Consider the following 144,179-nt stretch of genomic DNA (forward strand, 5'->3'; position numbering starts at 1 on the left):
GACGTGCTAGCTGGTGCTCACACTCAGTCGCATGCAATTTCCGCCATTACCGAATTACGCGAAGCACTCGACTCCGCAGGGTTTCCACTCCAAAAATGGACAGCAAACCAAAAATGGGTGCCGCGCGACATTCCGGTCGACCATTTACTCCGAGCTAACTACCTCGAGCATGAAGAAAGTAGCTAACACTGGGGATCCGATGGCAAGCCAATGCTGACGAGTTTTTCTTTGCTCCTCCCGCATTAATCCAACGGGAGCCCTGCACGAAGCGGAATGTGCTGTCCCAGAACGCGCAGCTCTTCGATCTAGCGGGATGGCTAAGCCCCTTTGTCATCCAAGCCAAAATTTTCATGCAGGAAATATGGTTGAGAGAGTTAGGGTGGGATGACGTCATCCCTAACTATCTGTATTAAACTTGGGAGACGTTCTTGCGCAGTTTTCCGGCCATCCAAGAGATCCGCATTCCCCGGTGGTAACACGTCTGTCCGACGGCCAGGGTACAGATTAATAGCTTTTGCGACGCGTCTCAACGTGCCTATGGGACAGCGATCTACATCCGAGTTGAGCAGCCGCAGGGCATGCTCTTTTCACAGCAAAACCCCGTGGCCCCCGTGAAAACGATCTCTTTGCCTCGACTCGAACTGTGCGGAGCTGTCCTTCTAGCAAAACTTTCCGCTGCCATTCTTCCTCAAATGCCAATAGACACCAGCCAGGTGTCGTTCTGGACTGATTCCACTATTGTGTTGTGCTGGCCGGCATGCGATTGGACCACATTTGTGGGCAATCGAGTAGCCAAGATTACTCGTTGTTGGCCCAGCGAGCGATGGAGCCACGTCCGATCCGAAGACAATCCTGCCGACCTGGCCAGTCGAGGGCTAGGACCCACTGACCTGGTCAGAAGTGACATATGGTGGCATGGCCCATGTCCACAGGACTCAGCCCTTGAAACTGACCTAGAGAAGCGAGCCGTCAAGGCGCCTCAGATATCATCAGCCGTTGCTCCGAACTCGGACGTGCTCTGTGCGTGATCGCCTACGTTCGACGGTGTGGGCAGTGATCCACCCCTGTAAGGTTTGCGTCATCCATCGCAAGCGACTCCGAACCCAATTAATGGGTGACCTTCCTTCCTCTAGAGTCACATTCTCCAGGTCGTTCCAATTCACCGGGTTCGACTTCGCCGGTCCTTTCGACGTCAAAAGCTTCCCCGGGCGCGCATATCGCATCTCCGAAGCTTATCTGTGCGTGTTCGTCTGTTTTACCACGAAGGGCATCCATTTAGAGGCCACTTCCGACTTATCCACAGACACTTTTCTAGCCGCTTTCGCTCGGTTTGTCGCTAGACGATGTTGTCCTCACGAAGTTCAATCCGACAACAGCAGGAATTTTGTCAGCGCATCCCGCGCTCTGGCTGTAAGCCTTCTCGAGGCCATTCGAACTCGGACTTCTGCGGTATACAGCCAGCAGGGGTTATCGTGGCGGTTTATCCCTCCCGGAGCCCCACATATGAGGGGCTTGTGGGAAGCAGGTGTGAAGATTCAAGGCTCTGTTCCAACGGTCGATGTGTACGTCCAAATACACATTAGAGGAGTTCGCGACCTTACTCTCTAAAATTGAGGCCTACCGTAACTCGCGACCAATCTCTCCGATGTCTGAGGATCCAACAGGCGTAGATCTGGTACGATATATATATATATACTGATTTGAAGTGTATATTCCCCTCTAAGGCTCAAGTAATTATTTTGAAGAAGAAATTAAGCTCTAATTGGTTTGTATGTATTCGAAAGCTTTGTATTATCTATGTAATCTCTGTATCTATATGTTCCATTATTATTATTTTTCTCTTACTCAATTAAAATTATGACTTATTATTCATGAATCCGCCTAAGCTAATTATTATCTCCGTCAGTCGAGTACTTGTCGAGTAGAATCTTTGAATTGGGACAACGTACAAAGGTATATGCGTTAGTCATGGTCGGGAGGGTAAAGACTAGGGACGATTACCACCACTGTTCCCTTATCAGACGAAAGAAGAAGTATATCTCTTATACCAGCTTCCTAAATGCGTATCGGCGTAGATTTGTAATTAGTTTTTTTTTTTGGATTGTTATTAACGTATATATTCCGGGTATGATTCTCGAAGCGCATTATATTGATTTGTGTCAGTTAAACTGTGTAGCTAGGGGAGAAATAACAGCGAACAATCTGACGAGCTGGACCCGAGAACAGAGAGAATGCGCGCCTTCGAACCTAGCTTCCTATTAGCATGAAGTCAGAAATACCATCTATGGCAATGGCTAGGTCAGAGCCTAAATATACTCTGACTTTCACTCATGGCCCAAACCTGAACACTACAAATGATCCATTAATCCGGAAAGAAAAAGTCCAAGCCATCATCATTTAGACCTATCAGTCTCCTGACTCCTGACCAAGGATATTGGAAAAGCTGCTCCTAAATCGTATCAAACAACACCTACACATCAGCGATGCCATCCCGATGCAGCAATTTGGATTTCGCTAAGCACACGGAACCATTGAACAAGTAAACCGCATAACCTCTGAGATACTAAATGCTTTTGAAGGAGTATTGCTTCGCTGTTTTTCTGGAAGTCGACAAAGCTTTCGACCGCATTTTGCTAGATGGCTTAATCCACAATATCAAAATATTACTTCCACAGAACATCCATGGAGTCATAAATACAGCAAAGAAGTTTCGCAGTGCTATGTAAAGATTTCCTCTCTGAATCATCCAATTGATGCTGGTGTACCCCAAGGCAGCGTGCTTGGACCGACACTATATATCATCTTCACAGCAGATCTACCGACAAACAGCCTAACCACAACTTCGACATTTGCTGATGATACTGCCATACTAAGTTGCTCCAAGTGCCCAACAAGAGCAACAGAAGACGTATCATCTCATCTCGTGGCTTTCACAATCAACATTCCACAAAACATCGAAATAACATACTGTAGAAATCTCGAAACGAAAATTGCACGTTAATGTGGATGCCTTTACGAAGGCTTGAGACGCGTGGATTATCGGGACGGACCAGAGCTGAGGCGGCGATAAAGTCGATCAAAAAGAGTAAACCGAGCGAAACGACGTTAATTTTACGAGAGGTTTATTCCCACGCATAGCTATGTCGACTATGCTGCGGGCATGTGACGCTGGGATCCTGCCGGTGATCCAACGCTGCGGTGGCGTATGGTCGACGTGGACCACCACCATGGCGCAGACCTCGATTTTGGCCTCTGGGGCTTGCCACTTGCTGCGTCCTTGCAGGTTGTAGACGTAACCCTTCGACCACGCCTGCCAGAACCGCCGTTTGAGCTCGGAGAGCAGTTGCCACCTCCTGGTAAAGGTGGTACCGCTGCTCCGTGCGTCTGACTCGCACCCTTGTGGCAGCGAGCGAAGGGGCTGTCTGACCAAGAAGTGGCCTGGCGTAAGCACCTCTCCGTCGTTTGGATCTGTGCTGGCTGGAGTGAGCGGCCTGGAGTTCATGATGGCCTCTGCCTCGGCCAACACGGTCAGGAGCTTCGCTGACTTGACGGCCGCCTCCCATAAACCGCCGAAGCGCGGTGCTCGCGGGGGGATGAACCTCCACTCCATCCCTTGCTCCGCCGCAAACGTCCTCAGGCTGGATTGCTGCTCCTCGAATGCTTCCTGAAGCCTCCGCAGCTCGTTCTGGGCTCCGACGAAATTTGAAATACATCCTTAGCGGAACGCGATGAAGCTTTTGAACGATAAGAGAAAACAATTAATCGTTAGGTCTGGGATAAGTTTTAAATGGACGGCCTTCAAAGCGAAACACACAAATCGCAGTATTTGTAGATTTTGAGCGGCTGACGATCTCGATTGCGTAGCGAGACGTTGATGGGACCACAGAAATCTACCCCGCAAATCAGGAACGGATGACCCTCCCTAAACCTGTATGCTGGAAGATTCCCCATAATCTGACCCATCAATTTAGGTTTTTACCGAAAACAGTGGATGCATCTCCTCACTATGCGATTGCATTCTCGACGTGCATTCACTAGCCAAATCTCTTGTCTCAGCAAACTTACTAGTGTCTTTGCATTGGCGTGACAATTCTTCAAATGCAGATTCCTTAAGTAGAGTTCGACTAAGTGACTCTTGGCGGGAAGTAGAACCGGGAACTTAGCCTCAATTGGCACTGGAGCATGCAACAGCCTTTCCCAACCCTGATAAGAGAATACGATCGCCCATCCTCTGATCTTTTTTGGATAAAAGGAGCATCATCTGCAGGCTCGGCTACAATGATCAGGCTCACATACAAATTTCGGACCTTCTAGCCAAATGGACTCAAGGAGCTCAGGCACTTCGAATCCACGAGACGCCAAATCCGCTGGATTCGACAGCGAAGGGACATGACGCCACGTAATGCCCTGACGCAGCTCTTGAATCATGGCTACTCTATTCGAAACGAATACTGCAAGTGACGACGGAGGGGTTTTAATCCAATGTAGCGTTATTTCAGAGTCCGTTCAGAAAAATACGCTCTCGATTCGACACTTTTCCAAAACCTGTTTTACGTAGGACCAAAATTGTGCCAATAAAGCTTCGGCGCACAATTCGAGCCTCGGGATGGTTTTTGTCTTCAGCTACTCGTGCTTTTCCAACGATCAATCGAACGCACAGTTGACCTTCGAAAACCGCTCGCACACAAATGCAGCACCCTTACGCGTGAATAGACGCGTCCACGAAGCCATGCACTTGATCTGACGAGCACCCACTAGCTATAACGTACCGAGGCACGGCTATTTTCTCAAGACCACACAAATTTAGCTTTAGCTAAATGACATTGGGATGGTCGAGCACCAATTGACAAAATGGTGCGCTTAGTCGGATTCAAGTTTGTGAATCTATCTTCCAAGTTATACCGGAACGTATCTGCTCTTGGACTCCACCCCATCCCCCATGTTTTTGTCGAATCGGCATCATTGAATGATAGAGATTTCTCCTCATTGTTTACATCCATTAGTTCTGGATGGTTCGAAAACCATTTCGAAAGCTGAAACCCTCCGGAGCCACGAATCTCAGACACCTGCTCGCAAATCGACCTCAGCGTGTCTATGTCATCGGCATATCGTCTACATAAAAATCACTGCAGATTACCTCAGAACCCATCTAGTGGGTGTCTCTGTGGCGAACACCGAGCTCGTGCAAACAAGGAATGGCAAGGAAAGGTGCTGCGGACGTATTATAGGTAACTGTATTCAACCGAAATACTTGCAACTTATCGGTGGGATGTTCTCGCCACACGATGAGTTGGAAATTCCGGTCCTTTTCGGCCACATCCACTTGCCTATACATTTTCGAAACGTCTGCCGTTAAGGCATAACGATTCACCCGAAATCGAACGTGTGATAAAAATAGTTCTCTCTGAATAGTAGGTCCAACCAAAAGTAAATCATTTAATGACCGCCCAGTCGTGGTCTTGCTCGATGCGTCAAAAACGACTCGAAGCTTTGTGGAACTGCTATTAGGCCTCAGGACGTACTGGTGTGGTATAAAATAATGTAGTCCTGGTGGAATCGCGTTGTCTGTCAGAGACATATGGCCGAGCTCGATATATTCTTTCATGAAACTGAGATACATGTCTCTCAGCTCACTCTCTTTTAACGTTCGTCGTTCTAACGATAAGAAACGACGTTTCGCGACCTCGAAGAACGACCCCAACGATACTAGGTCGGTCTTAAAAGGCAACGGTATTTGAAACCTTCCGGTCGGAAAATTGCAGACATTGGCTTTTAAAAACTCTTCACGTGCCATCTGCTCTGCCGAATTCGTTTGCGAATGTTTGAAATCTGGCGTTGCATCTATCTCCCAAAGTCTTTTGACGCAGAAAGCGTCTACCCATCCTAAAAGGGTCTTTTGCAATAATGGTGCCCCTTCACCCAGTTTTATTTGGCCTGTGCACAACATATCGAAGAACGAGTCTGCTCCAATCAGCATATCTACCTTTTGAGGTCGATGGAACGCTGGATCTGCCAACTCCACATTCGCAGGAATTTTCCACTGCTTAATGGGGAGACTGCTGATTGGTAATGCTGCTAAGAATACAGAAATCTGCTACAAAACTATGGTTATTTAATCTGGAGTATATTGTCGTCGATACTTCACTCCTCGACACTGAGCTTGATTTTCCTACAGATGTCACTGTCAAGCAACGGTTGACCCTTGGCAACCTCAGCGAATGCGCAAGACTTTCTGTCATGAAATTGACCTGTGAACCCGAATCCAACAACACTCTTTTTAAGTGAACTTGGCCAAACCTGTCATGCTCGGGCTCACTGGATGCCTGGTTCACCTGCGCAGGATGGGATGTTGCTTGTACCCCAATTGCCTGACTTTGTGCATCTGCGCTCTGAGCTGCATATCTATGCTAGAGGGTGTGATTCCTCTGTGAACAAACTCTACACTTAGAGAATGTGCACTGGATTTGAGGCAATTAATGCATAATTGCTTGCCTTTTGCGAGCTCGAACCGCTCCAAGACGGTTATTGCCCCAAATCCCTGACAGTTTCCGATCGAATGGTTGGTACCGCAATATGCTCACTTGAGGTCGATCGACTTTTTGACCCTCGCGCAAGAAAATGACGATCTGCTCGTTTTCTTGCTGGTCGAAGGCATGTCAAACTTCGGTTTGCCTCTTGCTTTGGATGACTCCTCTATTAAAAGGTGTTGGTACCGCCGGCTCAACATTTTTGCACAATCCGACCAGCTGCTCCTCATACTTTGTTTTTGTATATGGGTCCACTTTGGATAACACCAGATGTATTATCATGACATTAGCAACCTCTCGCTCGTCTCCTAACGATAAAAGAGACTCTAGAATGTCTGACACTGTATCTATAATTGATCGCAATTAAGACGCTGAAGGCTTGGTTACGGCAGGAAAGTCAAAGAACTGGGCAAGTGTCTCAAAAAATATTAAACACTTGTTGTCGTACACCCTCTTTAAACTTTCTAACGCCTTTGGATATTTGGCATCTGACATTTGGAATGCCTTTACGGTTCCCAAGCTCCAAAGGCAACTTCAATTTTGGCAAATTGGAGTGAAGGTGTCAGGGCCGGCGTTAGAGGTTATGACGCTCGGGGCAAACATGAGAAGAGGCGCCCTTTGATAATATTTTTTTGTTTTCTCAAATGAACAAATTAAGGGAATTTGGCGCCCAGGGCGACCGCCCCGCTCGCCCTGCCCTAAAACCAGCCCTGGAAGGTGTATAGTTGCTGAATTTACGTGTGGTTTAGGGGCTCTGTTGGTCGCTGCCGACATGTACAGAGCCTTTGTAATCACAAAGGTTTTTCTAACGCCGCCCTATCCGCATTATCTGGGTCTAGTACATCAATCTCAGATTGCAGGGCCATTGCTTTGTTAATATAGGAGTTCAATATTTCCAAACGACATTGGATTTGTAATGGATAAAGTGAAATTGAACCCTCCTCAAATGCTCTCCTCATTCGATTAATATCTTCGCTTATCTTTTCCAACCTCACATACAAGTTTGTGAGCTTCGTGCTTTTACACATTCCGCTCCCAGTTGCCTTCTCTTCACTACGATCTTTAGACATGTTGATTAACTTACTACCAAAGTTGGCTGTCTAACTTATAATTCCTATTGAAGAGATTCGACTAACTTGCTAAGAGAAGAGACATCAGACGATAGCCTGATGTAATGCACTGCGTTCAGTGAGAACATGGTTCGACAGTGCGCCTAAATTTGGTACCCACGTATAAACGTGTTAGGTTCGATGCGACAACGAACGAAAACAGTTCAAACACAACCGAGTTCTGTCACGGCGAGCCAAGCTCGATCCGCTACGAAACGGACGCCCAACGCTAAGCTAAGCGTACGCAACCAACATTAGTTTGGCTTGACACACTAAGCTCGAACCAAATTCGAACCAATATGAGCAACGTAATTCTAATGCGCGTAACGCACTCGATTCCCAAATTAGAACAGCGTTCTAACCGAAACGAAGTGGCGAACGATGTTTCAATTAATCCAAAATGTAAGAGCGGATGATCAGGTCTCGCCACGAACGACAAGTTAGGAGACACTAGTTAGAGTCACCACGCACACAAATACCTAAATTAGAACAGCGTTCGACCCGAAAACGAAGTGGCGAACAATGTTTCAATTAATCCAAAATGTAAGAGCGAATGAGCTCTCGCCACGAACGACAAGTTGGGCAACACCAGTTAGAGTCACCACGCACACAAATACCTAAATTAGAACAGCGTTCGACCCGAAAACGAATTGGCGAACGATGTTTCAATTGATTGGCACAATATAAGAGCGGCTGATCAGCTCTCGTCACAGCGACAAGCTGGACGACACCAGTTGGAGAGTTAGATGACCACGAAGCTGCGGGAGCAAAGTTCCGACGAGTGTACTGCACGAACGTGAACTTAAGAGAACCGTATGCTGTAAGAGCTTAAAGAGCGCAACAATTAACTTACCGCTGCAAGGGTCAATGTTTTCTAAGCGAACGAAACAAAATCCGAAATAATGCAGCCCAACCTGCGAAACAAGCGGTAAGCTATGGCGTTGGCCCCTTATAATACTCTTCTCGATTTACCCAGCTACACACGAATAGTCAAACGGTAGGTGAATGTATATGCATGACACTGTTCAAGGCCAAGCCAATAGGTATTATCCGCTATTATTTTAGCCGCTATTGCTTTGGCATTGTTACCTTGGCGTTGTCAACTCAATGTCCATGTTCCGCTTCGGTGTCGGTATGGTGGTCTTCAAAGCGTGGATTGATTTTGGTAATCTTCCTTCTGAGGTTGGTTTTTGCGAAACTAATCCCAAAGTCCCTCCTCGGGCGCCATGTAGAAATCTCGAAACGAAAATTGCACATTAATGCGGATGCCTTTTATGCGGATTATCGGGACGAACCAGAGCTGAGGCGGCGATAAAGTCGATCAAAAAGAGTAAACCGTGCGAAACGACGTTAATTTTACGATAGGTTTATTCCCACGCATAGCTATGTCGGCTATTCTGCGGCCGTGTAGTTACATTTGCTAATATTAATTTACAGTGGCGGTATTTCTTAGTTGAACCCTAAGAATAGCCGCAGCCGCAGCATAGCCGACATAGCTGTGATACTTCATAATTTATATTTTATAGGCTACAACTATTCTTCGCGGCTATCCTATGGTGTAACTTGATGTTCATCTGGATAGAAGGCTTTCTTGGCGTAAACACACCGAAGCGAAGAGAAATCTACTTAAATTTAAAACTAGTAATCTACATTGGCTAATAAACACCCGTTTACCACTAAAACTGGAGTACAAAGTACTTTTGTACAATGCAGTTCTCAAACCCATCTGGACATACGGCTCCGAGCTTTGGGGAAATGCTTGCGTTAGTAATTTAGAAATAATCCAGAGAGCTCAATCGAAGATACTAAGAACTATCACTGGGGCACCATGGTACATACGGAATGAAAATATCCATAAAGACTTAAATGTAGGATCAGTTGAAGATTAAATTGCCAAGGTGAAAGCAAAGTAACCTTCAGGCCCATCCGAATAGACTTGCGCAGTCTTTAACTTGGCACACTAGCCATACACGACTCCAGCGAAGAGACCTCCCCACCCAGCAATAATACTTAGGTAGGGACGTACTCTAAATAATTAAGTGTAATTAATAAAATAAATATATCAGATTTACCTACTTGTCGTCAGGCTATTAGAGAGAAAACTCGATACAAAAAAAACCGTATAAAAAATATCTTGGCCACATGATCACCGAAGAAGGCATCCACACGGACCCCGACATGATTTCCGCCGTCAAGCAACTCAGGCCACCCGCGAACCTGCAATGCATCGGGATGGCATCCTGGCACCGGAGGTTTGAACAACAGGTTGCCTTTGAGCCACTCAATGAACTGCTCACGACCGCATCTGTACTTGCTGGCCCTGATTTGAACGGCAAGTTCCCGTTGCAGACAGATGCGAGTAACTTAGGAGTAGGCGCAGTCCTAACTAAGGAGATCGAGGGAAAGGAACGAGTCATCGCATACGTCAGCTGACGCTTAACCCAGACCGAAGGAAACTACGCCGCAACCGACAAGGAATACGTGGCCGTCATTTGAGCAACCCGAAAGCTGCGATGCTACCTCGAGGGATACCGATTTGACGTGATAACCGTCTATCTCGCGTTGAAATTTTAGACGAGGGTCAAGGACAATTTCTATTTACAATTTACTATTTTAAGTTAAATGTGGGACCAGCGGACGAAAACGGAGATTGTGCAACAATACTTTATATGTTCCTGGTGGCCAAGTCGGACGTATGGATTCGGTTTAACCTTCGCCTGGTTGTGCACCAATCTTTTAGCGAGGACGTTCGTGTGGCTTGTTTGTTTGGTCAAGTATCTTGTGGCTTGTCCGTAATAATTTCACCGACTGAGGGGACTCCAAGGTCTTTGGCGATGTCTCTATTACGGACATACCATTCAGCACCACAGATATTTCGGAGGGTCTTGTTCTGACAGTATGATAGTATCGCAACGATATTATTGGTCCAGCCTTGGTCCGATGTAAGGAAATATGTTCACGGCTGCATAAGCTGCCAATGCTTCGCGCGGGGTGGTCCGGTGCGTCCCTATGCCTTCGTGGTCGGTCCGGGGCCCCTCTCCAAGTGGCTGGCCGTTGTTTCATCCCTCCCTACCCGTCAAACAGGACAGTCAAAACAATTCGTAGAATTGGTCACCAGAACACATGGGATGAGCTTATACCTGCCTACTACACGGAAGAGAGTCACGCCAGAGACTGGAAACCTTCCGGATACCGCCCTTAGTAAAGCAACAATGCTCAAAGAGGTATTCACGATCATTGGGAACCACATTCAAAGAGCGTGTCAAGAACAAGGACGACACTACAATCTCCGCCGTCGACAACGGTCTCTAACGATGGGCTCATTAAAACTGGTACGGCAACATCACCTATCAAACGTAGAGGACGGCTTCGCCGTAAGCTTGGACCCGAAGTACGTCAGCGAATATCGACAAATTACAACAACCTTGGAGCCGGAAGTACAAAGTCGCCAATCTTAACGACTTAAAAGAATTCCACAATCACGAAAACAATGATCGCTGACCTAATATAAACGCAATTTCCTCCGCAACGCATCTCTCTCTCTGTTACCCCCTTGGAGCGCATTATCCTCCATGACCGATCTTCGCCAACGACCGTATCCGATCCGGATACGACCTGCACGCTTCGAGTAGCCACGTGCGGGCCTGACGACCCTGAAGGAAGACCTCGAGGCCGAGCCAGTGATCCTCCGTAGAACAACAACAGAACAACTCTGTACCCTTAAGATCAATAAAAGTACTCGTGTCGCCTTATTCTTTAACCAGGAGACCTTTTCTTTCAGCTACCACATCCCGAGATCAAATAAATTTCTGTGAACCCCGTCGCTGCGAGCATACCCCGGCCGAAATGCCGTCACAACCCATTAAAGAATTGAATGTTTAAATTACCAATAAACAAAAATCAGTGTCATTAATTTTTGCCCCGAGCAATTGTTTCTTTGATTTTTCCGCCGACTCCTATCCTCACTTCGGTCAAACTGCCAACCCTTGCAATTCTGCGCAATTTGGGTGAAGTATTCATGGGACAGAAGATAAATAGTACTTTAGTTAATATGTACGGATTAGAATTGCAAAGCTTAAAATATCGAGCGAAATATCAATTAAAAACTAAACAATGGTCAATCAAAATTCATTTCCAAAGTTCGGTTCAAAATCGTAATATCCTTACCAACTACGTATTAATGTACCTGGAGACGGAGACCAGTGGGCAATGGGAAATTTTAGTAGGCCTGGTTTGCATTGTAATGGGCGCAGTTAGCGTTTATACAAAAACACACTGCATATGTTGCATGGCCGTGTCTGAATGTTTCCTTTTTTAGGTTAAGGGACCTACATAATGCGATTGCGTGAGTTATAAGGAGATATGTCTACATTCATATGAATGTACATACATATGTATGTTTGGGTACATTTCCGACGTCAATTTAGTCTCCGTTTGACATTTCAAAGAAAAAGTTCTCGAAGCCGGGCTATGTATTATTTAGACATCAAGTGAATTTCAATTAGTATTGTGCTCATTTTTTGCATGTGCATACGTACATATGTATGTACAAAAACTAAAATATATATTAAGAGTTTTTTGAAGATGTGTACATGCATATATTATATACATATGTACGTACATCCTGTAATTACGACACATTGAGGATATGTTATTCATGAAAATATCTACATACATCCATAAGTACATATGTGTGCACATATAGTAGTATATCTACTGAGTAAATATTGCTCTATTGCTCATATCTGCGTTGATATATACATATTTGTAAATATATTTCAACATATTTCATACAAAACTACGTTAATGTGGGAACAAATATTTTAAAATAATACTTCCCAATGTACGTAAATTTATAGTTTGTATGTAGGTGTTAAAATATCGAAACATAAAAAAAGGAGCATACATATATGTACAACTATGTAAATAATGGAAAAAAAACATATGTATGTATCCACTTGCATGCACTTCCATATTCAAAAAACGTTATGGATGGTCAAGGTTTTCAAGTGGAACAGTGATATAGTTTATTAATGTATGAAATATATTGACATACATATGTATGATGTACATCTACATATAGTATATAATTATCTTTCCTGAACATGTGCATATACATATTTCCGTATGTACAAACATACATATGTATAATCTAAAATTTATGTCTGAAAAAAATGTGTTTACAACAAATATAATACCAATTCGAATTCGGAAAGATTTAAATTTGGAAATAATGGAACCAAGAAGATGGCACTTGCAGTTGTCATGTTTTTTCCTGCTGTTTAGCTCAACATTTGCAGGTATGCCAAAACACATACATACATGTATAAACATATGTATTTCTAGAATACATCACGCGCGAAATAGAAAAACTTCGTAGAAAAAACGAGAAGGAACGTGTGAGTCGCTTCTGTGGACGCGACTCTACTTTTATACCCGTACTCACTCAGTATATAAATTTGTGTGCTTATGATTTATGTATAATTTATAATATTTTACATTCTAAATTGGTTTGCTACATCTGTTGTCTACGTCTACACATCTAAAATGTAGATTATACATACAAAATGTAGATTCTGCATCTTCTCCGCAAAGGTCGCGACTTGCACAGGGCAGAGTGTGTGCGAGAGAGAAAGAGAATGAGTAACGTGGCCTCTTGCCGGAGGAAGTGGGGGAAGCAATGAAAATAATTTTTTTAAATTTGGCTATAAAAATGATCTAATCGGATCAGATTCGGAAATCTGGTAGATATCGTCATTCTCTCCGATACTGCGTTTTAAGTTTTCTCGTATCTTCATAATGGTGGCTGCCACAGATTTTCGTCTTTTGGGTGGGCGGAAGGGGGCGGGGCGAATTTTTGAAATACGTTTGTAGCAGTGTGATATCTCTGAGAACTAGGCGACAAACAAGACGTACAGAGAGACGGACGGACAGACGACAGACGGACAAACGAATTATAAATGTTACTCCCGTAATCGTAAGCAGTTGGCAGTTTTTGTCTGACATAGACTGGCGTAGGCAGAAAACAGAAGAAGTCTGCAAAAAGGCAGGTCAAGATAGCGACTTAAAAGAAGTACACTCAAGGCATTAATAGGTGTTGGCATATTCTTGCATGTGTGTGTGATAAGCTGAAAAGAGAATAGCGCGATTAGAAAAGAACGTCACAATTAGAGAAAATTAATTGATTCCTTCTGGCTATAATAATAATACGATCTGAACCAAATTAAGCAATCTAGTAGATATGGTCATTCTCGTATCTTCAATATTCTGGATGCCACAGATGTTCGTTTTCTTGTTGGTTTGGAAGGGTGCAGGGCGAAATATTTTAAATATACTTGTAATATAGTGATATTACAGATGTCTGGATACAAAATTTGGTTGCTCCAGCTCTTAGTCTCTGAGATCTAGGCGACAAACAATACGCACAGACAGACATGGCTATATCGACTCGGCTATTGATACTGATCAAGAATATATACATATACTTTATGGGTTCGAAACGTCTTCTTCTGTGCGTTACACACATTCACTTCGAACACAAAACTAATATTTCACTAGTATCGAGTACCGGGTATAGTATAGAAAGATTTCCCGTAAAATATTTTTTGTATCATGTTTTTAAATTAACTTAACTCATTTAGCGCCGCTCCTAACTGCTCGTACTATTGTGAGGGATACCCAACGGCACTATGGGGAACAATTTTTCTCTCTTTGTGTCCAATTGTTCAATGTAAGTTTTTTAATATGGAATGTAGGGTATGCGGTGGTAGGGTGGATTGGGATAAGGTGATGCTTAGGGGAGGCTCCCTCCTCCACCCAAATTGTTTGCGGGGGAGAGTCCAGTCTGCAGTGATCCCTGGGGTCACCTCGAGTAGTGCTGATCAAGATTAAGATTACGAGTTCTGTTGTGTATCTGTACCTGTTAAATAAATATAAATATCCGGCTCGATCGACCAATTTTTTGATCTCTTTATTTTCGACTCTGACTTCATTCCCTTTTTCGGGGATTTCCACTTAACAGACTTCTTAAATACTAAACGAGAAGGAACGTGCGAGTCGCTTCTGGGGACGCGACTCTACTTATACCCGTACTCAGTCAGCATATACATTTTTAAGCATATGATTTTTTAGAATTAAAAAAAAAAAAATTTACATTTTACATTTTTTTGCTACATCTGATATCTACATCTACATATATTATGTATATTCTAAATCTAACATGTAGATTATACATGTACCATTTAGATTCTACATCTCCTCCGTTAGGGGTTGCTCGCGCACTGAACGCGGCAGAGTGTGCGAGCGAGATGGAAAATGAGTTGTGTTGTCGTGGGCAGGAAGGGGCAGGGGAAGCGACTGAAAATTAATTTCTTCATTCTGGCTATAATTATGATCCGATCTGATTCAGAGTCGGCAGTCTGGTAGATATGGGCATCTTTAAAAATGTGCCTGCCACAGATTTTCGTCCTTTGTGGGGGCGGAAGGGGGCGGGGCAGTATTTTGAAATACACTTGTAGCAGTGGGATATCACATGAGTCTGGAAACCAAAATTGGTTACCCTAGCTCTTATAGTCTCTGAGATCTAGGCGCTCATCGGGACGGACAGACACACATGGCTATATCGACTCGGCTATTGATGCTGATCAAGAATATATATACTTTATGGGGTCGGAAACGTTTCCTTCTCTGCGTTATACACATCCACTTTTACCACAAATCTAATATACCCCTTTTCTCTTTTTTGAGTACGGGTATAAAAATTCATAAAGTGGTGGTTACATTATCATAATCGATATTTATCGGTATCAAATAAAACTTAAAGTGTTAACGTAAAACATAAAAAAATTCACAACATTCTCCTCCTAATGTATTGTAGTCACACGTAACAATACTTTTACATTACATTTTATTCTTAGAGCATACATATAATTTAATCAACTTGATAACTGGTCTCTTATAAATTCCATTTTTGCAAAAAAAAAATCTGCTATCTTTTGGGATGCTTTCCACATATTTATTGTTTGTAAATCTCTTTCGGTAGCATTTGAGTAAAATGAATCTCTAAAATTAGGTCCGATCAAAATACTATTTGGTGTCAATGGTTCTACTTCAGTTAAATCAGTGAATATATATTAGGGGTCTACTGTTGATCATAAATTACATATATCTCGCACGTTCTGACGTCTCACGTTCCCATGCTCCTCACATATGTGAAGATAACGGAGGATTAAAAAATCAATGACATTTCTTGTCTTCGGGCCAACTAGTAGTAATCTATACTACAAATTTGTAGAAAAATAATCTGAGTGTAAGCGGCTATCTCCGCAACGCGTGCACCAAACTGCATTGTTTTTTTTAATGATAGCCAGAGATTGTGGCTTGGTTTGAACAAACAAATTTGTACTTTTCTATAAATAGGTTAATCAAGAATTACAAATGAATACAAAAAAATCAAATTTGGTCTAAAAAAGGCGTGTCTGAACGCCTATTTTATTTATTTCTCCGCAACGCGTGCACCAAATTTCATGCGGATTTTTAAAATGGTAGCCAGAGTATATGGCATTCTTTCTATACAAAAGTTTACTTTTCTATAAATAGGTTCCCCGAAATTAAAAATTAATCAAAAAAAATCTAAAATTTGCTCTAAAAATGTGTATTTGAACGCCTTTTATTATCATTGTTTAATTTCGATGAATTTCTAAACATTAAATGCATTTAGTAAGCAGCAAAGCGCGCGGGTCTGTTAGTTTCGTATATATTCTTACTTGCTTTTTTAAAATTGGTGCCATTGTCTGAATAAAGCACTATAGGAAATCCTCGACGACATCCAAATTCTCGAAAAACATTCATAAAGGCATTGCACGATAGATCTTCGGAAATTTCGAAGTGTACAGCGCGCGATGTCATGCAAGTAAATATCACACCATATCTTTTTACGTGACTTCGATTCCCTAATATTTCTATTGGGCCGAAGTCTTTCCGTTGGTTGCATGAGTTGAGATGTTGTATGAGGAGCAAATGCTCGTTCAATTTTCAGTTGACTCTTCATGGTACGGACACGCGGGGTATTTCTTCCATTCGCCTTTACCTCTTCTTTCGGCTTCGTCAATGCCTCGGCCCGCGTCGAGTCGATCGACAGAATACACCAACAAAATATGAAGTCTGAGGACGGGAATAGGTCCAGGCTGGATTAGCAGTTGCCTAGGGCCCTCCTAGAAATAACAGAAAAATTTTGTTGAAAAAACAAAACTCCAAATAATGAATACAAAATATAATAGCCACTGAGAAAAATACAAAATAAAGAAGGGCCCCAGATTGATGGTTGCCCAGGGCCCGGTTAAGGGTTGATCCGGCCCTGAATAGGTCGCTACATCACATCAGCCCTCAAAACAAAACGAAAAACCAATTCAAGCGGCCAACAATTGTAGAGCCCACACACAAGCACAGTATGTGTGAATACATGGCACACACACATTTACGTAACCTGGAAACGAAACTCAAAACAAACTCAAAACGGTTTCGGAAAATAAGAATTGATACAAAATTTTGTCGTGTCTGTTTACACACATACATTTGCAATTCTCAGCTTTCTTTCCCTTCCCGACATGAGTCATACATGCCGAACGGCCCAGCTCCCGACCCGAATGGCCTGGCTCCCGACCCGAGTGTCTCAACCTCACAGAGCCGAAGCGCTGGGAGCCGGGACAGAACACTCAGCTTGAGCCCCTTTCGTTGTATGAACTGGCACATCTATATACTGTATGGTTAGTGCTACGACTTTTAAGTAGAGGTGGAGAAACATCGATAATAACATCGATGCATCGATGTTTTAAAATTTTTGGAAACATCGATGTTGTATGGCGACCATCGATGTTTTTGCAAGGTAAGTAAAGTAAGGGAAGCCCAGAAGGTATGTGCAAAAATATATTTATAAATTGAATTATTAACTGTATTTAGATGTTTTCAGGTATTCAACTTGTGGTGTAGGCAACGTCGGTGGATGTGTGGCAACATCGTGCGAGTCCGAAAGGTCTTTCAACAAGGCTGGACAGATCATATCGGACCGTCGCACCAGACTTAAAGTTGATGTCGTAGCTAAACTCATGTATCAATAAGAACCAAACCATGTTCTGTTAAACTTATAGAATAAGATTTGTATTTTGATCTCATTAAATTTGTTTTTGTTTTCTTGCTTTTAAAGCTTTTTATTTTGTTATAAAATTAACCAAATCTTTTCAATTAAATTAATTTAATTTACAGAAAAAACAATTTGTTTCTATTTTTAAAAAAACATCGATGTTTTATCGATGTCCACGAACATCGATGTTTCTCCACCTCTACTTTTAAGTCACATGCGACCTTCCACTGGTGTTCTTTATATTTAATATTTTCAAACAATTTAGCCATTGTTTGATATGTTTCCTTCATATTAACAGCATGTGCGATGGGAAGACGGCTTTTGGTTTCCATTATGTAGCAAAACAGCCTTTAAACTTTCCTTGCTGCTATCAACAAATAACCTCAAATTTTTTGGGTCGTAAGCTTCACCCAGTTCCTTGAATAAACCACAAATGTCGTGGCAAATCCACATATCATCTTTCGTCGTATAAAATTGTGCGTGAGCCAAATGACGCGTCCGGAAATGGGTTATGTTGACGTTTTCCTTTAATAAGCCGGAATCCTTTAAAAAAGATCCAAGAAACTCGGATTTATATTTAGGAAGATCCAGGTTCCTCACCAAATCGTTCAATTGTTCCTGTGAAATAGGATTGAAAAATTTCCATTCTCCTGAATAGTTATTGCTTGAATCCGTTGTTCCATTCGACGAGGAAGATACCTCTCCTTTTTTGCGTTTTAGGGGCGGTATTTCCTCTGAAGGACGCGCAGGAAGGGTAAAGCCGAAACCAGATTGTTTCGGGTAAACTATTTTCATGTGTTTCCCAATTCCAGTTTTCTTTTCTGAACAAAAGAAACATTCGGCGCCGTGAATATCTGTTTTTTTCCACATCATTGGACTACCAAATTTAAATTGTTTTGTAAAAAAAATTTTAAGAAAAAAAATAATGTTTAGTATTTTGGGTAAAGTTAATAGTTTGTGGATTAGAGTTACTTACTTTCGTCGTAATCAATATGCTGTTAAATTCAATCTACACATTTGACATATACAGCTTGGTCTTCAACAAAACTTTCGGGTTTGATTTTAAAGTTTTCTTCATACTGTTTTTGGAGATTTTCGGTAAAAGCGATTTTTATTTCGTTGATCATCATGTACTTACCACATACATATGGGCAGTTCCGCCAAAAGGTCCACCAGGCCAAAAATCATAAAAAGTCAATAAAAACCGATTTCCATATAATTTTTTCCGGATATTTTTTTCTAAATTTATTGAAAGGTAACTTATTTACTTAATTAACATATAATTTCATTAACTTTCATCCTAAAACCTATGAAAATAAGCAAAAGTTCACGTTTTTGGTATTTTCTGGTATTTTTATAGACATGTTTTCTTTTACTATTATCTCCTAGGAAGAAGATGATTCTTAATAAAAGTTTCTCCTTAAATTCTTTCTAACATAGTAAACAACCTAAAACAATTATCAGAACTTTTGTCCAACCTCGGCTAACAGTATATTTTTAGGCTTTTATAATCGCGGAATTTGGTAACGTAACGCCAGTAACGTTCGCCAGATGCCTCCGCGGATTTTTAACAAAAAAACAGGAAAAGTTTTTACATTTAATAAGTTTGAAAATTAACTCTCAGTACTTCATTTATTACCACAAAAAATGTTATACAAATAGCCCTATCAAAAACCACTTCTGTTTTATGTAACGCACTTTTAGGTCATACTTTGGCTTATATCTTTAAAACCGTACGCTCGATTATATTCACTTTTCTGGTGAATATAGGTCTAACCAAATTATATTCAACGAGGATAACCTTTTTTCCAAATTTCAGCTTTTTGACTATTTTTTTCAACATTTTGTCGTACGAATGTAACGTAACGCCAGATAGGAACTGCCCATATGTAGTAAAATGAGTCTGCTTGGAAAGCACATGAAAATGATCGGCCAGAGGTATCCATGACAATTGATTTTAATTAATTGTAAGATGTTTTGGTAAAAACACGATCGTATTCTGAGGGAAGTCAGAACTACACTAAGGCACAGACACTATAGGCACAGAGTTATATATCCATGACTATGATTAGGTAGACGCGACGAGATGCAATTTGTGTGGACCTTTACTTGTGAGAATATAAAGGAAACATTTGACCTGATCCTACCTCAGATAACGAAAAAAGTAACTGTCATCAACATTTCATACCAAAGGAACGCGATCAGGTACCAAATGTACAACCCTTTTTCGTTTGCTTTGTTCCCAATTGGCAGTTGGGCCCGCAACCTTCCAAAAGGTATTTCTTGTTAAATTTTTTCATTTTTTAGGTTTGGTTAACGAATTTTAGCTTCAAAGTCTCTCCATAGATTTTAATGAGCGATACCTTAAACAACGCCAAATTAATGCACCTATACACAAAAAAATAGAGGACACAGGATTTTTTTCGACTTTTCCTGAGTTTTTAAAGTCAAAATTTCGTAAAAAATACCTCACAAAAATCATCATTTTTGCATTTCAATGCTTTATATTTCCCAGACGGTAAGCTGAAATAACAAAGTGTTTGGGCTTAAAGTTTTAAAATTATAAAATTAAAATTTTGGGATTTTTTCCTAAAGGATCCAAACCGACTTTTTCTGATGTAGATATGGGGCTTTAAATTTGTTTAAAGAATTATGGTTTTTTTTTATGGCAGAACTTTTTTTTGACAAATTTTTGAAGTCTGGAATTTTTTTTAAGCTTTTTTCAGAGGTAGCGCTTGTTTTTTTTCACATAACTCTAGTATCTTACGTCTGGTTGTGAAGAACTTTGCTATTTTGAAAGAATAATTAAAACAGCTAGAAGTTAAGCCCAAACACTTTGTGATTTCAGCTTACCGTCTGGGAAATATAAAGCATTGAAATGCAAAAATGATGATTTTTGTGCAGTATTTTTTACGAAATTTTGACTTTAAAAACTCAGGCAAAGTCGAACAAAAAATCCTGTGTCCTCTATTTTTTTGTGTATACAATTTTTTGTATAACATTTTTTTGTGTAAAAAGTTCTGCTATAGAAAAAAAAATATCATCAAACCATTTCTAAGCCCCCAACTAAAAAGTTGTACCTTGAGTAAAAATCATGTCGGGTAGTGTAATTTTTGTAGAATGTCAGTGCTGAACGGTCTTTTACCTATGTATGACTATCCATTTTTACTTATTTGGGTTTAATCCTAGCCCATTGATTTTTGTCCACTGACTAATAGCTTTTAATTCACTACAAACATGAACACAGTCAAAAAATGTACTAATAGGACGATTAACAAACATTTGAACGACATCAGCATACATACATATGTACTTCACAATTTGACAATACACTCGGAAGATAATTAACATACACAGAGAATAGTAATGGCCCGAGGTCAGATCCTTGAGAAACGCTACGCTTGATACATAGGAAAGAGGAGTACACATTATTAATGGACACAGTCTGCCTCCGATTACTCAAATAACAGAAAATCAGTTTTGTTGCTGCACGTCAAAAATTACAAAGATGACTTAACTTAAAACAAACAATTTCGTGGTTAACCGTGTCAAAAGCTTTACTATAATCTACAATAGTCAAGATCGTTATATTGTCATTGTCCACTTTTTATCTGATATCTTCCACTATGTTTATTATTGCGGTTGTACAGCTTCTGCCCACACTAAAGCCTGACTGTTTGTCAGTCAAGAGTTTATTAGCTTTCAAGTAATTTGTCGTCTGACCAGTCATTAGTCGTTATAGCACTTTTGATAAAAAAAGGGTAAAATAGAAATTGGCCTGTATTGGTTGGCTGATTTTGGAATTGGTAGTATTTTGGCTATTTTTCAAGAATCAGGAAATATTGATTGAGTCAGTGCTGTGTTGTATAAGTGGGTTATGTATTGCAGTATTTTTGGCAATAACTATGTTATAAATTTTGGATTTATATCATCAATACCAGTATCATCAATAATATGCCTGGTCGATTAGGCGACGATGTGTCAAGTGCGAGTGCTACGTCAAGACTCCCCTAAGGGCAGGCGGACCGAATTGCCCGTGCCCTAATGCAAGCGAGAGAAAGATAGATGAAGAGAGCGAAAGCGTAGACGAAAGAAAGACGAAAGCTAAATGCATATATAAACCGCGATTCGTGGAATTGCCCGTGCCATACGCGATGCTAACGAAATAGAGAGCGAGAGAGTGTTCGAAAGAACGAGAGAGCTAAAATGATCGATAGAACGAAAGAGCGACAGAGCGAGAATGATAGAAAGGAGAAAGGCGCTAGACGAAGAGACGAAAGAACGGTTGAAACGGCTATTACAGTGAGGGGGCGGGTGTAGATACATGTCGATTAAAATTAGGTACAGTGGGCAGTGCAAATAACGAACAAATAACAGGAATTACTTTAAAGCTGCACCACTGACTAAACATACTAAATAATGCTCGGCTGGGAGACCGAACAATATTATTACAGCTGACTGAACGTAGAAACATTATGTCTACGGTTTTCAAGTTTCAAGTTAAGTTTCACAGTAATTAGAAAGATGGATAGGTTCAGATGTGTTTACTAACTTTAATCCCAAAATTCTCATTTTTCGGGTATTTAGTCATTTTTCCAAAGTATTAAAATTGTTTTTTATACCCGTACTCAAAAAAGAGTTAAGGGGTATATTAGATTTGTGGTAAAAGTGGATGTGTGTAACGCAGAGAAATAAAATTTTCCGACCCCATAAAGTATATATATTCTTGATCAGCATCAATAGCCGAGTCGATATAGCCATGTCTGTCTGTCCGTCCGTCCGTCCGTCTTGTTGAGCGCCTGGATCTCAGAGACTATAAGAGTTAGGGTAACCAAATTTGGTTTCCAGACTCATGTGATATCACACTGCTACAAGTGTATTTCAAAATTTCGCCCCGCCTCCTTCCGCCCCCACAAAGGACGAAAATCTGTGGCAGGCACAATTTTAAAGATACGATAAAACGCAACTAAAAACTATCGTAGAGAACTACCAGATTGCCAAATCTGAATCAGATCGGATCATAATTATAGCCAGAATGAAGAAATTAATTTTCAGTCGCTTCCCCTGCCCCTTCCTGCCCACGACAACACAACTCATTTTCCATCTCGCTCGCACACTCTGCCGCGTTCAGTGCGCGAGCAACCCCTAGCGGAGGAGATGTAGAATATAATTGGAACATGTACAATCTACATGTTAGATGTAGAATATACATTGTATATGTAGATGTAGATAGCATATGTAGCAAAAAAATTTAAAATGTAAAATTTTTTTATTTCTAAAATCTTAAAAATCATAAGCTCAAAAATGTATATACTGACTGAGTACGGGTATAAGTAGAGTCGCGTCCCCAGAAGCGACTCACACGTTCCTTCTCGTTTTTGGTAACATTTTAAGAAAACTTCGAACTGTAAAGTCCAATACCAAAAATGTTATAAAACAGAACAATGTTAAGTCTAGCAGTTGTTAAAGGCAGATGTTGGTGTAGTAAAGCACTTGCTTCAAGATTGCAATATTTTTGCAGCCTATTTTCAAATTGCCAATATTCAAACGCGAAACATTCTTTCTGTAACATTTAAAATGGATAGCAATTGTACTAATACTTTGTAGTTGTGCCTGTTCTATTAATATTTTGTAAAAGTAATAAACGTTCTCAAATCCCCTTTTTTTGGAAATATATTTCAAGTTCGTGGAGTCATATAAAACGACCATAAGGGTCCATAAGTGTACGTCCAATTGAATGTCGTAGAGCTATTAATTTTGAGTCAAGGGCAGTTTGTCTGAATGTGCACTTTTCCGCACTATCTAAGCAAAATACTTTTTTGCAAGCGACTTCGAGTTTTCAAACGCGGAGCTGTTTGATGTATGGCGCAAGATTAAATAAACATGTTTTATACTTAAAGAGCAAAACTCAAATTTGTTGCCAAAATTTTTATGCAAAATGGAAAAAATGCATGCGGAACATGCGAAAAATATTTTGAAAAAAGCATTAAAGCATTGGTTAATGAGCACAACAAAATTATACAAAAGCGAATCAAATGGGATCAAATCCAAAGTTGGCTTACTTGTTAAAGGGAGAAGGAGCTAAAAATAAACAAGCAGCAGCTCTATCAAAAACTCAAGAGTGCAAAGTCTTTTTGTTGATTTAAGCAGCAAGCATAAAGGCCTCCTCTTATAATGTGAAATTTAAGGCCCAGATCAAACTCTTGAGGATTTCGAAGATGAATATGACGTTTATTTTTTATGTGACGAAGAAATTAAAAATTAAGAAAATTTCTATTAATATTAGCTATTGTTTCTTTAGCTCCTGAGTTTCATCAAAATGAAGTTTTTCGAATAGTAAAACTTTATATTTATGTATAAAGGAGTATTATAGTCAATAATTATTAATATAGATATCCAGTTTTTGAATATAATTTATTTATTTTTTATTTGTGGGCGGTAACACGCCCACTTTTCCAAAAATGTTTTTAGGGGTGAACATAACGTTAATAAAAAAAACCGCATCGAAAAATCTAGCTTAGTTTAAAAGTTATTAATTAATACCCGAAAAATTGGAATTTTCCCCATAGTGCTATGCCATCCGATAAGTGATTTTCCCTCAGTATATTACTGTTGAAGTCCCTAGCTTGTATTACATCTGTATAAGTAAGTGTCAATGTCAATAATAAATATGAAATTGTTATATGCGATATATCGTTGAGATCTATACATACAGCCAATTAAAATATTTAAAGAGTGTATTGCACTTGCACATCACTAACATGAGACTAAAACCACGTTTCAGACACACATATGACATCAATATTGGACTGGAAAAATATATACCCCAATTCGTCAATTTTCGTTAGTCAGGCTTTGGCCATTAATGTGGCACCTTCCTTGATTCACAAGTACTCTCAGCACTGTATAGCTGCTCGAACCGGATGTCCATGCACTGTCATCCATTGTCAGCGAAACCGACATCTGTTAGAGGAAACAATTCTTGCACCACTGAGTTAAAAGTAAGGGGAGATGATGTGGAGAAAGTGAGATTCCTAACAAAGTTTAATAATAATAAGACAAAGTGGTTGTCTGTCGTCGATGTTCTCCAGCTCGTTTCAGCAACATGATTTTGTCACGACTGCTTTCAAATTTAACTATGATCACAGGATCGACAACAGACTCATGTGCATGTGCATGCGAAAAATCTCCATAATTTTTGGTGGTTGGGACGAGGCTTAACGAGAGCCTTTAGATTCTCGTTGTCCATTATACGCACTCTATGTACCCGCACATCATTTGTAACACTACCCGACACGATTTTTCCTCAAGGAACAAAACCAACTATTTCTTAAAGATTTGGGGCTTAGAAATGGTTTGATGATATTTTTTTTTTTCTATGGCAGAACTTTTTTTGAAGAATTTTTGAAATCTGGTGTTTTTTTTTAAGCTTTTTTCAGAGGTAGCGCTTTTTTTCATATAACTGTAGTATCTTACGTCTTGTTGTAAAGAACTTTGCTATTTTGAAAAGATAATTAAAACAGCTAGAAGTTAAGCCCAAACACTTTGTGATTACAGCTTACCGTCTGGGAAATATAAAGCATTGAAATGCAAAAATGATGATTTTTGTGCGATATTTTTTACGAAATTTTGACTTTAAAAACTCAGGAAAAGTCGAAAAAAAATCCTGTCTCCTCTATTTTTTGTGTATAGGTGCATTAATTTGGCGTTGTTTAAGGTATCGCTCATTAAAATCTACGGAGAGACTTTGGAGCTAAAATTCGTTAACCAAACCTAAACGAGAAGGAACGTGTGAGTCGCTTCTGGGGACGCGACTCTACTTATACCCGTACTCAGTCAGTATATACATTTTTGAGCTTATGATTATATAGAATTTTAGAATTAAAAAAAAAAAATTTTACATTTTAAATTTTTTTGCTACATCTGTTATCTACAGCTACATCTACAATGTATATTTTACATCTAACATGTAGATTATACAATGTACATGTTCCATTTAGATTCTACATCTCCTCCGCTAGGGGTTGATCGCGCACTGAACGCGGCAGAGTGTGCGAGCGGAAAGGAATGAGTGGTAGGTTTCGCAGGAAGGGCGGGGAAGCAACTGAAAATTAATTTCCATTCTGGCTATAATTATGATCCGATCTGATCAGATTCGGCATTGGAGATATGGGCACCACGATACACGTTCAGTTATCGTATCAAAAATGTGCCTGCCACAGTTCGTCCTTTGTGGTGGCGTAAGGGGCGGGCGAAATTTGAAATACACTTGTAGCAGTGTGATATCACATGAGTCTGGAAACCAAATTTGGTTACCCTAACTCTTATAGTCCTGAGATCAGGCGCCAACAAGACGGACGGACGGACGGACAGAGAGACATACATGGCTCTATCGACTCGGCTAATGATGCTGATCAAGAATATATATACTTTATGGGGTCGGAAACGTTTCCTTCTCTGCGTTACACACATCCACTTTACCACAAATCTAATATACCCTTAACTCTTTTTTGAGTACGGGTATAACGAGCATGTGTCTCAGAATAGTTTGTGTATATCTTATCTTGGCAAAAAACCATTTGATGAAAGATTGTAGACGCAAAAAGCAATGTAAAATAAATAATTGCAGTTATAATCATAAAGACAAAGCTAACCGTCAAGACAATCAACCAGACAAGCCTTGATAGACGAACAAGTAGTCAATGATTTAGGACTGGATGGCCCCATTAAACCATTAAAGAAGCAATGGACAAATAGCGAAGTCTACGAACAGGAAGATTAAAAAATGGTCAGTGTACAGATCAGGGGTAAAAGTCAGAGTGCTAAAACTTTCACGATGAGAAAAATTAAAACAGTCTCTATCCTAAACTGAAAATAGACGACATGACCGATAATTTAAAATTTTTGAAAAACTTCATCCGAAAAGGCACATCCAAAAATGTTGATAGGGCAAGACAACTGGTCTTTTATAGTTACACGCAAACTACATTACGAAGCCTTTAATGGACCAGTTGCGAGCAAAACCTTGTTGGGCTGGGTTATTCATGGAGTAATAGCATCAGACAGATAGAAATTGTAGACAAATCTCTAAAGCGTGTAAAAGGCAGATTTGAATGCGGTCTGTCTAGGAAACAAGAAACGACTTCCAGAGAGTTAAAAAATGCGTATTCTAGACTAATGTCCTGTGAAAGGAAAATTGACAAAAACCCTAAGAAGAAACAATTAAATCGCATATTCAAAAGGGTATATACAAAAATTTGACTCGTCTGAACTAGATATTCGGTCACCTGTGACATATTATCTTCCCCATTTTGGCGTAAAATATATAAATAATCCAGATAATTGAGAATTGTGTTCGACGCTGCTTAGGAGTCATGTATTGCCTTAATGATTTTTTACCATCAGGATCTGACCTTTACAATCCACTGTCATCTGTTGTTTGTCGGTGACATAAAAGCATATGATTTTTTAGAATTTTAGAATTAAAAAAAAAAATTTTACATTTCACATTTTTTTGCTACATCTGTTATCTACACATACAATGTATATTCTACATCTTACATGTTGATTGGACATGTACCATTTATATTCTACATCTTCTCCGCTAGGTGTTGCTCGCGCACTGAACGCGGCAGAGTGTGCGAGCGAGAAAGAGAATGAGTGGTAGGTTTCTTTCAGGAAGGGGCGGGGGAAGCAACTGAAAATTAATTTCTTCATTCTGGCTGTTCGGCTAAGCGCCGGCCCATGGCAGCACAAAGAGTAGTTGATCATCTCTTAATCTAATGTCTCTCTTTATAACCGTTTGTTTGCATGCACTTATGCTCTTGCTGGTGCGTTGCTCTTTCTCGGCGTTAGTCAGCCGCTGTGGGGGAGGCTCATCAGGAAAAGCAGAACACACTTCAAATTCGATCATCACCGTAGTAAAACGTTTGGCTGTCTGGCACAGTGACCTGCCTGCCACAGAGTTCTAAACTAACCCTAACATAAACATATCAACTTCAACAGTCTTGAACCGGCCCCCGCGTCTTCAATCGACCCATCATTAACTCTCGTCATTAAATTCGCACACCTTTCGCTAGTTTCGGATAATACATATACATTAACTTAAGTAAAATAAATTGTGAATATATTAACTGAACAATCATCGTCTCTTAAATAATCTTGCAAAACAACGCTACTGAAGAAGCTCAGTAGCTCAACATTTGGTGACCCCGACGTGATATAAACATAAACTCTTTAAATTGTATCACAAAAAACATTTTCGTTGGATAAATTTGCTTTGAACCACGGTGTTTCGGTTCATCGTTTGTGCACAAGCAACAGAAACGGTTCTCGCGTCATCTGCTTTGCGGTCTGCTTGCTTGCTGTTGTTTCGTTTCGGTTTCGTGCTCTCAGTGTGCATGCCTTTGTTGTTGTCGGATGCACAAGTGCAGTGCGTTTCAAACTGTTAGCTCTCGCTGCTGCTCTGTAAAACTGCAAGACTGTGTGTTTTTTAAACGCTGCGATCGATTGTACAGTTCGTGTAAAACTGTTCGAGGTTATTCACCGGCTGTTAACCTCTACACTCTCTCAGTAACTCTAAGCCCATCTTTCTATTGAACATACACGATGGCTTCTAATAGCACCCCTTCGATCTTCCCCCCTCACCATTGTTCGTTGATTCGGAAGCTGCATTCTACAAGCGCAAGGTGCAATCCATGCTAGGGGCGCCACGGAGAATCGAAACGGCCGTCGGCAAGGAGAGGATTGGCGAGCTCAGTGAGGAGGAGCTGAACGTGAGGCTGAAGCTGCTAGCGGATCTTGTAGCTTCATTCAACGAGCACCATAATGCCCTGGAGAAGATTGATCTCGATGAGATCGGTAGTCCCTTGAGGGATGAGTTTGACGAGTGCGTGGTCATGCTGGAGATTCGCATGAAGCGAGAGTTAAACAAGCGGCAGCCCACAATGCTACCATGTTCAACAATGCGGGCGGACCATGTAGGAGAGGCCCCAACTACGGTCGTCGTGCAAAGTCGGCCACGCCTGCCGGAGTTGAAGCTACCTGAGTTCGGTGGGGGCTACGCTCAGTATTCCTCGTTTGGGGCATGTTCTCCTCCATTATAGATAAGGACCCTGACCTTAGAATGTCGAGAAGCTGCAGCATTTACGATCATGCCTAAAGGGACCAGCGCTGGACACGATCTCGTCGCTGGAATTTAGCCACGCCAGCTATCCTATTGCTCTAGATTTACTCAGCAAACGATTTAATAACAAGCGTCTCATCTTTCAGGCACATGTCACAGACATTCTGAGCTTGCAGCGTGTCGAGGCCTCATCTGTTCCCAACTACGGTCCCTTTCGGATACAGTTAATGCCAATCTGCGAGCGTTACAAAGTATGGGGACAAAGGAGCAGATTGCTGACTGCATCCTAATACACAGCCTACTACAGAAGGTGGACAGCGCCACACAAACCAAGTGGGAGGAATGCTCGTCGTTGGATAGCATACCCTCCAGCCAGCAATTCGCCACGTTTCTGGAGCAGAGATGCCAGAGGTTGGAAACCCAAGAGCACGCAAATGATATGTACACCCAGAGCAGTCGGAAACACTGTCTAATCGCAACCAGCTCCAAGGTCTGTACATTCTGCGGTGATCCAGAACACTCCATTTATGCGTGTTCACAATTTGGGAATCTTTCCGCTCAACTTCGGCTTCAGGAAACTAAGAAGCTGTCACTGTGCACCAACTGTCTCCGAGCAGGCCACACGCAGGGTGCATGTCATTCTCGATCCTGCCGATATGTGGTGCCAGACATCACACTCTACTTCACTTCGAGTCCCCGTCTTCGGTTCTCAATCCATTCTGCCATCACTGTCACATTCTACATCAGCTCCGCAATTGCCCGCGGGACCCTCTGGCGTTGTACATCTCAACAGCGCCAGCCACATCGCTTTGGCCCAGAGTCACAGGCAGGACATTCTTCTTGCCACTGCCATAATCAGCGTAAGGAATCGCTCTGGTACACTCATTCCATGCCGTGCCTTGCTTGATTCTGGATCGCAGGTGCATCTCATTACTTCTCGCCTGGCTCAGCAGTTGCAGCTTCAAAGGAAAGTGTCGGATGTTTTGGTGTCTGGTCTCGGCGAGTCGCGTGCCGGCTAAGCGCCGGCCCATGGCAGCACAAAGAGTAGTTGATCATCTCTTAATCTAATGTCTCTCTTTATAACCGTTTGTTTGCTTGCACTTATGCTCTTGCTGGTGCGTTGCTCTTTCTCGGCGTTAGTCAGCCGCTGTGGGGGAGGCTCATCAGGAAAAGCAGAACACACTTCAAATTCGATCATCACCGTCACTGTCTGGCACAGTGACCTGCCTGCCACAGAGTTCTAAACTAACCCTAACATAAACATATCAACTTCAACAGTCTTGAACCGGCCCCCGCGTCTTCAATCGACCCATCATTAACTCTCGTCATTAAATTCGCACACCTTTCGCTAGTTTCGGATAATACATATACATTAACTTAAGTAAAATAAATTGTGAATATATTAACTGAACAATCATCGTCTCTTAAATAATCTTGCAAAACAACGCTACTGAAGAAGCTCAGTAGCTCAACACTGGCTATAATTATGATCCGATCTGATTCAGATTCGGCTATCTGGAAGATATGGGCATTCTCTACGATACTACGTTTTCAGTTTTATCGTATCTTTAAAAATGTGCCTGCCACAGATTTTCGTCCTTTGTGGTGGCGTAAGGGGGCGGGCGAAATTTTGAAATACACTTGTAGCAGTGTGATATCACATGAGTCTGGAAACCAAATTTGGTTACCCTAACTCTTATAGTCTCTGAGTAGGCGCTCAACAAGACGGACGGACGGACGGACAGAGAGACATGGCTATATCGACTCGGCTAATGATGCTGATCAAGAATATATATACTTTATGGGGTCGGAAACGTTTCCTTCTCTGCGTTACACACATCCACTTACCACAAATCTAATATACCCTTAACTCTTTTTTGAGTACGGGTATAACGAGCATGTGTCTCAGAATAGTTTGTGTATATCTTATCTTGGCAAAAACCATTTGATGAAAGATTGTAGACGCAAAAAGCAATGTAAAATAAATAATTGCAGTTATAATCATAACAATATGTTACACAAAGACAAAGCTAACCGTCAAGACAATCAACCAGACAAGCCTTGATAGACGAACAAGTAGTCAATGATTTTGGACTGGATGGCCCCATAAACCATTAAAGAAGCAATGGACAAATAGCGAAGTCTACGAACAGGAAGATTAAAAAATGGTCAGTGTACAGATCAGGGGTAAAAGTCAGAGTGCTAAAACTTTCACGATGAGAAAAATTAAAACAGTCTCTATCCCAAACTGAAAATAGACGACATGACCGATAATTTAAAATTTTTGAAAAACTTCATCCGAAAAGGCACATCCAAAAATGTTGATAGGCAAGACAACTGGTCTTTTATAGTTACACGCAAACTACATTACGAAGCCTTTAATGGACCAGTTGCGAGCAAAACCTTGTTGGGCTGGGTTATTCATGGAGTAATAGCATCAGACAGATAGAAATTGTAGACAAATCTCTAAAGCGTGTAAAAGGCAGATTTGAATGCGGTCTGTCAGGAAACAAGAAACGACTTCCAGAGAGTTAAAAAAATGCGTATTCTAGACTAATGTCCTGTGAAAGGAAAATTGACAAAAACCCTAAGAAGAAACAATTAAATCGCATATTCAAAAGGGTATATACAAAAATTTGACTCGTCTGAACTAGATATTCGGTCACCTGTGACATATTATCTTCCCCATTTTGGCGTAAAATATATAAATAATCCAGATAATTGAGAATCGCTGCTTCTAGGAGTCATGTATTGCCTTAATGTTTTTTACCATCAGGATCTGACCTACAATCCACTGTTATCTGTTGTTTGTCGGTGACATAAAATAAATTTCTACAAATAAAAGTTCAACAGACAGATCACCACCCAGAAAATTTGTGCCGTGAAAATAGACGGCAAGGTATACCAGACGTTTATGAAATACAAGTTATATTTTTTAGAGCTAAATTCAGTCCTTGTACAGAAAGTTAGGAATAGTAATGCAAGTGACTTTAAGAAATAATACCCTAATGCCTGTCACGACATAATAGGAATACATTACATGGACACTACTTTTTCAATGGGTCACGATATCGATCCAATGACAGTAGTTAATGTCACTTCGCTACTGATCGCGGTTCTAAGAACCTCAGCTTGGATACTATATGTAGACCATTTAAAGCTCAAGAGACAAAATTCAAATTGTAAGGAACTGACAGCTAAGGAAAACCATGTATCCCATGGTTCGTCACAGCAGTTGGGGCACCTGCTACTCCAAGGGAATATATCAACACCATCAAATTCGAAGACGCAGCACAGGTCGAAAGACAGAAAGACGTCGAACGAAGAAAGGAAGAAAAAAAAACTCAGCACACGAGCGGCCAATCGATGGAAAGGCGCTGGCAAAGATTAAACCAACTCCCACCACTGTAAAACTAAGTAACCAAAGCTCTCATATGACGAGGTCAACACCCAACAAAATGAAAACTCGGCACCGCGCCACCAAAATCCACGAAAATGGGAACAGCAAGAGACAAAATAAAGAAAAACGAGAAGGAACGTGTGAGTCGCTTCTGGGTACGCGACTCTACTTATACCCATACTCAGTCAGTATATACATTTTTGAGCATATGATTTTTTAGAATTTTAGAATTAAAAAAAAAAATTTTACATTTCAAATTTTTTTGCTACATCTGTTATCTACACATACAATGTATATTCTACATCTTACATGTTGATTGGACATGTACCATTTATATTCTACATCTCCTCCGCTAGGGGTTGCTCGCGCACTGAACGCGGCAGAGTGTGCGAGCGAGAAACAGAATCAGTAGCGTCAGCAGCGCTGGAGAAGGAGAGGTAACCAACAGAAAATTAATTTCTTCATTCTGGCTATAATTATGATCCGATCTAGTTCAGATTCGACAGTCTGGTAGATATGGTCATTCTCTACGATACTGCGTTTTTAGTTTTATCGTATCTTTAAAAATGTGCCTGCCACAGATTTTCGTCCTTTGTGTGGGCGGAAGGGGGCGGGGCGAAATTTTGAAATACACTTGTAGCAGTGTGATATCACATGAGTGTGGAAACCAAATTTGGTTACCCTAACTCTTATAGTCTCTGAGATCTAGGCGCTCAACAAGACGGACAGACAGACAGACAGACAGACAGACAGACAGACGGACAGACGGACAGACAGACATGGCTATATCGACTCGCCTATTGATGCTGATCAAGAATATATATACTTTATGGGGTCGGAAACGTTTCCTTCTCTGCGTTACACACATCCACTTTTACCACAAATCTAATATACCCCTTAACTCTTTTTTGAGTACGGGTATAAAAATTAAAAAATTTAACAAGAAATACCTTTTGGAAGGTTGCGGGCCCAACTGCCAATTGGGAACAAAGCAAACGAAAAAGTGTTGTACATTTGGTACCTGTTCGCGTTCCTTTGGTATGTAATGCTGTTGACAGTTACTTTTTTCGTTATACCCAATCTGAGGTAGGATACCTGTTCAGGTCAAATGTTTCCTTAATATTCTCACAAGTGCAGGTCCACACAAATTAGATCTCGTTGCGTCTACCTAATCATATTTCAATATAACCAAAGTAGAAATACCTGAGATATGGGATTTCATTCCTTAACCCATACAACAATCAGTAATTTTTAGTCTTTTCAGTCAATTCTAAGGATATACAAACTTTTTTATTTGGTGTTATGTTGCTACAAGTTTTTAAATATAAGTGATACATTTGGTTTGCTAATGCTTATTAACATTTTTTAAAATAATTTAAGTTTTCTGGCTGTCTTCCTTTTGTATTCGAACCAGATTCTCTTATGAGATTCCACACATAGTCGCCCATCATGTTCTCATTCCAAACACCTTGATAACGTTGTTCCATAGATTTAAATTGTTGATTAAATCTCTCTTCGTGTTCATCACTAACGTCGCCTAGGTTTGTCGGAAAAAAGTCCAAGTGGGGGAGTGCAGGAAATGGAAAAGTCCATATTTGACATATGGTTTTTTTATAATTCTTAATTAGCTCATGGACGATATTAACCTAATCATCAGACTTGCTGTTTCCAAGAAAGTTTGTTACTACCATTCGGAATGAGTTCCAAGCTGCTTTTTCATTCTTAGATAAAATATTTTGAAATCCATCATTTTTTAGTAGTTTTCTTATTTGGGGAATATCAAATACTCCTTATTTCACTCTTGCCAGCGATAGACGTGGAAAAACAGCTTTTAGGTAACGCCTTCCTTATCCAGTGCTTTAACAAAATTTTTCATTAGTCCCAGCTTAATGTGTAATGGTGGTAAAATAACGTCTTTAAACTTCACGAGAGCTGCATTCTGTATGTTGTAATTTGGCCAGAGTTTTCTCGAGTAATGCTGTTCTCTAGCTCTACTATCCCATAGACACAGGAAGCAGCAGTGTTTTGTGTAACTGTAGTGTGTACATATCCAATACCCACTGTACCAAGTGTACTTAAGGGGAACACACTGTAACACTTTGTTGCAGTGTTTATGTAATTAAAAGTCCCAGGCATAACTTTAGCTATCGTTTTACGATCGCCCAAGAATGCCTTGAGCGACATAAATGCAGCGTCAACATATTCCCATCACTTGACGGCATATGCATACTAGGCTGGGCCAAAATTTGAGGAACATTTTTTTTCTGTTTTTTCAAGTGGACACCCCCCAATTCTGTTCTTTGTTATTCAATAAAATTATACAATTTTTTCAAATTTTTAGTTTAATGTTTGGGGGTTGCTACCACGAAAAGAAAATAAAAATTTTTGGGTAAATATACATTAAAAAAAAAAATGTAATTCTTCGGTTTTTTTCAAATAATATTGAAACTTTGAAACTGGTTCATATTGATAATAAGGTATTTTTATACCCGTACTCAAAAAAGAGTTAAGGGGTATATTAGATTTGTGGTAAAAGTGGATGTGTGTAACGCAGAGAAGGAAACGTTTCCGACCCCATAAAGTATATATATTCTTGTTCAGCATCAATAGCCGAGTCGATAGAGCCATGTCTGTCTGTCCGTCTGTCCGTCTGTCTGTCTGTCTGTCTGTCTGTCCGTCTTGTTGAGCGCCTAGATCTCAAAGACTATAGCAGCTAGGGCAACCAAATTTGGTTTCCACACTCATGTGATATCACACTGCTACAAGTGTATTTCAAAATTTCGCACCGCCCCCTTCCGCACCCACAAAGGACGAAAATCTGTGGCAGGCACATTTTTAAAGATACGATAAAACTAAAAACGCAGTATCGTAGAGAATGACCATATCTACCAGATTGCCGAATCTGAATCAGATCGGATCATAATTATAGCCAGAATGAAGAAATTAATTTTCAGTTGCTTCCCCTGTCCGCCCTCCGGCAAACGACAACGCAACTCATTTTCCTTCTCGCTCGCACACTCTGCCGCGTTCAGTGCGCGATCAACCCCTAGCGGAGGAGATGTAGAATCTAAATGGAACATGTACATTGTATAATCTACATGTTAGATGTAGAATATACATTGTTGATGTAGATGTAGATATCAGATGTAGCAAAAATATGTAAAATGTAAAATTTTTTTTTTTTCTAAAATTCTAAAAAATAAGATCAAAATAAGATCAAAAATGTATATACTGACTGAGTACGGGTATAAGTAGAGTCGCGTCCCCAGAAGCGACTCGCACGTTCCTTCTCGTTTTTTTTTAGTTACTGTTAAAAAATTAACGATTGGTGAAAATCAAGAAGTTCAGCTGAGGTTGATATATTTGGTTAACTAGTTCGCAAAAACTTGTACAGGTTTTTTACTGCCAATAACTGATTAATGACGATATGAATGGTATCAATATATATGCAATAGATTTTACTAATAATCCAAACTCATTCGTAAAAAAATTTTTTTTTTATTTTTCTTGATTACATTTTTTTGTAAAATTCGGTAGCAACCTCTAAAAAATAAAAAAAAAATAACATAAAAACATTTTAATTACTATTAAATCCAAGGAAACAAAACTAGGGTAACGTTACCTTTTGAATTTCGAAAAAAAAGTTTTTTGGCCCAGCCTAGTGTATACACATACACATATACATATTCCCTCGCGCCCTCGCTGTCAGCAGCGCTGGGCATATACACATATATACAATAACATACATTGCGGCCGCTCCGCTGCCGATGTCTGGCAGCGCAGCTGCGCGGCTGTAGGCTAAAGAGACAACAGATATTGTCAAAAAGAACGGATGTTCTTTTTCAATGAAAAATTATGAAATAAAACTGATCATTACATAACCACCTTGCAATCCCGTTAAAATGGCTACGACTTTTAAGACACACGGTACCTTCCACTGGTGCTCTTTATATTTTATATATTCAAACAATTTAGCCATTTAAAACTAATTCAAAACTGTTCGTGAACCAAATGACGCGTCCAGAAATGAGTTATTTTGACATCTTCGTTCCATAAAAGGGCATCCTTTAAAAAAGATCCTCCTCAAATCGTTCAATTTTTCCTGTGAAAGAGGCTTGCAATATCTATATTGTCCTGCTTGGTCATTACTTGAATACGTTGTTCCATGCGACGAGGAAGATACCCCTCCGTTTTTGCGGCGATATTTCCTCTGAAGTACGAGCAGGAAGGGTAAAATATTTTAATGTGTTTCCCAATTCCAGTTATTTTTTACTGAACAAAAGAAACATTCTGGGTCGTGAATATCTGTTTTTTCCACAGCACCAGGCTGTCAATTAAAAATTTTTCATAAAAAAAATTTTAAGAAAAAAAATAATGTTTAGTATTTTTGGTAAAGTTAATAGTTTGTGGATTAGATTTACTTACTTTTCGTCGTAATCATATGTTAAATGTTAAATTCAATCTACACATTTGGCATACAGCTTGGTGCCCACTCTTCAACAAAATTTTCGGGTTTGATTTTAAAGTTTTCTTCATACCGTTTTTTTGAGAGTTTCGGTAAAAGCGAGTTTTATTTCGTCATGTACCTACCACATATGTATCAAAATGAGTCTGCTTGAAAAGCACATCAAATGTTCAGCCAGAGGTATCCATGACAATTGATTTAAATTAATTGTAAGATGTTTTGGTAAACACACGATCGTATTCTGAGGGAAAACAGAACTACACTAAGGCACAGAGTTATATATAGTTTGTGTGGACCTGCACTTGTGAGAATATAAAGGAAACATTTGACCTGAACAGGTATCCTATCTCAGATTGGGAAAACGAAAAAAGTAGCTGTCAACAAAATATGTGGTGGACCTGCACTTGTGAGAATATAAAGGAAACAGTTGACATGAACAGGTTCCTACCCAAGATAACGAAAAGGGTAACTGTCAACAACATTTTAAACCAAAGGAACGCGATCGGGTACCAAATGTACAATCCTTTTTGTTTGCTTTGTTCCCAATTGGCAGTTGTACCCGCAACCTTCCAAAAAGTATTTTTTGTTAATTTGTAGACTTGGCTAACGAATTTAAGCTCTAAAGTTTCTCCATAGATTTAAATGAGCAATTCCTTAAACGACACCTAATTAATGCACCTAAACACATAAACATACAGAAAAATCGGTCATTATTTCGATTACAATCTAATGGAATAGTGTTTAGGAGAAACCTGAAGAGACACTCAATGGAGTGGAGTGTCGATTTCCTCAAAGCCTCCAAACTGCTTTCACCGTTATTACAATTTTAGTGAAGATTGATAAGATTAAGTGCAGGTCTCTCCTGCTGTGGAGAGGGTTAAGACAGACCTTTGGGTCACATCTTTTTCCTGTTTGGGATTGCTCTCTTTTGGCGTGTGCCAGACTTTTTTGTTTTAAGTTTGTGTATCTCTCCCGCAGAGACAACTAAGTGGACTACCTAAGGGTTGTCTGTTCCAAAACCTGCAACCCATTCGGTGTTCTCTGAACTATCCCAGCAACACGTTGGACGAGACTAATTTTAATGTTATCAATTGAACTTTTCTAGATAGCTCAGCCGAATAGGAATAATTTCATTTTATTTTACCTCTTTCATAGCAGTATTCAAAATAAATTTAAAATTTTTTAGATGTTGGAAAAATTACGTCCTCTCAAAATCACTTTGGAAATACTATACAGAGTCAGTTTACCACCAAAAACAACACTAGGGTAATTGCCCAAAAAGGAGGGCTTGCCATTTTACCCTGTGTCGTCAAAATTAACTCTCCAGCAACGGTAAGTCATGCTTTTGTTTCTTAAAATAAACATAATTTATCATCTCTATACAGTACATACACAAAAATCATTGTGTGAAGTCCTGCAATAACTCGCGAACGGCTTGACCGATTTGGATATACATATGTATAAATGAGCATAAATTGTTTAATTCAAATACATTTTTTTTTGTATTTCAATGAGCGCCCCCTTCCGCCCTCAAAAAGGACGACGCAGCATCGTAGAACTGCATTCGTTCGTTCTTTTTCGTAGTGACCAGACGTTTTTTTTTTTGCGCTCCGCTGTTACGTCGCCCCCACCCAAACGCCCGCGGACAATGTCCCACTAAACACAAAAGCACAATCCACCACGAGCTGCAACTCGTAAATTCCAAGGAAAACATACTCGGACTCAACATCCGGCTAAGAGCTGACCCGGCGGTTTCGCAATACATAAAGTAATACATTATGTACAATAGATGCTAAGCTTCGAGTAGGAACAAGTTTAATAAAATATTCATTCTGATATTCGATACCAAACAAGGCAGTTGACTTTTTATTATTCGACCAACAAAGTCTACCAAGAGACTCCGATCAATTTATTGAACAACATCACCAAACAAAACCTCTACCAGGAGACTGAGACCAGGAGGGACTGGTAATTCGGCTGCATGCCTAATAATTGTGTAAAAACACAACTTATTTAATTAATTTTGTGCGTCGGCTAGTCGTGTGTTTGTAAGTTCTCTGGATACGACCATAGCGTTGCTAACCCCAGCCCTTCCGCTCACTTTACCTGAAGACTCCTGACTATCTGAACGTGTCCGCTGCTTTCATGAAGCCCTGTTTACGAAGCTTAATAACCTCATTAGGGATTTTGATTGGTCCGCTCTGTACTTGTACACTGACGTTATGAAAGGCACAAACATTTTTTAAAAGGTACATGACACACTTTTTTAATCTTGTGACCCACTTTCTTGTCCGGTTAGATCTGGGAAGCCTTCTTGGTTTACCAAAGACTTATCCAGTCTAATAATCTTGAAATCAAGACTTTATAAAAAATTTCGAGAAGTTGGTTCTCCCTCTTCTCTTTCTTGCTATGTAAAAGCTCGGTCAAATTTCTCCGTTCTTAACGCTCAATGCTATAAAAACTACCTATCTCGATGCAGGATACGATTTTTACAGGACCCTAAACAGTTTTACAGCTTCGTAAATAGTAAGCGTAGAACGTACGCACATCGCTATCATTTCCCAATATTTCAGCAAAGGGAATTGCCGGTTCCATACAACGTATTCTCATGAAAGCTACTCTGGTCAGCCGTATCCATACAGTTCACCATTGTCGAACGGCATTTTCAGTTAAGCCGATGTTTTCACCAGGTCCTGACGGAGTACCCGGCTGTGTACTCAGGTACTGTGCCGACGCTCTGCTTAAACTATTCACCCTATCCATTAATTTTTTAGCTTCCCCCCAATCTGGAAAGAATATTTTATTATTCCGCTCCATAAGAAAGATAGCAAGCCTGATGCAAATGACACTACTCGGCTAAATGGAACTTTTTGACCCGCTGTGGCCCAAAACTACTTTATCTGATAGATTTCGGGATATAACATTTTTAAACAATTATGGTTTATTTTTTTAATAGTTTTGGAAATTTTGTAGGAAAAGTCGGACATTCTTGGTTTTAGATAGACGCATTAATCAATCGTTTGTAAGAATCGATGGATAAACGGCCAAGTTGACAAAATACCGGCCGATCTTGGCCCTTTTATGCAGCTGGCTATCGCACCTGAGACCCGGAAATAATTGCTTATTGCTAACTTACGATTATTGGGTGACAATAATTGTGGGGCGTGGTAAGTGGGTCGAAGCTTGGTGCTTCGTTGACAATTGCTTAGTGGGTCAGTTTTTTTTGATGAGAGTGTTTATCTGAGGTTAAGCTTCGTTGACAATTGCTTAGTGGGTCAGTGTTTTTTGATGAGAGTGTTTATCTGAGGTTGCATCGCAGTAGGTGCGGGCTGCAGTTGGGAATTTGGTTTTTGCTACCTTCGCATCTCGGAAGGTGATATCTGAATTTGCGTCGAGCGATTGCGAAATATCGCAAAGTGCGGGGTGACCGATAATTTTGTGTGTGTTGAGAGGTTATGAGAATTGGGTTTTTGTTACCTCCGCATTGCGGATTTTGGATCGAGGATTGCGAAATATCGCAAAGTACGGTGTAAATTCTTAGTCTTAGTTTATTTTATTTGTTTTGAAGATGTTTTGGTGGGGGTACTGTGGGCCAGGGTTTGACTCCGTTTGTCAGTTTGATTCTTGTTCTGAATGGTGTAGGTGTGCTGAAACTTCGCCGTTTGTGACGAGCCATGGTTAGAACGATGGTTCGTTACACACCCCCCTATCTTCCGGGTGGGTGATGGAGAGATTAGTGGCGTCGGCGGAGTTGCTTGGCGGGTGATGAGGTTCGCCTTTTTCTGGGTTCTCCTGTCCTTGTGCTTGTGCCGAGTCTTTGGATTCGTCGGTGTTAATCTAGTCACTTTAGCGTGGCGTCGGTAACGTTATATTTTCTACTGCTGCTGTGATCGTGATCTTTCTGCTGTTCTGGGTGCTTTGTAGTTGGTCTCTGCTTGGTGGGTCGATTATCCCATATGACGATGGTTTTCTCGGTGGTTACTTTGGTCGTTCTTTGTCCAGGCATTCTTGGGTTTGTCGAGTGTGCTGGACGGTTCGATCCTCCTTTGGTAGTCGCTTATGTGGGCGACGATCGGTGTGGCGTCGGCCGTGGGTACGACAGGGTGGCCGTCGGTGTATCGTGGGGTTATCGTCCTGGTTTCCGTGACCGCGTTGAGGGGCTCTGTGGATACTAGTTCGATTTTTGGCCCCGACCAGCGTGGGGTTAGCGTGGCTGTTTCCCGTGTTGCTGGGCGGTGAGATTGTGGCTGCCGTTGTCCTGGTTCGATGCTGGTGGTCGGCTTTGAGGGTGTTCGTGTGTTCAATTCTTCCGTTGCGGATTCTGTGCGTGCTTGCTCTGTTGCTTGTCTTGGACCTGAGCTTCCTGTATCGAGCGCTGGGTTCAAGTGTGTTTGTCTCGTGTGTAAGATCCTCGTGGTTTGTTTGGGATGCGTGTTCCCTGTTGTTGGCCTATTGCGCGGTTGGTCCGTAGTGACCGTGGGACTCGTGGTTTTCGATTGCTTGATTGCTGTTTGCTGGTTTTGTCCTTGGATTCGTGTTCTCCGTAGTGTGCCTTTGCTTCGTATTCGTTACGATTGGTTTGGGTGTCAAGTGCTGCGTTGCGTTATTGGGTGACGTGTTCGTTGTGGTAGGTCGTGGACGTGGGTTCGTTGCGATTTGTTGGGGTTTTTGGTATCGGGGTTCGGCGTCTTGTACGTGGATAGTAGTAAGCACGGGTTCAGTGGGCATGGGGCGACGGTTTCGTAGCTGTAGCAGCGTGGTGGCGCATTGGACCGTCGTTTCGGTGGCACCTAGGAAGTCCATGCCGACAATAACTTGTCCCAACATGTTTGGCAGGACCAGGAGCGGGATTTGAACCTCTCGTTGATCCAGCTTGATGTGTGCCAGTAGGACTTGTGAGATCTCTCTGACCGAGCCATCGGCCAGGCGTATGCGGACGCATGCATCTTGCAGGTTGGTGTTGTTGTCTAGTTGTCGGGCGAGGTTTGCGCTGATGAAGCTTCTGGATGCCCTGGTGTCGATTGTGGCTTCCGTTGCGTGTCCTCCTATGGTCACCATCGCCACTATCCGGCCGTTGCTCACGTGTAGAGAGTTATTTAGTCGCGGGTTGGAGGAGGCGTCGTTTCCGGCTGATCCCGTGTCAGTTGGGGACGCATGTCGTTTCCCGACGTGTTATGGCGGCAGCAATTTACGGTCCGTGTGCCGCGTTTGCCACATTCCCAGCAGAATAGGATCGAGGGATTATTGCAGTCGTATGCCGCATGCCCGGCTTCACCACACCGGCGACAGGCTGTGCGTGGGTTGGCGATGGGGGTCGTGATCATGCGAGGTGCTACATCGGGATTCGTCGTTTTGGATGATGAGCTGGCGGTCTCCCTGGTGTGTCTGTCGATTCCCAATGGGGACTCAGAAATGGCGTCTGGTGCGAGTCGCAATTCCTCTGCTCTGAAGCCGGCCTTGCGTATCTCGGGATGGTCCGCTCTTGGATGCTCTCGAACTATGTGACCAACATTGTGAGGTGTGCTAAGATTTGATATGCTGGCAGGGCGTTATCGTAGATCCTGTTCAGTTCTTTGGCTGCGTCGTACCTGGCGTGGTGCATGAGTAGACGTCTCTCGATGAGGTAATCTTTGAACAATTCCCCTACCGCTAGCTTGCGGGGCCGGATTCGGTCTTTCAATTGTTCAAAATACCGTGGCGGCAAGAAGAACGTAAAGAATTCTTGACGGAAAGCGACTGGCCCGATCGGTGAGAAGCTCTGTCATGGCCCGAGGTAGCTGATTTGTGTCCACCCAATATGAGAGCGCACGTTCTTCGAGTAGTTTTGGATTTGGATTTGAAAGCTTAATATTTACCAGACGGTAACCTAAAACCACAAAGTGCTGGGGCATATTTTTTGTAACTGCATCAATTAGCTTTTCAAAATAACAAAGTTCTTTGCAACCATAAGTATGATACTTGACTGATGTGAAAAAAGCTCTACATCTAAAGAAAGCTTAAAAATACGAGTTTTCAACGATTTGTCAATAAAGGGTTCTTCCATAGAAAAATAATACCATAATTCTTTAAAAAAATTAAAGCTCCCAATCTATCAGAAGAAGTCAGTTTTGTTCCTTGAAGTTTGGTTTAAAAAATATCCTTAAATCAAGAAGTGTTCACTTTTAAACATCTACGAAAAAAAATCATTGTAATCTTTTGGTTAGGAAAAAATTGTTTTCTGTTATTACGTTTAAAACGCGATCTGATGGAAAAAATGGAGATCATATTTGAAATCAGCGACCTCAAATTAGTAAAAAACTTCAATCAGTTTTCAATTAACACACAAGAAGTCCATTTTTTTCCCCTTGTGTAATTAATACACCTATCAAAAGAGACCAAAATTATAATAATACGTCAAATAGTAAACTTTTTATTTATCTTGAAATAAAACTTCTTCAGTATATACCTAAGAATAGAGTAAAATGTTATAAAAATAAATAAATTGCCAACTAAAAGTAATCTTCTTTTCTTGCAGTTGTTAATTTTTTAAATGAGATATATTACAGTCTGGTATTTTTTTTAAAGCTTTTTTCAGAAGTAGCGCTTCTTTTATTCACATAACTCTATTATCTTCGTCTGATTGTAAAGAACTTTGCTATTTTAAAAAGATAATTGTGCGGTATTTTTTGAGAAAATTTTGACTTTAAAAACTAAGGAAAAGTCGAAAAAAAAACTATATTCTGTGTTCTCTACTTTTTAATGTATAGGTGCATAGATGAATAGGTTTAGGGGCCAGTCTTGGCCCTGGGGATCAAAATGGACGTAGCTCGCTGAACTTTTACTAGGTGTTTTGGTGATCATCCTTTTTGATAAGACCAGCAACAACAATGTAACGTCATAGAGATATATTCGCTAGATATATTCATTGAATTGTGTTTGCACGACGCTGATTAACTTGAACATACAAATTACCTACGACGTACAGTCGTAATAATAAGGCCCGTATCCGGTGGTGGTATGCCATAGACGAGAAATAGAAATAGTTAGCTTATTTCAAGCTGGGATATGCAACAGCGTGTCTAGTGTTCCTCGGCAAGATGGAACGATTTTGATTTTGATTATTTAATTCTTTTTATTTGCGTTACTTGTTTGTTTAGAATTAAGAACCTGCTGGTGTTGCTACTTGAGTTTTGGGCTGATAGACTGCCAAGAGTAGTCTCTTGTGTTCGGTACTGCCTGCTTCTTCAGTCGAGCTTTGGCTTTTTAAGCAGCTGGCGATCGCATCTGAGACCATGACTTTCGACAGTGTGTCTTTGACCCGGAAATAATTAATTATTGCTATCTTATGATTATTCGCTAACAATAATTGTGCTGTAGGGTAAGTAGGTCGAAGCTTAGTGCTTCGTTGACAATTGGATAGGGGGTCAGAGGAGTTGGGGAAGTGTTTTGCTGTTTCTGCATCGAGGCAGGTGATAGCTGAAGTTGGGGATTGGTTTTAGGATTGATTTTTGCTGAATCTGCATCGCGGAAGGTGATGGCTGAATTTGGGTCAGTACGTTGAAAAATGGGTGGAGGAGCGAGAATTTTATACTGGCGAGACTGGTTGCGACATAACGCAAGGAAGGCAATCGCTAAGGTGCCGTCTTCGCTGATTGCGAAATAGCACAAGAGGTGGGGTGACCGAGAACTCGTGCGTGGACATGTGCTTAAATCATGGTGATTACGTAAGGAGTAAAGGTGTAAAAACATTTGTTGTTCCGGGTGAGTCTCCTTAATGCTGGTAGCTTTGTATGTGATGAACCATGGTCGGGGCCATGGTTCGTTACAACACTTAGGCTGGTTACGGCCCGTTGTTATACCGCATGGATCATGTCCTCTTCTCTTGTGAGACACTATGTCAGCAATTATCCCATTCAGATGGCCTTATGAAGTTTGCGATCCTTCTGAGACTCATTGTAGACATATCCGAAATGTCATTTCTGAAAGGTGAGCCCAAATTTTGTAGCTTACTTCTACTGAGAGCCGGACAGGAGCAGAACACCACCGTTTCCTTTTCGTCCCCATCTCTGCAACTACGAAAGAAGTCATTGTTCCATAAGGGAACGTATGACTGAGCTGCATCTTTTCCTACTGAGTTTGCATAGCTCATCGGTGCGCTTCTTTGTGATATCAGGCCATGTCTGCCGAGTTATACTACACTATGGGACTGTTTGCCATCTATTGTCTATTAATAGCTTAAAGTGATCTAAAGTGATTATGAGCTTACAAGTAGCCATTGGCATACAAATTTCCTCCTTATCTTGGAGAAGGGGGATTGTAGTACCAGTTCTGGCCAGCTCATCTGCTATACAGTTAATGTCCTGGTGGTGATCTTAAGTGATCTAAAGTGATTATGAGCTTACAAGTAGCCATTGGCATACAAATTTCCTCCTTATCTTGGAGAAGGGGGATTCTAGTACCAGTTCTGGCCAGCTCATCTGCTATACAGTTAATGTCCTGGTGGCCTAGGACCCATATTACTATAATAACAAACTGATGAGCAGCCATCTCGTAAAGAGATTTGCGACAGTTTGCCACGGTGGCCGAGTTTGATGTTATCGCATTCAACGATTTGATCGCAGCTTGGCTGTCGCCGTATATGTTTAAGTGAGTTGCCGTAATTGCAACTTCGTTGAACTTCCGCTTGGAAGACACTGCAGTGATCTGGGAGCCTGAAAGAGTGTCTTATGTTTAGTTTTTCCGAGTAGATTCCTCCCCCGACCTTATTGCCCAGCTTCGAGCCATCAGTGAAGATTTGTATGGCTCCGTCTTGGCCAGGTGGTCCCTCAAGCCAGTCGTCTCTGTGAGACATAATTATTTCAAAAGGCTTGTCTGTGTACTTCCTTAGAACGCAGTAGTCCGTTTTTGTGGGGACGATATTGTTTCCATTTAAAATGCATGCGTGACCGATATGCTGTGACACCCATTGGTCAGAGTCTCTTAGACGAACTGCTGCCATTTCTGCCTGTTCCTTACCTAGTAGGTCTAGGCTTTGAAGGCATAAGATAGCACTTAGCGCATCATTCCCCAGTTGTTTGGTGATGGACCTTTTTGATAGGGCAGGCCACCACACTGTGACTTCGAAGAGTAGTATTGGTCTATATATATCCACTGGAATATGCTTCGGGGCACATGGCCCATTTTAAGCCAATGACCTTTTTGCAAGTGAAAGGGCTATCGTGGCCTTCTATACTCTTTCTTTGATGTTCAGGTTCCAGTTAAGCTTCATGTCAATTACCAACCCAGAGTAATTGACATTGTCGCTGAAGGAGAGGCTGCATGCATTTATTATTGGGGGGTTGAGAGGCTGAATTTTGTATTTAGTTGTGAACAACACAAGTTCCGTTTGTGAGGTATTTACTTCCAGTCCGCGTGACTTTGTCCATTCTGACAGTCGCTCGAGCTTTGTGGTCAATAAACATCGTCCGCATATGCCACCACTTTCCTCGGTGTCGAGGAAAGCTTAATAGTATTTAGTTAGTGCTTATATTTACATAGCAAATAGGCAGAGAGTTACTAATCCGGCTCGAATGACCGAATTCCATAATTACCGTCAACCAAACCTCGCACCACGTATGCACTGGTTTTATGTTTATTTCTGGTCGTCGTCTGGTTATTTCTTATTAACCAACAGGAATTTATGGTGCATCGACAAGTTATTTTTATTCAATTTTTTTTTCACAGCTTCGTCAATCTTTAGAACACCACAGTCGACATTTAGATAATGACTGCCAACTTATCTTAAATAAAAAAAATATACATGTGCTGATTTCGGTCACACTTACAAAATATCCGATATTCGTTGTAGGACACAAGAAGAAAGTTAAATTCATAATTATATTTCTTTTCGCAACATTCTCCTTCCAAGTATTGCAGCAAATAATTATTCAATTATGAATAGCAGCAATACTTAACATGTCTGGTTATACATTCGTCTTAACATCTAACTTGATTAACTTCACTATAGGTCGTTTATAAACTTTATCTTTTATCTTAACATCTACAAAGCGAAGGCATCCATCAGTTGCTTGATATGTCTTTACAGTAATGCCATTAGGCCAAATATTTCTTGTTAAATCAGAATCTGTTATCAAAACAACGTCGCCTTCTTTTAACATACTTTGTTCTTTTGTCCATTTACGACTATATAAAAGATATTGTCTATATTCTTTTCTCAATTTTCATATATTTAACACTTTCAGATCCAAATCAGTGTCTGTTGAATAAAAAGAATACCTAAAATCGGGTCCAATTAATCTTATCGAATTTATGGAGTCGGATGGTACATACAACAGTGGTCGGCTATTAATCATATGCTCAATTTCACAAAACAATGTTTTCAATGTGTATTCTTTAGGAAATCTTTCTTTCAGTAGAAAGCATAAATACTTTTTATACCCATACTCAGAAAGTGTAAAGGTATTCGATTTGTTGTAAAAGTGGATGTGTGTATCGCAGAGAAGGAAATGTTTCCGACCCCATAAAGTATATATAAATATAAAGTATATATACAGCCGAGTCGATAGAGCCATGTATGTCTGTCTGTCCGTCCGTCCGGCCGTCTTGTTTGTCGTAGAGACTATAACAGCTAAAGCAACCAAATTTTGTTTCCAGACTCATGTGCCCCGCCCCCACAAAGGACGAAAATCTGTGGCAGGCACAATTTTAAAGATACGATAAAACGCAGTATCGTAGAGAATGACATTATCTACCAGATTGCCGAGTCTGAATCAGATCGGATCATAATTATAACCAGAATGAAGAAATTAATTTTCAGTTGCTTCTTCTGCCTCTTCTGCAAGAAACCCGCTACTCATTCTCTTTCTCGCTCGCACACTCTGCCTCGTTATGTCTGCGAGCGCCCTCTAGCGGAGGAGACGTAGAATCAAAATGGTACATGTTGTAAGATACCTATTTAAGGCTGGGATATGCATCAGTCTGTCCAGTGTCCTCTACAAGAAATTTGTAGATCTGCTGGATCGGGAGGGTTCGGGTTCGGGAGGGCCTTGAAATGACCGAAAGAGCAGTAGGCAGTGGGAAAATTGATGACGCGGTAAATTCTGTTGGTTCTGGTTAGTATTAATGCTTTTATTCGTTTTACTTGTTTACAATTCGAGACCTGCTGGCCTTTCTAGATCTGCTGTGGGCTGGTGGACTGCTCAGTGTAGTGTCTTGCGTTTGTGACTGCCTCGTGCAGTGTCTTGTGTTCGGGCTGATAGACTGCCTAGTGCAATGGCTTGGGTTTGAGCTGATGGACTACCTAGTACATTGTCTTGTGTTCGGGCTGATGGACTGCCTGTTTCTTTGGCCGATCTTGGCCGTTTTATGCAGCTGGCGATAATAACACTAGTCAACACGATTTTTCCTCAAGGAACAAAACGAACTTTTTCTTAAAGATTTGGGGCTTAGAAATGGTTTGATGATATTTTTTTTTTTTTCTATGGCAGAACTTTTTTTTAAAGAATTTTTGAAAACTGGTATTTTTTTTTAAAGCTTTTTTCAGAGGTAACGCTTGTTTTTTCACATAACTCTAGTATCTTACGTCTGGTTGTAAAGAACTTTGCTATTTTGAAAAGATAATTGACGCAGCTAAAAGTTGATGCCAAACACTTTGTGATTTCAGCTTACCGTCTGGGAAATATAAAGCATTGAAATGCAAAAATGATGATTTTTGTGGGGTATTTTTTACGAAATTTTGACTTTAAAAACTCAGGAAAAGTCGAAAAAAAATTATATCTTGTGTTATCTATTTTTTTGTGTATAGGTGCGTTAATTTGGCGTCGTTTAAGGTATCGCTCATTAAGATCTATGGAGACACTTTGGAGCTAAAATTCGTTAACCAAACCTAAAAAATGGAAAAAATGAACAAAAAATACCTTTTTGAAGGCGGCGGGCCCAACTGCCAATTGGGAACAAAGCAAACGAGCAAGGGTTGTACATTTGGTACCTGATCGCGTTCCTTTGTTCGAATTAGCCCCCTGGCCCCCCCCCTTAAAGTCAAAATTTCGTAAAAAATACCCGCAAAAATCATCATTTTTGCATTTCAATGCTTTATATTTCCCAGACGGTAAGCTGAAATCACAAAGTGTTTGAGCATCAACTTTTAGCTGCGTCAATTATCTTTTCAAAATAGCAAAGTTCTTTACAACCAGACGTAAGATATTAAAGTTATGTGAAAAAAACTATCGCTACCTCTGAAAAAAGCTTAAAAAAAAATACCAGACTTCAAAAATTCTTCAAAAAAAAGTTCTGCCATAGAAAAAAAACCATAATTCTTTAAAAAATTTTAAAGCCCCATATCTATCAGAAAAAGTCGGTTTGGATCCTTGAGGAAAAAAAAAGTTCGGTTTTGTCGAGTAGTGTAATTAATTATTGCAAACTGGTATTTTTTTAATTTTTTTTTGAGAGGAAGTGCTTCTATTTTTCACATAACTTAAGTATCTTCTATCTGGTTGCATAGACCTTTGCAGTTCTGATAAGCTAACAAATGCTGCTATAAATCCGACCCAGACCTTTTGTATCTGCAGCTAAACGCCTGAAAGATATTAAGCTTTCAAATTCAAATTTCATCATTTTTTGCGGCATTTTTTTTTTTTAATTTTGATTTTAAAAACTTGGGAAAAGTCGAAAGAAAAATAATTCGTGGCCAACATTTTTAGTTTTAGATAGACGCATTAATTAGGCGTCGTAGGCGTCATTAAAATCTATGGATAAACGGTGGAGCTAAAATTCGTTAACCAAACCTCAAAAGTGAAAAAATAGACAAAAACGAGAAGGAACGTGTGAGTCACTTTTCGGGACGCGACTCTACTTATTCCCGTACTCAGTCAGTATATATATTTTTGAGCATATGATTTTTTAGAGTCTTAGAATTAAAAAAAAAATTTTACATTTCACATTTTTTTGCTACATCTGTTATCTACACATACAATGTATATTCTACATCTTACATGTTGATTGGACATGTACCATTTATATTCTACATCTTCTCCGCTAGGTGTTGCTCGCGCACTGAACGCGGCAGAGTGTGCGAGCGAGAAAGAGAATGAGTGGTAGGTTTCTTGCAGGAAGGGGCGGGGGAAGCAACTGAAAATTAATTTCTTCATTCTGGCTATAATTATGATCCGATCTGATTCAGATTCGGCTATCTGGAAGATATGGGCATTCTCTACGATACTACGTTTTCAGTTTTATCGTATCTTTAAAAATGTGCCTGCCACAGATTTTCGTCCTTTGTGGTGGCGTAAGGGGGCGGGCGAAATTTTGAAATACACTTGTAGCAGTGTGATATCACATGAGTCTGGAAACCAAATTTGGTTACCCTAACTCTTATAGTCTCTGAGATCTAGGCGCTCAACAAGACGGACGGACGGACGGACAGAGAGACATGGCTATATCGACTCGGCTAATGATGCTGATCAAGAATATATATACTTTATGGGGTCGGAAACGTTTCCTTCTCTGCGTTACACACATCCACTTTTACCACAAATCTAATATACTCCTTAACTCTTTTTTGAGTACGGGTATAACGAGCATGTGTCTCAGAATAGTTTGTGTATATCTTATCTTGGCAAAAAACCATTTGATGAAAGATTGTAGACGCAAAAAGCAATGTAAAATAAATAATTGCAGTTATAATCATAACAATATGTTACACAAAGACAAAGCTAACCGTCAAGACAATCAACCAGACAAGCCTTGATAGACGAACAAGTAGTCAATGATTTAGGACTGGATGGCCCCATTAAACCATTAAAGAAGCAATGGACAAATAGCGAAGTCTACGAACAGGAAGATTAAAAAATGGTCAGTGTACAGATCAGGGGTAAAAGTCAGAGTGCTAAAACTTTCACGATGAGAAAAATTAAAACAGTCTCTATCCTAAACTGAAAATAGACGACATGACCGATAATTTAAAATTTTTGAAAAACTTCATCCGAAAAGGCACATCCAAAAATGTTGATAGGGCAAGACAACTGGTCTTTTATAGTTACACGCAAACTACATTACGAAGCCTTTAATGGACCAGTTGCGAGCAAAACCTTGTTGGGCTGGGTTATTCATGGAGTAATAGCATCAGACAGATAGAAATTGTAGACAAATCTCTAAAGCGTGTAAAAGGCAGATTTGAATGCGGTCTGTCTAGGAAACAAGAAACGACTTCCAGAGAGTTAAAAAAATGCGTATTCTAGACTAATGTCCTGTGAAAGGAAAATTGACAAAAACCCTAAGAAGAAACAATTAAATCGCATATTTCAAAAGGGTATATACAAAAATTTGACTCGTCTGAACTAGATATTCGGTCACCTGTGACATATTATCTTCCCCATTTTGGCGTAAAATATATAAATAATCCAGATAATATACTTTATGGGGTCGGAAACGTTTCCTTCTCTGCGTTACACACATCCACTTTTACCACAAATCTAATATACTCCTTAACTCTTTTTTGGGTACGGGTATAACGGGCCTGTGTTCAGAATAGTTTGTGTATATCTTATCTTGGCAAAAAACCATTTGATGAAAGATTGTAGACGCGAAAAAGCAATGTAAAATAAATAATTGCAGTTATAATCATAACAATATGTTACACAAAGACAAAGCTAACCGTCAAGACAATCAACCAGACAAGCCTTGATAGACGAACAAGTAGTCAATGATTTAGGACTGGATGGCCCCATTAAACCATTAAAGAAGCAATGGACAAATAGCGAAGTCTACGAACAGGAAGATTAAAAAATGGTCAGTGTACAGATCAGGGGTAAAAGTCAGAGTGCTAAAACTTTCACGATGAGAAAAATTAAAACAGTCTCTATCCTAAACTGAAAATAGACGACATGACCGATAATTTAAAATTTTTGAAAAACTTCATCCGAAAAGGCACATCCAAAAATGTTGATAGGGCAAGACAACTGGTCTTTTATAGTTACACGCAAACTACATTACGAAGCCTTTAATGGACCAGTTGCGAGCAAAACCTTGTTGGGCTGGGTTATTCATGGAGTAATAGCATCAGACAGATAGAAATTGTAGACAAATCTCTAAAGCGTGTAAAAGGCAGATTTGAATGCGGTCTGTCTAGGAAACAAGAAACGACTTCCAGAGAGTTAAAAAAATGCGTATTCTAGACTAATGTCCTGTGAAAGGAAAATTGACAAAAACCCTAAGAAGAAACAATTAAATCGCATATTTCAAAAGGGTATATACAAAAATTTGACTCGTCTGAACTAGATATTCGGTCACCTGTGACATATTATCTTCCCCATTTTGGCGTAAAATATATAAATAATCCAGATAATTGAGAATTGTGTTCGACGCTGCTTCTAGGAGTCATGTATTGCCTTAATGATTTTTTACCATCAGGATCTGACCTTTACAATCCACTGTCATCTGTTGTTTGTCGGTGACATAAAATAAATTTTTCTACAAATAAAAGTTCAACAGACAGATCGACCAGCCCAGAAAATTTTGTGCCGTGAAAATAGACGGCAAGGTATACCAGACGTTTATGAAATACAAGTTATATTTTTTAGAGCTAAATTCAGTCCTTGTACAGAAAGTTAGGAATAGTAATGCAAGTGACTTTAAGAAATAATACCCTAATGCCTGTCACGACATAATAGGAATACATTACATGGACGACTACTTTTTCAATTGGGTCACAGGATATCGATCCAATTGACAAAGAGTATGTTAATGTCACTTCGCTACTGATCGCGGTTCTTAAGAACCTCAGCTTGGATACTATGATATGTAGACCATTTAAAGCTCAAGAGACAAAATTCAAATTGTAAGGAACTGACAGCTAAGGAAAACCATGTATCCCATGGTTCGTCACAAGCAGTCGGTGCAACCAACGCTACTCCAAGGGGAATATATCAACACCATCAAATTCGAAGACGCAGCACAGGTCGAAAGACAGAAAGACGTCGAACGAAGAAAGGAAGAAAAGCGAGAACTCAGCACACGAGCGGCCAATCGATGGAAAGGCGCTGGCAAAGATTATATAACCAACTCCCACCACTGTAAAACTAAGTAACCAAAGCTCTCATATGACGAGGTCAACACCCAACAAAATGAAAACTCAGCACACGCGCCACCAAAATCCACGAAAATGGGAACAGCAAGAGACAAAATAAAGAAAAACGAGAAGGAACGTGTGAGTCGCTTCTGGGTACGCGACTCTACTTATACCCATACTCAGTCAGTATATACATTTTTGAGCATATGATTTTTTAGAATTTTAGAATTAAAAAAAAAATTTTACATTTCACATTTTTTTGCTACATCTGTTATCTACACATACAATGTATATTCTACATCTTACATGTTGATTGGACATGTACCATTTATATTCTACATCTTCTCCGCTAGGTGTTGCTCGCGCACTGAACGCGGCAGAGTGTGCGAGCGAGAAAGAGAATGAGTGGTAGGTTTCTTTCAGGAAGGGGCGGGGGAAGCAACTGAAAATTAATTTCTTCATTCTGGCTATAATTATGATCCGATCTGATTCAGATTCGGCTATCTGGAAGATATGGGCATTCTCTACGATACTACGTTTTCAGTTTTATCGTATCTTTAAAAATGTGCCTGCCACAGATTTTCGTCCTTTGTGGTGGCGTAAGGGGGCGGGCGAAATTTTGAAATACACTTGTAGCAGTGTGATATCACATGAGTCTGGAAACCAAATTTGGTTACCCTAACTCTTATAGTCTCTGAGATCTAGGCGCTCAACAAGACGGACGGACGGACGGACAGAGAGACATGGCTATATCGACTCGGCTAATGATGCTGATCAAGAATATATATACTTTATGGGGTCGGAAACGTTTCCTTCTCTGCGTTACACACATCCACTTTTACCACAAATCTAATATACTCCTTAACTCTTTTTTGAGTACGGGTATAACGAGCATGTGTCTCAGAATAGTTTGTGTATATCTTATCTTGGCAAAAAACCATTTGATGAAAGATTGTAGACGCAAAAAGCAATGTAAAATAAATAATTGCAGTTATAATCATAACAATATGTTACACAAAGACAAAGCTAACCGTCAAGACAATCAACCAGACAAGCCTTGATAGACGAACAAGTAGTCAATGATTTTGGACTGGATGGCCCCATTAAACCATTAAAGAAGCAATGGACAAATAGCGAAGTCTACGAACAGGAAGATTAAAAAATGGTCAGTGTACAGATCAGGGGTAAAAGTCAGAGTGCTAAAACTTTCACGATGAGAAAAATTAAAACAGTCTCTATCCTAAACTGAAAATAGACGACATGACCGATAATTTAAAATTTTTGAAAAACTTCATCCGAAAAGGCACATCCAAAAATGTTGATAGGGCAAGACAACTGGTCTTTTATAGTTACACGCAAACTACATTACGAAGCCTTTAATGGACCAGTTGCGAGCAAAACCTTGTTGGGCTGGGTTATTCATGGAGTAATAGCATCAGACAGATAGAAATTGTAGACAAATCTCTAAAGCGTGTAAAAGGCAGATTTGAATGCGGTCTGTCTAGGAAACAAGAAACGACTTCCAGAGAGTTAAAAAAATGCGTATTCTAGACTAATGTCCTGTGAAAGGAAAATTGACAAAAACCCTAAGAAGAAACAATTAAATCGCATATTTCAAAAGGGTATATACAAAAATTTGACTCGTCTGAACTAGATATTCGGTCACCTGTGACTTATTATCTTCCCCATTTTGGCGTAAAATATATAAATAATCCAGATAATTGAGAATTGTGTTCGACGCTGCTTCTAGGAGTCATGGGTATTGCCTTAATGATTTTTTACCATCAGGATCTGACCTTTACAATCCACTGTCATCTGTTGTTTGTCGGTGACATAAAATAAATTTTTCTACAAATAAAAGTTCAACAGACAGATCGACCAGCCCAGAAAATTTTGTGCCGTGAAAATAGACGGCAAGGTATACCAGACGTTTATGAAATACAAGTTATATTTTTTAGAGCTAAATTCAGTCCTTGTACAGAAAGTTAGGAATAGTAATGCAAGTGACTTTAAGAAATAATACCCTAATGCCTGTCACGACATAATAGGAATACATTACATGGACGACTACTTTTTCAATTGGGTCACAGGATATCGATCCAATTGACAAAGAGTATGTTAATGTCACTTCGCTACTGATCGCGGTTCTTAAGAACCTCAGCTTGGATACTATGATATGTAGACCATTTAAAGCTCAAGAGACAAAATTCAAATTGTAAGGAACTGACAGCTAAGGAAAACCATGTATCCCATGGTTCGTCACAAGCAGTCGGTGCAACCAACGCTACTCCAAGGGGAATATATCAACACCATCAAATTCGAAGACGCAGCACAGGTCGAAAGACAGAAAGACGTCGAACGAAGAAAGGAAGAAAAGCGAGAACTCAGCACACGAGCGGCCAATCGATGGAAAGGCGCTGGCAAAGATTATATAACCAACTCCCACCACTGTAAAACTAAGTAACCAAAGCTCTCATATGACGAGGTCAACACCCAACAAAATGAAAACTCAGCACACGCGCCACCAAAATCCACGAAAATGGGAACAGCAAGAGACAAAATAAAGAAAAACGAGAAGGAACGTGTGAGTCGCTTCTGGGTACGCGACTCTACTTATACCCATACTCAGTCAGTATATACATTTTTGAGCATATGATTGTTTAGAATTTTAAAATTAAAAAAAAAAATTTTACATTTCACATTTTTTTGCTACATCTGTTATCTACACATACAATGTATATTCTACATCTTACATGTTGATTGGACATGTACCATTTATATTCTACATCTTCTCCGCTAGGTGTTGCTCGCGCACTGAACGCGGCAGAGTGTGCGAGCGAGAAAGAGAATGAGTGGTAGGTTTCTTTCAGGAAGGGGCGGGGGAAGCAACTGAAAATTAATTTCTTCATTCTGGCTATAATAATGATCCGATCTGATTCAGATTCGGCTATCTGGAAGATATGGGCATTCTCTACGATAGTTTTTAGTTGCGTTTTTAGTTTTATCGTATCTTTAAAATTGTGCCTGCCACAGATTTTCGTCCTTTGTGGAGGCGGAAGGGTGCGGGGCGAAATTTTGAAATACACTTGTAGCAGTGTGATATCACATGAGTCTGGAAACCAAATTTGGTTCCTCTAGCTTTTATAGTCTCTGAGATCTAGGCGCTCAACAAGACGGACAGACGAACAGACAGACGGACAGACAGACAGACAGACAGACATGGCTCTATCGACTCGGCTATTGATGCTGATCAAGAATATATATACTTTATGGGGTCGGAAACGTTTCCTTCTCTGCGTTACACACATCCACTTTTCCCACAAATCTAATATACCCCTTAACTCTTTTTTGAGTACGGGTATAAATACTTTTTGGAAGGTTGCGGGCCCAACTGCCAATTGGAAACAAAGCAAACGAAAAGGGGTTGAATTTTTGGTAAAAAGTATTTTTTGTCTATTTTTTCACTTTTGAGGTTTGGTTAACGAATTTTAGCTCCACCGTTTATCCATAGATTTTAATGACGCTTAAGACGACTAATTAATGCGTCTATCTAAAACTAAAAATGTTGGCCAAGAATTATTTTTCTTTCGACTTTTCCCGAGTTTTTAAAGTCAAAATTTGGAAAAATAAAATACCGCAAAAAATGATGAAATTTGAAGTTAAAGCTTAATATCTTTCAGGCGTTAAGCTGCAGATACAAAAGGTCTGGGTCGGATTTATAGCAGCATTTGTTAGCTTTTCAGAACTACAAAGGTCTATGCAACCAGATATAAGATACTTAAGTTATGTGAAAAATATAAGCACTACCTCTGAAAAAGAACATTAAAAAAATTGCATATTTTAAAAAGTTCTTTAAAAAAATTTAATTTTAGTAATGGTGTGCGTTGCTTAAGACTATTTTATTTCCCGGAGGTGCTGACACACCGCTATTTGTGGAGAACCGTGGCTAGAGCCATGGTTCGTTGGCTCTGTGTATATCAGTTAGACTATTCTTCCCGACCCGCGTGGATGCGCTGACACTCCGGTGTGGCTAAAACCATGGTTCGTTACAATGTATAATGTACATGTTATATGTAGAATACACATAGTAGATGTAGATAACAAATGTAGCAAAAATATGTATTATGTAAGATTTTAATTCTAAAATTCTAAAAAATGATAAGCTCAAAAATGTGTATAGTTACTGGTTACGTTGGTTCTATCCTACATTTTGGAAGTTGCCCTATTATAGATTTGTGTGGCTTTTGTTTTGCAATACTGGCAATTCCGTATAAGTATTTTTTGTCTATTTTTTCACTTTTGAGGTTTGGTTAACGAATTTTAGCTCCACCGTTTATCCATAGATTTTAATGACGCCTACGACGCCTAATTAATGCGTCTACTAAAACTAAAAATGTTTTCTTTCGACTTTTCCCGAGTTTTAAAAGTCAAAATTTCGAAAAAAATATACCGCAAAAAATGATGAAATTTGAATGTTTAATATCTTTCAGGCGTTAAGCTGCAGATACAAAAGGTCTGGGTCGGATTTATAGCTGCATTTGTTAGAATTAATTAAAATTAATTAGAATTGTTAAAATTAAAACCATCCCGAGGCCTTTACAAAGAGCACCAATTTTTCTAGAGGCATGTTTGCCAAGGTGTCCAGGTCTTCGTAGCTGCAGCTGCGGCAGATGTCATGGTGGGGCAGTCTTTACCTTGTGGTCATGCGGCCGATGACACAGTGCCCCGTTATAGCTCCCGTCAGTGTTCGCACCCGACTCTTCCTTTAGCTCAAAAGAGCCTTGGTGCGTTAAGGGTCATAGTGGGGCCAGAGCGAGCGAGAGATCTTACAGTCTCGTAGTGGCCTCCGTATGTCGCTGACTGCGTCCGCCATTGGCTTGACCGATCCAGTTCTGGCACACCCGTCCGCACTCTCGTTGCCCGCTATGTCGGTGTGCCCGGAACCCACGTGAGTGTGATTGAGTGCGCGTGAGTGGTTCAGCGCGTTTGCCGTATCACGTACAAGTCTGCTTGTGGTCTTGCAGAATACCAAGGCTTTGATGGCAGCCTGACTGTCAACGCAGATTGCTATGTTCTTTGGAGGTATCTCCAAGGTGTATACAAACTTAGCCGCTTGCCATACTGCATATATCTTCGCCTGGAATACACTGCACCAGTCTGGTAGTCTTAGGGATATGTTGGTTGCTAGTTCCTCAGAGAAGATTCCAGCTCCTGTCCCTTCGGCCGTCTTTGACAAGTCGGTGAAAATGGAGAGCTCGTTTTCCATTAGAGCTCTGAAACACAGTAGTCACTCCCCCCAGCCGTTCCACTTTCCACCTCACGGAGTATAGTGGCGTGACCATAAGGCGAAGGCTAGTAGCCTAGCTGCAATTATCTCAGCCTTGCACTTAAGATGGAGGTCTATCGGTTCCAGGCCTAGCATGGTGTCCAGATTTGCCTGTGGGGTGGATTTGAGAGATCCGGTGACCCCAAGGCATGCTAACCGCTTCCCATCATACCATGCCTCCGTATGTCAGGATGGGTCTTATTACCGCTGTATACATCCAATGGATGTTGCGCTTCTCTAAGCCCCATGTTCGTCCAAAAGTCTTCCTACAGGTGTAGAAAGGTGCTATTCCCCTTTTCTTCTTTTCCTCCGTGTTTCTCTTCCAGGAGAGTTTGGAGACAAGGATGACACCAAGATACTTGGCTTCGCTCTATAACTCGAGTGTCGTTCCACCAATTGCTGGTAGTTGGAATCTCGGCATTTTATATCTTCGTGAGAACAGAACCAACTCTGTTTTTTTGAGGATTGACCCACAAACCGTTCTGGATGCATGGCTGGTCGGATATCATGGCTTGTAGGGACTGAATGATTTAATGTCCCAGATAATCTTGTCTGGTGCCATTATTTCTCGTATGAGTTCCTCGATTTCCTCCCCTTGATGATCCTCAGTGTCGTGAGCAACCCGGGAAGTGAGTACTCATGAGGAGCTCCAGGGATTCTTGGCTTCTCTCTGCGAAGGAACCGTCCTGGCTCCGGAACAGGCCTAGTGTGGGTGCCTTCAACAGTACACGTCGAAGCCCTGAGGCCTTGAGTTGGACCATCTATGGCATTGCAGAAGACTGCCCATGACTCCCTTTTCGCCCTCATACAGGTGTTCTTGTAGGTATTAAAGCTACGGTGTTACTCGTCCCAACTTTCGTGTGTGTTTGTCACTTTTGCTTTGTTGAAGAGTTTCCTCGATTCCTTTCTGACTTCGCTCAGCTCCCGGTCCACCACGGGTTGTGATTGGACTTTGGGGGTCGGCTGATCGGGCAGGATTTGAGAAACGTAGAGCATTAGTAACGTGCTGTGTATTTGTATTTATTTTATAAGGTTCAACTATGAGCAGTTAAACTAACAAATTATAACGTAATATGAAGAGGACAAGAACATGGATTATCAGACTATGGATATTATCCTGTCCCAATAGAACTAATTTATTGGCTAAATAGCCGCTATGGTCCAGCTCACAGCAGGTTGTGGTCAGGAAATTGCCTATAGCCTATTAAGTTAAGATTAATTAATTTAAGTTATTTACTAACAAAGATTTTACCTTAATAGTGTCGAAGGAAAACAGATGGAAGAAGGTATTGTAATTACGGCAAAGGCTACGTAAAGATTCATGGTCAGAGTAATTAGAAAGACAGAGTTGAAGATGAAGCGCAAAGTCGGGCCTAGTCGGGCGGGAAGGGACAGAAATGCTAATAAGGCTACTGAGGGCAGTGAAATCAACCTCACCAGCGAGAAGTTTGTGGAGAAAAAGCACACCATGGCAAATCCTTAGGCTTTCAAGAGAGCGGATATCGAGGAGCCGGAGCCTACTCTCATAAGAAGGAATATGTCTACAGGGGTCCCAATTAAGGCCACGAAGTGCAAAAAGGATAAACTGTTTTTGAACGTACTCAATCATATCCTGATATTTTTGATAATGCGGAGACCAAACGCAGGAACCGTATTCAAGGATAGGTCAGACAAGGGATACATATAAAAGTTTAGTGGAATAGGGGTCAGTGAACTCCTTAGAACATCTTTTGATATGTGTGAGTTATAACAAAGAGTAGGTACAAAGATAATTCCCAAGTCAGTAATTTTGTAAAGGCGGTTTAAGGAACAGTTATGGATATTGTAGTCAAAAAGGTAAGGCTTGCTGCGATGGAATGTCATGACGTTACATTTGGTAATGTTAAGGGGAAGAATGTTTACTAAGATCATATTGGAGACATAACGTCCGCATACATAAGTGCTCGGGAATGAGTTAATGAGTTAGCCAAGATGGCTACCTTAAGGTACCCCCGACGATACAGAAACAGACTTAGAAAGAGAGTTATTGAAACAGACACGCTGAGATCGATTACAAAGGTATGCATTAAACCAGAAAATAAGCTTAGGCGGATACCCTAGGAGAGATAATTTATGAATAAGCAGATAATTATTTACTAAATCAAAAGCTTTACTAAAGTCAGTATAGACTACGTCAGTTTGAGATTGCTTAGCGAAACCCTCATGCACGAAAGTGGAGAATTCCGGGAGGTTAGACGAAATAGACCGACGTTTTACAAATCCATGCTGCGATTCAGAGAATAATGAACAACAAAAGTGTTGGAGCTGGGAAGTAATTATTTTTTCGAAGAGTTTGGGAATGGCTGATAAACCCCCATTTTATGAATGGGAATAATATATGACTCTTTCCAGATGGAGGGAAGGTCGCCGAGCTCGAGAGATAGGTTAAACAGTTTAAGGAGGGGCACACAGAGATAATCTGCACAAAGTTTAAGAACACCACTAGAAACCATATCGGGGCCGGTAGAAAAAGGAAATTTACATGACTTTAAATTAATTAAGAGGTCATTATAGTCGATGAAAGGGGGATAGATAGAGGATAAGATTGATTGCGACGAAGTATGTCAGAAGAAGCCAGAATAGAAGGATGGTTATTAGATTGAACTGAGTAGCAGAGTTGAAAAAATGAAGCAATAGCAATATCACAATCATTATCAGCCTGGCTGCCGTAAAAAGAAAAAGATGACGGAAATTGGGAAGAGTTACGTTTCGAATTGACAAACCAAAAAAACCTTCGGATCACGCTTAAAGCTAAGTCTACATTTGGACAGGAAGTCATTATAACATGTTTTATTAAATAAAAGAAATTTACTCTTAGCGATTGAATACTTAGAGAAGTCAGATTGCGAACCAGTTCTTTTGAACCTTTTATACAAGCGAGTTTTAATATTCCGAAGGTTTATCAAACGCGGGGTGAACCAAATAGGGCCACTAACATGACGCGAAGGTGAAATTAAAGGTACATAGGTATTTAAGACATTGAACAAGGTACAATAAAATGCATATGTAGCCGGCTCAATTTCATGAAAGTCTCGAGAAATGACCAATCGATCTGAGAAAGTGCAAGATTCAGGAACATAAAATCTGCTTTCCTGAAGCAAAAAAAGACGGTGGGTTAACGGGAGTTTTGATGGGATCCGAGGAGGGAAACTGCACGGAAATTTCAAGTGTGGGATGATAAGGGTCTTCTGGGAGAGATAGAGGAGACCCTCTGCAGACCATGGTATTTGATATGTCGGAAGAAAAAACGAGATCAAGAAGCCTACCCAAGTTATTGGATATAGCATTGACCTGACCCAACGGTGTATCCGACATTGAATCAACAAAATCATTGAATCACAAAGTCCACAGAAGGAGACCATGAGATATTAGGTAGGTTAAAGTCTCCAAGGTCTATAAGACGATTAGAGTCATTAAGTTGGGACGAAACAGACTGAAGATGGGAAACGTGAAGCATATAAGTGGAGAATTCGGAGGACGGCAGAATGTAAGAGCAAGCTTACAAAAATAATTTCAATGTTATTAAGCCCTTCGACGTGAACGATTTGGGAAGCTAAGTTCGAACAATCAGGACACCGCCACCACGAGATGGACGATCATATATATATATTAAATTTGTCAATGAGAATCTCGGAGTCATAAATAGAGTGGAGCCAGGTTTCGGAAAAAGCGATTACATCAGTCTCGAAAGATGCACTGTCAGTATATAGCTTGTTAAGCTTACTGCACAAGCCACGAGCATTCTGATAGGTTATCTTAAGGGAATGAGGAGAATTTAGTTTTTTGAGGCGGAGGGTAAAGCTGCCGGAGATGGAGTTGGACGGACAGAAGTTAAAGCATTCGGAGATGCAGTTGGAAGGACACCCACTCGTCGTTCAAGGCTAGAGGGACGATTGGTAAACACATGACAGATAGTATGTTCAGGCCAGAAAGAGGGGTCGAGCACACTACTGACATGTTTGTCAGGAACGAGAATTTTGAAGGATGATATGTTGCGTTTAACTTTAAAGTTAAATTTAGTGACAACAAGACCTGAGGAATCATCAATGTCAAGCTTAGAAAAGATAAAGTCCCTGACCAGGACATCCGTAGCCGATGCCATCAGTCGAGAAACGAAAATAGTTTTTAGTGGGGCGACAGCAGTTAGGATAGAAGGAACTATTAGGTAGAACCCGCGGAGCAGATTCAACCCGAAGGGCAGAATCGGCAGATAATGGGCCATATTCTGGGTTGACGATGGATGCCGAGGCAGACGGAGCCTCCACATCCATGCTGGCGGAAGCGTCAGCGTCAGCGGGTTCCAGTTTAAGCACCGAAGCTCCAGCGACAGGATCGTCATTGACTTCCCGCCTGAAATCGCAGTCAGACACAGGAACGGGAGAGGCGGCTGTTGAGGAGGCGGATGCAGAAGCCACAGTCGGTGCCCCATTACATCCAAGTTCGACAGCACCAAAGTCTATTAAAGACGGTGAACGAATTGGGGGTGGAGGAGATCCAGGAACTGCAAGGAAAACACCATTATTACCAGTGGGCAGACTGTTGTTACCGTTCTTTCTCTTACCATCTCTACCATCTCAGTCAAAATTTTAAGATTTTTGAAATGAGACTCCATAGAAAGAAACTTTTCCTGACGGCCGCGAATTCATTATGAGTTTTTCTCATAAAAACTCGCATGTCGCTTTCAATCTGCCTGCAGTCCCAGCATGTCCAGTTATGGCCACAGCGAGACTTAATCAAGTCGACCACGCGTCCACCAATTTGGCCGAGGTCAATTGACGTCCGAAATCTTCCCCTCTGGGTGACTTCGGTTGATGATGGCTACCTGCAGCTTGGCCGGCGATTCTAGGCTGGCCAGAATGTCCTCTGGTTTCGCCTTCTTAGGCTCGGAAGCTTTTGTGCAGTCGTCCGTCCTCTGCCGCTTGAACCTTGGCTCTCGACCAGTCGGTTTCACCGGTGCCTTCTGTACAGAAGGCGTTGGTTGTGCCTTGGCGCCCGCCGTGTTCTGCGTCGGAGGTGTAGTCTTCCCCCTCTGCTTCCCGGACACAATTTTCCCCTTTCTCCCTCGAGCGTTCGCAGACGATGACGTTGAGGGTTGGTCCACCTTCGTCTTCGTGCCAGCTGATTGTGAAGCTGAAGTCGACGGTTTGAGGTCCTCAGTCACCGCCGCGTGTGCGCTTGGGGGGGCTTTGTCTCCGTTGGTAGGAGCGACTCCGCTAAGCCGCTCGTACCTCCGCACGTTTTGCTCGTGCTTCTTCTTGAGGCTCCTCTCCCTCCCGGTTAGCGTATCGGGGGGTCGTTGGCTAATACCACGAAGGTATTTTCCCGATGCCCTGTATCCCGACAGCTGCTTGCGTAGGGTCTTAGCCTCCGTGTTCTCGTCCGTCACAGGTAGTGGACCCGAGTCGACCTGGATGTTGGGAGCCGTGACTTATGGCTCCGCCTTCTGCGGCTCCTCGTTGTATCAGAGACGAGAGAAGGCCGTAGCCAACTCTGCCTCCAACACTCAGGAACCAGTTAAGACGTTCTGTTGCTTGTGACATTACGCGATATGGCAGCTAAGCACAAAACTGACATTTCGGGTTTCCTGCAGTCACAGGATATCGATGCCAGGGGGCCTGCGCTCGCACCCCCAATCACCGCGGGACTGGGTCTCCGACTCCCTGCACCTTACCTGTTAAAACTTTATCGGACATTTCCCCCATAACGGATGCGCTTTTTCCTTACCGCTAGGGTGAACCTATTTTGGCTTTGGCGCTCCCCCATCCGCCCGTCTTGGGTGGCACTTCTGGCAGCATACGCTACCGCCGGTATAGCTCTTGGGTTCCTTACGCTTACTAAGCCCCCTCATCGCGGCAAGATGATAGTTCTTCGAGGGGGATTCATGTCCAAGATTTGATATAAATGTTTCTACCCCAATATGACAAATTTTCTGATGATAATGATATACTAAAAGATTTGTGATCTTTGCTTAGAACAAAGGGATTTTTCGAGTTAAGGTCATAGTCGCTGTCATTAAGATTGTCCAGTCTACCTTTGAGTCTAATTAAGCCGTCATCTGACATTTTTAAGGATAGTGATCTTAAACTACTTAAATTATCAACAGATTCACCTTTTGTCAATTTTTTAACTTCACGTTGATAAAAATCAAATTTCATATTTTTAAATATTGTGAGGACCTATCTCAGGCTGAGATAGGGTCCTGTGAATCACAAGATATTTGTAATTCACGATGCCTTTATCGGGAAAGACCAGGAACTTTGCCAGGAACTGAAAGAGAACAGTTAGCTATTCACAACACTTTTGGTTCTTTTAGAGTTTTAAATAGTTTTGTTTATTTGTGTCGGGTTATTATTATTGCTACTTAGTTAGTTTGGTTGTTGGACCGCGGCGTGTAGGTTTCTTCTGAATTTCCGGTGGACTGCCTTGCGTGTTTGTTATTTCTTGATTCCCGGTTGACTGCCGATCGACTATGGCTGATGGACTGCCTATCGACTCGAAAGCGAACTCGAAAGTTAACTGCCGATTTGCGAACTGCTGGCGGACTCCAAGTGAACTGCCTTAGTACAGGTAGAACTCAGATATATATATAGCGTTTTCCCTTTCTTGATAGGGCCAGTGCTGCTATGTATGGGACATTGCTCCGAGCCGGGCTCGGGTTTCGCTTTACCGTGTTGATCGGCACTTTTCCATGCTATTGGTTGTATTTTGCTGCGTGGGGTGATCGCATTTCCCTGACGTTCGAGGGCCGTGTGCTGAGTCGTCGGTTTTCCTGTCTGCAGGCCGCGCGTGTGCTGAGGTTTCTTAGTTATTATACCCGTACTCAAAAAAGAGTTAAGGGGTATATTAGATTTGTGGTAAAAGTGGATGTGTGTAACGCCGAGAAGGAAACGTTTCCGACCCCATAAAGTATATATATTCTTGATCAGCATCAATAGCCGAGTCGATATAGCCATGTCTGTTTGTCCGTCTGTCTGTCTGTCCGTCCGTCCGTCTTGTTGTGCGCCTGGATCTCAGAGACTACAAGAGCTAGGGCAACCAAATTTGGTTTCCAGACTCATGTGATATCACACTGCTACAAGTGTATTTCAAAATTTCGTCCGCCCCCTTACGCCCCCACAAAGGACGAAAATCTGTGGCAGGCACATTTTTAAAAACTAAAAACGCAGTATCGTAGAGAATGACCATATCTACCAGGTTGCCGAATCTGAATCAGACCGGATCATAATTAGCCAGAATGAAGAAATTCATTTTCAGTTGCTTCCCCCGGACGGACGGACAGACGGACATGGCTATATCGACTCGGCTCTTGATGCTGATCAAGAATATATATACTTTATGGGGTCGGAAACGTTTCCTTCTCTGCGTTGCACACATCCACTTTTACCACAAATCTAATATACCCCTTAACTCTTTTTTGAGTACGGGTGTAATGAGTTGCGTTGTTGTGAGCAGGAGGGGTCAGGGGAAGCAACAGAAAATTAATTTCTTCATTCTGGCTATAATTATGATCCGATCTAAATCAGATTAAACAATCTGGCAGATATGGGCATTCTCTACGATACTGCGTTTTTAGTTTTATCGTATCTTTAAAATTGTGCCTGTCACAGATTTTCGTTCTTTGTGGTGGCGCAAGGGGGCGGGGCGAAATTTTGAAATACACTTGTAGCAGTGTGATATCACAGGAGTCTGGAAACCAAATTTCGTTACCCTAACTCTTATAGTCTCTGAGATCCAGGCGCTCAACAAGACGGACGGACGGATGGACGAACGGACAGACAGACATGGCTATATCGACTCGGCTATTGATTCTGATCAAGAATATATATACTTTATGGGGTCGGAAAATTTTCCTTCTCTGCGTTACACACATCCACTTTTACCACAAATCGAATATACCCCTTAACTCTTTTTTGAGTACGGGTATAAAAATGTATATACTGACTGAGTACGGGTATAAGTAGAGTCGCGTCCCCAGAAGCGACTCACACGTTCCTTCTCGTTTTTAAATGGATTTATGCTGCTCAGGCCTATAATGATTGCAGCCTTAATGGTTTCATTTAGCCAAGCCTGAAAACTATTATTTTTGAAAGTGTTTCATAAATCCAATTCGCTGTGACATAGTTAATTTTGTACATTATTTCGTCAAGTAACAATGGATTACGAATATGATCTAAATCTTCGATGAACAACAATGTATGAATTATATTGGTAATTATATCATAAAAAGAGATTAGTCGTTTTTATCGTCTTTTATAAATGGAAAATTCTTAATTTGATCAATTAATTGTCTTATAATATGACTCGAGTCAACAAATCTCTCATTTAAGATGTCTATTATCGTCAGCAAATTATCTGGTAACAACAAAAGAGATTGTACACATTCGTTGGCGCGACCTGTTAATGCTTTTCTTAGACGACTTATGTTTTCATAGTTACTAAATTTACAGGCGTTTGTACTAGCTGTGTATATTGCTGAGTGGGGAGGTCTCTTTGCCGGAGTCGTGTATGGCTAGTGTGCCAAGTTAAAGACTGCGCAAGTATATAAGGAGGGGCCTGAAGCTTGGCCTGATACTTTGCTTTCATCTTGGCAATTTAATCTTCAACTGATCCTACATTTAAGTCTTTACTTTACTTTCATCTTGGCAATTTAATCTTCAACTGATCCTACATTTAAGTCTTTATGGATATTTTTATTCCGTATGTACCATGGTGCCCCAGTGATAGTTCTTAGTATCTTCGATTGAGCTCTCTAGATTATTTCTAAATTACTAACGCAAGCATTTCCCCATACCTCGGAGCCGTATGTCCATGTATGTTCTGTGGAAGTAATATTTTGATTTTGTGGACTAAGCCATCTAACCAAACGCGGTCGAAAGCCTGGGCGACATCCAGAAAAACGGCGGAGCAATACTTCCGTCTTTCAAATGCATTTCGTATCTCAGAGGTTATACGGTTTACTTGTTCAATGGTTCCGTGTTTTACGCGAAATCCAAATTGTTAGTCGAAATGGCACCGTTGATTTGTAGGTGTTTTTTGATACGATTCAGGAGCAGCTTTTCAAATATCTTTGATAGGCAAGGCAGTAGGCTGATAGGTCTATATGATGATGGCTTGGACTTCCCTTTTCCGGCTTTATGGATCATTGTGATGACTGATTTCCTCCATTTTTGAGGATAATAGCCCCATTTCATCATGCTATTGAATATCACAGTACGGACGGACGGACAGACGGACATGGCTATATCGACTCGGCTCTTGATGCTGATCAATATACTTTATGGGGTCGGAAACGTTTCCTTCTCTGCGTTGCACACATCCACTTTTACCACAAATCTAATATACCCCTTAACTCTTTTTTGAGTACGGGTATAAAAATGTATATACTGACTGAGTACGGGCAAAGACAATATAAGTATAAGATGCGTAACGCCATACAAAATTTCTGCACACGAATTTTCGGGGCTGGCTCTAGAGCTGGCTCCAGGCTCTCTTGAAATTTTTTAGAGAGAGAGAGCGCTCTAGAGCCAGCCGCTCTCTTGTATGCATACAGCATACGAAGGCACACGAAGTTGGTTCTTTGCCGATGCGATAGCCGAGCCGAGTCGTCGCGACGACTGTATGTGTGCACATGCATACGTTTTTTACAGCGCTGTCGAAATATACCCTTCACTTTATAAGTGTAAGTTAATTTTGCAAGACGCTTACCACCCCAATATTAAAAAACTGTTATATTGTATATGTATATCCCTCCAACGATAATTTATTTTAAGATGGTACATTCGATAATGATGATCGGATATACATATATAAAAATACATAATATATTTAATACATGAAATTCCATGAATCACATTGGAATAATTGCCATTAGGGTATTCAGGATGCGACGTATTCAACGTCGGTATATAATTTCGTTTCTCAACTCATAAAAAGGTTTCCGTCTCGAAAATCGTCCGCTTAGCACAAGTACGCACACATACGCACTTGCTGTTCTGTGTGTACTTACACATGCAAGCGGATTCTATTTTTAGATTCGTACGCTCTCAAATTTGTGCGAGCGAGATGGCGCGAATTTCGTCGCTGGCCGAAAAATTGTCTTGCATATGGCAATTGAAATGTATGAGCGTTCCGCATCTTATACTTATATTGTCTTTGGTACGGGTATAAGTAGAGTCGCGTCCCCAGAAGCGACTCACACGTTCCTTCTCATTTTTAAATGGATTTATGCTGCCCAGGCCTATAATGATTGCAGCCTTAATGGTTTCATTTAGCCAAGCCTGAAAACTATTATTTTTGAAAGTGTTTCATAAATCCAATTCGCTGTGACATAGTTAATTTTGTACATTTTTTCGTCAAGTAACAATGGATTACGAATATGATCTAAATCTTCGATGAACAACAATGTATGAATTATATTGGTAATTATATCATAAAAAGAGATTAGTCGTTTTTATCGTCTTTTATAAGTGGAAAATTCTTAATTTGATCAATTAATTGTCTTATAATATGACTCGAGTCAACAAATCTCTCATTTAAGATGTCTATTATCGTCAGCAAATTATCTGGTAACAACAAAAGAGATTGTACACATTCGTTGGCGCGACCTGTTAATGCTTTTCTTAGACGACTTATGTTTTCATAGTTACTAAATTTACAGGCGTTTGTACTAGCTGTGTATATTGCTGAGTGGGGAGGTCTCTTTGCCGGAGTCGTGTATGGCTAGTGTGCCAAGTTAAAGACTGCGCAAGTATATAAGGAGGGGCCTGAAGCTTGGCCTGATACTTTGCTTTCATCTTGGCAATTTAATCTTCAACTGATCCTACATTTAAGTCTTTACTTTGCTTTCATCTTGGCAATTTAATCTTCAACTGATCCTACATTTAAGTCTTTATGGATATTTTTATTCCGTATGTACCATGGTGCCCCAGTGATAGTTCTTAGTATCTTCGATTGAGCTCTCTAGATTATTTCTAAATTACTAACGCAAGCATTTCCCCATACCTCGGAGCCGTATGTCCATGTATGTTCTGTGGAAGTAATATTTTGATTTTGTGGACTAAGCCATCTAACCAAACGCGGTCGAAAGCCTGGGCGACATCCAGAAAAACGGCGGAGCAATACTTCCGTCTTTCAAATGCATTTCGTATCTCAGAGGTTATACGGTTTACTTGTTCAATGGTTCCGTGTTTTACGCGAAATCCAAATTTTTAGTCGAAATGGCACCGTTGATTTGTAGGTGTTTTTTGATACGATTCAGGAGCAGCTTTTCAAATATCTTTGATAGGCAAGGCAGTAGGCTGATAGGTCTATATGATGATGGCTTGGACTTCCCTTTTCCGGCTTTATGGATCATTGTGATGACTGATTTCCTCCATTTTTGAGGATAATAGCCCCATTTCATCATGCTATTGAATATCACAGTAAGGAAATATACTGCACAGCTCGGCAATTCTATGATCATTTTAGGTGAGGTTAAATCGTGCCCCGGAGCTTTCTTTTGCTTTGAGATTTGATCTTTAATGACCCTTGTGACTTCTTATAATTGGAATATGATAGGCGGAGTAGCTTTGGGATTGTTGGTTGGTGGGAGCACAAAGCTATTTGTTGCTGGATGTGGTTTGAAGACGTTTTCCAGATGGACGGCAAATGTATTTGCCTTCTCTTGGTTACTGCGAGCCCACTCTCCTGTTTGTGTACGCAAAGGTGATTCACTCTCGATTGGTGAGCATACGCCTGATTTTGCTTTCCACAGTAGGAATCGTTTGCTAGTTGGGGAGAGTTGCTCGATATAGAATATTTGAGCTCGGTTTTTTTCATCTTCTAGGGCTCTGCGTAGTAGGTGGTTGGCTATTTTTAGCCGCTCTTTCGAGGCAGGTGATCTGTGTGCTTGCCACTCTCGGCGAAGCCTTCTTTTATCGCGTAGCAGCACTTCAATGGAAAGTTTATTTGGTGCTAATATTGGTGTTGAGTGTTTTACCGCCAGTGACATTGAGGATACTAATGCTTCGACTGTCAATGTCATCTTTACAAAAAATGTTTGGGCAGCTATCAATATGGGAACTTATGTACTTCCTGTATTTGAGCCAATCTGGTTTGCTAGATGTTAGAAAGTATGGGCGTTCCGAAAGCTGTGGATGGTCGTAAAGGTGAAGTAGAATGGGCGAGTGATCCGATGATAGATCTGTTAAGTGATCTACATGAATCTGAGCTTGCAGCACCCTTCGTGTAACTGCAAAATCAATCAAGCCGGGTTGCTTGTTTGGATCTGTGGGCCAATATGTAGGCTTGCCCGGAAAGATAAGTTCTAGCTTGATCCGTGGCGTTATTATAGCGTTATATAGTTTTCCTCCTTTCGGGTTGGTAAGTCGAGATCCCCAATGGGTCTGCTTGGCTTTGTAGTCACCAGCTGCTATATCGGTCACCTAGTAGGTCGAAGAATGTTACAAATTCTGTTTCGTAAATGCAGATCCGCGGTGGGTAGTATACTGCGGCTAGGTTTAGGTATTGACGTTGATTTTGCCTGTAGATTAGGTATAGAAAATTATGGCAACGTATAATGCCTAGTGCGATGCTTGATCAGAAGGCTAGTACCTCCATTTGCCTTACCATCGGGATAATTTGTCGCATAGAAGCTATAGTCATCGAGGTGAAAATAGTTTTTATTTGTTAGGTTAGTATCTTATATGAGCAATGAGTCAATGTCGTGTTGAGCGAGGAACTGTAAGAGCTCGGATTTGTGCCGCGAAATTCCATTTGCATTCCAGAAACATATATTTAGACAAGCCATTTAAACAGATTTCTGTTTGATGACGAGCTCCAGGAGGAGATTTTGGTTGCGCATAAGCTCCTGCATCGTTTGATGTATTGCTTTTATTTTATGCCTGATGCTGCATTATTCCTGCAGTGGTTGGTTAAAGGGTCGGCTTAGAGACTGAGGTGCACGACCCGTTGTTGTAACTAAACGCCTGAGCTAAAGAAACTCCTGGAGTCGTAGTTGATGGTATATATAGTAAGCTTTGTCGGACGACCGGGTTTCGAGCTGCAGTTATTTGTTTGTTTAGGCGATTTTTCAATTCTTTATAGACAGGACAACCTCTATAGTTGGAAGTCTGGTTTCCCACACAGTTGCTACATTTTTTTTTGTAGATGGGTCCTCCTTATTTACGGGGCAGGCCTCAGTGAGATCAACATCATGATGAACATATTAAACATATTCCCGTCAATTTGTGCATTGGATGGGTCCATCTCGTTTGTGTGGTTCCTACGTTGCAGTAGATATTGAAGCTTGTAGATTGGGTGATCTTAACTTTTACTTACATGCATACTTTCATGTGTCAGTTCTACTTTTGGACATTGGCTGGGGAATTTTATTTCCATATATTATGTTCATAGCCATTTTGACTTCGAAGCCCTTATCGTCATTGACTTGTATTTTTGTTTAATTTATGTTACCCCTTTTTATGGACGTGACATAGAAAGTGTTTGCGCCAATTTTATCAATTATATTTTTGACCAGTTCAGCACAATTTGCCTCACGAACATAAATAGGTGGCGGCCTTAATTTGTTGGCCTTGGGTGTTTAGGGCGATCTCATCTTCATTTGGGACAAATCGCAAATTATTGTTCGCTAGTGCCTTATGTGGCACAGTGTTCTCGGTTATTTAAGTCATTATTATTCTTCGCAGTTTTTGGGTTCAATTTTTTTTTGATTTAGACCGTTAGCGTTTTTCAGACTTATTGGTTGGGAGAGGTGGGTGGTGTCGCAGTGGGTCGACAGTATCGGGCGCTGAGCAATTGCAGTGGTTGTTGTTGTTGTTGTGGTCGAAGACACAGTTTTGAGCGAGGGCATTGTACTAGTTATTGTCGATATTAGCAAATCGTTGGTTAGGCAGTACTAGTCGGGGGATGGGCACTGAGCACTCCATGACGCACTTTGCAATGCAGGGGAGAGAGAGCGTGCTCTCTCCTCGTTCACTTGCAGTGATGCAGTTTTTGTTGGTACTGCTAACTTTGGCGAGCGTATAAAGAAGTACGCGTTGTTTTTTTCTTACGAGAGCCGACGCTCGTCTTGTTGCTTTTGCCGGGCTTGGCTCATTTTGACTTTTGTTGCAGTGCTTGTGCTCTTTACCGAGCTGGTGATCTTATACGTTGACTTTTTTTTTTTTCTATTATTTCTATTATACTTTATTACACGATTGGATGATATTCATGGGCAGCACGAGCACTAGTACCCATGCACCGATACGAGCACTAGTACCCCGAGCTCTTTTTCGCGAATTAATTTACGATTACGGTTGACGGTTGAATGGTTTAAATTCAAAATTATATTTCTTTTCGCAACGTTGACGTTTGACATTTAAGGATTTTTCCACCGCGGAGATTACTTCATGGAGTGCCGTTTCCGTGCGCCTGACAGCCATTTATGGATTTATGGTTGTTCTCAGCTGTAGCCCGACTAGTCTCTCAAAGGGTTGGAGAAGAAAGGAAGATAGACGGATTGGTCTGAAGTCTTTCGGTGTTGAGTGTGAGGGTTTCCCTGCTTTTGGAATAAAGACTATTTTAGCCTTAAGCCAAGCGTGAGACATTTTTCCCACTACCAGTAGCTCCCTGAAGATGTACTGCAGTTGATAGCCATGTCCCCTGCTCTTTGTAATTAAGCCGGAATGGCCTGGTCGGGACCTGCCGATTTTAAGGAATTTAAGCTGTTAACAGCCCAGCTAATGTTTCGTTGCTAATGATGGTTGTAAACTCTGGAAAATGGGTTTCGAGTACGATATGGAGGGAGTCCTCAGTAGATTTAGTCCACGTACCATCTTCTCTTGAGGGGGTTGTTTTTGAGAGGATCTTATGTAACCTTGCGGCTTTAGCCGCTTCCTCAATGTCAGAGCAGAGTTTTTGCCAAGAGACAATTTTTCCTCTCCTGGTTTCTTTCTTGTATGAGGCTAGACAACTATTGTTGTTTGCTTAGTGTTCCTTCTCGTTGCTGCTTTTGGCTCTGTTGAAAAGAGTCCTGCATCTTCTACATAGGATATCTATTTTTTTTTTTTACTACCAGGATGGTTTCTTTCTCCCCCTACTCGTAGGTTTTATTCAGGGGCATGATGCCGTGAAGGCTTTATTGCATGCTACCGTGAATTTTTTCCTCCATTGTTGTACTATACTTTTCCCGGTTGGTTTTTGTTGGGATTAATGTAGTCAGTAGGTCTTGAGCTCTCGAGTGATAGAATTGTCTCGATATACCGATGGTCAGAGAAGGAGTGGTCCTCTAGGACATTCCAACTCTTCACTATGTCTGACAGTTTGTGAGACACTCAGGTGAGGTCAATTACCTCCTGTCGGTTTTTATACAAGTACTCAAAAAAGAGTTAAGGGGTATATTGTATTTGTGGTAGAAGTGGATGTGTGCAGCGCAGAGAAGGAAACGTTTCCGACCCCATAAAGTATATATATTCTAGATCAGCATCAATAGCCGAGTCGATATAGCCATGCCTGTCTGTTGTCCGTCCGTCTCGATGAGCGCCTAGATCTCAGAGACTATAAGAGCTAGAGCAACCAAATTTTGTTTCCAGACTCATGTGATATCACACAGTTACAAGTGTATAGCCCCGTCCCATTCTGCCCCCAATCTATGGCAGGCACAATTTTAAAGATACGATAAAACTAAAAACTAAAAAAGTATCGTAGATAATGACCATATCTACCAGATTGCCGAATCTGAATCAGATCGGATAATAATTATAGCCAGAATGAAGAAATTTTCAGTTGCTTCCCCCGCCTCCTCCAGCCAGAGACCCCTACTCATTCTCTTTCTCGCTCGCACACTCTTCCTCGTTATAAACGCGAGCGCCGTCTAGCGGAGAAGTTGTAGAATCTAAATGTTACTTGTATAATCTACATGTTAGATGCACAAATTGCCAGGAATATGGACACACGAAAACCTATTGCACTCTACGGGCAGTCTGCGTTGCCTGTGGTGATGTTCATCTCACTGAGGCCTGATCCGAAAATATGGAGGACTCATCTGCCAAAAAATGTAGCAACTGTGGGGTAAACAAAACTGCCAACTATAGAGGTTGTCCTGTCTATAAGGAATTGAAAAATCGCCTAAACCAAAAAATAACTGCAGCTCGAAACCCGGTCGTCCGACAAAACTTAACATATATACCATCAACTACGACTCCAGGAGTTTCTTTTGCTCAGGCGTTAAGTTACAACAACGGGTCGTACGCCTCAGTCTATAAGCCGACACTTCAACCAACCACAGCTGGAATAATGCAGCATCAGGCATTAAATCAGATCCCAGAAATCTCTGCCCAACATACCCCTGCTAATCCATCCCAATTGCCTAGTGGAATTGAATCAATGCTGGTAACTATAACAAACACAATGGTAGCAATACAGCAAACGCTGCAGGAGCTTATGCGCAACCAAAATCTCCTGCTGGAGCTCCTAATCAAACAGAAATCTGTTTCTGGAATGCAAATGGCATTTCGAAACACAAATGCGAGCTCTTACAGTTCCTCGCTCAACACGACATTGACGCCAAGCTCATATCAGAGACTCACCTAACAAATAAAAACTATTTTCACCTCGATGACTATAGCTTCTATGCGACAAATTATCCCGATGGTAAGGCAAATGGAGGTACTAGCCTTCTGATCAAGCATCGCACTAGGCATTATACGTTGCCATAATTTTCTACACCTAATCTACAGGCAAAATCAACGTCAATACCTAAACCTAGCCGCAGTATACTACCCACCGCGGATCTGCATTTACGAAACAGAATTTGTAACATTCTTCGACCTACTAGGTGACCGATATAGCAGCTGGTGACTACAAAGCCAAGCAGACCCATTGGGGATCTCGACTTACCAACCCGAAAGGAGGACAACTATATAACGCTATAATAACGCCACGGATCAAGCTAGAACTTATCTTTCCGGGCAAGCCTACATATTGGCCCACAGATCCAAACAAGCAACCCGGCTTGATTGATTTTGCAGTTACACGAAGGGTGCTGCAAGCTCAGATTCATGTAGATCACTTAACAGATCTATCATCGGATCACTCGCCCATTCTACTTCACCTTTACGACCATCCACAGCTTTCGGAACGCCCATACTTTCTAACATCTAGCAAAACAGATTGGCTCAAATACAGGAAGTACATAAGTTCCCATATTGATAGCTGCCCAAACATTTTTTGTAAAGATGACATTGACAGTCGAAGCATTAGTATCCTCAATGTCACTGGCGGTAAAACACTCAACACCAATATTAGCACCAAATAAACTTTCCATTGAAGTGCTGCTACGCGATAAAAGAAGGCTTCGCCGAGAGTGGCAAGCACACAGATCACCTGCCTCGAAAGAGCGGCTAAAAATAGCCAACCACCTACTACGCAGAGCCCTAGAAGATGAAAAAAACCGAGCTCAAATATTCTATATCGAGCAACTCTCCCCAACTAGCAAACGATTCCTACTGTGGAAAGCAAAATCAGGCGTATGCTCACCAATCGAGAGTGAATCACCTTTGCGTACACAAACAGGAGAGTGGGCTCGCAGCAACCAAGAGAAGGCAAATACATTTGCCGTCCATCTGGAAAACGTCTTCAAACCACATCCAGCAACAAATAGCTTTGTGCTCCCACCAACCAACAATCCCGAAGCTACTCCGCCTATCATATTCCAATTATAAGAAGTCACAAGGGTCATTAAAGATCAAATCTCAAAGCAAAAGAAAGCTCCGGGGCACGATTTAACCTCACCTAAAATGATCATAGAATTGCCGAGCTGTGCAGTATATTTCCTTACTGTGATATTCAATAGCATGATGAAATGGGGCTATTATCCTCAAAAATGGAGGAAATCAGTCATCACAATGATCCATAAAGCCGGAAAAGGGAAGTCCAAGCCATCATCATATAGACCTATCAGCCTACTGCCTTGCCTATCAAAGATATTTGAAAAGCTGCTCCTGAATCGTATCAAAAAACACCTACAAATCAACGGTGCCATTTCGACTAAAAATTTGGATTTCGCGTAAAACACGGAACCATTGAACAAGTAAACCGTATAACCTCTGAGATACGAAATGCATTTGAAAGACGGAAGTATTGCTCCGCCGTTTTTCTGGATGTCGCCCAGGCTTTCGACCGCGTTTGGTTAGATGGCTTAGTCCACAAAATCAAAATATTACTTCCACAGAACATACATGGACATACGGCTCCGAGGTATGGGGAAATGCTTGCGTTAGTAATTTAGAAATAATCTAGAGAGCTCAATCGAAGATACTAAGAACTATCACTGGGGCACCATGGTACATACGGAATGAAAATATCCATAAAGACTTAAATGTAGGATCAGTTAAAGATGAAATTGCCAAAGTGAAAGCAAAGTACCAGGCCAAGCTTTAAGCCCATCCTAATAGACTTGCGCAGTCTTTAACTTGGCACACTAGCCATACACGACTCCGGCGAAGAGACCTTCCCACCCAGCAATAATACTTAGCTAGGGACGTACTCTAAATAATTAAGTTTAATTAATTAAATAAATATATTAGGCTAAGATTTGCATACTTGTTGTAAGTCTCTAATAGGGAAGATTCGATAAATAAAATCCGGTAATAATAAAAAAAAAAAAGATGTAGAATATACATTGTAGATGTGGGTAACAGATGTAGAAAAAAAATGTAAAAATGTAAAATTTTTAAAAATTCTATATAAATCATAAGCTCAAGAATGTATATACTGACTGAGTACTGGTATAAGTAGAGGCGCGTCCCCAGAAGCGACTCACACGTTCCTTCTCGTTTATAATAAAAGTGTGGTCGTTACCCCGATTACAAATTATCAAATTAGAGTTTAAAATGAAGCTGAAAAAGTTTCTCCACCGCTCTAACATCCGCGTCGGAGTCATCGACAATAGCCTCGTTCTCTCGTACTTCCAGCAGCCCGAAGCAGAGCTCGACTAATACCGCTTCACCACCTTTCACTGGTTCCTGGGAATTGTGGAGTCTGCGGTGCTGTTTTTCAGGACGCCGATAAGTGTCCTTTTTCTGGCAATCGACCGAGACAATGGGCAGGACTCTGGAGCTCTTTGCAGGCCCAGGGGTCTCGTGTGAGCGCTGCCTTTTAAGCTGAGGAGCTTCATTTTACGCTTCTTTGCCGAAGTTGGGGAGCACCTTCGAAGCCTACTCAACCTTTTTCAGCCATTGGTCCAATGGACTACCAGCGATCCGTTTTTCGGCATAAGTAAAAGTTTTGGCTTGGGCGCTGGTCGATGGCAACTCGCCCCCCGCAACTTTACCAGCAGCAGAGCAGCGGCAGGATTGCATAGCCACTCTGCTAAGGTATCGGTTTTGGGAGCAGATTCACCACCCATCCCGGTTCCGAGATAGGACCTTTTTGATTCGCCCCAGCGCTCTTCGCCGAGCAGAATTTTCCTTCTGTGTAGCGGGTTAGGCCAGGCCTTTGCGCCGCTGCCTTTCCCTGTTTGGGATTTCTCCCAGTTGGGGAGAGCCAGGCTCATTTGTGATGTTTTTAGCTTCCATTCTGCTTCCACGAGTTGCAAAGAAGGAGTAGGGTCCGTCCGGGCAGAGATTCACATTGCCCGGATAAAGCATCATTACATCAGTGGGCTACCAAGTCTCTGAGCTCTCCGTTCGCGACTGCAATAGTTTTTATACCGGTGAATGTTGGTGAGGTGAATTTTGGGGTTGGGATGTGGGTAGATAGGTATTGTGTAAGGATGGGAGTGTTTGAGCTACTTAATGAGAGGTGGCACCACAAGCGCATCGTCAGTGTTGCTGGTTCGCGAACACCCGGCTATCCGGGACTGCTTGTTTCGGTACTCTCCATCAGAGCCAACTTATTTGCTTCTCTTTGAGATGCACGCTTATTCACAGCTGACCTACCTACCAAGGTGGCCGTTCGCTATCCGCAACCTGCGACCCGTCCGGTGGCCTCATCTAGGCCCCTTCTGAGCCACCTCAAAGCACAATAGGTTCATCGGAACTCTGTTAGCTTGGACAGAATTGAGTAGAAATTTCAAAAGCGAGGGGTGTGCTAACCTTATAACGAGCAGTGTATGTACATATGTATATACTGTAAGATACTTGTTTTAAGCTGGGGTATGTTTCAGCCTGCCTAGTCCTCTAAGTACGGGTCTGGCCGATTCGACCGAAGTGAGGAGAGGTCAAAGGTGGGCCGTGGTGCTGCAGAAGCAATGATTCTGGAGAGCAATAATGACTCTGGTCTCACTTATTTTATTTCGGGTTCGCGTTTATTTTTCCAACTTTTGCTGATGGCGGGTAAAACTGGACGGTGTTTTCTCTTTGATGGACTGCCAGGTGTTGTTTTCTGCACTGCTGTTGGCTTTTGGTCGGCTTGACTTGGTGACCGACTGGTGGGGGTCTGTCGCTAATGGCTGATGAACTGCCTCGAGGCACTGTTCGACTGCCCTCTTTTTCTGTTGTGTTGGCGCTATTTCAACTCCCAGCCGGTGGGTGTTAAGAAGTGTTTTGCTTATATGGTAAAAATCGAAAAGGTGGGTCAGTAGGTTTTGGAATAGGTTCTGTTGCGTCTACATTCTGGCATTCTGACGAAGGGTCAGCGATTTGGAGATGGGTTTGGTCGAGCTTGTATTGCGGAAGGTGATGATTAAATGTGGGCCAGTAATTGTGTTTCTTTTGCTAAGCCACCAGATGGTCAGTGGGCTAGCTGATCGCGCGCCAAAATGAGGTGGCCCGAGGGCTATAATAACTGTTCTAGTATATTTCGTTGATCTTAGTCTAACATAGCGGTGCCTATGCTACCTATGGAATATAACGGCCCATGGTTCCCATGATTGGTTACAATACTGACTGAGTACCAAGCATAAACATAGAATCGAGGCCTCTGTTGCTTTTGAGCTGTATTTGTCAATTTTTTCCAATTATCTTCCAAGAGAATTTTGTTGGCTAGTTTTATTTCTACAACGCTCTGCTGCAACTCTGAAACAATCTGAACTCTGAAAAAAGTGTTCTAAAAATGTAATCTCATGAGTCGCCCACAAATTATTCTGGAATCCATGATTATAATTTCGTTACATATAACATTGAATAAAATAATTATTAGTTTACCATTTTTTAGGTTTCTTGGATACGCAGGAAAGATTTCCAGCTACTAACGGTTGGATTGTCAACACATAGTAGCGATAAACGGTTTTTGGTTGAGCATACGCGTCATATGGGACACTGGTCCCTTAGAATTAAAGCCGTCAGAGAAGAGGATCGTGGATTTTATGAGTGTCAATTGTCAATTTACCCAACTCAGTCAATTTTTATTGAACTAAAAATTGTTGGTAAGTAGTATTAGATTTAAAAATTTGTAATAAAAAAATTTCTAACGACTTATAATCACAGAAGCGGTAGCAGAAATAACAAGCGCGCCTGAGCTTCATATCGACGAAACGTCTACCTTACGACTTGAGTGTAAACTTAAGCGGGCGACGGAAAATCCATCTTTTGTATTTTGGTGAGAGACCAGAAAAGATAATTTCAGATTTCAGACAATTAGTCTAAGTTCCTTATCCATCAGCATTCAGTATGTCAATTCCTTCAGTTGATTTACGATCTGTACTGTTTTATCTGTATAAAAATAGATGCCGCGATTCACAACTTTCCTGTTGGTTTGTGGTTGCATTTCACTTAATAGACAAAACAGCAGAACTAGAAGCCTATGATTTTCCTATGTAAAAAAACTGAGCTTTGATCAAAACTCAACTCAATTCTAGTTTAAATAAGGTATAAGTGAACAGAACTTTTAATTTCTATACCCGTACTCCAAAAAGAGTTAAGGGGTATATTAGATTTGTGTTAAAAGTGGATGTGTGTAACGCAGAGAAGGCAACGTTTCCGACCTCATAAAGTATATATATTCTTTATCAGCATCAATAGCCGAGTCGATAGAGACTCAGAGACTATAGGAGCTAGAGAAACCAAATTTGGTTTAAAGACTCATGTTATATCACACTGTTAGAAGTGTATTTCAAAATTTCGTCCCTCCCCTTCCGCCACTACAAAGAACTAAAAATCTGTGGTAGGCACAATTTTAAAGATACGATAAAACTAAAAGCTCAGTATCGTAGAGAATGCCCATATCTACCAGATTGCCGAATCTGAATCAGATCGGAGCATAATTATAACCAGAATGAAGAAATTAATTTACCATTGCTTTCCCCGCTTACTTCAGCAAGAGACCCGCTACTCATTCTCTTTCTCGCTCGCACACTCTGCCTCGTTATGTAAGTTAATTTCCAAAAGATTGAATGTTGAACTTCTTTATTGGAGAATAAAAATCGGACTGAATTTATAAACTTAAGATATCCCTAAACTAGCTGTGAGCTTTCGGCAGCGACGCTGGCGTAGCTCGTGGCGACGTCGGCGTAGGCGGATACTTTTCTGCTGACGGCGACAATTGCAGTTTCAGCATTTTGGATTTGTTTATAGCTGGTGGCGACGTCTGCGTAAACGGATACTTTTCCGTTGGCGGCGACAATTGTTAATTAAGCATTTTGGGATTTTATTTATGTTCCCGGAATCTTGGGTCGGCGCAACTGTTTGGTCACAAAGTTGCGGAATTGTTTCTGCCACTGAACTCTTGTTCATGTGGCGAACAATGTTGTTGTTAACTTGTACGCGAGTGCCCTCTAGCGGATGAGATGTAGAATCTAAATGGTACATGTATAATCTAGCTCAAGCTCAAATATGAATATACGCGTCCTTAGAAGCGACTCACACGTTTCTTCTCGTTCTTTCTTTAATTGAGTGTGAAATAAACACTGAAATATGTATCGAATCTATTTTATTCAGGTGGCTGGCAACTACTACTGATAAATATCATCGGATTCTCATCAGGCTATGGGCCCTGGAACAGGCTAGATTAAGTGAGAGCCGGCTGTCAGGCTTGCTAGGTCCCAGTCAACTTCAATAAACGATAAATCGTACTACTCATATTCGAAATAAGTTTAGCTAGAAAAACGTGCCATATATTTTACTTGCGGTTTAGTTTTTTTTATGCCCGTACGCAAAGAGTTAAGGGGCTTATTGTATTTGTGGTGTGTTAGGTTAGGTTAGGTTGAGGCGGCTATCGAGATTGTCAGAGACCCGACACACCTAGGCCGGTTTCGGCCCATTGTGATACCGCATATATCGTTCCCTTCTCCCTCGTAAGACCCTATGTTATCCATTATCCCATCCGGATGCCCTTATGAAGCCTGCGATCCGTCTGGGACTGATTGTAGACATGTCCGAAATGTCAATTAGAAAAAAAACACCCAAGTATTGAAGTCTCCTTCTACTGAGAGCCGGACAGGAGCAGAACAGGTGTTCCACAGTCTCCTCCTCGTCCTCATCTCTACAGCTTCGACAGAAGTCGTTATATGGGGCGCCCAGCCTGTTTGCATGTGTGCCTATTAGCCAGTGTCCCGTAAGGGAGCGTATGACTGAGCTGCACCTACTCCTACTGAGTTTGCAAAGCTCATCGGTGCGCTTCCTTATAATGTTAGGCCATGTTTGCCGAGTTATGCGACATAGTGGCACAGTTTGCCATCTGTCATTTATTAATCGCTTAAAATGTTCTTTTATTTTGAGCTTGCAGGTGGCCATTGGCATACGAATATCCTCCTTATCAAGGAGAAGGGGGATTGTTGTACCAGCTCTGGCCAGCTCGTCCGCTATGCAGTTGCCTTCAATCTCCTGGTGGCCCGGGACCCATATTAGGCTGATGACGAACTGATAAGCCATCTCATGAAGAGATTTGCGACAGTTTGCCACGGTAGCCGAGCTTGTTGTTATCGCATTTAGCGATTTGATCGCTGCTTGGCTATCACTATAGATATTTATATGAGTTGCCGCAGGGGCTAGTTCCTGAAGACAGCTCAAAGCTTCCTTGATCGTTATGACTTCCTCTTGGAAGACACTGCAGTGATCCGGGAGCCTGAAGGAGTGTCTTATGTTCAGCTGTTCGGAGTAGATTCCTCCTCCGACCTTGTTGTCCAGCTTTGAGCCATCAGTAAAGATTCGAATGGCTCCCTTTGGACCAGGTGGTCCCTCAAGCCAGTTGTTTCTGTGAGGGATGATTGTTTCAAAGGGGGTATCTGTATACTCCCTCGGAACGCAGTAGTCCGTTTTTGTGGGGACGATTTTGTTTCCCTTTAGGATGGACGCATGACCGGTGTGATGTGACACCCATTGGTCAGAGTCTCTAAGACGGATTGCTGCCATTTCTGCCTGCTCCTTACCTGCAAGGTCAAGGCTCTGCAGGCATAGTATAGCATTTAGCGCATCCGTTGGTGTTGTGCTCAGAGCTCCACTGATGCATAGGGCTGCAGTACGCTGCACCTTGCCTAGTTGTTTAGTGATGGTCCCCTTCGATAGGGCAGGCCACCACACTGCGACTCCGTAGAGCAGTATTGGTCTTACTATTGCTAGGTAGATCCATTGGACTATTTTTGGGTTCATGCCCCATTTTAGCCCAATGGCCTTCTTGCAAGTGTAGAGGGCTATCGTAGCCTTCTTCACTCTGTCTTTGATGCTCAGGTTCCAGCTAAGCTTTTTATCAATTACCAACCCTAAGTAACTGGCACTGTCGCTGAAGGAGAGCCTGCATCCGTTTAGTATTGGGGGGTTGAGGGACGGGATTTGGTATTTGGTTGTAAACAACACAAGTTCCGTTTTAGAGGGATTAACTCCCAGTCCACGCGACTTTGTCCATTCTGACAGTCGCGCGAGCTTCGCGGTCATTAGATCGCAGAGTGTTTGAGGGAATTTTCCCGAGAAGATAATGGCAACGTCGTCCGCGTATGCTACCACCTTGCAGCCCTCCCCCTCCAGGTCACACAGAATCTTGTTGACTGCTATGTTCCATAGAAGGGGAGACAGGACACCACCTTGCGGGGTGCCTCTGTTGACATACCTTGACTGAGTGGACGATCCCATTGATGATGTCACTGTCCTGCATGTGAGCAATTGATCTATGAGCATCACCAAGTGACGATCCACTCCCGGGTCAGTCAGGGCCTCTGTGATGGCTCCTGGTATGATGTTGTTAAAAGCTCCCTCAATGTCTAGGAAAGCGATTAAGGAGTATTCTTTGACGTGTAGAGATTTCTTTACCGCCGAGATTACTTCATGGAGTGCCGTTTCCGTGGATTTTCCTTTACGGTAGGCATGTTGTGCGCCAGACAGCCACTGAGGATTTATGGTTGTTCTCAGCTGCAGCCCGACTAGTCTCTCAAAGGTTTTGAGAAGAAAGGACGATAGACTTATTGGTCTGAAGTCTTTTGGGGTTGTGTGTGAGGGTTTCCCTGCTTTGGGGATAAAGACTATTTTAGCCTTTAGCCAAGCTCGGGGGATTTTTCCCACTGTCAGTATCTTCCTGAAGATACTTTGCAGCCAGTTGATGGCCATGTCCCCGGCTTTTTGTAACTGAGCCGGAATGACTTGGTCCGGGCCAGGCGATTTGAAGGATTTAAAGCTGTTTACTGCCCAGCTAATATTCCGTTTTGTGAGGATGTGCACCATCGAGGTTTCCGTGCCTTCACTTGGGGTGTCTGCCGGCTCGATGGTCGTACACCAGGAAAATGAGTATCGAGTAGAATGTGTAGGGAGTCCTCACTAGAGTTTGTCCACGTACCATCCGTTCTCTTGAGATATCCCACCGAGGGGGATGTTTTTGACAGGATCTTGCATAGCCTTGCGGCTTCTGACGTGTCTTCAATTTCGGAGAAAAATTTTTGCCAAGAGGCCCGTTTTCCTCTCCTTGTTTCTTTTTTGTATAGGGTTAGCTTACTTTTGTAATTTTCCCAGTGCGCTTCCTCGCTGCTGCTTTTGGCTCTGTTAAAGAGAGTCCTGCAGTCTTTCCGGAGGGTATCTATATGTTTAGATATGTTTAGACCACCAGGGGGGCTTCTTTTTCCCTCTTGGTTTGGTTGGGGGGCAAGCTGCCATGAAGGCCTTATTGCAAGCTTCCGTGAAATTGTCCACAAGACGATTAAGATCGTCTTGTGTGTCCGGGCATTTTGGTGCTAGGGGGGGGAGTAATTCCTCCATTTTTGCACTATATGTATCCCAGTTGGCTTTCCTGGGATTAGTATAGTTTGTGGGTGTGGTGCTTTCGAGCGATAGGATTGTCTCGATGTACCTGTGGTCGGAGGAGTGGTCCTCTAGGACTCTCCAACTTTTCATTATGTCTGACAGTTTGTGAGACAATAGAGTGAGGTCAATAACCTCTTGACGGTTTTTTATGATGAAAGTGGGGTCATTACCCCGATTACCAATAATTAGGTTGGAGTTTAGGATGAAGCTGAAAAGTGACTCACCCCTTACATTTGTATCCGAGCTCCCACATTGGGTGTGGTGAGCGTTGGCATCGCAGCCTATACATAGGCTTGTATCCGACCTCTTGCTGTCGCTGGCTATCTTGCGAACGAGGTCACTGGGAGGATCGCTTTCCTCGTGAGCCATGTAGGACGACACCAGGTTCAGGCGTGTCCCTTGTAGCTCTAGGCTAGCCGCCGTGTTGTCGCCATTGCTATAATTGGGGAGCAGAAAGATATTTAGGTGCTTTCTTGCTAGTATGCAGGTTCTAATTTTACCTTCAGTTTGGGCTACAATCAGCTTGTAGTCCTTCGTCGCTAATCCACAGACCCTGCCTCCTACCACCCAGGGCTCTTGGATTAGGACTATGTCCCCTCCGCTTGCGACTAAGCGGAGTATTAGGGCAGCGGATGCTGCTTTACAGTGGTGGAGATTTATCTGCAGAAGCCTCAGAGACTTCGTTAGAGTCGTTCTCCACCACTGTTATATCGGCGTCAGAGTCGTCGAGGATCTCGTCCCGACACAGCGCCTCAAAATCGAGCATCAGCTCCGTCTCCGAGGAGTAGCTCTCCAGGGCCGGCTCCGGCTCCGGGTCTACTTCGGGTGCCTCGATCTCCGAGGCAACGTCCTGCTCAACTGGGTTGTTGACAGAACGCGCCTCGGCCGCTGCATCCGACTTGTAGACCTTCATGGTCACCGAGCTGAACCCGAAGTTGAGCTCTCCCTTGGCTGCCTCGATCGGGGCTGTTCAACAACAAATTTTTTTTCCAGACTCATGTGATCTCACACTACTACAAGTGTATTTCAAAATTTCGCCCCGCCCACTTCCGCCACCACATAGGACGAAAATCTGTGGCAGGCACATTTTTAAAAATACCATAAAACTGAAAACGCAGCATCGTAGAAAACGACCATATCTGGTAGATTGCTGAATCTGGATCAGATCGTATCATAATCATAATAAGCCAGACTAATGAAAGGTGGTTTCCCCCACCTCCTCCAACACGAGGCCACGCTACTCATTCTCTTTCTCGCTCGCACACACTCTGCCCTATTCAGTGCGCGACTTTTTTCAGAGAAGATGTTGAATCTACATTTTAGATGTGTAATCTATATTTTAGATGTATAATATACATGTTATATATGGAGATGTAAAATATTTCAAAATTCTAAATAAATCATTACACTTCCTTTTCAACATTAACCGAGACTGGTTGCGGTTGTTTCTTATCTGTTCGTAGTGTTTTTTTCCGGGTTACAAAGTTTTCCGAGAGACAAATTAAAGAAATAAATTCAATTAATTCATCACGTAGAGTTACCGAGGTTTCTCCAATCAGCAGCATTGGCGGCGCCGGTTCCTCGTCGTCTGTGAAAAAATACCCTAAAATGGCTTCGAGTAGCAGCAAAAGACAAAATAAGGTAGATAGGATTGGAATTGTAGCATAAAAGTGACCAGTTGACAAACGACGTAACGTCGGCAAAAAAACCGGACAAGCGAAAACACCAACTGTTGTGAGCTGTCGGGCTTTTCCGACCGTTTGATGGTAAGAGCGGGCGTGCATTCGATGTAAGAGCGACAGCTCGCGCAAAGAGCTTGTTGCCAGCGGCTGCTCCGAACGTTCTCCTCCCTGCGGAATATCATGGACTTCCGCACTAGCATCTACGGAAAGGGTGCAGAGCTAGGTAACAGCTCGTCGAGTAGTACAAGAGGGCGAGAATTTATTATTCCCTGTATTTGGCATACCAAGGTCAGAAGCTCTTCGAAACCAAGGATGCCCGTTCCGACTGAAGTGTATAGGTGCCGCTTAGTCATTTTGACAGCAGCCTCCCAAAGCCCGCCAAAGTGCGGGGATCGAGGTGGGATGAAACGCCAATCGAAGCCACTGTTCAGGCAATGCGCATGAACGTCGTCAATGTGCTTCTGGCTCAAGAACAGGCGTTTTAGTTCCTCCAGCTCATTCCTTGCGACAACGAAGTTGGTCGCATTGTCCGACCAAATCCATCTTGTAATGCCTCTTGTGGCCGTAAAACGTTTGAGGGCGGCCAGGAACGAAGGTGTCGTTAGATTCTTTACCAGCTCCAGCGATACTGCCTTGGTGGCGAAGCAAATAAACACCGATATGTAACACTTCTGTGGGGTCTCGTTGCGTACATCGGTCTTGTAGTAGAAGGGTCCACAGTAGTCAATCCCGGTCACAGTGAATGCCGGTGACTTCTCCACTCGATCCTTTGGCAAATCTGCCATTATGTGCTTCACGAGACGAGGCCGATATTTACTGCAGATGATGCATTTCCGCTATGCGCGAGAAACCGTCTTTATTCCGCCTATCGGCCAATACTGCAACCGAATCAAGCCGAGCAGCGAATGCGGGCCTGCATGGTGATGCTTCCGGTGAAAGTGCTCAACGACGGCAAACGTCAACGGATGATCCTTCGGTAAAATAATTGGATGGCGAGCTTCATAATCAAGCGATGACTGTTGAAATCTTCCACCTATGCGAATTAATCCAAGCGAGTCCAGAACAGGAGACAGCAATGCAATGCTGCTTAAAGAATCGATTTTACTTTCATTTGTCAAAGCCTTATACTCTGGAGACAACGAAGCCCTTTGAACAATGCGAAGGAGCAAATGGGTTCCCCCGCGAATATCCTTGAGTGTGAGCTTTGGTGACGAACTTAAAAACATATCCAAAGATTCGTTGCATCGTTCCAAACGAGTTGATGAACAGAGCCTTCTGCCGAGCTTCAGGAAGGTCTCTCTCTGGCAAACAAGATTTAGGCCAACTATCCTTCTCCATTTGTAGAAATGCCGGTCCCTTCATCCAAAGAGACGACTGCAAGAGTTCCTGAGGTGAGGCTCCCTTGGAAATTATGTCAGCCGGGTTCAACGCGGTCGGGACATAATTCCATTCCCTGCGTCAGCTGCTGTATGGCAGCGACCCTGCTGGCAACGAACACGTTGAGTTTCGAAGACTCTTCAGCCTTCAGCCACGAAAGCACCACAGAGGAGTCTGACCAACAATAGACTTTGCAATTGAGCGCTTCTATCCTCAAGACCTCGCTAACCAAGTGCGCAAGAAGCGCGGCACCACAGAGCTCCAACTTGTGAATGCTGATCGTGTTCAGAGGTGCCAGCCGAGATTTCGAACAAAGTAGATGGGTTTGAACTCCAAGTGAGGTAACCGATCACGTATAAATGCACGTTCCAAACGCAGCGAGACTGGCATCACAAAATGCGTACACTTCGAACCTGGCTCCAACATGCAGAACGTAGCGATGAAACTCAGCACGATCAACTTCGGCAACATCCTGGCAGAATTGGGTCCATCCACTCTCTAAAGCCTGCGGCAAGCTCTCGTCCCAGTCCAACTTGCTTCTCCACATCTTCTGAAGAATTATCTTCGCCCTTGTCAACGTTGATCGATTAAACGGAGGGGATCGTAACACCGTGCGGTTAATGATAGCACAGTCAGCTTTGTGTGTCGGCCAAGACTGATTTTGGGTGCAAAGGTGAATAAGAACTTGTCCCTGCGTGGATCCCATACGAGCCCAAGAGTCTTTGTAATGTCGCTCCCGTCATCAAACTTTAGAAGGGTTTCCTTGTCGGCCTCTAGGACATCCTGAAGCATTTCTACTTCTGCTCGAGCACCACTTTCTCAAACGAAAATTACCAAGACCAAGGAGTTGTGTGGTTTGATGCATGACCTTCCGCACTTCTTCAACCGCATCGCCTCCTGTCATCAACATAGAAGTCCTGTAAAACGACTTTCGAGCCCAATGGATACGACGAAAACTTATCCATGGCGAGTTGTTGCATTGCACGAATGGCCAAAATTGAAGCAGACTTGGTGCCATACGTGACCGTGTCCAGCTTGAAAACTTGGATGTCATCTTTGGGTGAATCACGCCACAAAATACACTGTGGCTCTGCCACGCGCACACATCGGTACATCTTACAAATTTCTCCGGTAATTCCAATAGCAAATGTACGAAAACGCACTAGAGTGGTAAAGAGCTTCGCCTGAATTGTGGGCCCTGACATTAGGAGCTCATTTAACGAGAATCCAGACGACGTCACTGCTGAGCCATCGAACACGACCCTTAACTTTGTGGACGAACTCTCCTCTTTCAGTATGCAATGGGGCGGCAAGAAGGATTTACACTCATGTACTTGCGAGCTAGGCACGGACGACATTTGCTTGAGGTCCAAATGTTCCTTAATGAATGCTGCGTATTGGTCCTTAACCTTTGGACTTCGACTAAACTTGCTCTCAAGATTCTCAAATTGCCTTTTGGCTTGCAAATACGAATCGCCTAACAGACCTACATCACGCTTCATCGGCAGATGAACAGAGTATTCCCCCGTAGGCAACCTACTGTAGTGCTGATGGAAGTGCTCTTCACAATGAAGCTCTTCTGCGGACATCCTTGAGATTGGCTCGTAGACGTGCTCTACTTCCCAGAACTGACAAACCAACTCATCTAACTGGACAACTGGGGTAGGCGCAGGCGTTGCTTCTTGCGATGCAACGAATGATGACGACTGGGGCAGTCGATTGCAGCCTCCCGAGAACACCCATCCAAGGAGTGTTTTTTGCAGCAATGGCAATCCCAAAAGCTATATGCATTTGGCCAATGCACAGCAATTCAAAAAATAGATCTGCTCCAATTCGCTGTGGTACGAAAAACGATGGATCAGCAAGCTGCATAATCGACAGTACGCTGCAAGATTCAATGTTGAACGAATGGTTATGGTCCGCTGGTCTGTTATCCGCGGAGCTACGACGGCCCTCATGGTTGCGAGATGCGAGATTTTAGGACGAGATCGACTGAGTAACCTTCTGTGGAAAAGCTGACGTCTCCAATGCCTGAAACTGCAGCCAACGATTTTGCGAAGTTTTAGCTTCTCCACAAACCGAGAAGTGACGAAATGAACTTGGGAACCAGAATCCAAAAGAGCTCGACATGGTACAAACGTGCCAGCCAGAACCTTGATGAGCCCAACAGCTGTTGCTAGAAGCACCACATCAGACGAGATACGAGAGGACTGGGGAGCGCTGGGCGAAACTGCGACCATCGAGCTAGGTTGGGCAATGCTGGGGTTAACAACGGCGGATTGGTTCATAGACTGCGTGGACACGGGCGATGGCATGTAATGAAGCAGCGTATGGTGATTTGATTGGCAGGTACGGCAGGGACCTGATCGGCAATCTCGCATCTGATGGCCCTTATGCAAGCAGTTAATGCAAAGTGACAGTCGCTTGGCCTCCTTATGCCGCGCTCTAGGAGACATCTTTTCAAAGCGCTTGCATTGCGAAATCAAATGGTCTTCGGGACGGCATAGCTCACAAAAACCTAAGCCCGCCGATGCAACAAATGATTTTTTAGGGTACGTACTCACGGTCTTTACTAACTTGCTAACCTGACCAGAATTCCCATGCAGGGCGTGATCAACATTTTCCAGGGTACGACATCTTTTGTCCAGAAAGGCAGACAATTTCTCCCAAGAGGGAAGATCTTGATTCGACGAACCTTCTTCCCATTTCGATTGAATCGCCCTGTCCAACTTCTGCACGACTACGTGAACGATTACGCAATCGGCGATCTCCTCCTTTGTTCCCAGCGCTTTCAGCGCACGAAGATGTGCGGTGACTGAGTCCGTAAACGCCCGCAGCTTTCCAACCGATGAATCCGCTCGCTCCAGCCCAAATACCTCTCTAGTGTGTGCCTGTAGGATAAGACGTTTATTACTAAATCGTTTTTTAAGTATATCTAATGCAGTCGTATAGTTGGCCTGGTTGATCTCCAACGAACTAATGCTGTCCAACGCCGCTCAAACATGATCGCAAATGTTGCAACTTCTCGATACAAGTCAGATCAGCTTCACTATCAATCACAGCAGTGAACTTGGGCAGCTGCAGCTGCGGCAAACGCGATCGATTGGCCATATACATGATAGATTGCGATTCACTGGGATCTATCCGAAAAGTGGAACAATGCGTTGGCTTTGAGTGCTTGCCTAACTCACGTTGCAGAAGGGTGTTTACTTTTAGTAAGGCAGTACCGAACTGCCCAGGCAAGTCACTAGTAATAGCTTGAAAATCCTGCTCCTGCAATCGGTCGTGAGGGACATAAAAATTCGACTCCAATTTGTCCAACAGATCTAGAAAGCCTTTCAAATCATACTCGTCCAAGCTTCGCAACTTTTCGAGGTCCAATTGGGAGCACAGGGCCTGAAGTCGGTCGAAGATAGCCTTTGTCTTGAGGGTCAAGAATGCAATTCGGCTAGTAGCTAGATCAGCACTAGCCGCCACTTCACCAACTGGAGCGCCACTCGACGGCGTGACATCCGAGGCGGACGGATGTCCGGTAAACTCTTCTAGAAACAGAGTTTTTCGAGCCGTCTGCGCGGATCTAACGATGCGAGCGAAAGTGCGGTCAAAGGCAGCGAATGCAGGTAGAAAGCTGCAACTACGAAAGAACGGCGAACGCATGTAACTGAACTGCACCAGCACTGAGGGCGAAAGCGAAGACCGAAAATGCAACGGAATCAAGCAGCGCACATACGATTATGCTGTATATATGTACTCAAGCGGTTCCGATTCCGTTATTGCTGCTGTTAGAACACAATAATGTTTGTACAATATATTAAAACTGCTGTATGTTTGTAGTATGTTTTATGCACTTCCCACGAAACACGATATACACGGATATTTCGGTAGAACCTCCAAATGTTGTGAGCTGTCGGGATTTCCGACCGCTTGAATAATTTCCAAAAAAAAGAAAGTTAGAACGCGAAATCGTTTAAACTTAACAATATTGGCTTTATTCTCGACCAGCGACAAGTTCAATCCGTGTGTTTTATGGGGAAGGGTTACTGAACATATAACTAATTTTCAAGGGTCGTTGGACTATATTAGTCCGTTCCATTTGCTCTCACGGTTTCGACTCCCCTGCTCTCAAGAGCAATGCAACTCAATCAGCCCGCTCAACGCTATGCACTCGGGCTTGATCTACGATCAGTGAGCGAGCGTTTGATGGTAAGAGCGGGCGTGCATTCGATGTAAGAGCGACAGCTCGCGCAAAGAGCTTGTTGCCAGCGGCTGCTCCGAAAACCAAGACATATGCAATTAGTGCAGAATGTATGGAAGAAAAAAAAAGTAATGTCGCATCATTACATACCGAAGGTACGTCAATGCTTCAACTGCGGTAGGCTTGGGCACATTTCTGCCAGATGCAAGTCGGCAAGGAGATGCAACGTGTACAGTGCTTAAATGCATACTGTGCAATTGAAGAAACCATACAGAAAGAGATAGAATGTTATGTCCGGCATGGGAGAAGGAGATGGACATCAACAAAATAATGAAAATTAAAAAGATAGCTAAAAAGGAAGTACTAAATTAATTTTTTCATTATTAGTTACTCTTTATTACACGTCAAAGAATACTCCTTAATCGCTTTCCTAGACATTGAGGGAGCTTTTAACAACGTCATACCAGGAGCCATCACAGAGGCCCTGACTGACCTGGGAGTGGATCGTCACTTGGTGATGCTCATAGATCAATTGCTCACATGCAGGACAGTGACATCATCAATGGGATCGTCCACTCAGTCAAGGTATGTCAACAGAGGCACCCCGCAAGGTGGTGTCCTGTCTCCCCTTCTATGGAACATAGCAGTCAACAAGATTCTGTGTGACCTGGAGGGGGAGGGCTGCAAGGTGGTAGCATACGCGGACGACGTTGCCATTATCTTCTCGGGAAAATTCCCTCAAACACTCTGCGATCTAATGACCGCGAAGCTCGCGCGACTGTCAGAATGGACAAAGTCGCGTGGACTGGGAGTTAATCCCTCTAAAACGGAACTTGTGTTGTTTACAACCAAATACCAAATCCCGTCCCTCAACCCCCCAATACTAAACGGATGCAGGCTCTCCTTCAGCGACAGTGCCAGTTACTTAGGGTTGGTAATTGATAAAATGCTTAGCTGGAACCTGAGCATCAAAGACAGAGTGAAGAAGGCTACGATAGCCCTCTACACTTGCAAGAAGGCCATTGGGCTAAAATGGGGCATGAACCCAAAAATAGTCCAATGGATCTACCTAGCAATAGTAAGACCAATACTGCTCTACGGAGTCGCAGTGTGGTGGCCTGCCCTATCGAAGGGGACCATCACTAAACAACTAGGCAAGGTGCAGTGTACTGCAGCCCTATGCATCAGTGGAGCTCTGAGCACAACACCAACGGATGCGCTAAATGCTATACTATGCCTGCAGAGCCTTGACCTTGCAGGTAAGGAGCAGGCAGAAATGGCAGCAATCCGTCTTAGAGACTCTGACCAATGGGTGTCACATCACACCGGTCATGCGTCCATCCTAAAGGGAAACAAAATCGTCCCCACAAAAACGGACTACTGCGTTCCGAGGGAGTATACAGATACCCCCTTTGAAACAATCATCCCTCACAGAAACAACTGGCTTGAGGGACCACCTGGTCCAAAGGGAGCCATTCGAATCTTTACTGATGGCTCAAAGCTGGACAACAAGGTCGGAGGAGGAATCTACTCCGAACAGCTTAACATAAGTCACTCCTTCAGGCTCCCGGATCACTGCAGTGTCTTCCAAGCGGAAGTCATAGCGATCAAGGAAGCTTTGAGCTGTCTTCAGGAACTAACCCCTGCGGCAACTCACATAAATATCTATAGTGATAGCCAAGCTGCGATCAAATCGCTAAATGCGATAACAACAAGCTCGGCTACCGTGGCAAACTGTCGCAAATCTCTTCATGAGATGGCTTATCAGTTCGTCATCAGCCTAATATGGGTCCCGGGCCACCAGGAGATTGAAGGCAACTGCATAGCGGACGAGCTGGCCAGAGCTGGAACAACAATCCCCCTTCTCAATGATAAGGAGGATATTCGTATGCCAATGGCCACCTGCAAGCTCAAAATAAAAGAACATTTTAAGCGACTAATAAATGACAGATGGCAAACTGTGCCACTATGTCGCATAACTCGGCAAACATGGCCTAGCATTAATAGGAAGCGCACCGATGAGCTCTGCAAACTCAGTAGGAGTGGGTGCAGCTCAGTCATACGCTCCCTTACGGGACACTGGCTAATAGGCACACATGCAAACAGGCTGGGCGCCCCAGATAACGACTTCTGTCGAAGTCATTTGTCATTTGATACCCATTTTGTTTCGTCTAAGATTAATGATTCGATACCAAAAGCTACTCTTAAAGTCTTTTGCAGAGTTTCACAACATGACTTTGATTATTTTTAACAGGATAAACAACCCATGCATACCAGTAAAGTGATAAAGAACCGGATTAAATACCAAACTTGTAGTTCGAGACTGAACAAGACATAGTTATAGCAAACACTAGTGGAGATGGTCAAAATACGGTCATCTCCTCTATGTTTTCGAACTCTTCACTTTCAAGTAAACAATAGATAGTCTTTCGGACAGGCTTGATCTATTCGAGAGTTGCATCATTGCAGGTGACTTCAATTCCAGACACACTGGCTTTGGTGATTCAGTAAATAGTAGAAAAGGGTTCTTTTTGAGGCAGGCATTGCACAATGCTGGGTACGTGCTTTCAAATGACAGCAGCGTTACCTTCAGGAGAAACATTGATTGTGAAGGGAGTCAAAATAGAAAAATAGAAGTGTGAGAAATGCTTTCTAGGCGGTAGTCATCATCCTATCTGTTTTGAGATTGCATGAAAATAAGAAAGCCAAAAAAGTTTCGAGCCAAGAATAGATTATTCAAAAAACTAAGGCAGATTGTGATAGATGCTAAAATAGAAAGTCTAGCCAAAAGCATAAGCAGCGAAATAAAAGCAGCAACGTACGAAATAAGGAAAAAAAGAAAAGTTAATGGTGGGACTAAAAAAAAAGCTAACGAAAAACCTTTTCAATACTACTGCAAGACTGTTGAGTTAAAAGGAAAATGGAAAAAAATCAGTGAGAATTGCAAAAAAACAAGCTATGCCCGTAAACTAACAGAAATCAACAAAAATTCAAACAGTAGAGAGTAGCAATCTAAAAAACTGCAACACAGAAACACTTTTCCTAAAAAAGCAAATACATGTTGAGGTCAGAATTGTAGATTGTAACCAACCATGGATTCCATGGTTCGGCAACGGAGGAACGGTCGATGAGCGCCGAAAGCGCCGATGAGCGCGCAAGAAGCCTGGGGTCGCCTAGGAGAGTTCGAGAGACACTATGCCAAACCAGCCTCACGCTCACGTTCCAAGTCGCCACTACCCACTACACCTGGACCATCCGACACGAGTCCCCGCAGCCACCGAATACCGCAGTCCTGCACCCCCGTTTCCAAGGCCTCTAGCTACAGAGACTCACCCAGCGCCCGTACCGAAGATCGTGCCAGCGATCGACCAACCCATAGAAAGGCACCACTACAACCACGCCGCACCAATGGCGGAACGAATCCGGTTGGGGAACTTTTCAAAGATTTCATCATCGAGATGCGGCTACTCATGCACCACACTGGCTACGACGCGGTGAAGGAACTTAACAGGATCTACGACAACAACCTACCAGCATACCAGATGTACGTGCGCCGCCACGAACTGCAAGACTTGTCACAGCTAACACTGCTGGTCACGGAGTTAGAGAGTGTTCAAGAGCGGACGATCCCGACCACTCTCGCACAGATACGCAAGGCCGGCTACAGAACAGAGGAACGGCGACTCCAATCGGACACCATTTCGGAAGCGTCATTGGGACTCGGCAGACTTACCAAGGAGACAGCCAGCACGTCGAATCCCTACGTAGCACACCGCATGATCACGACACCCATCGCCAACCCAAGCGCAGCCTGTCGCCGGTGTGGTGAAGCAGGACATGCGGAATACGACTGCCAAAATCTTTCGATCCTATTCTGCTGAGAACGAACGAGAACCAGATACTGGCAGTGGTAACCATAGGAGGTCATGCAACGGAAGCCACTGTCGACACAGGGGCATCCCGAAGCTTTATCAGTGCAAACCTCGCCCGACAACTAAACAACAACACAAACCTGCAAGATGCATGCGTCCGCATACGCCTGGCCGACGGCTCAGTCAGAGAGATCACACAGAGTCTACTGGCGCGCATCAGGCTGGATCAAAGAGAAGTTCAAATACCCCTCCTTGTCCTACCAAATATGTTGGATCACGTTATCGTCGGCATGGAGGAAGTCCATGCGCCATTGAAACAACGATCCAGTGCGGTACCACACTACTACAATTACGAGATCAGTGCCTCACACCACCTATCCTCACCGTTCCAACCAACAGTGTACAAGGCAACTAACCCCGTCACCAGAAACCGAAGCCAACGGCATCTGTCATCCGGCATCCGTTTCGGGGCGAAATTTTGAAATACACTTGTAGCAGTGTGATATCACATGAGTCTGGAAACCAAATTTGGTTGCCCTAGCTCTTATAGTCTCTGATATCAAGGCGCTCATCGAGACAGACAGACAGACAGACATGGCTCTATCGACTCGGCTATTGATGCTGATCAAGAATATATATACTTTATGGGGTCGGAAACGTTTCCTTCTCTGCATTACAGACATCCACTTTTACCACAAATCTAATATACCCCTTAAATTTTTTTTTGAGTACGGGTATAAAAATATGTGGAATGACGATTATAAGCAAAATTGTAGAAGTAAGGGTACTATCCTAACTAATTTTTTCCCGGAAATGCCTAAAAAAACCATAGCACCACAATTTTGAGTGGAAGGCGAAAAGTATCAAAAATATAAACAGAATAATGACGCCCTTCCGCGCTCAATCCGCTGGAGTCCGAGCTGGCCACTTAGGACGATTCGGATTTTCGAAGTGAATACAGTAATGACACCTTTTTTAAGCCCAATTCGGAGCACGATATTTAATATTAATTATATTGAAAGCATTAAAGTAAAGCAGTAAAGCTTTCTTTACGTCAAACGTGTGCATTTGTAGTTCTACAAGGTGTCATCGCTTCAAAATGCCAAAACATAACTAACAAACCATTTCTGAACATTATTGCCATTGCATTTATGTCAAAAACCCCTGTTCGGCTGAGTGCAGACCCATGGCAGCACAAAGAGAACCATAGCGATCATTATGCCAAAAACTGTTAATTTTAATGAACCAAATTAGCAGTAGTTTGAGAAGACAATCACAGATACCACATACGTATAGTCTGAACGTGAAAACGAGTCCGATGCCCACCTGAGAAACCTACGCTGCAAGGTATCTATCCTAAAATGTTGCCTCCGTTGCTCTTCGACGGGCAACAGTCTCGCTTAAAGCATTTTTTGTAAGTTTACCGTAACATTCAGATGTCTGTTTTTTTTAACAGCTGATTGCTGCCATGCTAGATTTTCCGAGTACATTGTACTTTCAGGCGCACGATTTATAAATTATAAAATTATAAAAGTACAACGTTAAAAAATCAATTATTTTATATCATAAAAGAATGAATTGTTTTGATATGATAAAATCAATAAAACTGAATTTAGTTTCGAAAATGCTGAGAAAAATGAGATCGCTCGGAATTCTGTGGCACGGCGGAAATTTTTAAGCGAAAATCCTCTGCGCGGATTCCTATTTCACTAGTGATTTCTGTGGCACCCCCGATAAACTTAAAACATCAGCGGAGTTGTTTATATTTTTTCTCGCTCATACAAGTTATTATATAGGTGCTATGTTCAATTCGTTTTGAAATCGCGAGCTCACTAGCAAAAAATCGTAAAAATCTTGCGATTTACGAAAACCGCAGCACGCATTTTTGCGCATAGTTGATCCTTGTTATTACCAAAGCTTTAATTACTGATATTAGGGTGAGTGTGCTGCAGATGAACCTAAATCTAAATACAAATTCGATGAATTCAAGGCGTTTGTTTAGCGAAGAGGCAAACTCTTCAGTGTGCGTTGACAATTTATGCTTGTTATTAAAATATAAACCTAGGAGTTTGAGTGCATTAGCAGATGTCATAACACATGCACAGCGCTGCTTGGTTCAGACATGCATATGTTTTAATTTTTCAGGTTTTAGGCTAGCGCCAGAATAAAGGCACCGCTCGGAAATATTGTCAAATAATATTTTTAAATTTAAACCACTGTTTTTTTAAGGCTAAAGTAAGAGATTATAAGCATCTTTATGTCGCGCGATGTTTTTATTAAGAGTTTGTTATGCTATAATAAAAATGAGTGGGGGTAGGATCCCCTTGTAGGATCCCATTCTCGAGAGGGAGTGTTTCGGAATGTTTTCTTTGACCTTTGACCTTTATTTTTATGTTAGCTATGAAGTTTTTAACATACCTAAGTATGTTTGGGCCGAATTTCCATTTCGTGAGCTGATCGGTAGCCGCATGGACACCAACTTTGTGGGATTCGGAGGACCTTGAGGAAATCAATTGTTGAATGCAGTGGAATCTACGAATATCGCTCCATATTTTGTGTACTGAGGTGGTAAGATTGATATTAATAATCTATAGTTTACTTTTTTAGCAACTTAATGTTGCGTTTAAACAGGGCGTTCTTTTTTTTATAGTCTAATATATTTTTTGGACTTTCGGAGCATCTCAAGATCTTTGTCTCACCGGAGAACACAGTATGAAGATATACAGCAAGATTTAGGAATAATCTAGTTGCCGCTTATTATAATTATTTTGTTAATGTTGGCAAATTCTTGGTTGACGTTTGAACATATAGGTGGTGTATATTGAGTGGTGGTGTAAAAATAGGAACTTAAAGGGGTTCCGGTAAGCTGCATTTACTTTGTACAGTGGTTTATGTGTGTGAGTGTAAGTAAAAAATTTGGTTTGCAGATTTTCAAAAGAGTGCATTTGTCAGGAATGCCAAGGTTATGATGACAAGACCTGTTTCTTGTAGATATCTGTTTAGGCTAGGTTAGGTTGAGGCAATTGTCAGGATCGCCAGGAGCCCGACACACCTATGCCGGTTTCGTTCCGTTGTTCTACCGCTCGGATCATGTCCTCTTTTCCTTGTGAGACACTCTGTCAGCAGTTATCCCATCCGTATGCTCTTATGAAATTTGAGATCCTTCTGGGAGTCATTGTAGAAATATCTGAAATGATCTTGTAGAGCACAGCGGAGCGCTTCTTTGTGATATTAGACCATGTTTGCCGAGTTATATGACATTGTGACATTTCATTATGAGCTTACAAGTGGCCATTGACATACGCATGTCCTCCTTATCTTAGAGAAGCGGAATTGTAGTACCTGTTGTGGCCAGCTCATCTGCTATGCAGTTTCCTTCAATGTCCTGGTGGCCTAGGACCCATATTAGGCTAATAACAAACTGATGAGCCATCTCATGGGGAGATTTGCGACAGATTTGCCGAAGTTAGATGTGATCGCATTTAGTGATTTGATTGCAGCCTGGCTGTATCTATAGATGTTTAAGTGAGTTGCCGTAGTAGCCACTTCATTAAGCTCAAAGCTTCCCTGGTTGCTATTACTTCCGATTCGAAGACATAGCAGTGATCTGGGAGCCTGAGAGAGTGTTTTATGTTTAGCTGTTCGGAGTTCCTCCTCCAGCCTTATTGACCAGCTTCGAGCCATTGCATGATGTTGTTTAGTGATGGTCTTTTTTGATAGGGCAGGCCAGGTAGGTAGCTAGGTATATCCATTGGACTATGCTTGGGTTCATGCCCCATTTCAAGCCAATTGCCTTGTTGCAAGTGTAGAGGGCTATCGTGGCCTTCTTCACTCTGTCTTTGATATTCAGGTTCCAACATAGCTTCTTGTCAATTACCAACCCTAAGTATCTGGCATTGTCTCTGAAGGAGAGCCTGCATCCGTTTAGTATTGGGGGGTTGAGAGGAGGAACTTTGTATTTGGTTGTGAACAATACAAGTTCCGTCCGTTCCGGGTCTGCCGGCTTGATGGTTGTGCACTAGGCTGGGCCAAAATTTGAACAACATTTTTTTTTTCTGTTTTTTTCAAGTGGACACCCCCCAATTCTGTTCTTTGTTATTTAATAAAATTATAAAATATTCAAATTTTTAGTTTAATGTTTAGGGGTTGCTACCACGAAAGGAAAATAAAAATTTTTGGGTAAATATACATTTAAAAAAAATTTAATTCGTCGGTTTTTTTTCAAATTATATTAAAACTTAGAAACTAGCTCATATTGATAATAAGATATTTTTATTTTTTTTTTAGTTACTGTTAAAAAATTAACGATTGGTGAAAATCAAGAAGTTCAGCTGAGGTTGATATATTTGGTTAACTAGTTCGCAAAAACTTGTGCAGGTTTTTTTTACTGCCAATAACTGATTAATGACGATATGAATGGTATCAATATATATGCAATAGATTTCACCAATTATCCAACTCATTCGTCAAAAAATTTTTTTTTTAATTTTCTTGATTAAATTTATTTTGTAAAATTCGGTAGCAACCTCTAAAAAATAAAACAAACAAAAAAAATAAAAACATGTAAATTACTATTAAATCCAAGGTAACAAAACTAGGGGGTGCCCCGTTTGAATTTCGAACAAAAAGTTGTTTGGCCCAGCCTATTGTGCACCCTGGAAAATGTGTATCGAGTAGGATATATAGAGAGTCCTCATTAGAGTTGGTCCACTTACCATCCATTCTTTTGAGGTACCCCACCGAGGGGGTTGTTTTTGAGAGGATCTTACGGAGCCTTGCGGCTTCCGACGTCTCCTCAAGGTCAGAGCAGAATTTTTGCCAAGAGGCTCTTTTTGCTCTCCTAGTTTCCTCCCTCTTATATAGGGCTGGCTTACTCTTGTAGTTTGCCCAGTGTTCCTCCTCGTTGTGACTTTTGGCTCTATTGAAAAGAGTCCTGCAGCTTTTACGTAGGATATCTATTTGTTTTGACCAGCAGGGGGGTTTCTTTTTCCCTCTAGGTTTGGTTGAGGGGCATGCTGCCGTGAAGGCTTTATTGCATGCTTTCGTGAAATTGTCCACTAGACGATTAAGATCATCTTGAGTGTACGGGCATTTTGGTGCTAAATGGGGAAGTAGTTCTTCCATTTTTGAACGATATATATCCCAGTTGGCTCTTCTGGGGCTTATGTAGTCAGTGGGTTTAGAGTTATCGAGAGATAGGACTGTCTCAATATACCTATGATCAGAGAAGGATTGGTCCTCTAGGACTTTCCAACTCTTAATTATGTCTGACAATGTCAGACACTAAAGTGAGGTCGATAACCTCCTGCCGGTTTTTTACAATTATGGGATCGCTCTCCCGGTTAAAAATAACCAGATTCGAGTTTAGGATGAAGCTGAAAAGTGACTCACCCCTTACCTTTGTGTCCGAGCTCCCCCATTGAGTGTGGTGAGCGTTGGCGTCGCAGCCTATTATGAGGCCTGTATACGACTTCTCGCTGTCGCTGGCTAGCTTGCGAACGAGGTCAGTTGGAGGATCGATTTCCTCGTGGGCCATGTAGGACGACACCAGTCTTAGGTGTGTCTCCTGTATCTCTAGGCTTGCCGTCGTGTTGTCGCCGTGGCTAAAACTGTGGAGCAGAAAGATATTTAGGTGTCTTTTTGCAAGTATGAAGGTACGAGTTTTACATTCTGCTTGGGCTACGGTAAGCTTGTAGTCCTTCCACGCTAATCCACAAACCTTGCCTCCAACCACCCCACTGGTTTCTTGGGATCCTTCCATCTGCACTGCCTTTATCCAGGACACCAATAAGTGTCCTTTCTTTGGCAATTTGTGCGAAGGATATATTTGCCTGGACCCAAGGTACTGGCGTCTCCTGGGAGCGTTGTCTTTTAGGCTGAGGAACCTCCCTTGGTGGCTTCATGCTGAAGTCACCGCCGTGGCCCACTCCACCTTCTTCAGCCAGTCGGTTGACGGGCTGGTCTCCGTACTCGCATTCTGCCGACGGAGTATGTGGACTGCACTCCTATTTTCGGCGTATCTGTATTTGGCTTGGGCGCGGGTCGACGGCAAATCGTCTCCCTCCACTTTACCAGAAGTTCGGGCAGCCGCAGTATTGCTTAGCTGCCTCTCTAAGGTTTCTGTTTTGGGTTTTAAAGTGCCGCTCACCCCGGATGTTCCCACGAGATGCAGAAAAGGGGAACGGTCAGTCTGGGCAGAGATCCACGTTGCCCAGGTAAGGCATCATTAGAACAGGTGGCTGCCAAGTCCCTGAGCTCTCCGTTCGCGACTGGGCTAGTTTTTATACCGGGCCCCCAGCCAGGCTGACTCTTGGCATGGGTAGGTATTGTGTAGGAATGGGAGTGAGTGAGCTACTTAATAAGAGACGGCACCACAAGCACATCGTCAGTGTTGCTACTTCGCGAACACCCGCTGGCTGTCCGGGACTGCTTATTTCGGTACTCTCCCTCAGAGCTAACTTAGTTGCTTCTCTTGGGGATGCCCGCTTATTCACAGCCCACCAGGGTAGGTCGTTTGCTCTCCGCAACCTGCGACCCGTCCGGTGGCCTCTGCTAGGCCCCCTCTGAGCCACCTCAAAGCCCAATAGGTTCATCGGATATAAGAGCTAGAGAAACCAAATTTTGTTTCCAGACTCATGTGATATCTCACTGCTACAAGTGTATTTAATAATTTCCATATCAACCAGATTGTCGAATCTGAATCAGATCGGATCATAATTATAGCCAGGATGAAGAAATTAATTCTCAGTTGCTTCCCCCACCTCCACCAGCAAGAGACCATTACTCATTCTCTTTCTCGCTCGCACACTCTGCCTCGTTATGTACGCGGGCGCCCGCTGGCGGAGAAGATGTAGAATTTAAATGGTACATGTAGAATGTAGAAAATGTAAAATTTTTTTAAATTCTACAAAATTATAAGCTCAAAAATGTATATACTGACTGAATACTGGTATAAGTAGAGTCGCGTCACCAGAAGCGACGCACACGTTCCTTCTCATTTTTTTAAGAAATTTTTGAAATTTGGTATTTTTTCATGTTTTTTTTTCAGAGGTAGTGCTTCTATTTTCACATAAAATAAGTATCTTATAACTGCTTTCAGTTCTTTTTAGTTCTGAAAAGCTGACAAATGCAACGACAAATGCAATGCAGCTGACAAATCCGATCAAGACACTTTGTAGCTGCAGCTTAACGTCTGGAAGTAACATCTTTAAAATTCAAATTTGATCATTTTTGCTGTATTTTTCCTTGAAATTTTGACTTTAAAAACTAATGAAGAGTTGAAAAAAAATATTTCTTGACATGAATTTTTTGGTTTTAGATAGACGCATTAACTATGCGTCTTTTAAGGTATCGTTTGAAAAAATCGAAAAATACCGTCCGGTACTTTGCTAGTCAAACTTTACATAAGGAGCTGAGAAATAGGATTTCATGCTTTAACCCAGCGATGCACAGGCCCATTGCCCACGGAGCCCATTTGTTTTTGTAATTGCCCTCAGCATAGGAAACCAATTCTTGTATCCATACACAGTTTGTGCTGTGTACCAACATACCGAAAGCTCAACACATGCAAACATCTTTGTGTGTATGCGATCCGTCCAGCAAAAACCGGTTTTGTCTCTTCTCTGATTGGTGTTACCCGACTTTTGTTATGATTTTGTTGTTGTCTTTTCTTCGAGATTTCACTGTTCCCTTATTCGTATTTGCGTTTATGTTTGGGAGTATTGGTGAGTGCCCAGCCGTAAGCTGACTTTGGGCATCGCTGCTTTAACCCAAACAACAATCAGTAATTTTCAGTCTTTTCAGGAAGTTTTCATTGTATTCAAGAAGCTCGGCTTTGCTTTTAGGAAGATCCAGGATCCTCACCAAATCGTTCAATTGTTCCTGTGAAATTAAAATTTTTTTTTTTTTAGAGACTTACGACAAGTATACAAATCTTAGCCTAATATATTTATTTAATTAATTAAACTTAATTACTTAGAGTACGTCCCTAGCTAAGTATTATTGCTGGGTGGGAAGGTCTCTTCGCCGGAGTCGTGTATGGCTAGTGTGCCAAGTTAAAGACTGCGCAAGTCTATTAGGATGGGCTTAAAGCTTGGCCTGGTACTTTGCTTTCACTTTGGCAATTTCATCTTTAACTGATCCTACATTTAAGTCTTTATGGATATTTTCATTCCGTATGTACCATGGTGCCCCAGTGATAGTTCTTAGTATCTTCGATTGAGCTCTCTGGATTATTTCTCCATAGCTCGGAGCCGTATGTCCAGATGGGTTTGAGAACTGCATTGTACAAAAGTACTTTGTACTCCAGTTTTAGTTGTGAACGGGTGTTTATTAGCCAACCTACATTGGCTAGTTAGCTCTAAATTTATGTAGATTTCTCTTCGCTTCGATGTGTTTACGCCAAGTAAACCTTCTATCCAGATAAACACCAAGGTATGTTACTTCGGTGGTTTGTGAAATGTTGATGTTGTTTAGATAAAATGGAGGGCTAGTTTGTCTATTTAGAGTAAAGGTGATATGCTTGCACTTTTGCTCGTTTACGTGTATGAGCCAGTCTGCTAGCCACGAGTGGAGTGGATAAGTGTTCCGTTGCTCTTATTGGGCACTTAGAGCGACTTAGTATGGCAGTATCATCAGCAAATGTCGAAGTTGTTGTTAGGCTGTTTGTCGGTAGATCTGCTGTGAAGATGATAAACAGTGTCGGTCTGCCTTGGGGTACACCAGCTTTAATTGGATGATATTCAGAGAGGAAATCTTTGCATCGTACTGCGAAACTTCTTTGCTGTAGGTATGACTCCAATATTCCATGGATGTTCTGTGGAAGTAATATTTTGATTTTGTGGATTAAGCCATCTAACCAAACGCGGTCGAAAGCCTGGCGACATCCAAAAAACGGCGGAGCAATACTCCCGTCTTTCAAATGCATTTCGTATCTCAGAGGTTATACGGTTTCCTTGTTCAATGGTTCCGTGTTTTACGCGAAATCCAAATTGGTGAGTCGGGATGGCACCGTTGATTTGTAGGTGTTGTTTGATACGATTCAGGAGAAGCTTTTCAAATATCTTTGATAGGCAAGGCAGTAGGCTGATAGGTCTATATGATGATGGCTTGGACTTCTCTTTTCCGGCTTTTTGGATCATTGTGATGACTGGTTTCCTCCCTTTTTGAGGATAATAGCCCCATTTCATCATGCTATTGAATATCACAGTAAGGAAATATACTGCACAGCTCGGCAATTCTATGATCATTTTAGGTGAGGTTAAATCGTTCCCCGGAGCTTTCTTTTGCTTTGAGATTTGATCTTTAATGACCCTTGTGACTTCTTATAATTGGAATATGATAGGCGGATTGTTGCTTCGGGATTGTTGGTTGGTGTTGCTGGGTGCGGTTTGAAGACGTTTTCCAGATGGACGGCAAATGTATTTGCCTTCTCTTGGTTACTGCGAGCCCACTCTCCTGTTTGTTTACGCAAAGGTGATTCACTCTCGATTGGTGGGCATGCGCCTGATTTTGCTTTTCACAGTGGGAATCGTTTGCTAGTTGGGAAGAGTTGCTCCATATAGGATATTTGAGCTCGGTTTTTTTTATCTTCTAGGGCTCTGCGTAGTAGGTGGTTGGCTATTTTTAGCCGCTCTTTCGAGGCAGGTTATCTGTGTGCTTGTCACTCTCGGCGAAGCCTTCTTTTATCGCGTAGCAGCACTTCAATGTGCCTAGAAATACGACTGCTGTTGGAAAGTTTATTAGATGCTAATATTGGTGTTGAGTGTTTTGCCGCCAGTGACATTGAGGATACTAATGCTTCGACTGATCTATCAATGTCATCTTTACAAAAAATGTTTGGGCAGCTATCAATATGGGAACTTATGTACTTCCTGTATTTGAGCCAATCTGTTTTGCTAGATGTTAGAAAGTGTGGGCGTTCCGAAAGCTGTGGATGGTCGTAAATGTGAAGTAGAATGGGCGAGTGATCCGATGATAGATCTGTTAAGTGATCTACATGAATCTGAGCTTGCAGCATCCTTCGTGTAACTGCAAAATCAATCAAGTCGGGTTGCTTGTTTGGATCTGTGGGACAATATGTGGGTTTGCCCGGAGAGATAAAGTCTAGCTTGTTTCGTGGGGTTATTATAGCGTGATATAGTTGTCTTCCTTTCGGGTTGGTAAGTCTAGATCCCCAATGGGTGTGCTTGGCATTGTAGTCACCAGCTGCTATAAATCGGTCACTCAGTAGGTCGAAGAATGTTACATATTCTGTTTCGGAAATGCAGAAGCGTGGTGGGCAGTATACTGCGGCTAGGTTTAGGTAGCCGCTCTGAAATTCAATATGAATTGCTGTTGCCTGTAGATAAGGTGTCGCAAATGAAGGCAATGGATAATGCCTAATGCGATTCTTGATCAGAACGCCAGTACCTAAATGTGCCTTACCATCGGGATGATTTTTCGCATAGAAGTTATAGCTTCGAGGTGAAAATAGTTTTTATTTGTTAGGTGAGTCTCTGATATGAGCTTGGCGTCAATGTCGTGTTGAGCGAGGAACTGTAAGAGCTCGCATTTGTGTTTCGAAATGCCATTTGCATTCCAGAAACAGATTTCTGTTTGATTAGGAGCTCCAGCAGGAGATTTTGGTTGCGCATAAGCTCCTGCAGCGTTTGCTGTATTGCTACCATTGTGTTTGTTATAGTTACCAGCATTGACTCAATTTCACTAGGCAATTGGGATGGATTAGCAGGGGTATGTTGGGCAGAGATTTCTGGGATCTGATTTAATGCCTGATGCTGCATTATTCCAGCTGTGGTTGGTTGAAGTGTCGGCTTATAGACTGAGGCGTACGACCCGTTGTTGTAACTTAACGCCTGAGCAAAAGAAACTCCTGGAGTCGTAGTTGATGGTATATATAGTAAGTTTTGTCGGACGACCGGGTTTCGAGCTGCAGTTATTTTTTGGTTTAGGCGATTTTTCAATTCTTTATAGACAGGACAACCTCTATAGTTGGCAGTATGGTTTCCCCCACATCTGCTACATTTTTTGGCAGATGGGTCCTCCTTATTTACGGAGCAGGACTCAGTGAGATGAACATCACCACAGGCAACGCAGACTGCCCGTAAAGTGCAATAGGTTTTCGTGTGTCCATATTCCTGGCAATTTGTGCATTGGACCGGTCCATTTCGTTTGTGTGGTTCCTCAACGGTGATCCTACGGTGCAGTAGATATTGAAGCTTGTATATTGGGTGAACTTCATTTTTACTTATATGCATACTTTGAGGTGTCATTTCTACTTTGAACATTGGCTGGGGAATTTTATTTCTATTTATTATGTTCATAGCCATTTTGACTTCGAAGCCCTTATAGTCATTGACTTGTATTTTTGTTTCATTTATGTTACACCTTTTTATGGACGTGACATAAAATGTGTTTGCGCCAATTGTATCAGTTATTTTTTTGACCAGTTCAGCACAATTTGCCAGTCAAACATAAATAGGTGGCTTAATTTGTTGGCCTTGGGTGTTTGGGCGATCTCATCTTCATTTGGGACACTTAGTATCGCAAATCTATTGTTGGCTAGTGCCTTATGTGGCACAGTGTTCTCGGTTATTTTAGTTATTTTAGCTGCATTGTTGTTCTTCACATTTTGTGGGCTCAATTTTCTTTTGATTTGCACATAGCGATCGAGCCCAGTCTGAATTAACGCTCCGTAAGCGTTTTTTGAATTTATTGGTTAGGAGAGGTGGGGCTTGTCGCAGTGGGTCGACAGTATCGGGCACTGAGCAATTGTAGTGGTTGTTGTCGTTGTTGTGGTCGAAGACACAGTTTTGAGCGAGGGCATTGTACTAGTTGTTGTCGATATTAGCAAATCGCTGGTTAGGCAGTACGAGTCGGGGGATGGGCACTTAGCACTTTATGACCCACTTTGCAATGCAGGGGAGAGAGAGCGTGCTCTCTCCTCGTTCACTTGCAGTGGTGCAGTTTTTGTTTGTACTGCTGCCTTTGGCGAGCGTATAGAGAAGTACGCGTTTTTTTTGCTTGCGAGAGCCGACGCTCGTCTTGTTGCTGTTGCCGGGCTTGGCTCATTTTGGCTTTGGGCCACAGCGGAAATGTCGTGTAGCCTAGAAAGAATTATGCTTTTTTTTCTGTCGCAGAAAAAGAATTAAAGAATTTTTAAGTCTGGTATTTTTGTTTAAAGCATTTTTCAGAGGTAACTCTTTTTTTTCACATAACTTAAGTATCTTACATTTCGTTGTAATGAACTTTGCCATTCTGAAAAGCTAAGAAAGTTTAATTTAACACCTTGTTGCAAGTCGGCCAGATCGGCTATATGGCAGATATACGAATTAAAGCTCCCAATTATATGAAACTTGATAGGAAATCGTGGGACCGTAAAATATGTACATGTCGGAGATGTATAATGATAATGTATGAGAACTGATGAAAATGTAAACAGAAATGTATAGAATTAAGAAACTATGTCAATAAAGGAGAACAGAAACTACGCAGTAATTTATCCGTTGTTCCTTCTACTCGCATTGTTGCTGAGAGCGAGGATTGATAACGAGAGAGAGTCGTCTTAGCCGAGTGTGGCGTGGTGGTGTGTAGGATGCCTCTGAGAGAGAGGAGGATCGAAAGGGAATTGCTAAAGAGAGCAATTGGATGATGCAATACGGTGTCATGTATTGCGTAAGCGAAAAGAAGAAAACGAGAAAAGGAGAAAATCAGTTTGCTCACGGAATTGAATAACAGAACACATAACCGCGACTCACTGCGCTCAAGTGCCACAATGCAGGAGGAAGAGCACCCAGATTTTCTGCCCCCGACATACACAAATCAATTTTTACTTCAATAGCTTCATAAACAAAAAAGTTGGCCAGATTGGTTATATGGCAGATACGTAGGCTGCTATTTAAGTTTCTGGCCTAACTATGAAAACACAACTTAGGCGTCTGAAAATAGTTTTATTATTTTGAACAACAGTAAAGCATTTGAAACATTTGAACCTATTTTCACAACACTTTTGGCACTCAGAAAAAGTTTCTATAAAACAGGTCTTAATCAGCGTTTTTTTTTGCTTTAAAACATCCATGCCATCGATAAGTTGTAAATTTTTCGGGTCTATACGCTAACACACCTTTTTTACCACGAGGTGATCATGGAAAATCTTATTAATGGTCGTCATAATAATGCCCAAGGATACCCCAATCTCCCGGTATATGACATGTAAGAGGGAGTGAGCAAGTCGGCCCACTGAAGGAGCATTGGTTAACAGCAGTGACAGCAGAGCAGCAGCGGTAACAGTAGATGAACAGCAGTAACAGCAGTAACAGCAGCAAAAGAGAACGAGAAACAACAGCAGAGAGGAAGATCAGCAGAAGGAGTAGAAAGAAGACAACCGAAGCAGACGGACGTAGCGTTGAACAGCAGCAGCAGAAATCAGCCGATATCAGACAGTTACCGAAGCCCAACTATTCTTACTATTACCTGTGCACCGCGATATAATATCAATAAAACTATACCTAAATAACAACTTACATTTGGGGACTCAACCGGTCGCGTATTGCCAGCGAAAAGTGAAAATTTGTATACCGTATGTCTCACAAGCCGTCAGAAGATAAAGCGAGACAGAAGATAAGCTTTGCGCCGCAAGTCTCAGAAGCCGTCAGCAGAAGAAGCGAGACAGCTAGAAAGCGAGTGAGTGAAAAGCAGAACCGTGAAAAAAACGTTGTTCCAAGCAGGCAAGGCTGGTAGTGGAAAATTTTGCCAAAATTATTCCCGAATTCAGTGGAGAAAATATGTCGGTACAGCAGTGGTTCAACAACTTCGAACTAAACGCAGACGCATATGGACTTAACGACAAGCAAAAATACGTACAAGCTCGAGCAAAAATGACATGTACGGCCCGCGCGGGCGTTGGGTGGTCCTACGCGGGTCTTGTTTAAGTAAAACGGATTACAAGTACACTTTGTATGGATGCACTTCATACAAGCAGCTGAAAGAGAAGTACGAAATATACGAAAGAACGCTGTCGGCCGATGAGGGCTTGAAGAAGAAAGACGCACAGCCGTTCGAAAAGAGGCAAAATCACAACAACTATATGAGGAAACAGCACTGCTATAATTGTGGATCCCAGGACCATCTACGCAGGGATTGCCGAGCTGCATTGAAGTGTTTCCGATGCAATCAGACTGGACACATGTCGAAAGATTGCCCGAGTGCGGCTGCCGTAAACGTGGCATACGAGAAAAAACGCCTGAAGTCTCTCAAAATCAGGGGAGGAAACTGTGGACACCAAACAGATAAGTATTTACAATGTGGTTGAAGCAAACACTGATATAGACCTTCGCAGTACAGAGATGCCGTCCAATCGATGATTCAGGAGTTTAACGAAAAGAAGCAGACTGCCGTGTGCCCGATCATGCTGAAGATCGTGCCGGATGAGAACATAGCTCCGTTTCGACATGCGCCAAGTCGAGTGGCCATTAGGGAAGCCGATGTCGTTAAGCAGCAGGTCGATGAATGGGCCAACGCTGGGATAATACGACGCTCATCATCGAATTTCGCCAGTCGGACAGTAATCGTCAAGAAAAAAATGGGATCAACCGGGTCTGCGTGGACTATCGTCAGTTGAATAAGATGGTCTTGAAAGATTGTTTCCCCGTTCCAATCGTTGAAGATGTGCTAGAGAAACTGGAAAATGCGAAAACCATCACCATCATGGACCTGGAAAATGGATTCTTTCACGTTCCTGTGGAAGAAGGCAGCAAGAAGTATACGGCGTTCATAACAAAGCAAGGCCTCTATGAGTTCAACCGCGCGCCTTTCGGTTTTTGCAATTCGCCAGCAGTTTTCATCCGTTTTATTGGCTATGTATTTCAAAACCTCATAAATGAAAACATTCTAGACTTGTACATGGACGATATCGTTATACACGCCGAAACCGCAGACGAATGCCTGGAAAAGCTAAAGAAGGTTTTTGATGCAGCAGCTGAATACGGGCTGAAGATGAAGTGGAAGAAGTGCAGATTCCTGCAGTCCACCATTACATTCTTGGGCCATCAAGTTGGAGGAGGAGAAATCAAGCCTGGACTGGAGAAAACCAAAGTCATCAGAAAGTTTCCGATGCCGCAAAACATAAAGTCTGTTCAGTCCTTTTTAGGATTAACTGGGTTTTTCCGTAAATTTATAAAAAACTATTCACTAATCGCAAAACCATTAACGAATCTGCTGCGAAAAGATGTCCAATTCAAAATAGGTCTGGAGAAGCAGCAGGCGGTCGCCATACTAAAGGAAGCATTGGTGAACGAGCCGGTGTTAAGACTCTATCGCAGGAATGCAAAAACCGAGATACATACTGATGCGTCGAAGGACGGGTTCGCAGCCGCACTGTTACAGTGGCACGAAGGGCAATTGCATCCGATCTTATTCTGGAGTAAGAAAACGTCAAAGTCTGAAGCACGACAGCATAGCTATATACAGGAAGCCAAAGCTATTTTTCTCGCATGCAAAAAATTTCGCCAGTACATACTTGGAACCAACTTTAAGCTAGTAACTGATTGCGCCGCCTTTAAGCAAACGTTAAGCAAGAAGGACGTTCCGCGTGAGGTAGCCCAATGGGTTCTGTACCTGCAGGACTATTTGTAGGTGACTTCAGGTGTCTGGCTGGCTTGAAAAAGGCAGTAGACAAGCGAGAAATGATGATGCGAGAGTTTTTGTTTGCTGGTTTCTTGGTTTTATTCAGTATTCTTTTTCATTCACTTTAATTCTTTTACGTTGCTACTCTGACTCGTAGTTGAATGGTGCGCTGGTGGACTGCGTAGTGCAGTGTCTTGGGTGTGTGACGGAGGGACTGCGTAGTGCAGTGTCTTGGGTGTGTGACTGAGGGACTGCCTAGTGCAGTGTCTTATGTTCGGGCTGATGGACTGCCTGTGTCTTAACTGGGTTTTTCCGTAAATTTATAAAAAACTATTCACTAATCGCAAAACCATTAACGAATCTGCTGCGAAAAGATGTCCAATTCAAAATAGGTCTGGAGAAGCAGCAGGCGGTCGCCATACTAAAGGAAGCATTGGTGAACGAGCCGGTGTTAAGACTCTATCGCAGGAATGCAAAAACCGAGATTCATACTGATGCGTCGAAGGACGGGTTCGCAGCCGCACTGTTACAGTGGCACGAAGGACAATTGCACCCGTTCTTATTCTGGAGTAAGAAAACGTCAAAGTCTGAAGCACGACAGCATAGCTATATACAGGAAGCCAAAGCTATTTTTCTCGCATGCAAAAAATTTCGCAAGTACATACTTGGAACCAACTTTAAGCTCGTAACTGATTGCGCCGCCTTTAAGCAAACGTTAAGCAAGAAGAACGTTCCGCGTGAGGTAGCCCAATGGGTTCTGTACCTGCAGGACTATGATTTCGAAGTGGAACACAGAGCAGGAGAACGTATGAAGCATGTGGATTGCCTGAGCCGATACCCAATTGATGTGATGATGGTAACGTCGGAGGTCACAGCAAGAATTAAGAAAGCCCAACAGGAGGACACGATGATCAAAGCAGTTTCCGAAATTCTCAAAAGTAAGCCATATGACAACTTTAAATTGAAGGCTGGTCTTGTGTACAAGGTTGTGAAAGGAACGGATTTGCTGGCGATACCGAAATCACTAGAGAGGGAAATAATAACCGAGGCTCACAACGCAGGACACTTCGCCGCCCAAAAAACAATGCATGCCGTACAGCAGAGCTATTGGATCCCACATATGGAAGGAAAAGTACTGCTGATCATAGGGAACTGTATGAAATGCATAATTTACAACAAAAAGCTGGGCAAAAAAGAAGGGTTTTTGCATCAAATCGACAAGGGATCAGAGCCGCTTCATACTCTACATGTGGATCACCTGGGGCCGATGGACGCTACTTCAAAGCAGTACAAGTACATCTTCGCGATGGTGGATAGCTTCAGCAAGTTCGTATGGATGTATCCCACGAGAACAAGAGGCGCAGACGAAGTTCTCAAGAAGTTAAAGGAATGGTCTGATATCTTTGGAAATCCGGCTCGGATTGTAAGCGATCGTGGAGCAGAATTTACGTCTTCTAGTTTTGAGGAGTTTGTGAAGGAAGAGAACATCGAACACGTATGGGGCACCACAGGGGTGCCAAGAGGCAATGGACAAATTGAACGCGTAAACCGATGCATTCTGAGCATTATTTCAAAATTGTCGTCGGAGGAACCTGGAAAATGGTATAAGTTCGTATCCCGAGTTCAGAGGGCTATTAATAGCACTGTTCATGGATCTACAAAGCGTTGTCCATTTGAGCTGATGATCGGTGTAAAAATGCGTTGTGGACCAGATAGCGATATACTTCAGCTAATAGAAAAGGAGATGGTTGATCATTTTGACGACGAAAGACAGAAGATGCGACAAGCAAAAGAAAACATTCAGCAGGCCCAGAACAGATACAAGGAACAATTCGATAAAAAGCGGAAATGCGAGTACGGATACAAAGTCGGAGATCTCGTGGCCATACGCAGAACACAATTCACAGCTGGAAGAAAGATAGCTAGCGAATTCTTAGGACCATACGAAATAACCAACGTGAAACGAGGCGGACGCTATAATGTTCGAAAAGCAGCAGACGTCGAAGGACCAAATAATACGACCACGAGCAACAATAATATGAAACTATGGAGATTTTCGGTAGAAAACGAGGACGCATGGTCATCAGGGACTGATGACTAATCAGGATGACCGAATGTAAGAGGGAGTGAGCAAGTCGGCCCACTGAAGGAGCATTGGTTAACAGCAGTGACAGCAGAGCAGCTGCGGTAACAGTAGATGAACAGCAGTAACAGCAGTAACAGCAGCAAAAGAGAACGAGAAACAACAGCAGAGAGGAAGATCAGCAGAAGGAGTAGGAAGGAGACAACCGAAGCAGACGGACGTAGCGTTGAACAGCAGCGGCAGAAATCAGCCGATATCAGACAGTTACCGAAGCCCAACTATTCTTACTATTACCTGTGCACCGCGATATAATATCAATAAAACTATACCTAAATAACAACTTACATGACATGACGATTGTGAGGTCCTATTTCATGCTGAGGTATGCATCAGTCTGTTCAGGGTCCGCTACAAGAAAATTTTTAGTTTGTAGGTGACTTCAGGTGTCTGGCTGGCTTGAAAAAGGCAGTAGACAAGCGAGAAATGATGATGCGAGAGTTTTTGTTTGCTGGTTTCTTGGTTTTATTCAGTATTCTTTTTCATTCACTTTAATTCTTTTACGTTGCTACTCTGACTCGTAGTTGAATGGTGCGCTGGTGGACTGCGTAGTGCAGTGTCTTGGGTGTGTGACGGAGGGACTGCGTAGTGCAGTGTCTTGGGTGTGTGACTGAGGGACTGCCTAGTGCAGTGTCTTATGTTCGGGCTGATGGACTGCCTGTGTCTTGTATTCGGGCTGATGGACTGCCTGTGTCTTGTATTCGGGCTGATGGACTGCCTGTGTCTTGTATTCGGGCTGATGGACTGCCTAGTGCAGTGTCTTGTGTTCGGGCTGATGGACTGCCTGGCTCTTTTATGCAGCTGGTGATCGCATTGGTCTGTCGAATGTGCTGGACGGTTCAATCCTCCGGTCGTAATCGTTTATGTGGGCGATGATCGGGGTGGCGTTGGACGTGGGTAGAGAAGTTTTGTAGCTCCGGTGGAATACTTGGGTGGTATTGTCTCCAGACTGGTGCATGAACTGGCTGGTCTCGACGATGTCTCTTTTGTGGGACCAATGGCTTGTTTGAGGGGCTCTGTGGATATCAGTTCGATTATGGGCCCCGTCCAGCGTGGGGTTAGCGTGGCTGTTTCCCGTGTTGCTGGGCTGTCGGATGGTGGTTGCCGTTGTCCTTTTTCGATGCTGGTGGTCGGTTTTGAGGGTGTCCGTGCGTTCAATTCTTCCGTTGTGGATTCTGTGCGTGCTTGCTCTGTTGCTTGTCTTGGACCTGGGCTTCCTGTGTCGAGCGCCGGGTTCAAGTGTGTTTGTCTCGTGTGTGAGATCCTCGTGGTTTGTTTGGGATGCGTGTTCCCTGTTGTTGGCCTAGGACGCGGTTGCTCCGTAGTGACCGTGGGACTCGTTTTCCCGATTGCTTGGTTGCGGTTTGGTGGTGTTGACCTTGGATTCGTGTTCTCCGAAGTGTGCCGTGGCTTCGTATTCGTTGCGATTGGCTTCGGTGTCCAGTGCTGCGTTGCGTTATTGGGTGCCATGTGCGTTGTGGTAGGTCGTGGACGTAGGTTCGTTGCGATTTGTTGGGGTTTCTGGTATCGGGGTTCGGCGTCTTGTACGTGGTTGGTAGTAAGCACGGGTTCAGTGGGCATGGGGCCACGGTCTCGAAGCTGTAGCATCGTGGAGCCGCATTGGATCGTCGTTTCGGTGGCACCTAGGAAGTCCATGCCGACAATAACTTGTCCCAACATGTTTGGCAGGACCAGGAGCGGGATTTGAACCTCTCGTTGATCCAGCTTGATGTGCGCCAGTAGAACTTGTGAGATCTCTGTGACCGAGCCATCGGCCAGGCGTATGCGGACGCATGCATCTTGCAGGTTGGTGTTGTTGTCTAGTTGTCGGGCGAGGTTTGCGCTGATTAAGCTTCTGGATGCCCCGGTGTCGATTGTGGCTTCCGTTGCTTACGTGTAGAGAGTTATTTAGTCGCGGGTTGGAGGAGGCGTCGTTCCCGGCTGATCCCGTGTCAGTTGGGGACGCATGTCGTTTCCCGATGTGTTTTGGCGGCAGCAATTTACGGTCCGTGTGCCGCGTTTGCCACATTCCCAGCAGAATAGGATATAGGGATTATGGCAGTCGTATGCCGCATGCCCGGCTTCACCACACCGGCGACAGGCTGCGCGTGGGTTGGTGATGGGGGTCGTGATCATGTGATGGGCTATTTTATTCAGTATTATTTTTCATTCACTTTAATTCTTTTACGTTGCTACTCTGACTCGTAGTTGAATGGTGCGCTGGTGGACTGCGTAGTGCAGTGTCTTGGGTGTGTGACGGAGGGACTGCGTAGTGCAGTGTCTTGGGTGTGTGACTGAGGGACTGCCTAGTGCAGTGTCTTATGTTCGGGCTGATGGACTGCCTGTGTCTTGTATTCGGGCTGATGGACTGCCTGTGTCTTGTATTCGGGCTGATGGACTGCCTGTGTCTTGTATTCGGGCTGATGGAGTGCCTGTGTCTTGTATTCGAGCTGATGGACTGCCTAGTGCAGTGTCTTGTGTTCGGGCTGATGGACTGCCTGCTCTTTCGGCCGATCTTGGCCCTTTTATGCAGCTGGTGATCGCACCTGAGACCTGGAAATAATTGCTTATTGCTAACTTTTGATTATTCTTGTCAATTAACAAACCCAAGTTACTGGCTCTGTCATGAAACTCAAAGCTTCCCTGGTTGCTATGACTTCCGATTGGAAGTGGTTCCTCGGCCGTAAAGAGGTGGCAAAAGTCAATGAATTTTTTTAACGCTTTCGATAAAGAAAGATAAAGAAAATAAAGTGAAAGAAAATGCTTCAGAACTTTTAAACATCTAAATTACAAGAAAATTGGGTGTTTTTGGGTTACTAGATATGAGCACTTTAAGTTAAAAATTATTTCCGTGTGCAAAAATGAATTTAACCTTTAATTGACATACTGAATCTTTCAGCTAGTATAAAAAGTAAACTGTTTAAGGTACGATAAACGGCGAATGGGCTGTCACAGTTCTAGTTCCCATATAAATTCCAATTTTTGTTTCCGTTTTTCGTGCGAGGCAGCGTCAATGTTATCAATGTAGAAGCCGAACAACTCTAAAGAGCAAAACGGGCTTTTAAGCTTAGTTAAAGGAATATTCGAAGAGCATGTACAATGAAAATCTCGCGAAACTTAAGGGATATACTCTTTTAATTTCAAGTTATAATGAAAAACGGCCAAAAATTAGGTCCATTAGACATGTGATATCTCAAAATAAATCGGAAAATATTTTTTGTACAGAAATTTAAAGTTTATGAAAAAAAAAATGTTCAAATGAAGATGACTGTTGAGCTTTTAAGCGTTTTTAATAGCCATTGAGGTTTAATTTTAATAAAAAGGGCCGAGAAGATTTAATACAAATAATAGTTTATTGGCATGTAGTAGCGGCAGTACGCGTATGTGTATTTATTGGTACAAGTATAGAGACCGAAGGTTAAGAAGATCAGTACCAGACTAATGGCAGGGCAAAATGGGCCGACTGCCCGTACTTTCAACAGCATCTTTAAGGGGAAGCAGACAAAGCTTGTTAACGGGTCGCTTGGTGATTCCAGATGCAGTCTTCAGAACAGCGACTCGGGCGACGCCCCGGGTAGTACTTCGACCACCCTAGCTAGTGGCCACTTCATGGGAGGCAGATTCTCATCCTTAACAAGGACCACATCTGCGACTGCCAAACTAGGCTTCGGCGTGCGCCAGTTTGAGCGCTGTTGCAGTGAAGTAATGTATTCTTCCTTCCATCGGGAGCAGAAAATCTGCTGCAAATATGAAATGCGCTGCCATCCGTTCAGGCGATCGAAGTTTAGCTGAGTTACGTCAGGCTCAGAGAACGAAGCAGGAGGTCCGCCATTCAAGAAATGAGCTGGAGTTGAAACGTCCAGATCATCAGGATTCTCTGAAATGGATGCTAAGAGTCTTGAATTAATAACTGCCGCGTTGTGGCATAACAGCGTACGCAGTTCCTCAAATCCAAGCACCGAGGTGCCTATAGCACGAAGTGCTACTTGGCCGTCTTCACTGCATCTTCCCACAGGCCTCAACCAAACAAAATTCCAGGACTGCCGTCTGATGGTCGTCGCTGAGAAATAGGCGCGTTAGATCCAAAAGCTCATTCCTGGCGCCGACAAAATTGGTTCCGTTATCTGACCAAATTTGTCGCGGCCTTCGTCTAGAGCATATGAACCGCTTTAGGCCGTGCAGAAAAGAGACTGTAGACCAATGCTGGATCAGCTCCAAATGAATCGCCTTAGTCGCGAAGCAAATAAAGACGCAGACGTAACATTTGATTATAGCCTTGTTGCGTGCCTCTGGCTTGTAGAAAAGAGGGCCACAAAAGTCGACGCCTGTGATCTCAAAGGCATGAGAACCGTCGAGCTGCTCCTTCGGAAGATCCGCCATGATGTGCTCCAATATTATAGGCTTCGTTCGAAAGCAACAAGAGCGTAAGAACTTTTTTACTGCCTTGTTTACCGACTTCCTCCCGAAAATAGGCCAATATTGGGATCGGATTAATCCAAGCAGAGCTCGAGGTCCAGCGTGCAAACTCCGTTCGTGAAAGTGAGAAATGATTGAAAAAATAAGCGGATGACTGCTGGGCACGATGATGCCATCAAAACCCAATGAAGAGTTCTTCAGCCGGCCATCAACTCTGAGAAGTTCCAAATGATCATCGAAAGGAACAATACGAAGAACTAGATGAGGAGACCACCCCCTTAGCACGCAGTCTTCATATCTTCCCATAATTCCGAACGCTGGGCTAGCCGCACCAATAACTGAGTTCCATGTTTAATGTCAGAGATAGTGCCGAGTCCGGTTGACAAATTTGTAAAACGCGTTGCAAGGAAGCAAAGGAGTTCGCATACTTAGAATCAGATACAATGTCTACGTAGTTGATTTTACCAGGAGAACCTTCCGACGAAGCTTCAGGGTTGGCTTAACAGGTAGCACCGTGGGTGGCCAGTCACAAATGAAGGGAGGTCCATGAGCCCAAAGAGGTGATTCGCTGAACTCTACTGGAAGAGTCGGGAGTCGAGCCGGATTCAAACCTGTGGGAACATAGTGCCATTCCATTGGGGCAGTCATTTCCTGTATCTTTGCCACTCTATTTGCGACAAATACGTGGAATCTGGACGGCTCGTCCCAAATCCATGAGAGCGCAACAGCAGAATCACAGAATTCATAGCGTCGAATGTGGCCAAAACTTCTACATATTTCCAGCCAAGAGGTGTTCAGTGCTGATGGCAAGCTTTCATTCCAGGACAACTTCTCCTTGCAGAACTGCTGGAGAAAGATTTTGGCCTTGGTAATGACAGGTCCAGCTAGTCCAAAGGGGTCGTAGAACCGCGCTATTGTTGATAAGACGGAACGCCTGCAGGAATGCAAAGACGAATGTAGGGCAGAAAAGGAGAATAAAAGTTTATCAGACACCGGATCCCAGGCAAGTACTAATCGCTGCCATCGTCGAACTTAAAATAAGTTTCCTTGTCCTCCTCCAGAACCCCATCGAGGTTCGACAAAATTCCTGTAGTTTGCTCACGAATGAGGCCAGCAGGGACGTTCGAACACCATTTCCTCAGTCGGAACTGACCTCTAGACAAAATTCCTGTAGTTTGCTCACGAATGCGGATAGCCTCCTGAGAGCTGTCTCCAGATATCAGGTCATCAACGTAGAAGTCACGCCGAAGAGTCTCAACCTCAACAGGAAGCGCTATCTGTTCATCCATTGCCAGCTGATACACCGCCCGTACAAATAAATACGAGGCAGGCTTCGTCCCATAAGTAACGGTGTCCAGCTTGAACGCACGCAACTCCTCTTGCATGGAATTCCTCTACAGAATACACTGCAAGTTACTATCCTCGGGTGAGACCCTATACATCGGTACATCTTGCAAATATCTCCCGTAATCGCAACTGCATATGACCGAAATGAAAGCAGAATACAGAGATTGTACATCAGGACAGCGAGCTAACTTCCATTCAAGGTATAAGAATCTACGAAGAGCTTGATGGTACGATTCTCCCAAGAGATCCAGATTTTATTTTACGGGCAGCCTAACACAATAATCGCCGGTTTGCAATCGTGTAGTTGAGAGCCGGAGTCAGGAAACGCTCGACAGGGAACAAAAACTCCGGAACGATATTCTACCAAGACTGTTGCCGTGGCTAACACAACAACATCATTACTGAGACCCTGGGCAATAAGAGCAGAATAGGTAGATGCTGGGATAGATGGTTCAGTGGTATGAGTAGCCACCGTAGACGCAGTCGGGCTGCAATTTACACACAGGGAAAACCTCTTGGCTTGGGACAATGGTTGATTTCGTAAGCGCTGTCATTTCACAGCACGCAGCTTGATATGTTTTAGTTAATGGCAACAAGTGTGGATTTGGAATGGTTATGTTTTCTACTCCTGCCCACCAGAATGCTCGGCGCATAGGTTGCCATAGCGAAATCCACTGTTTCCAACGTCCTGCATCGCTACTCCAAAAACGAGGCCATAGACTCCCATGACGGAATCAGGTTGACGAAGGCTGAGTCTTCTAAAGATTCCTTCCACTTGATGCATTCTGCGATCAGTGCCCAGCGCCCGAATATGAGCGTTGAACTTGTCATAAATCTCCCGCAGCGACACTGACCCATCCACAGCCTGTAGCCCCAAGATCTCAGTAATGTGCGCCTGAAAAACTAAACGACGATTACACTAGTCAACACAAGAATTAGGCTTTTGCCCAAAATAACTTTTTCTTATAGATATCGGGGTTTAAAATTTTTTAACGAATTATGGTTTTTTTTATGGTGTAGTTTTTATACCCGTACTCAAAAAAGAGTTAAGGGGTATATTAGATTTGTGGTAAAAGTGGATGTGTGTAACGCAGAGAAGGAAACGTTTCCGACCCCATAAAGTATATATATTCTTGATCAGCATCAATAGCCGAGTCGACATAGCTATGTCTGTCCGCCTGTCTGTCTGTCTGTCTGTCTCGATGAGCGCCTAGATCTCAGAGACTATAAGAGCTAGCGAAACCAAATTTGGTTTCCAGACTCATGTGATATCACACTGCTACAAGTGTATTTCAGAATTTCGCCCCGCCCCCTTCCGCTCACACAAAGGACGAAAATCTGTGGCAGGCACATTTTTAAAGATACGATAAAACTAAAAACGCATTATCGTAGAGAATGCCCATATCTACTAGACTGCCAAATTTGAATCAGATCGGATCATAATTATAGCCAGAAAAAACAAATTAATTTTCAGTTGCTTCCTCTGCCGTCTCCTGCCAACGACCATGCAACTCATTTTCCTTCACGCTCGCAAACTCTGCCGCGTTCAGTGCGCGAGCAACCCCTAGCGGAGGAGATGTAGAATCTAAATGGTACATGTACAATCTACATGTTAGATGTAGAATATACATAATATATGTAGATGTAGATAACAGATGTAGCAAAAAAATGTAAAATGTTAAATTTTTTTTTCTAAAAAATCATGCTCAAAAATGTAAATACTGACTGAGTACGGGTATAAGTAGAGTCGCGTCTTTTTTAAAGAATTTTTTAAAATCTGGTATTTTTTTTGTTTGTTTTTTTTTCAGAGGTAGTGCTTCTGTTTTTCACATAACTTTAGTATCGTATATCTGGTTGCATAGAACTTTGCAGTTCTAAAAAACTGATAAACGCAGCTATAAATTCGACCCAGACCTTTTGTATCTGCAGCTTAACGCCTGAAAGATATTAAGCTTTCAAATTCAAATTTTGACTTTAAAAACTCTGGAAAAGTCGAAAAAAAATAATTCTTTGCCAACATTTTTGGTTTTAGATAAACGCATTAATTGGGCGTCGTTTGAGGTATTGCTCATTAGAATCTATGGATAAACGGTCAATTTGCAGCCGTTTGACCAAAACAACTCATAAATAATTTTACATGAAATTAGTGCTTATTTTTCACATAACTTAAGCATCTTACATCTGGTTGCATAGAACCAGAACCAGAGCCAATTTCCAATTGGCAGTTGGGCCCGCAACCTTCCAAAAAGTTTTAAAGTCAAAATGTTGGAAAAATACCGCAAAAAATTATGAAATTTAAATTTGAAAGGTTCCAGGCGTTAAGCTGCAGATACAAAGTGTCTGGGTACGATTTATAGTTGCATTGGGCAGCTTTTCAGAACTGCAAAGTTCTATGCAACCAGATGTAAGATTCTTAAGTTATGTGCAAAAAAGCACTAATTTCATGTAAAATTGTTTTTGAGTTGTTTTGGTCAAACGGCTGCAAATTGACCTTTATCCATAGATTCTAATGAGCAATACCTCAAACGACGCCCAATTGTGCGTATATCTAAAACCAAAAATGTTGGCCAAGAATTATTTTTTTTTCGACTTTTCCCGAGTTTTTAAAGTCAAAATTTCGAAAAAAAATACCGCAAAAAATGATGAAATTTGAATTTGAAAGCTTAATGTCTTTCAGGCGTTTAGCTGCAGATACAAAGGGTCTGGGTCGGATTTATAGCCGCGTTTGTCAGTTTTTCAGAACTGCAAAGTTATATGCAACCAGATGTAAGATACTAAAGTTATGTGAAAAATAGAAGCACTACCTCTAAAAAAAACCAAGAAAAAAAATACAAGATTTTAAAAATTCTTAAAAAAAAAATGTCATTATAAAAAAAATAATAAAGTACTACAAAAATTTTTAAATCCCGAAATCTATCAGAAAAAGTCATTTTGGTTCACAGCCTAAATCAAAAGTTAAATTTTGTACAGTAGTGTTATCAAACCTCTTTTCTAATAAATGCAATGCTATATTATAGTTGCGGTCCGAGATTTCCAGCGAACGAACTGTCTCCAAGGCCGAATCACGCAGGCATGATCGCAGATGCTGGAACTTCTCAATATGGGATAGGTCTGGATGATTGTCGATGATGGTGGTGAACATCGAGTAAAAGTCCGTCCAATCTGCATATCCTCCGCTAAACCTTGCCAATTGTATAGGAGGAAGGGATGATCCTGTCCTACGGCCTGCAGTTGCATTTGCTCCCGCAAGCGTAGAATGCAGAGGCATGTATCCGCTAATCCTAGCAATTTCACGCATGACCGAAGCTTTGAGAGCACTGGCAATTGTTTCAAAGCTGTCGCACAGTCCACTATGTATTTCGGTGCAGTCCAATTCTTCAAGCTTGTTGTGCAATGTCTCAAATGACCCATTCAGCTTCTCGATCTGCTCCAGCTTTACCAGTTGTATGTAATAATCAAATACCGCAGCCTCATCTTCCCAAGCGGTAGCCAATCTTTTCACTTTCTCACATAGTTCCGTTGACTTAATTCTCAGAAAAGGCAGCTATTTGGTCGTTGGCACGTGGTCGATGGAAGTGGATCAGAGCGGCGAGCGAAACCAGACGAACAAACGGCAATTAAGTGTAAATTATTATGTTGAAATGTAGTTTATGATTGCACTGATCGATTAATTATTGTACAATCACGTCGGGGTCAGCAAATGTTGAGCTATTAAGCGTTTTTAATAGCTATTGGGGTTTAATTTTAATAAAAAGGTCCGAGAAGATTTAATACAAATAATAGTTTATTGTCATGTAGTAGCGGCAGTACGCGTATGTATATTTATTGGTACAAGTATAGAAACCGAAGGTTACGATGCAGCAATACGAAAGCAGCGGGAGACATAGCTGCCAGAACAGCCGCTGCCGGGCGTAGGCTTATGCGTTATGCTGCTTGACCCGACAATGACTATTTAAAAAAAAAATGTTCCAAATAAGTTTTGTAATTGTAAATAAAATTTAAAATTATTCTGAGTAGTGAAAATAACCATTAAACTCTCGTTATCAATGGAAAACGAGAAGGAACGTGTGAGTCGCTTCTGGGGACGCGACTCTACTTATACCCGTACTCAGTCAGTATATACATTTTTGAGCTTATGATATTTTAGAATTAAAAAAAAAGAAAATTACATTTTTTTGCTACATCTGCTATCTACATCTACATATACAATGTATATTCTTCATCTAACATGTAGATTATACATGTTCCAATTAGATTCTACATCTCCTCCGCTAGGGGTTGCTCGCGCACTGAACGAGGCAGAGTGTGCGAGCGAGAAGGCAAATGAGTTGCGTTGTCGTTTGCTGGAGTGGGCAGGGGAAGCAACTGAAAATGAATTTCTTCATTCTGGCTATAATTATGATCCGATCTGATTCAGATTCGGCAATCTGGTAGATATGGTCATTCTCTACGATACTGCGTTTTTAGTTTTGGCGTAACTTTAAAATTGTGCATGCCACAGATTTTCGTTCTTTGTAGGGGCGGAAGGGGGCGGGGCGAAATTTGAAATACACTTGTAGCAGTGAGTCTGGAAACAAAATTTGGTTCCTCTAGCTTTTATAGTCTCTGAGATCCAGGCGTCAAACAAGACGGACAGACGGACAGACATGGCTCTATCGACTCGGCTATTTATGCTGATCAAGAATATATATACTTTATGGGGTTGGAAACGTTACCTTCTCTGCGTTACACATATCCACTTTTACCACAAATCTAATATACCCCTTAACTCTTTTTTGAGTACGGGTATAAAAAAACCAAAGTTTAGCATTTAATGCACCACAAACAGGCAAATGTGCACCGAAATCAAAGTTAAACTTTGACTATTTATTGTAAAGCTTCTAGGCATTGTAGCACCATTTAATCTTGCAGACTTTACTCTCCTATGCAGTTTATTTGAAAAAGATATTTTGATTCGATCAGAAGTTATTAATTCAGCAAGCTAAAATGGCCGAAGTGTGCGTTGCACAGTGGCGCCTCAGCCGAAAAGAGGTGGTTAAGGAGTTGGACGCTACAGACATTTCTAACTGCATACTCTCCGAAGTGACGCACTTGTCTCCCGAACCTTAATTACCAGTAGCGATCGTTGCCTTTGGTGTGGTCGGAGTAAGTTTGTCGGATGCCGTCGGACGTGAGGCAGTCGGAGTCGGAGTACTCCCGCGGAGTAGACTTCTTGCTGCTGAACTAAGTGTCCATGACCAAGAGCCGATCATATTGCTGTTTAAAGCCCACGATCAGCTCTTTGAAGCCACTCCGCGTCTGCCTCATGAACGAACGCATGTCGTTTTCCACCGCACGGCATTCCTCACAACTATAATGCAGGCCATTGTTTTGGGAAATGGCATCTCCTACACGTCCCGAGATCCCTACACATTTTGCGTGCACTACGCTTTCAAAAAAGGAAACAACAGCTTATAACTGAGAGCGCTACTGCACAGAAAGTTACGAGAGCGAGAGAGAAAGAACAGTTATTGAGAATTAGATGACAGAGAGAGAGTGATAGACGGCAAAAGCTACGACAAAGAGCGGCTAAATGTAATGAGAGGGCGTAATTACGAAAAACACCATCACAACCACACGACTAACCGATGCAAATAAATTAGTTGTGTTTTTACACAATTATTAGGCATGCAATCGCGATTAAGGATAGATTTTAGGTTAAAGCTTAGCTAAGGAGTTAATTTGAAGATAGAATTCCGGCTGTTTAAGTAAAATAAAAGGAAAATGCGGAGCGCAAAAGAAAACACGTCTGGTCACTACGAAAGAGAACGAACGATTTTTACTATTTTAATACTTTTTTGTTGGTTAATTATAATTATAAGCCATAATTATGGTTGTTTAAGATTTTCTTCTCTTATTGTATTTTTTTAATATCTTTTTTTTTGTTTGGCGCAAAGCATTTTGGTTTATCTGAATTTATCAAGATTTTTTGCCGTCGTGTGGAATATGCACAATTGATAGGCTTCTGCAGCGGCAGAGAAATAAGTAACGTATTTGCCTTCGTGTCTGTTGTCTTCGCATACAAACGTACGTGCCGATCCCTGCAGTAGACTTTGCTAACTGACTAGCTGGAAAAATAGAGATGGCCTAATGGGAAATGCCTGCAGTCAGAGCGAGAGAAGTATATGCGTCAAGCTGGCAGCAGCACAGCGGCAGAATTAATCGATGGTTTTACTTTGTGGATACAGTTTTGAGGGCTTGTTGGCTGTAAAACATCATTTTGGATCAAGTTGTGTCTCAAGTGTTTGGCTAAAATTCTTTAGACGTGTCTAGAGACGGCTACGAACATTTAGTGTCTCATAATATCGTTCTCTACGCAGCTAAATTGGCAGTCTATTGTCATAACACTATTATCAATTGGTTTTAAGTCGTAAGAATCTTACTATTTACGAAAACCGGAGCACATTAGATAAATATTCAATTTAATTTTTCATAATTTCACTAAGCTCTTTTAACAATATGCTTTAACATAATTTCTTTAGGTATCATGACAACAAAATGATTAATTATGATGTACAGGGCGGTTTTGTTGTAACGTCGATGGAATCAAATGGGAAAAGTAGCGTACAAAACGGACACATTTTTAGAGTCTTGCCCGGTTTTTCTGGTAACAAATCACGTATTACCCCTATTCCGGATCCAATGGAGGCAATTAATGGCATAATGAGCAGCAAAAACGTAGCCACTTCAGCTAACTTTATATCGCCGAATCCACCATATTTACAACCGCACCAGTCCTCTTATCTTCTTACTCCTTCCATGAGTGTTCTAAGTATTAAACAGGTTAATTTTCGTCATGCTGGTAACTACACCTGTGCTCCATCCAACGCCCGTCCTGCTAGCATTACGGTACATGTTTTAAGAGGTAATATTAATTTAATATTGTAGTTTTACGTAATATTGCATTTAAAATTTAAACTTTGGTATACACAGGAGAAAAAACTGCTGCCATGCAACACGCCAATCGAAGTTCTTTGGATAGTGATAATCTAAGCAACAGCACTTTTGGGTTAATTAGTATAGGTGGTATCAATGGCACAATAACCCCAGTCTTAGGCAAAAGTTTAATATGTATCTCAATTATATTCCTATTAGTACGCGTACTATCAAATTTTCGCTTACTAATAGCTGTAGACTCACTTATATATTTAGCATTCATAATATTACTTATGGAAAGCTGAAACTTGTAATTCATGTTATTAGAAATGGAGCATATTCAATCAATCGAAAATAAAGAAATGCTCTAAGTTATAATTATCATACATATACAGGTATATGTATAATATGAACATATGATACATGTATAAGTCCTTTATCTTAACCTTTACTATCATACAAGCTTTATATGCATTTTTAGAAAACAAATTGATGTACTCTAATTTTAAACTGTAAATAGACTTTCATAACATACAATGTATTGAATAAGAAATAATGAAATAAGAAAATCCATCTACTTGTTACCAAATATAAAAAAAAATTATGTAGAATACATACTCTGTACATTAATTCATAAGATACAGTTACTGCAGTTTATGTTTAGGTGTTCATATTTATTTACATGTACTGAAATTCTAGCGCTTACCCCACAGAACATACGAGAATGATAAAGGAGTACTTTTTTATATATGTATGTAACTGTTATTTTGCTGTTCAATATGACTATAGCAAAAAAAAATTTTGACGTCAGAAATTTTTTTTAAAGTTAATATGTATGGTACAATTTAAATAAAATAAAAATACTGCTGTATGTTTAAGCGCATACAATGGTATTGTGTCTCCATAAAAAATAACAGAATTATATATCAATCCACCAACAATTAGTCTGTTAAAAATACGAATGCTGTATAAATATAAAAAAGCTTCATGCCAATTTAAGCAGTTAGTATTCGGAGCCATTGGTTTGGAAGAGTATTCAGAGCTACGGGAAAACGATATAAGGCTTCCTCTCCTGTTTTTTTCTTTTTTTAGTTACTAATTTGCTGTAATTAATTTAATGGGTGAGCATAGCTTAAACAATACGTAGAGTTACAAAAAAGTTAATTGTAAAATATAAATATATTTACATTTAATAGTTTCAATATCTCAGTATCTCAATATCTCTCAATACCACAATATCTTCAGTAAAAAAAAAATAAAGTTAAATTTTTCCAATAAGCACAGGTATAATTGATGACAATCAAAGTCCATTCTAACATTTTTTCGACGCATATTGGAAGTTTCAAATTCAGACTTTGGATTCGTGTTCAGCCGATATATTAAGGTACATACTACATACATACCGGCCACGTATCGCTGTGGCACATTGTGGTTGCATAGATGAGAAATTAGGAGATCATTCGTTTCATATAAATATTTTATGTTGCAAAACTTGGTGGGTATATTTGTATACCATCCAGTAATGGAAGAGGTTAAAGATAGATATATTAGTTTTGTTCTGGAAGTGGATGTATGTAACACCCAGAACGAATCGGTTCCAGCCCCATAAAGTAAAATCTAGGTCGAGGAATTTTAAAGATAGGAAAATGTTAATTCTTGCATTCGTTTATCCCCTTTCCACCTATTTGATTCGAATTTAAATATCTAATCTGATTTAGTCCCGTTTGCCACTGTCAGAGGGCGCACACTGCCGCGGCCCTTGCGGAGGCTCACAACGTTCCCGCTCGTTCTAATAAGATTTCCATATAAGCTTGACTAGTCTCTTGACTTTAAAAACTGCGAACCACAAAACACGCCGACATACGCAATTCATCGGGTAACGGCAGTATTTATTTATAATTGTCTGGACGTTAATATGCTATGACTGCACCATCAAGTGGCCCATGCGACACCAAGCCGAAGCCTGTTACGCGCGAAACCCAGGCAGTAACGCAGCCCGTCCTCCAACCCAACCGACCGAGGGGCGCTGCCGCATGACGCGCGACGCGTGTTACCGAACCGATCGCGAGCATACTGGAAAGATACGTGTTAGACTAAAATTCGAGGAAAATTAGAGCTAAACACAACTCAAAGAGCTAAACATGCAAAGATAGCTAAGAAATAGTACTAATTACGGGAAAGGTATGTTAGTATTAGTGATTTAAGAAGAGGAAGGGAATTAGTAGTGGATATTATATGGTAGAGGGAATTGAAGTCCGAGCATAGGACCCTAAATGGTTCGTGCAAGGAATAATTCGATCTACAAAGCGGAAGGAACAAAGGAATAAAGTTTCTAGTAGATCTAACAGGAATCGTAAAGTTTATGCGGCTCAACAAGTCAGGGCTATCTACGTCACCCTTGATCAGGTTGTCCTAAAAAAAAAAAACCAAGCATTTTTCTACGACTAACTAAGGTTGGAAGGTTTATTAAAAGCAATCTACGAGGGTAAGATGGTAGTCTCACACCTGCATCCCAGTTAAGGCCACGCAGAGCAAAAACTTTTTCTGGACTGGCTCTAAAATCGGACGAACAAGCGAGATATAGAGAGTCTTCGTTATATAGGGGTCGTCAAATTCCTTTGACCATCTCTTTATAAACCGAAGGACCTTATTTACCATGGTAGATATGAGTTCAGCAAACTTTAACTTTGGGTCTAGTTTAACACCAAGATCATCAACCAAGTTAATTTTCTCAAGAGAACCACCGCAGATGCTATAAGGAGCCAAAAAGGGGCTGGAGCGATGATATGTCATTACTTTGCATTTCGAGGCATTTAGGTGTAACTAATTTGCACAAAACCATGACTGAAAGTTGTTGAGATCGGATTGCAAGCGAGAGTGAAATGAAATGTCCTTATACTAGACACAGAGTTTAACATCATCCGCATACATGAGTACTCGAGAGTTTGTTAATACTGAAGGAAGATCATTAATAAAAAGTGTGTGAATAGTAGGGGGCCTAGATGGCTGCCCTGTGGTACGCCAGAAGTAACCCTAACAGGTGAAGAGAAGGAGTTTTTGAAGAGGACTCTTTGGGACCTAGAACAAAGGTAGCTAGAAATCCATCTCAAAAGATTATGCGGAAACCCTAAAAGGTCAAATTTTTGGTGCTAGAAGGGAATGGCTTACAGAATCGAATGCTTTACTGAAATCAGTGTAAATGACATCCGTCTGCAAGTTACCTTGAAAGCCTTTAATGATAAAAGAGGTAAACTCTAATAAATTTGTGGTTGTTGATCGTCGCCTTATAAATCCGTGCTGGGACGGAGATATAAGTGATTTGCAGAGATGTTGCAAGTGCGGAGTTAAAATTTTTTCAAACATTTTAGGAATAGCGGATAACTTAGATATACCTCTATAATTATTTGCATCAGACTTGCTACCTTTCTTATGGAGCGGAATAATAAAAGATTCCTTCCAGATGGGGGGGAAGCATGAAGCGTTAATGGATAGGGTGAATAGTTTAAGCAAGGGTCCACACAGAGCGTCGGCACAGTACCTAAGTACACAGCCGGGAACTCCGTCAGGACCTGGTGAAAATACCGGCTTAACTAGTCGAAGATCATGAAGCAGTGAGCTTTCATTTAACAAGGGGTTGAAAATGCCATTCGACCTTGGTAAACTGTATGGATACGGCTGACCAGAGAACACGTTGTTTGGACAAATTTGGCAAAAAGCTCGGCAATTGCCTGATCATTGTTTGCTGACATATTGAGAAATGATAGCAAGGATGGATGTGCAGACGTTCTACGCTTTCTATTTATGAAGCTGTTAAACTGTTTAGGGCTCGTGAAAGTCGGATCCTGCATCGAGATGGGTTATTTTTATAGCATTGAGCGTTAAGAACGGAGAAATTTGACCGAGCTATTACATAGCGAGAGAGAGAAGAGGGAGAACCAACTTCTCGAAATTTTGTATAAAGTCTTGATTTTAAGTTTTTTAGACTGGATAACTCTTTGGTAAAACAAGGAGGCTTCCCAGATCTAGCCGGACAAGAAAGTGGGACACAAGAATCAAAAAATGTGTCAAGTGCATTGTAAAAAATGTTTGTGCCTCTCATAACGTCAGTGCACAAGTACAGAGCGGACCAATTAAAATCCCTAATGAGGTTATTAAGCTTCGTAAACTCGGCTTTACGAAAGCAGCGGACAGATAGCCTACTCATTCGATCCAATACAGTAGGGCCAATATCGACTGACACTTCGAATGTAGGATGGTAGGAGTCTTCAGGTATAGTGAGCGGAAGGGCTCGGGTTAACAACGCTATGGTCGGATCTGAGACAAAGCACAGATCAAGCCATCGACCCAAGGAATTTTTTACATGGTTGACTTGAGACAGGGATAGGTCTAGCAAGCCGTCGATAAAGTCATGTCGTGACATGGGCACAAGGTTATTAGACTCGTTAACCGAAGACCAACACAGTACCTGGCAAATTGAAATTACCGAGAACTATCATATGGTCTTTATCTGATAGCGAGGAAGAAACAGTTTTTAAAGCGGACAGGTGATGCTCGTATATTAAGATATCCGAGGAAGGTGGAATATACGAGCAAGTAATGAAAATGGAAAAGCCTGGGAGAATCAGTTTTATGCACAGGAATTCCAGGTCTTGTTGAACCTGGACCATGAAATGTTCCGACGTGAAGTTTGAGTCCACTGTAATAAGGACGCCACCTCCACGTCGAGACGAACGGTCATTTCTAAAAATTGTGTACTGATCTGTCAAAACTTCGGAACTAAGGATGTCCGACGAGAATGCGAGACTCTCAAGGAAAACAGTGCTGAGCTTACTACGCAAGCCTCTAGCATTCTGGTAGGTAACTACAAGAGAGGAAGTTAGTTTTTTGGATGGGTGGAAGTAGAGGTGGAAGATGAGGATGGAGATGGAGAACTGGTCTGAATGCTAGGAAGAGTAATGGGGGGCCTATTCTTTTTCTTAGCCTTAAACTCTTTAACCACCAAATGCTCTGGCGGAACAAATGGTTTCAAATTGAGTGTGGGAGACGCTTATCTTGAAGGAAGATATCTCCCTGGCGTAAGAAAAGTTAAATTTGTCCACCTTTAAGCCGACGGCTATTATTTTGCTTTGTATAAAAGCGGTCACATCGTTGGATGTGTGGTCAGGGGCTAGCCGCGAGACAAAAACTTGTCGCTTTGTTGGGACTCCCACCAGTGGTTTTGGCACCAAAGCTGGTGGGAGCGAAACTGAGGGGATAGTTAAGGGGTTGGGTGTGGACTCGATGGACACGGACTCTACAGACATTTCTAACTGCATACTCTCCGAAGTGACGCATTCGGTTCCCGAATCTGCATGGGTTATCATATCGATTCCGAATAAGGCTTTGTATGGAGAACAACCAAGTGATTGATGCAGTCCTGATCGTAGAGCGCAAGAAATGCTGGAGATGTTTGCATTCCACTTGGTTTGATCATTTTCAAGGTATGCTCTCACTGCCGCAAGCAGGGAACGATTAACTCTTTCTGCCGCGTTGCTTTGAGGCGAATACAAGGCAGTATAAACGTGGTTAATACCTAGCTCGGTTAAAAACCTATTAAACTCTGTTGCTTTAAACTGAACACCAAAGCTATGAAAAATGGTTTTCAAAAGAAATTCCTGTATAGCAGCGGAAGTAAACTTTTTAAGCGGATACAACCAGTGGTATTTGCTAAAATGGTCCAATACTATTAGTAGCCCGATATGACCGCTTTTACTACGAGGGTACGGACCGAGAAGATCAATATAAAGCCGTTAAAAGGGTCGGCACGAGGGGCTTTGGGAACCCATCAGCGGCCTTAACGTGTGATTAGGCGCTTTTGTCTCCTTGCACACTTCGCATTTACGGATATAATCTCTTACGGACGTTGCTAACCCGGGCCAAAATAGATTACGGCGTAATTTTTCTAACGTTTTTTGCATGCCACCATGAGACGAGATTACGCTATCATGGGCTTGTTTTAGAACATCACCTCGCAGGCGTTCGGGAACCCATAGTTTCCAACCATGCTCATCCTGCACCATGTCACCATTGGCATTTTCGGTCCGGATATAAATATGTGGCTTTATTATCTTTATGTCTGGGAATTGGAACTGATTTTCCGAAAATTTGGCCTTCAGTGTTTGGTACTCATCGTCGGCAAAGGCCGTGGATGTCAAATCAACAACTGGGTCTACGTCCAGCTCGGCAATCTCATCTTCATTTAAACGCGAAAGAGCGTCTGGTACAATATGTTCTTTTGTTTTTCGATATGAAATGGAAAATTTGAACTGTTGAAGGCGAAAAATCCATCTAGCCAGTCTGCCCGACACATTCTGTTGACCAATTAGCCAAAGCAAATTAGAGTGGTCGGTTATTACCTCGAACTCTTGAAGCTCAAGATTTTTTTTTTTTTACGGGATTTTATTTATCGAGTCTTCCCTATTAGAGACTTACGACAAGTATACAAATCTTAGCCTAATATATTTATTTAATTATTTACACTTAATTACTTAGAGTACGTCCCTAGCTAAGTATTATTGCTGGGTGGGAAGGTCTCTTCGCCGGAGTCGTGTATGGCTAGTGTGCCAAGTTAAAGACTGCGCAAGTCTATTAGGATGGGCTTGAAGCTTGGCCTGGCTTGGCTTTCACTTTGGCAATTTCATCTTTAACTGATCCTACATTTAAGTCTTTATGGATATTTTCATTCCGTATGTACCATGGTGCCCCAGTGATAGTTCTTAGTATCTTCGATTGAGCTCTCTGGATTATTTCTAAATTACTAACGCAAGCATTTCCCCATAGCTCGGAGCCGTATGTCCAGATGGGTTTGAGAACTGCATTGTACAAAAGTACTTTGTACTCCAGTTTTAGTGGTGAACGGGTGTTTATTAGCCAATGTAGATTACTAGCTTTAAATTTAAGTAGATTTCTCTTCGCTTAGATGTGCTTACGCCAAGTAAGCCTTCTATCCAGATGAACACCAAGGTATGTTACTTCGGTGGTTTGTGGAATGTTGATATTGTTCAGACATAATGGAGGGCAAGTTTGTCTGTTTAACGTGAAGGTGACATGCTTGCACTTTTGCTCATTTACATGTATCCGCCAGTCTGCTAGCCATTTTTCTAAGGCCACGAGATGAGATGATAAGTGATCCGTGGCCCTTCTTGGGCACTTGAAGCGACTTAATATGGCAGTATCATCAGCAAATGTCGAAGTTGTTGTTAGGCTGTTTGTCGGTAGATCTGCTGTGAATATGATATACAGTGTCGGTCCAAGCACGCTGCCTTGCGGTACACCAGCTTCAATTGGATGATATTCAGAGAGGAAATCTTTGCATCGTACTGCGAAACTTCTTTGCTGTAGGTATGACTCCATTATTCCATGGATGTTCTGTGGAAGTAATATTTTGATTTTGTGGATTAAGCCATCTAACCAAACGCGGTCGAAAGCCTGTGCGACATCCAGAAAAACAGCGGAGCAATACTCCCGTCTTTCAAATGCATTTCGTATCTCAGAGGTTATACGGTTTACTTGTTCAATGGTTCCATGTTTTTCGCGAAATCCAAATTGGTGAGTCGGGATGGCACCGTTGATGTGTAGGTGTTGTTTGATACGATTCAGGAGCAGCTTTTCAAATATCTTTGATAGGCAAGGCAGTAGGCTGAAAGGTCTATATGATGATGGCTTGGACTTGTCTTTTCCGGCTTTATGAATCATTGTGATGACTGATTTCCTCCATTCTTGAGGATAATAGCCCCATTTCATCATGCTGTTGAATATCATAGTAAGAAAATATACTGCACAGCTCGGCAATTCTATGATCATTTTAGGAGAGATGAAATCGTGGCCCGGAGCTTTCTTTGAGATTTGGTCTTTAATGACCCTTGTGACTTCTCCTGATTGGAATATGATAGGCGGAGTCGCTTCGGGATTGTTGGTTGGTGGGAGCACAAAGCTATTCGTTGCTGGGTGTGGTTTGAAGACGTTTTCTAGATGGACGGCAAATGAATTTGCCTTCTCTTTGTTGCTGCGAGCACTCTCCTGTTTGTGTACGCAAAGGTGATTCACTCTCGATTGGTGGGCATACGCCTGATTTTGCTTTCCACAGTGGGAATCGTTTGCTAGTTGGGGAGAGTTGCTCCATATAGGATATTTGAGCTCGGTTTTTTTCATCTTCTAGGGCTCTGCGTAGTAGGTGGTTGGCTATTTTTAGCCGCTCTTTCGATGCAGGTGATCTGTGTGCTTGCCACTCTCGGCGAAGCCTTCTTTTATCGCGTAGCAGCACTTCAATGTGCCTAGAAATACGACTGCTGTTGGAATGTTTATTAGATGCTAATATTGGTGTTGAGTGTTTTGCCGCCAGTGACATTGAGGAAACCAATGCTTCGACTGACCTATCAATGTCATCTTTACAATTAATGTTTGGGCAGCTATCAATATGAGAGCTTATGTACTTCCTGTATTTGAGCCAATCTGTTTTGCTAGAAGTTAGAAAGTGTGGGCATTCCGAAAGCTGTGGATGGTCGTAAAGGGGAAGTAGAATGGGCGAGTGATCCGATGATAGATCTGTTAAGTGATCTACATTAATCTGAGCTTGCAGCACCCTTCGTGTAACTGCAAAATCAATCAAGTCGGGTTGCTTGTTTGGATCTGTGGGCCAATATGTGGGCTTGCCCGGAGAGATAAAGTCTAGCTTGTTTCGTGGGTTTATTATAGCGTTATATAGTTGTCTTCCTTTCGGGTTGGTAAGTCTAGATCCCCAATGGGTGTGCTTGGCATTGTAGTCACCAGCTGCTATAAATCGGTCACCTAGTAGGTCGAAGAATGTTACAAATTCTGTTTCGGAAATGCAGAAACGTGGTGGGCAGTATACTGCGGCTAGGTTTAGGTAGCCGCTCTGAATTTCAATATGAATTGCTGTTGCCTGTAGATAAGGTGTAGCAAATGAAGGCAATGGATAATGCCTAGTGCGATTCTTGATCAGAACGCCAGTACCTCCATGTGCCTTACCATCGGGATGATTTGTCGCATAGAAGTTATAGCCATCGAGGTGAAAATAGTTTTTATTTGTTAGGTGATTCTCTGATATGAGCATGGCGTCAATGTCGTGTTGAGCGAGGAACTGTAAGAGCTCGCATTTGTGCTGAGAAATGCCATTTGCATACCAGAAACATATATTTAGACAGGACATTTAAACAGATTTCTGTTTGATTAGGAGCTCCAGGAGGAAATTTTGGTTGCGCATAAGCTCCTGCATCGTTTGTTGTATTGCTACCATTGTATTTGTTATAGTTACCAGCATTGACTCAATTCCACTAGGCAATTGGGATGGATTAGCAGGGGTATGTTGGGCAGAGATTTCTGGGATCTGATTTGATGCCTGATTCTGCATTATTCCAGCTGTGGTTGGTTGAAGTGTCGGCTTAGAGACTGAGGCGTACGACCCGTTGTTGTAACTTAACGCCTGAGCAAAAGAAACTCCTAGAGTCGTAGTTGATGGTATATATGTTAAGTTTTGTCGGACGACCGGGTTTCGAGCTGCAGTTATTTGTTGGTTTAGGCGATTTTTCAATTCTTTATAGACAGGACAACCTCTATAGTTGGCAGTATGGTTTCCCCCACAGTTGCTACATTTTTTGGCAGATGGGTCCTCCTTATTTACGGGGCAGGCCTCAGTGAGATGAACATCACCACAGGCAACGCAGACTGCCCGTAGAGTGCAATAGGTTTTCGTGTGTCCATATTCCTGGCAATTTGTGCATTGGACCGGTCCATTTCGTTTGGGTGGTTCCTCAACGGTGATCCTACGGTGCAGTAGGTATTGAAGCTTGTATATTGGGTGAACTTCATTTTTACTTATATGCATACTTTCAGGTGTCAGTTCTACTTTGAACATTGGCTGGGGAATTTTATTTCTATTTATTATGTTCATTGCCATTTTGACTTCGAAGCCCTTATCGTTAAGTCCATCTATTATCTCATTGATTGGGACTGTTGGTTCGATTCCTTTGATAACCACTTGTAATCCTTTGCTACTTTTAAGTTGGTAGGTGTAGTAATTCATTTTTTCATTTTCGAGGTATTTCGCAACTGATCGATAGTTTTGTTCGTCATTGACTTGTATTTTTGTTTCATTTATATTACCCCTTTTTATGTACGTGACATAGAATGTGTTTGCGCCAATTGTATCAGTTATTTTTTTGACCAGTTCAGCACAATTTGCCTGTCGAACATAAATAGGTGGCGGTCTTAATTTTTTGGCCTTGGGTGTTTGGGTGATCTCATCTTCATTTGGGACACTTAGTATCGCAAATCTATTGTTTGCTAGTGCCTTATGTGGCACAGTGTTCTCGGTTATTTTAGTTATTTTAGCTGCATTGTTGTTCTTCACATTTTGTGGGCTCAATTTTCTTTTGATTTGCACATAGCGATCGAGCCCAGTCTGAATTAACGCTCCGTTAGCATTTTTTGAACTTATTGGTTGGGAGAGTTGGGGCTTGTCGCAGTGGGTCGACAGTATCGGGCGCTGAGCAATTGCAGTGGTTGTTGTTGTGGTCGAAGACACAAGCGAAGCGAGGGCATTGTACTAGTTGTTGTCGATATTAGCAAATCGCTGGTTAGGCAGTACGAGTCGGGGGATGGGCACTGAGCACTCCATGACCCAATTTGCAATGCAGGGGAGAGAGAGCATGCTCTCTCCTCGTTCACTTGCAGTGATGCAGTTTTTGTTGGTACTGCTGCCTTTGGCGAGCATATAGAGAAGTACGCGTTGTTTTTTGCTTGCGAGAGCCGACGCTCGTCTTGTTGTTGTTGCCGGGCTTGGCTCATTTTGGCTTTGGTTACAGTGCTTGTGCTCTTTACCGAGCTGGTGCTCTTAAACGTTGACATTTGTTCTTTTCTATTATTTCTATTAGTCTTTATTACTCGATGGATGGTATTCATGGGCAGCACGATCACTAGTACCCATGCCTACCCCGAACGCTTTTTCGCGAATTTAATTTATGATTAATCGCGATTAATTGATTTTCACCGCGGAGCGATACAAAAATACGTCTGTAGTCGTTGACGGTTGACGCTTGACGCCAAGCATCTTGAAGCTCAAGATGACATCGGAACTTTTCGACTGCTAAGATGACGGACAAACATTCGCGTTCAGTAACGCTGTAGTTTTTCTGAGCTCGACTCAACTTTTTGGACATGAATGCGATGAGCTTTTCCTCTTGATCTTCCGATAGTTGAACCAACACTGCTCCAATACCAAAGGCACTGGCATCACAATGGAGGTAAAACTTTTTAGAAAAATCTGGATTCTGTAGCAGAGACCGTAACTGTTAATACTTTTAAAGTAAAAATTGCAATCTGAGAATTATTTTAAACTTTTTTATATAAAAGTTACGAATAACACTTATTTTTAATTTTTTCAATAGAAATCAGAATTAAGAGTTATTTTTAATTTATACTTTTAAAATCAAACATAAGAATTAATTATGATTTTCATAATAAAAATCAAAAATAAGAGGTTATTTTTGATTTTTATTTTAAAAGTTGAAAATAATAGTTATACCGTAACTTTTATTTTAAAAGTAAAAATAAAAGTTAAATTGATTATCCTTCCAACTGAGTGGTTTGTTATCATGAGTGTATGTATATTCCTGATCCTTAAGAAAATACCTTTCATGTGATGCATCGCATGTCCTTCAAGGACGAATTTTTAGGATCTCACTATTTTCCTTTATATTTAGTTTTTAGCTTTCATAATATAAGATTAATAAGTTGTTCATTACTCGCACTGCGCACCGTTTCCAGTTCTTTATGTCACCTTCTTCGTTACTGAAGTTGTAGCATATAAGCTCTTATCTCGCGCTCTTATCTCGCGCTCTATCCATCGGTCGCGCTATCCAGTCTCAGTTATATTAATAATAGTGTTATCTCTTAATCGTTGGAGAGTCACAAGTTAAGGCTTACTAACTTACTAAACGCATTGCTTGTGCAGTGTACTTTCGTAATGCGTGGTATAAAGTGAAGTTTTCGTGTTGGGCCGCAAGCAACATAGTATTCAGCGAAATTTTTTCAATTTTGTGCTAGAAACAAATGAGAGTGTTTGCAAGATCTGCCGGCGCGTATTCAAGGGCAATTATTTAACCAATTTAAAGCGACACCTTCTTGAGGAGCACAAGTCACAGTACGAGAGCGAACTGAGGGGACTAGAAAAAAGTGAGCCGGTGGAGAAAAAGAAAAAAATTTCGGTTACTTTCGGTTCAAATGAAGTCAAGGATGCATGTGTTCAGCTGGTAACAACGGAGAAAATGCCATCTGCTGTGTTGGACTCTGAGCCGTTCAAGAAATTGACAAGCCAAATTTTTTCCGGTTTAAATATGGGTCCCATAACATCCAGAAATATCATGGAGCATGTGGCGGAGAAATATAAAATTGTCAAGGCTTCCATCATTAAGGCAATGACCCACAAGATAATTTCCCTCAAGGTGGACATTGCTTCAAGGCACAGCAGAGGCATCTTGGGAGTAAATGCTCAGTATTACGAAGACAATTCCATTAAGGTGGTCACACTTGGAATAATCGAGCTGAACAAGAAGCACACCGGCGCCAATCTCAGTGCTGAAATTGAAAGCATCCTTGAGGATTTCAGCTTGACGAAAAGTCAAATATATTCCGTCACATCGGATAACGGTCGTAATATCATAAAGTCCATTGAGATCCTAAACGAAGACTCCGATGATAGCGCCGATGATGACGAAGAAGAATTGGAGACTCAGGTCAATGTTTGTTCCATGGCATCGGTGAAGTGTGCTGCTCACACACTTCAGCTTGCAGTTAATGATTTCCTTAAAACTGGTGCAAGTGATGCTCTTTTTCAGAAGGCTCGCAAGCTGGTTAAAGCTTTGCGGACACCAACCTATAGGTATGTAAAGGTTAAAGATTTCCAATTTCCTTTACGACGAACGCTAACGTAATTGTTATTTTTTTTTAGGCTTTTAATTTCAAATGAAGGGGCTTGCGTCAGCCCCTTCTTGACGTTCCTACAAGGTGGAACTCGACTTTCACGATGCTTGAACGCCTTTTCTTGTTCCAAACTTTCTGTGAGAAGCACGTTAGTGAGTCGCTTCAACTGTCTGAAGCAGATTGGAAAGATATTCACGAACTGGTCGAAGCGTTACAGCCAATTTATATTGCCACACAAAAGCTACAGATAGAGCAGCTATATCTGGGCGATTTCTATAAGATGTGGTTAGAGCTTACGTTAACAATTAAAGCCATGAAGAACTCACATAGTGCAGCACTACAAGAGGCAATTGGGAGAAAAGAAGAGGCTTTAACGTCGAACGAATTGGTTACTTCAGCCATCTATTTGGATCCCAGGATGCGAAGGGTTTTGCTTAAAAATCCATTAAAAATAATACTAGCGAAGAACCATTTGACTAAACTTTACAGGCAAATAAATGGAATTGCAAAAAAAGTAAGTAACTTAAAGAATGTAGAATGCAATTTTTTTCGTAATTATTTGAATCTATGTTTACACTGTTAATTGCAGGACGATCTATTACCAGCTATAAGCTTAGATTCGCCAGAGCCCACAGCGCATGAATTTGACCAGCCTTCCACAAGCCAATTTTCGAGCGCGTCACAAAGTACTTGCTCATTACTAAATGATTTCCTCAATTCGATTGAGGTTGCTTCAGGCAATGAGGAGTCAGATGAAGAGGAGGAAAATGATGTTCAGCTTGCCATAAACGAAATCAACAATTATTGTCCGAAGCCAATTGACATTAATGCGAATATTATGGATTATTGGGAAGAAAAGAAATACATATATCCCCGCTTATATGAATTGGCAATGGCACAATGTATGATTGTGTTCCCGCATCACAAGTCAGCGTTGAAAGGGCATTTTCGGGACTGAAACTTATACTATCGGACTTGCGCTGCAATTTGTCCGCAAGTTCTATAAAACAACTTATGTTTTTAAAACTAAATAAATATTGAATAGACTCACAATTTCCATTTCTTTTTTCTTTTATAGTGGGTGTTTGGGATTTTTGGGATTTGGTGTTATGGGTTTTTTTGGCAAAGTAATGCAACGCATGGTACTGCATCATATTATGAAAGCTAAAAACTAAATATAAAGGAAAATAGTGAGATTCTTAAAATTCGTCCTTGAAGGACATGCGATGCATCACATGAAAGGTATTTTCTCAAGGATCAGGAATATACATACACTCATGATAACAAACCACTCAGTTGGAAGGATACTCAATTTAACTTTTATTTTTAACTTTTAAAATAAAAGTTACGGTATAACTATATATTTCAACTTTTAAAATAAAAATCAAAAATAACTCTTATTTTTGATTTTTTTTATGAAAATCATAATTAATTCTTATGTTTGATTTTAAAAGTATAAATTAAAAATAACTCTTAATTCTGATTTCTATTGAAAAAATTAAAAATAAGAATTAAAAATAATTTATAATATATAAATCGTAAATAGAAGTTTTTGGCTGATATTGATAGCCATGACTGAAATATAATTTTCGGTATATTTTATGTTGCTGTAACATATATCCTTTACAATGATTTATTTACTTGAATTTAACCTTCATAACTGTTATTTGCGGTCCCTGCTAGAAACTTTATTCCTTTGTTCCTTCCCTTTTGTAGGTCAACTTATTTCGTGCATGAACCATTTAGGGTCATATGCTCGGAATTCAATTCCCTTTACCATATAATATCCACCACTAATTCCCTTCCTCTTCTTAAATCACTAATACTAACATACCTTTGCTGTAATTAGTACAATTTATTAGCTATCTTTGCATGTTTAGCTCTTTGAGTTGTGTTTAACTCCGCATTTTCCACTTATTTTACTTAAACAGCCGGTGTTTTATCTTTAAATTAACTCTCTAACTAACTTACCTTAAAATCAATCTTTACCGCGGGTGCATGGTTAATAATTGTGTAAAAACACAACTTATTTAATTAATTTTGTACGTCGGTTAGTCGTGTGTTTCTTTTGTTGCTTTTCGTAAGTACCCCCTCTCATTAGATTTAGCCGCTCTTTGTCGTAGTTATTGCCGTCTATCACTCTCTCTTTATCACCTAACTCTCAATAGCTGTTCTTTCTCTCTCACTCTCGTAACTTTCTGTGCAGTAACGATCTCACTGATAAGCTGTTGCTCCAACCACTCTCCTCTCTTATCTTATTTTTACCGATTTCGCTTTACCATCGCTCTAAGCATTTTCTCTACACATTGGTCTGATTGCGCTATTTGTTTTCACTTTTTTTTCTCGAAATAAAAAAAAATTAAAAGACATTATGGAGTTTGCTGTCGTCTGTGCCAAAAAAACCTGCAAGAAGCCGATCATGACCAACCCATGATATCCCTTGTGTAGGAGATGCCACGATTGGTGAAAATCAAAAAGTTCAGCTGAGGTTGATATATTTGGTTAACTAGTTCGCAAAAACTTGTGCAGGTTTTTGTACTGCCAATAACTGATTAATGACGATATGAATGGTATCAATATATATGCAATAGATTTCACCAATTATCCAACTCATTCGTCAAAATTTTTTTTTTGTATTTTCTTGATTAAATTTTTTTGTAAAAGTTGGTAGCAACCTCTAAAAAATTTTAAAAAAAAACATGTAAATTACTATTAAATCCAAGGTAACAAAACTAGGGGGTGTCCCGTTTGAATTTCGAAAAAAAAGTTTTTGGCCCAGCCTAATGTACATGCTTAGCCTTTCTCTCGAGATTTCTGGGCTCAATGATGGTTGGTTTTGTCCATTTATCTTCTGATCCGTGCAAGAATAATGGTCCGTATAGCATAGTATCCAGCACTGCGGAATCGAAAAATTCCTGTCAAACTTTATATAAAAAAAACTGTGTCAGGAATGTTTCGTTTACGTATTTCTGGAGTGTGTATCCATCAACACGAGCGGAATCCACAGATTTATATCGATAGTTGCCAATCGGGACTGTGTGTGGACTGAGAGAACAGCTGATGCACAGCTCAGGAATATAGATTCTTCCTGAAGAGAATGGTGCAAGATGTAGGCAAGAACTGTGCGCAAAACCAAAAAGAGAGATGAAAATTATTCTTTTTTATTTTGCAACAATATATGCCGCCACCAACACAATCACTTCATCATCAGAGTGCATATTTTTCCTTTTTTAATTTTAGCAGAATTTTACAGTTGGCACTGTTTACAAAACACAGCTGATTCATCAACCTTGTTTTAGCTATGTTCCACACCCTCACGGAATAACTAGCAAATTCATGGCAGGAATTTTCCGTGGTGCTGGAGACAGGCCTTATAGCCATAGACTATGATTCCTTAGCTTGCTTGCTAGGATTTCTCTTGAAAGGGCATCTGCTGCGTTGTTGGCTAATGAAACATGACACCATTGTAGTTGGTTAGTCAATGCCTGGATTTTGGCGATACGATTTGCCACGAAGGTGTGGTATGTGGACACCGATGCGTAAATCCAGGACAGTTCAACGGTGGAATCAGTCCAGAAGCTTCCTGATACTATGTCAAGGTTCATATGGAGATCCCTTCTAACTCGATTGGTGAGTTCGGCACATAAAACTGCAGCGCACCGTTCTAGACGTGGTAGGGATTGTTTGGCGGTGGGTGCTACTCGAGACTTTGAGCATAATAGTCGTTCAGAGACCTGATTGTTTTTGTAGGTGCCGCGCCATATTCTCGTTCCGATGCGTCTACAAAGGTATGTAGATCCTGGGTGACTGGTACTTATCCATCATATAAGTGCCGGGGAATCTCCATTGAGTTTAATGATTGTAGGTCCTCCCGGTACTCCTTCCATTCGTTTTGGAGTTGTAATGTCAGTTCATCGTCCCAATCGAATTTAACCTCCCACAGTTGTTGCATAAATATTTTTGCCTTGACTATCACTGGGGCAAAGAGACCCAGTGGGTCAAAGATTTGGGCCAATTCTGATCACACGACCCTTTTGGTGAAGCGTGTTGCTTGGCCTTTTGTGGTTCGTCCTCGCAGTTGGTCTCGTTTTGGCATCCAAATGAGACCCAGCGTTTTCACGCTGTGTTGCTCTAATGTTTCACCTAGTTTGACGTCGTTGACAACGTCCTCTTTGGGTGATTCCTTGCAATATCTTGTCGTTGTTGGAGCACCGTTTGCGAAGTTTAAGCCCGAACGGTAGCAATATTTTATTAAGTTCTTGTTGAACTTGTATCGCTTCCTGAATGGCATCCGCGCCAGTGAGACAGTCGTCCACATAGAAATCGTTCTTCAATGCAGCAGATCCAATAGGTAATCTGTTTTGGCTCCGAGCTGCCAAATGATCCAGACATTTCATTGCCAGGAATGGAGCAGATGTGATTCCATATGTGACTGTTTTTAAGCGATAGTGGCCGTCAGCCATTCGGGTGATACAGGGGGACTAGGGGTATGACCAATTCGGGTCAGTGCTTGCCCTGATCCGATGCAGCCTTGCTCCTGGTTTCTAGGATGCGGGAGGATCAAGAGCGACCCGTCACCCGCCGTAACTATACACACCAGTGGAAGTGCGACTATACTCTTCTCGTGAGAGCGGCTGGAAACAGGTCCTGGTACGTCAAGTCGCTGCCACGGATGCTGGCTAATTGTAGTCGGGCGGAGAGAAGAAAACTGTCGTAGTGAAATTACCTCAATCCACGGTGAAACAGGATATGCTAATGGATGCGTGGCAGAGGGGAGCTCGGTGTTGTATATGCGAACTCTGGATACCTTCCGACCTCCAGTTTAAATTAGGCTTCCCGGGGCAAGCGGGCTATGCCTCGGGCGACTATCCCCTTCCCGCGTACTCGTGGGACCAAATATGCCCAATTCTAAGTATCTTAAAACAACCAGAAAGGAGCTCGGTACTCCTCCTAAAGTACCGTCGTAGGGAGAAGCCAATCCCTCTACATCAACGTCGGGGAAAAAGGCTCTAAGAAGACGATGAAGGAGACTCAGTCGGTCCGCCGTCTTCTAGCAGCTATCGATGCGAGGAGGGCTCCGATAAGCCAATCGGGCCCATCCACGTCGGGGGGCACCGGGGGCAAACCGGTTATCGGTGTTGCTGCTAAGCAGAGCGTAATCGCGGCTGGAAAGCGCCCTGTGACTGGGGAACCCCCGTCAACCTCGGCAGGCGGAGGTACTGCACCATAGGGGAAGAAGCCGTCCAATCAAGACAGGAGGCGCGCCGCTTTCATCCTGTCCAACGACGACCCGGATTTCAAGTCGTCGGAAAAGGGGTTGGAGCAGA

The 144,179-nt window shown here is 42.0% G+C and overlaps 4 protein-coding genes and 1 long non-coding RNA gene across 5 annotated transcripts in view; 3 read left to right on the forward strand and 2 right to left on the reverse strand.

Moving 5' to 3' along the window:
- The first annotated feature begins 12,719 nt into the window (after nt 1-12,719).
- On the forward strand, nt 12,720-79,809 carry LOC111078287 (lachesin). The gene is made up of 5 exons (XM_041595706.1): nt 12,720-12,936; nt 37,951-38,096; nt 79,304-79,514; nt 79,576-79,687; nt 79,751-79,809. The coding sequence occupies exons 1-5, from the start codon at nt 12,780-12,782 to the stop codon at nt 79,776-79,778; spliced, it is 654 nt and encodes a 217-aa protein (XP_041451640.1). The 5' UTR covers nt 12,720-12,779; the 3' UTR covers nt 79,779-79,809.
- LOC121405113 lies at nt 17,438-17,810 on the forward strand. The gene is made up of 2 exons (XR_005968378.1): nt 17,438-17,546; nt 17,604-17,810. It is a non-coding gene; the product is annotated as an uncharacterized LOC121405113 (long non-coding RNA).
- An 8,440-nt stretch (nt 79,810-88,249) lies between the features above and the next one.
- LOC121405061 lies at nt 88,250-88,957 on the reverse strand. The gene has a single exon (XM_041595655.1). The coding sequence runs from the start codon at nt 88,955-88,957 to the stop codon at nt 88,250-88,252; it is 708 nt and encodes a 235-aa protein (XP_041451589.1).
- Nucleotides 88,958-116,741: 27,784 nt separating this feature from the next.
- Nucleotides 116,742-117,576, reverse strand: LOC121405064. The gene is made up of 2 exons (XM_041595658.1): nt 117,225-117,576; nt 116,742-117,163 (listed from the first exon to the last, which is right to left on the reverse strand). Exons 1-2 carry the CDS (start codon nt 117,574-117,576, stop codon nt 116,742-116,744), a joined length of 774 nt encoding a protein of 257 aa, XP_041451592.1.
- A 26,296-nt stretch (nt 117,577-143,872) lies between these two features.
- LOC121405065 overlaps nt 143,873-144,179 on the forward strand; it is a 1,020-nt gene continuing 713 nt past the window's right edge. Inside the window, exons 1-2 of the mRNA XM_041595659.1 lie at nt 143,873-144,007; nt 144,083-144,179. The exon at nt 144,083-144,179 is cut by the window's right edge and continues 713 nt beyond it. Of these exons, the coding sequence (XP_041451593.1) occupies nt 143,873-144,007; nt 144,083-144,179 (232 nt within the window). The remainder of the gene's footprint in view (nt 144,008-144,082) is intronic.

This window comes from Drosophila obscura, unplaced genomic scaffold, assembly GCF_018151105.1.
Source record: "Drosophila obscura isolate BZ-5 IFL unplaced genomic scaffold, ASM1815110v1 contig_137, whole genome shotgun sequence".
Lineage (NCBI taxonomy): Eukaryota > Metazoa > Arthropoda > Insecta > Diptera > Drosophilidae > Drosophila > Drosophila obscura.

Coding starts and splice junctions, on each gene's coding strand:
- LOC111078287 (XM_041595706.1), top strand. CDS start 12,780: ATGTATAATCTAAAATTTATGTCTGAAAAAAATGTGTTTACAACAAAT. Junction 79,515..79,575: donor TATTGAACTAAAAATTGTTG/GTAAGTAGTATT, acceptor TTATAATCACAG/AAGCGGTAGCAGAAATAACA. Junction 79,688..79,750: donor AATCCATCTTTTGTATTTTG/GTGAGAGACCAG, acceptor CTTATCCATCAG/CATTCAGTATGTCAATTCCT.
- LOC121405064 (XM_041595658.1), bottom strand. CDS start 117,576: ATGGCGGATCTTCCGAAGGAGCAGCTCGACGGTTCTCATGCCTTTGAG. Junction 117,164..117,224: donor GACGGCAGTCCTGGAATTTT/GTTTGGTTGAGG, acceptor TTCGTGCTATAG/GCACCTCGGTGCTTGGATTT.
- LOC121405061 (XM_041595655.1), bottom strand. CDS start 88,957: ATGTCCGCAGAAGAGCTTCATTGTGAAGAGCACTTCCATCAGCACTAC.